The following is a 144,179-nucleotide window of genomic DNA, read 5'->3' as shown; positions in this document are numbered from 1 at the left end:
GAGAGTATAGGTGACTTGCCCAAGGTCATGCACTGTAGCAAAGCCAGGAGGTGAACTCAGATATCCTGACTGAGAACCACACAGATGTTTTAACCACAACACTACCCTTCCTCTTAAACTAAATTATGGGCATCAGATACTAGCTCTGAGTTCCAGTTAAGAAAAAGTTTTACTTTCAAATTTCCAGCTTCATGGGATTCTTTTATTCATGTCACTTGCAGTACTATGGCAACAGGCTAACATCCGAGTCAGCCGACTGTCTTAAATCACATGCATCTAATCCTCCTCCTCCAATACATCTAAGAATTTCAATTTCAATTACAGGCCAAAATAAAGCAAGTACATTTTGGCGCCATACATTTTGTACATTCATTGATTCCTCCCCACCCCCATTTCCAATCCTTCCTACACATTTTTCCACTTAGAATCCTCCCCCATCATCCGAAGGCTGTTCTGTGAAACGGAAGTCAACTCACTGATTATTTAGGGATCTGGATTTATCTCCAGCTTTGATATGAATTTTCTCCAAAAAGCTAGATTGGTCCAAATCCCTTTAAGCATCCATTTTAGAGTCTTAGAATTTTTTTTTTTTAGATTAAATTAAATGTATTTTTATATCTGATTTTTAAATAAAGTAAGAACAAAGTATATTGGATTGCTAAGGAGAGTACAAAAGCCTCTTGAAAGCATATTTTTAATCAACACTGCTCAGGCTGCTTTCAAATATTAAAAATTCTATTGGGAATTCAAAGAGACATCTTCCTATGTATTAAATGATTGTTGGTTTATGCTAAAACTTCAAAGAGCAGAGGGAGCACCAGTTAACCTACAAATAAAACTGAGTTAAACAAAAAAAGACTTGAGGTAGAAGAGAAGTAGTAAGTAATTCAGCTGGGGCCAGTGAAGGAGAAAAGAAAGAGTCCCGATGGCACTTAGTGATACAACCACTGGAATATTTCAAGCCAAACTGCAATGGGGAAAGCAGACACACCAGCATAAGTATGCATGAGTGTGGTCACCTGCTGCGTGAGGCCCTTATCTCACAAGTCCACCCCACTGAATATAATGATGGTGTCACATGTGGAAGGCTTGTTGGAGAGAGGCTCAAGCCTGCAAGGTACTGAGCTCTCTGAGGTGGATCCTCACACTTGCGGATCCACACACGAGTAGTCTCACTGAACTCACCACATGCTTTAGGTTCAGCACATGCTTAAGCTCTTTGCTGGCTTACGGCCACAGGGCTCATCACCTTGCAGGATCCAGCCCTGGAACCCTAAGTATCACTTTTTACATAGACTGAAATTTCACTGCCTTCTTGGCCCACCTCTAGCTGATCCATAATGAATGGTGAAAATAGCTTCCTGTGCCAAAGTTAATTTACAGTTTGATTGTGACTCTATGTTTCCACACGAGCATGGACCCGTCTTACATCTCTCCAGGCTGCCTGGAGTTGGGATATCGAGTGAATGAATAAGCAAGGATACTGGCCTCTTCGTTCCCTCCCAGGAGCAAGCAGAGGGGAAATAAGTGGAGCATGGGCTCCAGGCCTCCTACTCAATGGCCAGAATAACCAATGCAGCCTATCTAATTCTGTATCCATCACACAGTCTCCCTCTGGTTACATTGAGAGAACCTTCTCCTCCCCTGCTCCTCCTCCCCCTAGGAACAGCCTTCCTGTGTCTCTCAGGCTATTTGATTCTCCATCTCTCTTGGAGAAAATCCATATGGATAAAACTCTCTTCTCTGTTTCACTTCAAAGATAGAGACTTTACATGGGGTCAGGCACAGAATCATAGATATGTAGGGCAGGAAGGGACCTCAAGAAGTCACCTTGTCCATGCCCCCTGCCCATGCTGAGGCTGGATTAAGACTAACTAGACCATCCCTGACAGGTATTCGTCTAACCTATTCTTAAAAATCTCCAACGACAGGGAATCCAGAACCTCCCTAGGTAACCTGTTCCAGTGCTTAACTATCTTTGTACTTAGAAATACCCTGTTACCGTCTTTAGTGGGGGAGGTACTTTGACTGGACAGCAGGGAATGAGAGATGTCCAAACACTAGTATGGCTAGGAGGCGGGCTTCCCCAACTATGCGCTCTGCTTAGCCATTGTCTGCGTAAAGGGGGATGGGGCCAGTTGACTGGCTGCTGTATTCTTTCCTCCTTGCCTATTTGATCTAAGTCTGGGCTTTGCAAAAGCCTCTTATTCTCTGGTTAGTTGTTTCCCATCCCTCCCTTAGTTGTAGATGGGGAACTGTGCCACTTACGATGGTGCGGATCTGACCGATCACCTGTTCTAAGGTGTTAGGAAGGAATTTTTCCTGTTAGGGCAAATTGGCATGTAGCCTGGTGGGCTTTTTTGTCTTCCTCACAACCCCCTGGTAGCACATTTTGGATAGAAGCAATAGGATTTGAAGTTGATATAACGTTATGATTACTGACTCATTGGAACTTGCAGTCAGTGTCCACTGCAGGAAAAGGCTAAGAGGGCCTGCTCCCAGAGATAAACGAGATCCAGAATTGTTTCTGTGAACCTTCTGCTTATAGAGGGAGAGGAAGTTAATGTTTTTACATATTGAGATTCCCCCACTCAGCCGTGTTACTGCTGTCACTTGCCCCCTGCTCTGCCATGCATTTACGCAGAGTGGTGGGGGACAGGTTTCACAACAGAAATGAGTGCATGGGATAGACTAGGGAGTCTACCCCAAGTTGTTTGGCTCACGGTTAGAGTTCTGTAATCCATATTAGAGACAGTGAAATGCCTGGCATATGAGAGCTGGGGCAGGGAGTGTAGTGACCCTCCTAAAGGTATGATTAGTGAAGTTGCAGATCGGTCCTTAATGTCCCCCTCCCATTTGTCTGTCAATCATTTGCTTGCTTGTCCTGATCAAGTTTTGCCTATCCAACCTAAATCTCCCTTGCTGCAATTTAGGCTGATTTGTTCTTGTTTTGCCATCAGTGGACATGGAGAACACCTGATCACTGTCCTCTTTATAACAACCTTTTGCATATTTGAAGACTTATGTCCCCCCTCACCCTTCTCATCTCTAGACTACAATAACAATTCTTTAAACCATAAGGGACAGTGTGCAGCTATACCACCCCAGAAGCAGCCTAGGAAAGAAATTGTGTCTTAGATAATTAACAAAAACACTCCCATGTTTTCCTCATACACACTTTTTTCAATTGATAAAAACAAGACAAAAGGGGAGAATGGGGATAAAACTTCCAAAAACCAAACTGAAAAAATTCTATTTAAATCAAAACTAAACCAATTTTTGAAAATAATAATCTATGGTAAGCTGGAAATAAAATTGAAATATTTTTGCTTCACAGAAAATGTTTCATTAAAAATTCTTCACTTTTTCAACCAAACTTACAGCTTTTAAGGCACTTTGTTTGCTTGAGGTTCTCAGAGAAGGAAGAAAACTTGATATTATAAAAAGAGCCAGTTTAAAAACAGATGTTTTTTTGCAATAAGTGAATAGATTGAAAGCTGTAAGAAGACTGAGGGACTGTAGGTTGGGATGAGAAATCTGCCGGTGATCTTTCAACAGGAAGACAATAACAGCCCATGATTCAGAATATTTACAGAGCTGTTCTTGTAGCATCTAATTTATTGAAATTTATCCCCAGTTTGATGTATATTTAGCACTGGTACGTTTGCTGCAATTACAGAAAACATGCACTTTATGATTTATATGATGGCTTTTCCAGAACTGATCAAGGTTTTTCTCTTAATTATTTTTCATTAAAAAAGTGGCATTGTCTTTAAAAGAAAATTTTGCAGAACAAATTATATTTAATTTGAAATGTTCTTGTTTTTTTTCTGAAAAACCTGTAACCCTCTTTTTCAGTTATTTCCCCCCTCTTAAAGATGCGCACATTTGGGAAAGAAGTGACAGAGAATGAGGTGAAAGGGAGAAAAAATAAAATCTGAAAAATTAAAGATTTTTCCATTTCTTGAAAACTAAAATTTGTCATGGAAAAATTTTGGGGGGGATTTTTTTTTTAAAAAATCCACCAAACAATTACCATTTTTCATCAGACACTAGTTTTTATGACATGCCTTTTCTTTTGGTCTGGCAATAATAATTAGATCAGAGATTTTACAAAATACACCGCATTTGCTCCAACCCCTCAGACAGAGACAAACACCTACAAGATCTCTGTCAAGCTTTCTTACAACTACAATACCCACCTGCAGAAGTGAAGAAACAGATTGATAGAGCCAGAAGAGTTCCCAGAAGTCACCTACTACAGGACAGGCCTAACAAAGAAAATAACAGAACGCCACTAGCCGTCTCCTTCAGCCCCCAACTAAAACCCCTCCAACGCATTATTAAGGATCTACAACCTATCCTAAAGGATGACCCAACACTCTCACAAACCTTGGGAGACAGGCCAGTCCTTGCCTACAGACAGCCCTGCAACCTGAAGCAAATACTCACCAACAACCACATACCACACAACAGAACCACTAACCCAGGAACTTATCCTTGCAACAAAGCCCGTTGCCAACTGTGCCCACATATCTATTCAGGGGACACCATCACAGGGCCTAATAACATCAGACACACTATCAGAGGCTCATTCACCTGCACATCCACCAATGTGATATATGCCATCATGTGCCAGCAATGCCCCTCTGCCATGTACATTGGTCAAACTGGACAGTCTCTACATAAAAGAATAAATGGACACAAATCAGGTGTCAAGAATTATAACATTCATAAACCAGTCGGAGAACACTTCAATCTCTCTGGTCACGCAATCACAGACATGAAGATTGCTATCTTAAAACAAAAAAACTTCAAATCCAGACTCCAGCGAGAAACTGCTGAATTGGAATTCATTTGCAAATTGGATACTATTAATTTAGGCTTAAATAGAGACTGGGGTGGCTAAGTCATTATGCAAGGTAGCCTATTTCCCCTTGTTTTTTCCTAACCCCCCCCCCCCCCCCGACGTTCTGGTTAAACTTGGATTTAAACTTGGAGAGTGGTCAGTTTGGATGAGCTATTGGCAGCAGGAGAGTGAGTTTTTGTGTGTGTGTGTGTGTGTCCCCGGGGGGAAAAAAAAGGGGGGGGTGAGAGAGCCTGGATTTGTGCTGGACATGGCCCACCTTGATTACCATGCACATTGTAGGGAAAGTGGTCACATTGGATGAGCTATTACCAGCAGGAGAGTGAGTTTGTGTGTGTGGTTTTTGGAGAGGGGTAAGGGCGTGAGAGAACCTGGATTTGTGCAGGAAATGGCCCACCTTGATTATCATGCACATTGTGAAGAGAGTTGTCACTTTGGATGGGCTATTACCAGCAGGAGAGTGAGTTTGTGTGTGGGGGGGTGGAGGGTGAGAAAACCTGGATTTGTGCTGGAAATGGCCCAACTTGATGGTCACTTTAGATAAGCTATTACCAGCAGGACAGTGGGGTGGGAGGAGGTATTGTTTCATGATCTCTGTGTGTATATAATGTCTGCTGCAGTTTCCACGGTATGCATCCGATGAAGTGGGATGAGGAAGTGGGGGAGGATTCAAGTTGCAGTGGGGGAGGTTTAGATTGGATATTAGGAAAAACTTTTTCACTAAGAGGGTGGTGAAACACTGGAATGCGTTACCTAGGGAGGTGGTAGAATCTCCTTCCTTAGAGGTTTTTAAGGTCAGGCCTGACAAAGCCCTGGCTGGGATGATTTAACTGGGAATTGGTCCTGCTTTGAGCAGGGGGTTGGACTAGATGACCTTCTGGGGTCCCTTCCAACCCTGATATTCTATGATTCTATGATAAGTGAGCTGTAGCTCATGAAAGCTCATGCTCAAATAAATTGGTTAGTCTCTAAGGTGCCACAAGTACTCCTTTTCTTTTTGCGAATACAGACTAACACGGCTGTTAGTCTGAAACCTGTCAATAAGGAATAATGAGATTTGTTTGGTGTTAAAGGCTGACCTTTTAAAGCTACAACCCTGAATCCATTTTTAACCTAAAACAAACAATACTGGAGATTAAAGTAAATATTTCCAATGATGTAGTTCAACTTTCTCCTATTCCACAGCATCAGAATTGAAACATGGTCCTTGATATTCAGCCTAATATATCCTATGCTGTATTTCATCATGTTAATTCTAGTTATAACTAGGGCTGGCCAGGAAACTACGATGTTGAGATTTCCGATGTAGAATGAAAATAAGACCTTTTGATTTTCTTTTTTAATATAAAAATCCTAAAGAGACGTTCAGAGTAGGAACATGAACCTGGCTTTTCCACATCTCTAGTGCATGCCCTAACTGCCACGCTATTGGCTACACTGTGATCGTTCCAAGAAATTACATCCTGGGAATATTAGCAACAGCAAAGTCACTAACGAAGTTCATGGAATCTCTGGTACTTCTCTCCTTTTGATGTTAAAAACTGTTTGGGGAATAGTTTTTGCTTGTTTAATTCCCTTAACTTCATTTTAAAAGTTTGCTTTTTCCCCCAGAAATGGAAGGGGTTATTTTTTTGGTTCGTGGGAGTTTTTATTTAGAGCAGTTGTCTGGGTAGTGTCATTCTGAGTGGAAAGGCCTTTTTCTAAATTGCCTTCCCCATCAAGGATGGTTTATTTTAGGGCATAAGATCTGGACAACATAATTTAAAATAGTTTCAGTGTGAATTATGGATAATGTCCATCTCCCTGGACAGGACTATGCACCACTTACGCCCTCAAAATAGGGCTCTCAGACCTTCACCTCAAACTGAATCAGATCTTTTCTGAGATATGACAAAATGTAATGTAAGATTTTGAGGGCATATGTGGAATGAAAGCCTTGAGTTGGCACTTATTACATGGTGAATGTAACCCTTTACCCAGCACTGTACATAAATAGATAAATAAGAAGGAAGAGCACTGCCATTTAACAAACATATATAAGTGTATACTGTAATACTTAATAAATTAACTCCGATGTCATTTAAAGATAAAAACAGCATTTCCACAAGATAGTTCATCATGTCCTCATGGGTTGTTGGGTTCTTTTTTTATTTTAATTAATACGTCTACTAAATAAGATCTGAGCATTAAGAAAATGTCACACCATATGTGTGTTTATTTTTGCTCAAGTAATTATAGTGGCATAAGATCTCGCTTTCTCCCCCTCTCTCCTCTTGCTGAGACAGAGTGTTCCTTCAGAGGACAGAACAGCCACAAAGCAGCTGCTGTGACATCTGAGTTGGAAGAAAAGTGCAAACTGTCCTCTGTTCCTTGTATACCTGGTGACCTTTACCATGGAGTGAGGGGAGCAACCCCCAGGTTCTGAGTGTACTTTCACTCACTTGGGAGATTTTCCACCTTCTGCTCAAGAGGTAGAGGAGACAGCTAGAGGTTAGAAATATTTCACCATGATTTCTTGACAAAAAAATGCCCTTTTTGCAAAATTGAAATTTTCCATAGAAAATTCATTTCCATAGAAAATTTCAATTTTTGCTGGGGTTTTTTTTTTTTTTTGGTTGTTTGTTTTTTCATTTATCCCCATTAGGAAAAATCAAATGATGGCTTCCCAGCAGGCTCTTGACAAGACCCGTCCAGGCCAGCAGTAAAAGAGTGACCCCCCCAACAACTCTCTGCAGCTCCTGCTCTCAGTCTCCTCACTTCCCTGCCCACTGGCTCTCCACTTCTTAGGCAGCTGGGTTGGGGGCAGATGGGGCATTCAGGCAGCTGGCTTGGAAGACTCTCACCAGTTTTGTTCTTGACCTGCAGGGAGAAAGTGAAATGTATAAGTGCCTTTGAGGTGGACAGCTGAGAAATCAAAATATTCTGTTTTAACTTTTCTGTAAATCCCTTCTCATGGGGGGTATGGATGAAACCACATTTTTGTCTTTTCGTCTTGATTTGGGATGCACTTTTATTTCCCTTCAGAAGTGCAATATTTTTCATGGGAAGAGCTTTCCATTTTACGGCTAGGTCTAGAGAAAACCTCAGAATCTGAAGAATTCTCCATGTGGATCTAGGGTTCTGGCCATGGAAGAGAGCAGATGGTGGAAGGCCAAGATTGGCTTGAACATGAAGCCCAAGGGGAATTCAGAACATCCTGTCTTCCAGCCACTAGTAAATTCACCCCAAATTTAAAGCCTGAGGGTACATTCACTTGGCACCCCGCCACACTATGGAGAGCTCTCTCCAGAGATGTTTCTGGAGCATCCATCGGTGAGGGAAGACTTTTCCGCTTCACTTCTGTGTAGATGCATTGCCAGGGAGGCATTAGAGATGCAGTTTGCCTCTGAGCAGAAATCCCTAGGCCTCTAGTAGAAGCCCTGGGATCATTGGACTTAGGGCAAACGGTTGCTTATTTTAGGGGCAAACCCCAGCCCTTGGATTGGATTCTAAAGCCTGAAGGGAACACTGATAGTCTAGTCTGATCGCCTGTATAACATAGGCTATAGAACTCCCCCAATAATAATTCCAGCTTGGACGAGAGTGTACGTTTTAGAAAGATATCCAATCTTGATTTTAAAAATGCCAGTGAGGGAGGATCCACCACAACCATTGGTAATCCTTGAAGACACATGTATGGAGTCTGCATGGGTCTCGAATGATCAAATGAGACCAGGCTTTTAAAATTGTTACTGCTAGTATACTTTTTCTATTTCTGTAGCAGCTGGAAGTCTCAGCCACGTGAAGACCGCATTGTGCTAGGCACTATCCTAACACATAGGAAATGCCCTAAGAGCTTTCCTTTCTCTTTCAATGTCCACAGACACACGAGGGGTTTTTATAACCTAGCCTGAGTCACAAAAAATACTCTAGTCCTACTCTCATTCATTACAATACAGTCCTGACTTTTCTGTACCGTGAAGTACATATAAAGGACCCAACTGTTACATTTGAATCTTAGTTCTGATTTCCAATATCTTCTCCTCAACCCAATCCCCAAATTCAGGGTGTTTGGAGGCAGGATTTTATTTTTGGCCTTTTTCCCCCCTCTCAGCTTTAGTGGCACAGGAAGGAATTCCCTGGACATTCCAGAAGCCAGAGCTACCAGTATCACATTCATCTACATTCCCTCAGTACAGGTTGCTCTTTTTCCTCTTCCTTTGATGACAAATATCTCCAAGGTTTTGAGATATTTCTTCAGAGTCTACCAAGGAGTTTGATCTCATGGATACAAGAAGTGTTGGGAGTCTGGACTCCAAGGCTCTCCTCTCAGCTTTGTCACTGCATTATTTGTTTATGGTAGTACTCAGTCTGGACTAGAGACTTTCCAGACATGCAGGTTCCTACCCTGAGGAGTTTAGATAGCCTGAGTTCCTGTATGACTTCAGGCAAATCACTCAGGCCAAATAGGAGTTGGCACCTCTGGGCCAAATCCCACTGGAGTCCCAAAGTACCTAAATGAAATTAATATTGTCCCCTACCCTCCTGTGATGAGAGGACTCAAGGATCCAGCAGAACCTGGCCTAGTGAATACGGACAGCAAAAAAACTCAACTAGGCTATATTCCCTACACACCTATGGCCCATTTGTGCCACTCAGGTGGTGTGAAGGGGCTGAAATCTGGCCTCAAATGCCCAGCCAAGAATTCCCTTTTCAAAGAGGAATTCCCAGATGGCACCAGTTTGCCAGAACAGGGTCCTGCACCTGTGCCTCACGCCTCTGCCGGTAGTGTGTCAGGGGGACAGGGACTGAGAAAAAGCCCAGCTACTCTACGCAGTGAGGACACAGATATAAAGAGCCATGTTTAGGTGGAAACTAGAGAACTCTCTGACTGGAAATTTCCTACATTATTAAGCTGCCTGGCGCAACACATCCAGGTCCTCTCTGGTGACCATGGACTAGGAACTCTATAACTGCTCTACATCTCCCTGTCTTTATAACAAAAGATAATACCTTAAATTATAAATGAGTATATACACACAATTCAAAATAAGCTCCAAATTCCTTAATTCTATTTACATTGCTATGCCCTCTTATCAATTGCATTTAAATGGTTCTGGCCAGTATTTTAAAGATCAGGTCTTTGAGATCTAATCAGTCTTCCAAACTGTGTTCTAACTTCTGTTGAGTTTGTGTATGGAGTTACTTTGAGGGGGCTCACTTCCTGACATAGTAGCTGCAGGTCCCAGATCCTCTCTTTGTTTTGTTGAGAAATGCTGCCTATGAATCAGATTCCTCCAGATAAATTTTTTTGGACTTTCCACTAGGTAGAATTTGGGGTTTGCTAGTAATTTGTTAATTTCCCAAAATTATTTGTCAGGCGCAGGAAGCTCCTTACAGCAAAAATATCATGTGGTTCGGATAAGTTGAGTATTGCATCCAGTTTGTCTGAATTCCCTGTTTACTAATTATGAGTCCTACAAATTATATCTGCTTCTTTCCAAATTCATATTTCTCATACAGAGTGAGGCCAGCTTGTTAGAAGCTTGTCAAAGTTGCAGGTAGTCACTCATGTTCATTTGTATCTCTGCCATATAACACAGCATCTGTACGGCAAAGAATGCCAGGCAAACCCGACATGATCAGTGAGATTTTCTTTTGGAAATGTTCTGGTGCTGAAGATATGCCGAATCAGAGACAATTGAAACAATGTCTTCCAAACAGGGTGATAAATGTAGCTAGATGTATAGATTCTTTAGCAAGAGGGACTTGCCAGAAGCTTGCAGTAGCCTCTCCCTTTGGGAAGACTTGGGCTAATGGCTGGTCAACTGAGGGAAGCACATGTTTTTCTCTGCCCATGTTTTTTTAAGTCGTGTAAGGCCCACATAAATCCAGGTTTTGCCATTGGTCTTTGATAGTACAGCCGTCCACACTCATCAGTTCTTCTATCTGGGAAATAACTCATATATTTTATTCTTCTCCTTTGACTTTCCATAGCAAGGGTATAGGGGTGCTGTGAAAGCAATGGGAGTAGCTGACAGCACCAATTTTAATTTTGTGCTCCCCTAATGGCTTTCCTAGCCCTGTGAAAATGTGTATGTATATCTCCTGTATAATCTTCTTTTTGCCATTTATGCATTCCATTTTCTCTGTTAGGTATAGTCCTTGTATTGCTGGCAAACCTAACAGGGGAGATGTCAGTCCTTGTATCACATATTATTTGATAAAGAACTTTCCATCCTTTCTCCAGTTTCCCAAGGAACTAGCCCCAAACATCCTGTATAGTGTTACTAGCCCCACATCGAATCTTATTTGGTCCTTGCAGATTTCCATCCCAGGATCAATGCTAATCTTTGTTGTTGTTGTGGTTTTTTTTTTGGGGGGGACATGGGGGGAGGGGATTGCTGACCCAGTATCAATTTTAAATATAAGGTTTCAACCCTTTAGATTCATGCTCATATTCCAAGATGCTCTTTTCTATTGAGGATGGAGTCCTTAGAAGTATGGACTCACTGTCATCTGATGACAACACTCCCTCTTGGATTGTTTCTACTCCTCTTGGCCATCTGTATGCTATTGCAAGATGTCCCATTGTGTAGCATCCCCTACATTCTGCTTCTTTACATTGTTGCCAGCTGTAGCTAGGCGCCTTACCACATCTTCTACAGCTTTTTCCAAGCTTCCCTTCTATCAAGGTTCTATGGTCTCCCGCTCTCTAGTTATGCACGGTTATTATGTTATAAATTTGGTTTGACTGCTCCTTTCACAGTTGTGATTTTTCCTGTTTACTGTGTCAGCATTGGATGATGCACTCTCCCCTATGCTGTTAACACATAAGTCACATATTTCTCTATGGTTTCTTGTATTCTTCCTTTTGCTATAGCTTTTTGCTAGTGTGAGATCTGGGTCTAACTAAAGCTACACTGATAAATTGGTGGCTTATACCAACAAGTATCCTGTTGCTTATTAGTTCTTCTTTTCACATTCCATATCTGCAATGTTCAGAAAGATACTAACTTCAGTAATAAAAGTCTCAGCTCTTTCCTGGAACCTCCTATTATATTTGACCCTTTTATATATAATAATCTGGCAGGTTTCTATGAAATGGGCAGCAAAAGCCTCTTTCACTTTGGAATATTCTCTCCTTTGTTCATCTCTGAGGGAGGTAAGGCATGTAGGATACAATTTGCAGCATCACCCATGGCAAATATCAGGGCATTTACCTGGTATTCTTGTGCTCTCTCTGTTCAGCCAGAAGCCCTCCAGAATCACTCAGAACTACAAATCCAGCAAGGCCTGCTGCCTGAATGACCAAAATCACACTTCTCTAATGGAGCCATTTGTGCTATGGACTCCATTGCAGTGCCGAGATAGGAATGTGCTCCTTCCTGCTGCAGCTTTCACAGCTACCTGCTTTTCCACTTTCCCCACTCACTCGCTATTCTGGCAATCTGAGGGTCCTCTTTCCTTTCCTTCTTCTTTGGAAGCTGGGGTTCCGACACCATGTAGTGTGGGAACATCGACACAAAGAGCCGTGCCTCAAGGAGCAACCAGAGAACTCTCCAACTAGGAAGTTCCCATGTTTATTAAGCTCCCTAGTGTAACCCATCCTGGTCCTCTCTGGTAACTAAGAAGGATCAGGAACTCTATAATCCCTCCAAACACCACACTCACATACACTGGTCATTAAGAACCCTAAGTTAGCATAGCGTTGCCTAGCATCTGGTTTAAGTAAAATGTCTAAACCAATCAGGAATGTCCTGTCAATTGTGCTGTCCACGGGAGGCACATCCTGTGGGTATGTGTGTGTCAGAGGGTCCCCCCACTTAGCTCAGGACTTGCCAAGTGTTTCTGCAGCCAGCGCTGTTAGGTTGCTGTGCAGGGGACCAGCAAACCCAGCTTCTAGACCTGCAGCTCCTTACAGATCAGCTTGTCAGCTCACCCTCCCAGCCAGCCCTCAACTGCTGGGTTTTCCTCCTTAGCCCCTGAGCTGTAGTCCAGCCCACACACCGCAGCCTCCTCTTGGGCTCAGTCTTTACATGCCTCCCCAAATTTGGCCACACCAACTTCCTCCTGGCCCAGACATCTCAACTTTAGGTCCCCCTTCACCCAGTTCCTCAGACTTCCTAGCCTTTCTTGCCCTACATCTTATGATACCTGCAGCCTGTCTACTCTCCTTCCCAGCCAGCACCCAAGTGCTGGGCATTTCTCCTTTTAAGTCCAACAACCAGCAAAGGTGTAGCAAGACAGGGCTAATTAAAGAGGGTTAACAGGCCCCAGAGTTGCAGGCCTTTAAGGGAGCAAGCCACTCTGCTCTGTAGAACTTGTGGGAATGAGGTTGCAGCTACAGGATAGGTGAAGTCTAAGGTTCTTCAAACCCCTTCAATTATTTTTTGTAACTGACAAAACAACTGTAGTTTTAAACTGATTTTTCCTCCTGTCATTTAAATTCATCTGTGATTTGTTTTCCAAGTGAAGATGTAGTTTAAAAACCAACAACATACTTATATTATGCCCGAGTTCTTCCCAGGGATGGAAGATGAGACCAATTCCTCACCCACAAAATGTAAACTGGCCCAAGTGAGTGCCTTATATATATATATATGTGTGTGTGTGTCTTAGTTCTTCAATTCAATTGAAGTCAATGGAGTAAACTGTATGAGAGCAGAATCAGGCCCCATGGTTTCCATCTAATTTATATCATTTTTACATTGGTGAACCTCCACTGGGCCCAATTTCCCTTTCACATGCCCTATGGGCCTAATTCCTCACAGTTTTGCACCTCGTGTAGCCATTTTAATCTGTTCAAAGGGAGTGTTAAACATTACCATTTTGATTTGCTATCATTTTGCACCCCCACCCCCTTTGCACTGATGTAGCCACTAGTTACACTGGGTCTGATACCCCCATGGCCTTGTATCTCCTCTGATTTCTGTGAGCTACTCTTCTCATTTAGGCATGATCAAGAGCCCATGGGAGTCTGCTGAAAAACCCATTGATGCCAATGTCCTTGGGATCATGCCATTTCAATGGTGTATATGCAAAGAGAATAAGGCCCATTGTATTTATTTTTCTATTAGCATTTTTCTCTCTTGTGCTCCTTATTTTGGTTCCTAAATATACACAGTAAAGCATTGTTTGAATGGTAAACTCCTTCAAATTTCATTAACCAACCAATACCTAATAAAGCTGAGCTCTGATTTTATTAAAAAGGCACAGCTGTTTTTAATATTTAATGAAAAAAAAATGTTTCTGCATTGCTCGCCTGACCTCTCTCAATCTGGATCGCTAAGTATCTTTAAGAGCTCCTCATTAAATGTGTTCTGAATAAGTCGGAATGGTTTGTAATAATCCAGGATCAATCGATATAAATAAAACAATTTCTCCCAGATGTGGCCTGAATACACATTTGATTGAGGAATGCAACATGATGATGATGATTCAAGGTCAGAAGCACATAGTTATTTTGTTTAAAGCCCTAAATTAAGAGTTACCTCGCATCCCAGCATTAATTTGGGGCCTCATAAAAAGTCTATTGAAGACAATGGGAAGACTCCTGTTGACTTCAGTGGGGTTTGGACCAGGCCCCATAGTTCTATTCATAGTTCTGATTAACACTGTATGAGGATTAAAAAGCACAAGTAGTAAGAATTTCCCATTCTTTATATTTAAGTAAATGAAAAACCTTTGTCTTTAGTCCTGCTAACACATATGCACACGCTTAACTTGAAGCATGAGTATTACCTTTTATTTCATTAGAACTACTCATCTGCTTAAAATTAAGCCTCTTTACATGCATTGAATCAATTTCAGCCTTGGAGTAAGCAATGCAATGCATACTTAATTATATGGGAGCTGCACTGCTTGCCTCCAGACTGAATTTGGCCCATTGTACTGAATGCAAAATGGTTAATTAAAAAAGAACAAAAACAAAACCACACACTATTGATGCCCAACAAATTGCTGGGAATTTTCAAGAGCTCAAACTTGGTAACTCTGAACAGGAACCAGGAGAGGAAAACCAGAGATATTACCCAGAGAACTAGCAATGTCAAAAGGCTTTAACTAGAGATACCACAGGGCAAGACAAATATGTGGCAAAACATCTGTATGAATCTGATTCAGAACAGTTTGCTTAACCTTTTCAATTAGTTTAATTCTGATCTCACTCCAGCATCAAACTACAATGGTTTCAGTGGAGTTAGTCATGACTTACCACAGTATATTTGGACAGCAGAATCAACCCGTTTTAATTTATTAAGTCTCTTTGTTGTATCCTAAAGAAGAAAAATAGAGGTGTTAAACAATTAAACATTTAATAGGGCTACACCAATTTACACAAGTTGCGGATCTGTCCGTTACCTTCAAAGAATCGCACAAGAGATTGATTTTCTGCCTTGAACACAGTAACGTCACACAGTACACACATAATTAAATGCGCTCTGACAGTCCATCCAAACTGGCTAGTTGACTTGTGAGGTGAATTATGTATCATAGTCACTGGATTGGGTCACTCAGCCTTGAATGGATTATCTCCACTGAGATCACAATGCACTATATCATGTATATGCGTTCTTTTATAGAGCAGTAACTTTAGTACAATATTGGAACTTGTCCTGCAGTGACACCATGCAAGGAGCGCCTCTTTCTTCCAGATGAACTTTTGTGCATGCTGGGTTACAAAATAGGGCCTACAAAATTTGTGAAGTTATTGCCGCTAGGGAAATCTGTGGCCATTCTGTCCTTATGCTCTGACAGCGTCAAATAATTTTGTAGATTCACAGGAGCAAGCAGTAAATGATGTAGGACTGAAATGAGAAAATACTTGCTCAGTGCACAGAGAACATAGACTTATCTCAGCGCCCAAGGATGAAGTGTGCAGAGGTCACAAATGTCTGCTCTGAAAAACAAACTGCCCACAATTGATTCCTTTCAAAGGGTATCAAACACCGTTAAAGCTCAAGAACTGATGAGGTCAGTAGCTAGGTGATTAGTATATACATGGGAACATAGGAATTGCCAGACTGGGTAAGACCCAAGGTCACTCTAGTCAGTATGCTGTCACTGACAATGGCTGGTAAGGGATACTTCAGAGGAAGCTGTAAGAACCCTGCACTAGGCAGAATCTCCCCTCCAAAATCAGAGGGGTAGCCGTGTTAGTCTGTATCCACAAAAACAACAAGGAGTCCGGTGGCACCGGACTCCTCATTGTTTTTGCCCCCAAAAGTTAGCTCTCCCCCTAGTCTCTAATAGTTAGTGATTGGTTTAAGCCCTAAAGCACAAGGTTTAATATGCTTGAAAAGTGTTCTTATCTTGAATTTTGAAAACTCTTATCTCAGTGTCCAATTTATTTTTGAATCTTTATGAATACTTGACCTCAACAACTTCTGTGGCAGTGAGTTCCACAGTCTATTACATCGGGGGGAGGGATAGCTCAGTGGTTTGAGCATTGGCCTGCTAAACCCAGGGTTGTGAGTTTAATGCTTGAGGGGGCCATTTAGGGATCTGGAGCAAAAATTGGGGATTGGTCCTGCTTTGAGCAGGGGGCTGGACTACATGACCTCCTGAGGTCTCTTCTATGTGGTGTGAAAAATATTTAATTTTACTGATTTTGAATTAGCCATCTTTTACTTCCTTTTGAATGTCCTCTTGTCCTCACATTATTAGATGGGGAGAACAGACATTTTCAATCTACCTTCTGTAGAGCATTCATTATTTTATGCACTTTTGTCATATCTCTTCCAGTTTGTCACCTTTCTAAAATAACCAATCCCAATCTGTGTAATCTCTCTTCATATGAGAGTTTTTCCAGGCCCTTCACCATTCTTGTCCTCCTTCTCTGAACCCCTCTAATCTTCACTATCCTTTTGGAGATGGGGTGACCAGCATTGCACGGATGATACACCATTGATTTATAGGAAACCATTATTATATTGTCTATATTATTCTCCATGCCATTCCATACTCCACTGGGAATAAAATAAAGAACAAAGCAGGGTAAAGTATGCTGTGAGCAGTTGAGTAATAGTGGCAAAAAGAGGTTAAGAGGCTTTCCCAGGATCAAAGCCTAAATCAGTGGCAGAGCTGACACAGAATCCCATAGTTCTGAGCACTAGTCCCCTGTTCTAACCACTAGAAACACATCCTCCTTGGTTATGGATAGATACATAATTCTTAATTCATTTACACACTTCTATTTATTCATTCAGTTTTAAAAATCATACAAAGAATGTCTGTAAAATGAACTACAGGTGCCCAAACAACCCTTGAAGATATACATTTTAATTGACTGTATCACCTAGCAGTCCAAACCCATGGACAAATTAACATTCCAGCCAATAAACACAGTAACAGACCTTCATCCCTCTCCAAAGCTCCTCCTATTCTCAGTCTTCCCTGAAGGTTCAGTCCAATAGATGGGCTTGCACAGAGTTCTGAAGGTCAACAAATTTGGACTAGTTCAGACCAAATGGATGGGTTACCCAGATAATTTTTGACCCATTAACCCCCTCTCTTTTATTGTCTGAGGATCAAACCAAAGTACCCTCGCTGATCTCAGTCATGTTAGTCTGGCACAAGGCTGGGGTAAAGGGAGAGGCAGTTTGTTAGCTAGGCAGGACCTAAGCTAATTAGAGCTTTGAAGTTTCAAAACCAAAACCTTATACTTACCCTGGAGACCAACTGGAATCCAGAACAGATACCAGTCTCCATCCAGGGACTAACAGGAAACCAGCACTGACTTGAGCCTCAGCACAGAGACCAAGAGGCAGCCATCTTAGATTCCGGAGTGGTCTGGACATGGGCTCCCTGTGAGACTCATGCAATTAGGCTGTTGCCTATCTTCAGTGTTCACAGAGATTTAAGGTGTAATCCCTTGTAGAGTGCTTTGAAGTAATTTAATCAGGAGCAACAAAGGCATGCATAATAAGGAATAATAATTCCAAACTGTTATATAGCACTTTTCATCCATAACTCTCAAAGGGCTTTACAAAGGACATCAGTATCTTGCTGTACCAGCAAGGTATTTATAGCTGGTATGGCGTACCGGAAAGAGGAGCAGCGGAACGTAGAGCTGCTGGGGTGCCCCATGCCAGCAGGTCCTCCAGCACAGCTGTACTGTCCCCAGCCCTTCCACGCAGGGTCTCCTCCATCTGTACAACAGCCCCACTGGAGGACAGGGTTGGGGGTCCTACTGCCGCGCTGGACGAGCTGCGGGCGTGGAGCTCTCCAGTGGCCCCATGTTCTGCTCCTTTCCCTGCTGTGGTTCCTGGGAGAGCCCTGCATGGTTCTGAAGGCACAGGGGGTGAAAGACAGAGCCCCCCTCCCCAGGTAAGGAGAGTGGATCATTGAGAGAGGACTGGGAGAGCATGGGGTCCCCGGGCTTGGGCTGGGGGAGGGGAGGAGTCATGTGGAGGGTCACGTGAGGAGGTCACGTGTCCCCATGTCCCCCCTCGTACTGGTAAGAAATGGATTCCATTTGCATCGCTGGTATCTTTATCCCCATTTTACAGATGGGCAAATGGAAGCAAGTCTGCATCTTGGTCCAGTGCCTTTCTTCTGTGTGCTTAGAAAAAGGCACCCCCATTTTCCAAACGCATTGGAAAACTAGGTAAAAAATCCCATCAATTATCTTCCCTTACTTAAAAAAAATCCTGAATGTGCATTCATACAATGGGAACCATGTGGTCTTTTGTGGGAAATCTTTATACACTTCTCCCCCAGTTTCTCTTCAATAGAAATTTCAAAAACAGAAAAGAGGCAGGGGAAAAGAGAGGAAATCATCACCAAAAACTGCTTTCAAATAGCATCAATAGGGTTGCCAACTTTCTAATTGCACAAAACCGAACATCCTTGTCCCGCCCCCTCCCCAAGGCCATGCCCCTGTCTTGCTACTTGTCTGAGGACCCACCCCCACTCACTCCATTCCCCCCTCCCCCCGTTGTCACTCTTCCCCACCCTCACTCACTTTCACTAGGTCAGGGCTGGGGTGTGAGAGGGCATGAGGGCTCCAGCTGGGGGGGAAGAACCATGGGGTTTGGAGAGTGGGAGTGGGTTCTGGCCTGGGGCAGGGGTTGGGCTGCAGGAGCGGGTTGGGGTGTGGGCTCTGGGAGGGAGCTCAGGACAGTGATGGCAGTTGGGGCATGGGAGGGAGTGTGGGATCTGGGAGGGAGTTTGGGAGCCAGAGGGAGCTCAGGACCGGGGGGGAGAGGGGAATGGGGTGCAGGCTACGGCCAGGTGGTGCTTACCTCAGGCGGCTTCTGAAAGTGACTGGCATGTCCCTCTGGCTCCTAGGCTCAGGGGCGGCCAGGTGGCTCCACGCGCTGCCCCTGCCTTTAGGCACTGGCCCTACAGATCCCATTGGCCAAGGTTCCCAGCCAATCAGAGCTGCGGAGCCAGCACTCAGGGTGGGGGCAGTGCATGGAGCCACAGTGGCCACCCCTGCACCTAGGAGCCAGACATTCTGGCCACTTCCGGGAGCCAGGGCAGACAGGAAGCCTGCCTTAGCCTTACTGTGCTCCCAGCGAGATTTTTATCGGCCTATTAAAATCTCCTGGATTGATTTTAATAGTCACATGAGACTGATGACGATTCTGGTAGACTCCCAGCCAATCCAGGAGGGCTGACGACCCTAGGCATCAAACACCTGAATTCAACTCCCTAAAGCAAAGAAATCCAGACGGTCTGTGTCCTCTTCATGCCTGTGGGTAATCACAACATTCCACCCATGTGTAAGATTCCCCCAGTGTTTGGAGAGCTTATAATCAAGGCAGAACTGACAAAGTCTGAGGCTCAACTCTGCATTTTGCTGCTTCTTGTGGAATTAGGTGCAGATTTTTCTAGGGTTCCTGAGGGATTTAGAAATACAAGTGATTTCTGAAACTCTTCTCCATGCATTGGCTCACCAAAGTTCTGGAGTGAAGTTTCTTGAGATTTTATGAAGTGCGCAGATTAAAGGAGCTTGAGTTTTCAAACTGCTGCTAACCTCATTAGGGCTACTGGTCTAGATCAGACCCATGGTCAGATCCTCATCCAGAGCAAATTGGCCTACCTCCCTTGAAGGCAATGTAACAAAACCAGTTGACACCTGCTTAGGATCTGGCTCATGGCACCCAGAGGTGTAGCTCCATTGAAGGCACCTGAACAATGTTAATTTACATTAGTTTAGGATCCAGCCCCTAGGGTGCCAAGGTGCAGCTCCACTGAGTTTTGTTTAACTTTGGCCTGACTCCTTTTACAGTTTACCTTTTAGGACAGACTCATTGCATCGCTGTTTTTAGAGCTTGATACATACAAATGTAAATATCACATGGTGAGGCAAAGCCTTTAGCCTGCTCCCTGTTTGTGATGCAGCAGGCTAATGAGGACATTGTGATGATTCCACAATATACTGATGTTTGTACAGCAGCAATATACTTGCTGCTGTACAAACATGCAGGAAGACCTACTTCCTGCTCTAAACAGAGCTCACAATATAATGAGTAATTAGACCCTGATATTAAAGTGTCTGATTACTGTATATGGCTCTCTTTCATGGTTCAGGAACAATCAGAGTTTCTCTTTTTTATTATTATGAGCTACTCAGGTCTGCCTAACTGAGATCCTTTTATCTCAACAATTGGCTTAACTGCTAAAGCCCCAAACCCATAACTCTTTATAAGTAGGTGGATGCTGGGATGTGAACAAAACTTAATTCCAGTTGCATGCTCAGGAACCATGTTTTTGAAGTGCAGTGGAGGGTTTTAGCTGTAAAAAACATGCATGGGGGGGACCCACCGGGGACCCACCCCCAGCATAACTCAAAGTAACCCCCAGCATAATTGAAAGTCATCAAAGATGAAATTATATCTTTTTAAAACTCCACTGAATGTATCTATTTTTCCCTTTTCCATTCTTTTCATTCCCTCTTTGGACAGCTACCTGTGTCTGTTTCTTTTCTTCCCCTCTCCGGGCTGCACCAAATCTAAAACTTGAAGACGAAAACAAAATCTGCTGAAAGACACATTGAAAATTGCCATTCTGTTCCCAAGGCACCCCAATCCATCTTGCGCGCTGTCAAAAGGCAGACTCCACAAGGAGCATGCTTTATTGCTCTTGGTGCTTCTGCCATAGCAATCCCACTGATGCCTCCAAAGAATTATTCTGGAAAATGAAAGCTGCTGTAGTATTAAATGTGTCTTCAAAAGACTTTTTTAAGGGGGAAGAAAAAGAAAAAAGAAAAAGCTTCCAGTTCAGAACTTTGCAGCTGCAGCTCAATGAGCAAACAGCAAGAAGGCCTGGGCATTCTGCCCTGAAACAGAATGAAGGGCTTGACTGGCAATGCTGAAAGGCAGAGCGATTCATTAGTACATGCGCCTGATGAGCAAAAGCCAAAGATATCCTAATTATTAATCATAATGAGTCACCAAGGGAAGCTGAGAGGGCATGGACTCCTCAGCCATTAGCAGAGCAGAAATAAGAAAGGGGAAAGTGGGAGATGTGGAACATGTTAGCGACTGGGGCATTGGCAGGCATGCCTAGCAGTCAGAGCAGCATTCAGGGGTTGGCAGCCAGGAACCAGAGCCCTGGGTCAGAGTCAGAAACAGAGGCCAGGTGCCTGAGCCAAGGACCAGAATTGGGTTACCTGGAATGAGGCAGAACTAAGCAGTATCCCAGCCACAAACAAATGTGTTGAGAACTGAACTGAACTACTGCGGCTGAGTTTAAGAGCTGGTCAGCTGACCCTTCCAACCAATTAGGTGGTGTACAGTCAGGCAGCCTATTACTGGCCATCTGTGCTTGTTAGATTGCCCTGAGACTGGCTCTGCTCCAGGCCCTGATTCCTGACAGAAGACAGCATTAAACTGGGACAGGAGGGCCTTACCAGGTGAGATTATACCAGAATGGAGTTCTGGGGCATTTTCCTGGGCATGACTGGTCCGCTGCACGGCTAGCCAGTTGCAGTATAATTAGCTGGATGGCCATCTTCCCTTTCCCCTCTTACTACCAAAGCCAGTGCTGCTGAGCCCTGGAGGCAAATCTTCTTAATGAAAGCACTGTACATTCTGCATGGCAATCTAGATTGGGGTGTACTCAGTTGGCCCCAGGTGCAACTCAGATTTCAGATCTTAGACTGATTCAAAGGGCAGGTGCTAGGTCCCACCCTAGAGGCAGCTGGGGGCCAAGTTCAAGTTTGAAAATAGGGCTGCGAGTGATGCTTCAAGGGAATAGGAATTAAGGTGGCATAGGGATTTTGATGCTGGGTGGGAAAATGTGCCTGAAAGTCCAATGAATAAGGGCAATGAAACAGGTAGGAAGGCTTGTTCAGGGCACTGGACCGGGATTCAGGAGATATGGGTTCAGTTCCTAGCTCTGCCATAGATTTCCTGTGTGACCTTGTGCATGTCACTTAGTCTACTCTCCATTCCCCATCTATACAATAGAGACAATAGTTTGTGACAGAGATTGCAATCCCACACTGTCTTTGGGGCCCATTGTATTGAATTTATGAATGCTTTAAGTATGATTGTTTTCTACTCTATGGAAGATGATTACCACAGCTCCTCCAGGAACTAAACACAGTGGTGATTAAGATAGGATTATGAAAAACTCCAAAGACTTACCACCCTCTGGGTTGGTTTGCATTTACTGGTTCAGACTAAGTTGTCCAGAGACCAAGAGACAAACAAAGAACTTGGGATATATAAAGACTGATTTTAAACAGAATTAGGGCCTTTCTTCTGGTTCAGCAAATGGGCAGGACCATTCATCCGAAGGGCAGTCCAACTCTTGCTGAAGGGTTGAAAGAGACTTTGGCCTACCAGACTCCTCATGTGGAAAATGGGTGATTTCTGGTATGTTGAGTAAGTATGTAGGAACTTTTATTGTCTGCTATATGTTTGTGATGTTTTTTTATCCTAAGAATAAATCTCCTCTGCTGAGAAAAAGTTGTGCAGTCATTTGTAACTGCTTGCACACATTGGTTATCGTAGCTGGAGAGAAAGCAATGCATAGGCACTGATTGGCTTGCTGGAGATATTACAGTGTATGGCAGGAGACTGTGTAGCCTTAAAACCCCTGGTCAGAAGGGAGCTGGACACAGGTCCCTGCCCAGATACAGATGATGAATGGAGGCCTAAGAGCAGACTTGGCACTCCTAGCAGAGACCATGGAGAGGGAATACAAAGGCAGTAACCCAGAAACTGTGAAAATACGTACCTCCCAGGACTAAGGTGAGGCTAAAGTCCATTAGGGATTGTGAAGTACTTAGTTACTAAGGTGGTGAGGGCTATATAAACACTTAGATCGCAATCTGTAATCTACCTGATGTAAGCAGGGTCTGAATGCGCTCTCCCTGACATCTAGTGAGGAGATGGGGGAGAAGACTTCCAGAACCAACCTTGTTTGCAAAGACACACCCACTCTGCCTAGGTGCTCAGCATGATGGAGCTGTTGTGTCCAAATGATCACTTTTGGCTGGGGTCACATTGCAAGTCACTTTGTTATTGGGTGCAGGGTAATAAAGTGTTGTTACCCTTGTTGTGTGAATCGAGGGGAGGACAACTGTGCTTAGCATGCATGTTTTAGGGGTTCACCCTCAACTGAGCTGTGCTCGCTAAGCTGAGGGGCAGGGGTGCCAAAGCCCAGTGGAAATGAGAAAGGGTGGGGGCAGGTGCTTGTACCTGGTGGTGTGGGCTCTGCCTAAGGGTTCTAGGCACCATTTGACTCTTTTCCTCTCTGCTGTGTAATGACAGTGTTGATGAAGATTCAATTGAGAGTCTTTTGTTGTGACTCAATAGAGCAGAAATCACTGATAAGTAGGTCTAAGCATTACAGCTGCTATGGGGCAGCGTCTCTAGTGAAAGAGACTGTCCAGCCTGCACTAGGAGTGAGGCTCCCCCACTGACAGCTGAAATCACTGGGGGCTGTGGTGAGTGGTGGGACCGCAAGATGTCCCAGAGAAGGCAGTGGTGGAATGAGCAGCTAGTGGAGTGAGTGAGTGTCCGGTGGTGGAGCGAGTGGCTAGGCAATGGAGGAATGAGCGGACAGCTGAGTGGTTGGGTGACAGCAGAGCGGGTGGCCGGCAGAGCGAGCTGACAATGGACCAGCCGGGCAACAGAATGAGCATCCAGCTGAGCAGCTGGCCGTGGAACAGACGGACGGCTGAGCGGCCCATGGCAGAAGGAGCTGGTGGCCGACCAGCTAGGCAATGGCAGAGCAAGCAGATGGATGGGTGACGACAGAGCGAGCGGATGGCTGAGCAGCAGCTGAGTTATTGCTCAGTGCCTCGCCCTCCCGCCGGAGGGGAACTGATGTGAATGCACCTCTAAACTCTGGGTCTTCGCTGATCGGGAATAACTGTGTATGGGGTATGGTGGAGGGAGAGGGCAGTGGCACATTGAAGGAATTATTGTTTGTTGGACATTTCTCACTGCAAGATGAGAACCTGAGGCAAAGGACGCTGCCCAACTTACTCTGGGATGGGTGTTCTGCTCATGGTCATATGCTTCTGAATCATGCTTGCAGTGTTTTCCCAAGTTAATGCTGGGTTGCTTTCCCCTTCTTATGAAAAGTTTATTTTCTACACACAGACTCTGTGCTTGCAAGAGAGGAAGTATGGCCTCTTAGAAGTGACCAGGGATGGATGTAATTTGCCTAGGTTAGTGGGTGGGGACTCAAGATGGTTCTGTGTTGTATTGTTAAAAAGGAACCCCTAGATATTGAACCTGGCCCTTGTTGGTGAGACTGCACCTACCAGACTGGTTACATATTAGAAAGGAAAAGGAATATATATATCACAGGCAAATCCCCCCACTGTCCAAATCCTCCTATACCCCTGCTGACTAATGCCCTTTGTCAGATTCCTAACCAGACCCTTGGCCTTCCCACCCAGACTCTTGGCTTGCTGCAAAAACCTCCTGGCCTAACTCCTGAGTTACCCAGGAAAGAATTTTCTGTAGTATCTGGCTGGTGAATCTTGCCCATATGCTCAGGGTTTAGCTGATCGCCATATTTGGGGTTGGGAAGGAATTTTCCTCCAGGGCAGATCGGAAGATGCCCTGGAGGTTTTTCGCCTTCCTCTGTAGCATGGGGCATGGGTCACTTGCTGGAGGATTCTCTGCTCCTTGAAGTCTTTAAACCACAATTTGAGGACTTCAATAGCTCAGACATAGGTGAGAGGTTTTTCACAGGAGTAGTGGGTGAAATTCTGTGGCCTGCGTTGTGCAGGAGGTCAGACTAGATGATCATAATGGTCCCTTCTGAAATAAATAAATATCTAAATATCTATGAATCCTCCACAGAACCTTCCTGAACCCCTAGTGGCAACTGTCCATCCCAACTTAGTCCCTGAGATAGCGCAAAGAAGAGATGTCTTGCTGTTTTCTCTCTCCAAAATCTGACTGCTCCGTGTATGACATTAGCAGAAGCACAGAAAACAATATCCCAAACGCCTCACATGCTGTACAGACCGAGTGACAGATTTCCAGGCATTTGAAAAGTGCTATTAACAAAAATGAAACTACTCGGGCAGGTCAAGTCATTCCACTTGCCACAAAGATACAATTTAGAAGGAAATCATCATCAAGACTCTATGCTGTGACTTTCAAGCAATAACAATAAAACTTGCAGCTGAGTTATTTTCATTCTTTGCAAAAATTAGCTTCTGTCAAGAGAGTCAGGGCACATAATTTAACACTCGGTTCTTAATGCACCAGAGTGAGAGACCCAGCTGTACTAGGGCCGGTGAGAGAGATTCCGTAGGAAGCCAGTGGCTGGTAGCATTTGAGCAATTACTCTTTGAAAGAATAACAGTTGAATCTTTGAACAGGTAGCTAGTGTAATATTAGTCTTTTGAGAACTGCCTGACGCCATCTTAAATGCACATGCCTGGAAGCAGAGTGGTGTCATAATGGTGAAAGTTTGGCTGGATACAAATTTTTGCCACCAACAAAACAGGTAAGGAAAAATACCATGTGTGAGATAAAACATTTAATTATTTCATTGCCTATTTTCTCAACAACGAAAAGGTTTTTTGTTGTTTGTGAACTGTGCCCCCTTTTCCATTTCAATCTGCAAAAAACAAATAGCAAGGCAGGCTTCAGGTCCTGTAAAACGTGACCGGTTTGGATCTGAAGGCTGTATGGAAAGTTTATTCGTGTAGTATAGTCTCATATTTGTGGTGTCTGTCTCCTCTAGAAACGGACCTGTGTCTCACCTTCCCATGTACCACTGCAGCAGTACAAGTAGTTCCTTTTGTGTTATGCATGAGCTAAGCACAGTTCCTCCTCCTTTGCAAGGGTTACACATCAATAAAGCCTGTCCTGTGTTGTTACCCCAGTCTTGGATGTGTGGTACAATAAAATAACTAATGGCCCATTTATCTTCTCACTGAAGTCAGTAGCAAAACAATCTCCAATGCTCCATGCCCCATCGCTGTTGCATCCAGATCCTTAAGGCATGAGTATTTGGACCCCACAGCGAAGCTCAGATAAAAGTTAAAAAGATCTTGAGGGCCAGCTTATGCCCCCTCTCATGTGAATCGGGAGTAACTATATTGACTTCAGTGCAGTTGTTCTGAATCTATACTAGTGTAAGTGGGAGCAGAATCTGATTACTGGACGTCATTTGAAAAAGCTTATAGTTTGTTTGTAAAGGATGAGAGAAATCCATCAGGTTTATAATCACAAAATAAGAAATCTCAGAACGAGGAGTGGAAAATTAAGAGTTTTCCTTAGAATCATAGCATATCAGGGTTGGAAGGGACCTCAGGAGGTCATCTAGTCCAACCCCCTGCTCAAAGCAGGACCAATTCCCAATTTTTGGGCCAGATCCCTAAATGGCCCCCTCAAGGATTGAACTCACAACCCTGGGTTTAGCAGGCCAATGCTCAAACCACTGAGCTCTCCCTTATTCCTCCGCACTCTCACGTTACAAGAAGGTGAGGTACCTTGTGACGGATTGCCATCCCCAGGCTGCTGCCTGGTGCACTGGGGTACCATTGAGCCCGCAGGTTCCACCAGTCTGGGTTCCTTACACTGCCGTGCTGAGCCAGGCTCTCAAGCCTCCTGCAGTGCAGAAAGACACAGACACTGAGATCAGCTCTGCGTGGGAAGACTCAACTCAGGAATTGCCCAGCACTTAAAGTGCACATCCCCTCTGGAGTGTCAACCCAAAATCGTATTGTTCTGCGCTTCACAGAAAAGTGTACAGCATATGTGCATGAAATTTACCCTCCCCCCCCCCAATGTGGAGGAAGATATGCACAGCTTTTTGCCCCCCTGTTTATGAATTGCACAAACTGATCTAGAGAAAACAAACACAAGTTTATTAACTACAAAGGATAGTTTTTAAGTGATTATAAAGGATAGCAAACAGATCAAAGCAGATTATTGAGCAAATAAAGCAAATACCCAAACTCAGCTTAATACACTAAAGAAACTGGCTACAAGTCGTAATTTCTCACCCTAAATGTTGTTTTAAGCAGGTTGCAGAGATTCTTGAAGACAGACTGCTCTTGCTACAGCTTAGAACTCCAGAAATTCCTTTTCACAGGCCAGACACCTTCTAGCCTGGGTCCAGTCTACTCTTCCCCAGATTAGTTTTATGTGGTTTCAGCAGTCATCTTGGGCGGAGATTCAGTGAAGAACCAACCCTGATTAACTCACTCCCCAGCCTTAAATAGGATTTACACATAGCAGGAATCCTTTGTTTCCCAGTTTGATCCCCACCGACTACAAATGGAAAGTACTAGCAGTCCAAGATGGAGTCCAGTACCAGGTGACATGATCACATGACCCTGCAATGTCAAAGCAGCCATAAGTCCTCAGGAAGACTTCCCAGGAGGGTGAGAGAGTAGCATCTTCAAAGTCCTATCACATTCAGTAAATCATATCCTTTCCAATGATACCTCACATGACCCATCTTGCATAAAACATATACCTTAGTTTTGCCATATTCATATCATAACAAGATTGCTATGAAGAATATGAGGCGTAATGTCACAACCCACTTCTACCAAACATCTACACTGTTGGAGCTTGTATATGGATGGGCAATACAAACTGGACAGGAATCAGAACAAGTGTGGACAGGAATGTAACAATGGATCCACACATAACATTGCAAATTCACTTTGGCAGACTCCTGAGACGCAACTTGTAATAACACCCCCCCATTTCCCATCATCCAGCTGTAACATGAACCCCAAAACTACCACTAGAGTCAGTCAGCAGGGCACAAACTGTTATTCAGAAAACAAAGGGTCAGTGGAGGTCTTTTATCAAAACAGAATCATAGAATCATAGAATACCAGGGTTGGAAGGGACCTCAGGAGGTCATCAAGTCCAACCCCCTGCTCAGAGCAGTAATATCAAGCCTGAGCATCAGATACCCGGCGCAACAACCCAGCCACAGAGACAATCAGCTCACATGTGTCGGGAGCTAAGTATCATGTCTTCACTGTTATTAGGCCAGCTAATAGAGAGGGGCTAACAGAGAGGGGCCAGCTAACAGAGTGGGGCCTATTCCTAGGAGGGTGCTGGATTTACTCACCACAAGATTAAAAATTGCTGCTTTGCTGCAGCAAGATGTACGCTATTTGGAGACGGATCTGTCATTGGTAATATATGCCTGGCTCTGCCATTGGCCTGCTGGGTGACCGTGAGCAAGTCACTTCACACCTCTGTACCTCAGCTTCCCCATCTGTAAAATGGGGATAATGACACTGACCTTCTTTGTAAAGCACTTGGAGATCTTCAGATGAAAAGCACTATAGATGAGCTGGATATTATCACTATATGTTCATAACATGCCTAGCACAACGGGGCTTCAGCCGAGTACAAGCCTCTCGGCTCTACTACAAATACAATAATAAGAAAATGCTGTAGGAAGAGCTCACCACGTTTTAGTGTAATGTCACTCCATGTGAGTCCAAGGTTCTGCCTCTGTGGAGCTTATTGCACGATCAAGCCCTATATTGGTAATACCAGAATTATAAATTTTTTTTAGGATTTACCCACCACTAATTCTGGACTAATTAATTCTCCCAGTGTTTTGTTTTTAAATAAATTATGAGAACGTGACCTGATTAAAAATAAATATGTATATATCTCTGCATTAGAGTACAGGACTTGACAATGAATAATAGAGCATGACAAGCTCATACACAAATATCAAAAAGATATTACACGCCTGGGCAACACCAGCAGATTTTTAAGTGTCTTGAAGCCAAGACAATAATAACAACATAATTCACAATGCTGAACAAGAAGAGCATTGTCCCTTAATTAGCACAGATAAATCTCTTTTAAAAACCAGCATCCCCTGTTGAAATCACATCATTGCACTAAGAGAGCCTGGTGCCAAAATTATGGCACATTAATTCGTGCCTTGTTTCTTTGACTCCTTACGCCTTATACCGAACACTACAGTCAGGGTGAATGAATTCACCACAACTCATGCCCCACCGTTGCTTAATTCTTCCTTATGTTGGATCAAGCAGACTTACTTCAATGGGTCCAGTTATGGGATAATTACTTTGGCTGAGTCAAATGCTGCCCTCAGATACCTAAGCGTGAAGAATTCTTAGGCTTCAAATAAAGGAGTTTATGCTGCCACCCATATGAGAAACTGAGGAATTGCATGTTCTCGTTAATTTTTATATGTAAGGAACTGAAGAAGCTGTTGTTTAAGTGTAAGCGTCATTGTTTTTCATTAAAAGAGGTTCAATCTGCCATGCAGTGCATCTTTAGAGATTTGCTGCTGTTGTACTTTAGTAATAATACCTAGCCCTTAGTGAGAGCTTTTCATCAGTAGCTCTTAAAGCACTTCACAGGGGAGGTAAGTGTCATCATCCCATTTTGCAGATGGAGAAACAGAGAGGAAATGACTTGCCAAACTCATCCAGCAGATTCATGGCAGACTCATGAATAGGACCTAGGTTTCCTGAACCCCACTGTAGTGATCGATCCACTAGGCCACAATGATTTAGCATTGCTCTGTGTAGGCAGTGTGGTGCTAAGTCAAGTCAAAAAGAAAAGACCTTGGACCAAACAAGGGCTCTTCTGAGAGATGCCTGCCCAGATGTAGCCAACGGTTTCTGGGGGAAATGAAGTGTCAGTTATAGGGCAATGTACTTGGGCACCTTCAGTCTTACCTACAGGTTAGTGGGAGCGCTCCATTTGAAAGTTGCAGGGGACCTTATATTACCTTAGGCCTAGTGCAGGAAAACTAGGGAAGAAAACAGACACAGTCATTTCTGGTTTTAGTACACTGCAGCTTTTAAACTTAGATGAGTCTCCCTGTTCCCTGAAAGGGCAGCTGTGAATCAGTTGCCCTTTTTATGTTGTACTGCAAATTGTTGCAGTGTCTTTCTTTTTTTTCTCTCTCTCTCTTTCTCTCTTCTACACACAGACATTTTATATGTGTTTGTTCTTTCGCTTTTCCCAAATCAGAAATAAAAATGGTCTAGACTGATAAACATGTGATTTGCTCTGTGTACATGGGAGGGGAACATAAATATACTAATTCAGGTTAGCACATTTAAAGAGCATACAAACATTTTCTCAAAGTAAGACACGCTCAGAACCACTGAATTTTATGTGGCTTTGTATGTGAAACCTGGAATGGGGCCAGATTTATTTGAAAATGGGCCCACCTCCAGTTGACAAGTTTGTGAAGTTGGTCTGAGTTGAGTGTGTAACAGCCTCAACCCAGGCAAGTTTTGGGTGACAGTTTTGCAATAGCTCTGCTAACAAAGATTTAGCACCTTAGCTGTCTTACTAGAAGACTATCACAGTATGACTTAAAATGTGATTTGTGTTCTGAGGGATGATTATGGTTAAATGACACCTTCTGACTCAACAGATCTGTTCCTTTTGCGGATTCACTCTTATTTGTTGACTTCATGGACAAAAAAAAAAAAAGATTTTACTGCTTTTTCTCCTGTTACTCCTAAAGACTCAGAGATAGGATGATGAAGTCAGATGGACTTATGGTTAAGGCACAGGACTAAATTTTAGGAGACCTATGTTCAGCTTTTGGCTCTTCAGCAGACTTTTTGTGTGTTCTTTGGTGGGTCAACAAACATGTGGACAAGGCTGCTCCAATGGATATAGTATATTTGGACTTTTGGAAAGCCTTTGACAAGGTCCATCACCAAAGACTCTTAAGCAAAGTACGAAGTCATGGGTTCAGAGGGAAGATCTTCTCATGGATCAGTAAAGGTTTAAAGGACAGAAAACAAAGGGTAGGAATAAATGGTCAGTTTTTAGAATGGAGAGAGGTAAATAGCAGGGTCCTCCAAAAATCTGTCCTGGGACCAGTGCTGTTCAACATATTCATAAATAATCTGGAAAAAAAGGTATACAATGAGGTGGCAAAGTTTGCAGATGGTACAAAATTACTCAAAATAGTTAAGTCCAAAGCAGATTGCAAATAGTTACAAAAGGGATCTCACAAAATTGGGTGATGGGGCATCAAAAGATCAGATTAATTTCAATTCTGATAATTAAAAAATAATTCATATTTGAAAACATAAGCCAAAATGATGGGTTCTAAATAATCAGTTACCACTCAAGAGAGAAATCTTGGAGTCATAGAATCATAGAATAATAGGGTTGGAAGCGACCTCAGGAGGTCATCGAGTCCAACCCCCTGCTCAAAGCAGGACCAACACCAACACCAACTAAATCATCCCAGACAAGGCTTTGTGGATTGTGTCATTGTGGATAGTTCACTGGAAACATTTGCTCAATGTGCAGCAGCAGTCAAAAAAGCTAACAGAATGCTAGGAACTCCTAGGAAAGGGATAGTAAGACAGTAAAAATCATAATGTCACTATATAAATCCATGGAATGTCCAAAACTTGCACTCTGTGTACAATTTTGGTTGCCCCATCTGAAAAAGATATATTAAAAATGAAAAAGGTACAGAGAAGGGGAACCAAAAATATCAAGGGTATGAAACAGCTTCTGTTTGAGGAGAGATTAAAAGGACTGGGACTTTTCAGCTTGGAAAAGAGATGACTAAGGAGGGATATGATAGAGGTCTATAAATCATGAATGGTGCAGAGAAAGTGAATAAGAAAGTGCTATTTGAACAATGCACAATCAAACTGTAGAACTCATTGCCACATGGTATTGTGAAGACCAGAACTATAATAGGGTTCAAAAAAGATTTAGATAAGTTAATGAAGGGTAGGTCTATCAATGGCTGTTAGCTGAGATGATCAGGAATGCAACCCCATGCTCTGTCCCTAGCCTCTGATTGCCAGATTCTGGGAATCAAAGACAGAGGATGGATCACCTGATGATTTCCTGTTCTGTTCATTCCCTCTGGGGCACCTGGCATTGGCCACTATTTGAAGACAAAAAGAAAAGGAGTACTTATGGCACCTTAGAGACTAACCAATTTATTTGAGCATAAGCTTTCGTGAGCTACAGCTCACTTCACCGGATGCATACTGTGGAAAGTGTATAAGATCTTTTTATACACACAAAGCATGAAAAAATACCTCCCCGCACCTCACTCTCCTGCTGGTAATAGCTTATCTAAAGTGATCACTCTCTTTACAATGTGTATGATAATCAAGTTGAGCCATTTCCAGCACAAATCCTGGTTTTCTCCCCCCCCCCCGCAACCCATTCTCCTGTTGGTAATAGCTTATCTAAAGTGACCACTCTCCTTACAATGTGTATGATAATCAAGGTGGGCCATTTCCAGCACAAATCCAGGATTTAACAAGAACGTCGGGGGCGGGGGGGGGGGTAGGAAAAAACAGGGGGAAATAGGTTACCTTGCATAATGACTTAGCCAAGGTAACCTATTTCCCCTTGTTTTTTCCTACCCCCCCCCCCCGCCCCCAGATGTTCTTGTTAAACCCTGGATTTGTGCTGGAAATGGCCCACCTTGATTATCCTACACATTGTAAGGGGTGTGGTCACTTTAGATAAGCTATTACCAACAGGAGAGTGGGTTTGTGTGTGTGTTTGGGGGGTGGGGAGAAAACCAGGATTTGTGCTGGAAATGGCCCAACTTGATTATCATACACATTGTAAGCAGAGTGATCACTTTAGATAAGCTATTACCAGCAGGAGAGTGAGGTGGGGGGAGGTATTTTTTCATGCTTTGTGTGTATAAAAAGATCTTCTACACTTTCCACAGTATGCATCCGATGAGGTGAGCTGTAGCTTACGAAAGCTTATGCTCAAATAAATTGGTTAGTCTCTAAGGTGCCACAAGTACTCCTTTTCTTTTTGCAAATACAGACTAACAGACTAACGGCTGTTACTCTGAAACCTATTTAAAGACAAAATACTGGGCTGGATGGGCCATTGGTCTGACCCAGTATGGCTGTTCTTATGTTCTTGGGCAAATCACCCCCACTTTCTATTTGTAAAATGAGGCTATTACTCTCCTCCCTGACAGGAGTGGTGTGAGGATAAACTCAGTATTGTTTGGGAGATGTTCAGATGCTGCAGTGATTGATGAAAGTAGCTAGGTTTTGTGAGTATTCCTGCCAGTAAAACTAGATCACACAAATGTTAATGAGGAAATGTTCTGGCCTACTAGCCAAGCCCTAACTCTGACATTATGCAATGAGAAAGAGAGGGTGTGACAGAGGTGATGGGAAAGTTTCTAGAGAGCAAGAAACTTTTCCAAGAAAGAGTTTCATTAGAACTGTAAGAGCACTGGAAGAAAGAAAGTGAGCTTGCCAAGCCACCTCTCTCTTTCTTAATAAATAAAAACATTTTTTATAGAGAGAGTAAAAAGCTCTCCAAGTTCACAAGCCTCTGAAGAGCTTCTTTAAAAGTCATTTTCTGCTACTTAAATCAGCCTTGCTGCACTTTTGATGATGTTTCAAAGTGTTCCTGCACTGACGCTACTTTCAGAGACTTCCCACATCAACAGCTTCTCAAGGGGCTTCCAGCCTGACACTCTGTAAGGAACAGGTTTCAGAGTAGCAGCCGTGTTAGTCTGTATTCGCAAAAAGAAAAGGAGTACTTGTGGCACCTTAGCGACTAACCATATGCATCCGATGTTTCCATGGTATGCATCCGATGAAGTGAGCTGTAGCTCACGAAAGCTCATGCTCAAATAAATTGGTTAGTCTCTAAGGTGCCACAAGTACTCCTTTTCTTTTTGTAAGGAACAGGAGTCTCTAAAAGTAGTGCCTCAGTGGGTGTATGTAGCTGACAAGTCTAGAAAATATTGGTGTTTGGGGGGCATCTGCAGCCCACATAGTCAATGCTAAACCAACTCTCCACAGTGGAGCCTGATCCCGTGAGGTGTTGAGCCTCTCCCATTTAAGTCAATGGAAGCAAACAACATTTAGAACCTTGCAGAAGTAAGGACACAGCACTGTGACCCCTACCTCTCCCACAGTTTTCTATGCAGATTCTTATATGGCTGTGCCTCATCACCTCATGATCACTAATGGATTTGATCCTCACAGAAACCCTGTGAGACAGGGAGGTTATCCCATTTTACAGATAGGGAACTGAGGCAAAGGTAGGTTAAGTGAGTTACCCAGCAAACACAGAAAAACCTATAGCAGAGCCAGGAACTGAACCTTAGATCTCCTAAGTCTTAGGCAAGTTTTCAATCCACCTGGTCATCCAGCCTACTTACCTGTGTGTTTTCACCCCAGCTGCCAATTAACAAAAATGAGAGACACTTACAGAAACTTCTCCTCCTTTTAATTTTTCCATCTTCCTGGTGAATCCCACCAGTTCAATCAAGTGATGTTCTTTTCACCTCCCTTCCCACAGCTGCAGAGTTCTCCTCCTTCACCTGATGATCTTCATTTTCTACTAAATTTCCAGAAACATGACCCTCATTCATGACAGTACCACTCGTAATGAATCTTCTGAAAATCTACAGTATAATTAGTGTTCTGTGTTTTCAGTTTTTATTTGTAAAAAAGAAAAATCTGGGAATTTTTCAGTGTTTATTTTCCAAATATTAAAACAGGGATGAAATTGGATTTAAAAAAAAATAGCGGAAAATCCAGGAAAAAATAAAAACAAAAAATTTTCATAATATACACATTTTACTACTGTATAATTTAAACTTTTTTATGTATAACGGTATTTTCTTTCTCTCTCTCTCTCTCTCAGAGCTAGTAGTTTTTCCAGAAATCCTGGTTTGTGTACACTCGCGTAATTTTCTTCAAAGTATCCTCACTCATGTTGAGCCTCTTGCTGTCTTGGAGGTAGCCCAACTTTGAAAATAAGCACTCTGCATCAATAGATCCAGGGAGTACACTCAAAGTTTGCCATGCCGTTGTGCTGAGTTGGGAAGTGTGTCTTGATGACTGTTCCAAAAAGCTAGCACATCCAGTTTCATAGTATCAAGGTTAGGCATGTTCATATATATTCCAAAATAGTCTCTAATTCTAAACACCCCAAACAGTGGAGTTGCTGCCACATCCCTTAGAGTATTCTGTTCCATAGTTTAACAGAACTCACCACAAATACATATTTCCTCTTAGACTATGTGTATTTTCCTTAGCTGTACTTCATCCCAATATTTCAGTTATTCTCCTTTGGTCTACCCTCATCAGTACCTCTTCCTTTTCATTTGTCCTCTGGAAAATCAAAACATTTTAAAGCTTTTGACACAACATGCTCAACTAATAATATTGCAGATATGGAAGGGTGTTCAGATATAGATAAGCTATTACCAGCAGGAGAGTGGGGTGGGGGGAGGTATTTTTTCATGCCTCATGTGTATAAAAAGATCTGCTGTACTTTCCACAGTATGCATCCGATGAAGTGAGCTGTAGCTCACGAAAGCTTATGCTCAAATAAATTGGTTAGTCTCTAAGGTGCCACAAGTACTCCTTTTCTTTTTGTTCAGATATAGAATCACAGAAATGTAGGGCTGAAAGTGTCTTCAGGAGGTTACCTTGTCCATCCTCCTACAATGAAGCAGGGATAAGTATAAAACATGGGAGTTGCAAACAAAGCAGCCATGACTGGTGGCTTATAAATTGATTTCCTTGCTGGTGAGAATATTTCCTGTGCAGTTAAAGGATAAGAAAGTTTTGGTCTGGTTAATATGTGGATGGCTGACTACTCAAAGGATACCTAGTGCTGATTTCATAGCCATGCTGATTATCCTCAGTGTCCAATCCTGCGGACTTTATTCATGAGCATAAATGCTTCAGGATAAAGCCATGTTTCTTTTTATAATGCTTATGTAAACTGAGTGTTTGTATTTGATGTCGTGCATTATGGCCTGACAGTGCTCTGCTGGAACATCCAAGTTTCAGATTTCTGCTCTTCTTAGCTTTTTCCACAAGGCTGCATGGAACCCAATCGACACCCTTAAAACCTTTACAACTGCTGTGTGAAGCTCACGAAAGCTTATGCTCAAATAAATTTGTTAGTCTCTAAGGTGCCACAAGTACTCTTTTCTTTTTGTGTGAAAGTAATCACCATTAGCAGGCTATTGCCCGTGCTAACTGTGAGAGATGCCACGGTAATGCTACTAATTAGATGACAGATGAAACTGTAAAGATTTTCATGCTGACCTCTGTCCCAACTATTCATATTATTTATTACAGTGCAGGAGCTGAGATAAGGGCCCCATTGTAGTAGACATTGTGCAAATGAATAGGAAGAGAAAGCCCTTACCCTGAATGGGTTTACAGTCTAATTACGTGAGATGGACAGGAGAAAAAAACAGACTTGACACAGGTTACACACACCACGCTAATAGAGCAGGAATAGAGCCTCTATTATCAGGGGTTAAGCTCATGTGCTATCCACTGTACTATACTGCCTCTCTCCTGGGTGGAAGGGGATATGGAGGGGAGGGAATACCAGGTACAACAAAAGCAATTTTTGCCAGCAATGGGACGGCAAATGGAATGGATAAAATGGTATTGTGTAGCACAAGACGATGCGGAGACAGAAAGACCCACCAAAAAAGTGAGCAAGAGAGGGAGTCATAAGGAATCTGTAGCTCAAGAAGGGAAAGAAGAGGGGAAACAACAGGGATCATCCAAAGAAATCTTTACTTCCTATCTTTGGGGAAAAGGCAACTAAAATAAAATGAGGGATGGAAGAGCTAGATCAGAGAAAATCAGAATTAGACCCAGCCTTGAGGATAGAACCACAAAGGGCCAATACAAATTCCTGGGATTTAAATGGTTTATGGGTCTTGTGTGGATTCACAGAGGTGAATTTCACCCAGGAAGGAGGCTGTTCCCAGCATATTTCCTTCTCCATTTTCAACAGCAACAGAAGTGAGAGCAATTTTCCTGATATTCCCACTGAATTCACTTACCGGAGCAGAAGGAGGAAGAAAAAAAAGTTTTAAACCATAGCACAATCCGTAATGTTTGCAATAAAATGAAACAGATTTGTCCACCATTACTCACCAGGATCTAAAAGAGAGCGCAATCACTTAGACTCTGTGCTGTATAGCAATAGACCACAGTGACACTTTGGAAGTGACAAACGTTATTAATCATTTAAAATGAAACAGAAGGCAGTGGCAGCTGCATCAATGACAGCTATACTCAGAATCCAGCATTCTCTTTCCATATGTAAAATAAACATGTTGATTCATTTGCCTTTGCCAAACAAGTGTCGTCAGACTCCATTAAAAGCCCTTCCGTTGAAGAGGCGGTGGTGCAATAAGGAGGGATACATTTTTCAGCCAGGCTGTGGCCTTTTCGTGGGTGCAATTTGCATCTACAAAATGAATTGTGGTTGGAAAATGTGAGTGAAAAATTTGGCAGTGCAAATTATACCCCAGAAAAAGCAAGGCCACGTTTCTGAAAAGTTGTCCCGTGCGATGTAGCGTGACTTGACAGCCTCTGAACTTGCCATGTTCTAAATGTGGAGGAGAAACACAGGAGTCAAGAAAAATATCTCCTCACTGCTCATAAAGGCAAAGATTTTCAAAACCGACGAGTGATTCTGAGTGGACAATTTGAGACACCATAAAGAGACCGGATTTCTAGAGGGCAGATGCTCAGGACATTCCGGCATATTTTGGCAATAGCTGTCAGGTGTTGTGGCCAAATGTGTTCAAGAGATAACAAATCCAGTGGAATTACATCAGAGATGACAGAAGCACATAATGCCTTGTCCCTCTAAACAACAGTGGTGTATAATATTGTCTTTGGGCTGGGAAAGTTCTGCCTATTTTTGAAAGCATCGTTTTGGCCATTTGTTATGATGAGTCAAAATTTTCTATAAACACTTTATTTTTATGGAAAATTCATGTTTGGATTAAAGGAAAACATTTGTGGAAAGTGTCTGCTTTCCTCAAAAAAGTTTTTATTTTGGGGGGTTTTTTTCAAGCAAAAAAATTGTGTGGGAGGAGGGTGGGGTGGCAGGTTTGGGCTGATATTTGTTATGTTTTAAGCCATTTTCAGTGAAAAAAAAATCTGGGCTTTGGTTGCCAAGAACTGAAAAAAATTGCATTTTGGCTTTTCATGGTTTCCACAATCAGCTGAACAATTTGTATCATGATTTCTGTAACTTTTCCATATCCCTCTGGTGATATTTTACAGCAGCTATCCCTCTCAAAAATATGTGCTATCAAGTCACTTATTTGAGAGAGAACAAGGCCTACATGCTAAGTTTTGCACCCAAACTCACCCCCCCCCCTTTTTTTGCTTGACTTTTTGATACTGTTTGGCTGATTTTTGGATCAAACTTTCTCACTTTTCTCAAGGCTGTAGTTCCAATGGCTTTGATGGGACTGTGCATGTATAAGACAAGCAGGAATTGAGATTCACAATCCCTGGGCTATTTTGATGACTTGGGTACCAATGCTGTCAAATGGTGAGTTTCTTCCTGCAAGATGCTGAGTGCTTTCAGTAAGGGCCATATTCTGCCACCCTCCCTTGCTCCTCGAGTGATGGCCTTTCTGGCCCTAAATTCATTGGGAGTTTTGATGGGGAGAGGGGTTAGTACCATACACTGCCAGTGAAAAAGTTAACTGGAGCAATTAGCACATTGGGCATCTGGCAGATGGGCCAGGCCCAGTTCAGGATTAGGCCCAGCTAGGGAGGAGTTGGGGGATGAATTAAGGATAAGACCTAGCTGAGAGCTGTGGGGTGACTAATAAAGGAAAGACTCAGAGCAATAGAAAGGAGGTCCAGGAGTCCTCTCCTGAGAAGGGAACTCTGTCAAAGGGCCAGGAGAGACACTGGGAAGCCACACAAGTGTAGGGAGCTTCAGTGGTGAGCCTTAACAATAGGGCAGGATCCCAAAGCAGCAATCTTGGAGTCAGGTTTCTGGAGGAAAGAGATACGGCCACACAGAGAGCCTTGGGAGAGGCAGACAGGAGCTGGGCCTCCAGGGAGAAAGTCCTGGGAAGTGTTTCTCAGTACAAGAGCAGAAGAGAACTCTGTAGAGCCTGGAGAAGTGTCTGTGGAGGAGTGAACCGAGATAGGGGCTGGGGAAAAGGGCCTACATGCCAATTAGGAAGTACTCCAGGGAGGCAGCAAGGAGTTTGAGGAAACTGACCATAGCCACTTGCTAAAGGGTCTCTGGGCTGGAACCTAGAGTTGGGGGAGGGCCTGGATTCACCTACCAGGCACCCGTTAAGGTGGCCTGAAAGCCTCCCCTTAATATAAAGGATGCAATGACTATTGATCCCAGAGTTGAAACAAAGACCTGGCTTAAGGTCATTGGAATATTGTTTGTGGGACTCTGTGATGGGGCATTTGTGCCCCACACTGGCCAGGAGTGGAGTAATGAGAGCCTGTGGACCCAACGGACCATGTCCAGGGTGACTGACTAAAAGTACTGTCTGCATGAAGACAAGCCTTAAGCAGAAGCATCCTGCCAAAGATTTTGAGTTCACAGTATACCTTTATTTTTGGACTTAATTACCCCTGAAGAGGTAGGACTCAAGTGTGCCTTAGCTGGAGGTTTAAAACATCGCCGCACTGGACCCGTGAGAGGCGACAACTGACCCCTGAAGATCCCATGACAGAGTGAGTTGTGCTCCATTGGGCCACAGGGTGAAACCACAGAAGTGGGCCCTGTCACAGAAGTGATGGGACTGAATGTGACCTGGCTGGAGGTCCAGGTCATGAGAAGAAGCAGATCATTGCAGGGCCAGAGCAGCTGTCAGTAGGGAGTGCCCAGCCACAAAGGGTAAGTCACTCTTCTGCCTGAGCTAAGCATATTCATCACATCACAGGAAGCAATATTCTTCTAGGCCCTTTTCTTGTGAATGTGGCTGTTGGTGCCACAATGGGAAGACTAAAGCTGTGTAACTCAAATGCAATTGTCCTCCTCACTCTGCGATGCAGGGCTGGGTCTACCTTACAGACAGAATGGAAAGCAGTTATTTAGGGCAGCAAAAATGGTGACTGGTAAAACAGAAAATACAAAAAATAAGATTAAACTAAGGGAATTTGAAACTCTTTGTTTTCATTGATAAATGGCCTTTTCCTACCTTCTCCCATATGCCTGCCGTGGGCCATCCAGGAGGCCCATGTCCTATTAACCTTCCAGTCCACCTGAAAGGCCCACTTTTGTCATGCTGCCTATATTGAATCTAGTTCAGTTACATTAATATATCCCTATTCATTGTTTTCCTCTCTCTAACCTCTGTTTGCAAGTCAGTCTGTCCTAAGACCACGAGCTCACTGGAACAGGGCTCATCTCTTCAGCAATGTCTGGACAGTGCTTAGCACATTGGATACATATTGTGGAAATTAATATAAACAAATATTAAACAATATATTGGTTATTTAAATTGGAAGCTTAAATCATAAACCTGTTGAGGGAGCCTCATCAAACTTGGAGCCAATAGTCTTTATTTAAAAAAAATTGACATTAACTGAAATATTAAATATTAAATTAAGTTTTCAAATAACCTTTTCTTTTCAAAACATGGAGATGCTTGTTCCCTTTGCACTGTTTGTCTATAGTTTTTAGTCGAGAAAGAATTAAATTTAGACATTACAAAGATCCATTATCTGTCCCTTTATTTTTACATATAAATGTCAACAAACATCAACTCATGAATTTTAAAAAATTCTCTCTCTCACCACATCTTTTATCAATAAAGCACAATGTTCTATTTTTTATCTCTTTAATTACTCTTACCGACATCTGCTTAATATTGTGAATAAGTATGAGATGAGCACTATTGGATGGTAAGCAATAATACTTCTTTGCAAATGATGATGAATAAAAATGAAGATGAATGTGTGCAGATAGTGTATCAGCGTAATGGACTGCTTTCTAAGAGCCATTTTTATTTGTGCTCTCTGCTCTATTGCATGTAAAATTTAATCTCAAATTCTTTTCCATGGACTCTTTTGCATAGGAATATTTTTTAGGGCGTGACTGACTAAAGCCAGTGATTCATGTCTTTCTGAACATGAATATTCCCAAGTTGTGATGGAATATGTACCCCATACAGGCTCTGACAGGGTTAATTTGAGCCTTAGAGGCCAATTAACCTACCTGGTAACACCTCCCAGCTGAGCTGGAGTTGGGTGGTTTCCGTGGTTATTATAAAGCCAAGAAGTTTGTAGCAGAAAGAGGCTGTAGGGAGAGAGGCTGCAGTCATTTTCTGGGGGATAGAAAAGATAAGAAGTAGTCCAGGAAGGCAGCAAGGATTGTTGAGGGAGTAGACCTTGGCTATTAGGAATAGGGTCCTTGGACTGGAACCCAGAGTAGAGAGAGGGCCTGGATTCCTCTCCCAGCCACTGAGAAAGGTGAGGTGAAGGACCATGGAGCCCAGAGACAGATGGAAGACCTGCTGTAACTTCATTGGACTATAGCTTTGTTGGACTCTCCCAGAAGGGGTGGACTAAAGTCTGACTTGGTCAGAGATCCAGTTTGCAGGCTAAGACTACCGCAGAGACAGAGCAGCTGTCAACAGGGCTCCCCATACAGGAAGACAGCCTCAATACTATGCCTGGCCATAAGGAGGTGCTCCTGTGCGAACCCCTTTACACAAACATTGAGATGTTTGGAGACCCACCAACTGCTATAAATAGGGTGTATTGTACCTTATCTGACCTAATTTAGATAGGGTAGTTTGCACAGTTTCATTCCTGAGAATGTTGCAATGCTGTCTGTACATCCCGCTCTCCCTGAAGCATTTCAAATTGAAATGACAATATTGCATCACCAAATGTGATCATTTGATGCTAGCACAAGATTTACATAAGCACTTACTTTTAGAAAGTTTACTTGCAGGAAACATACACGGAAAATAACTCCTTAGCTTGTATAGATCTGGTCCAGTTTCCACTGAATTTGGTGCTGAAACATACATTGGCTGATAAGGCCATAGGGGCCAGATTTTCAAAAAAAGCTCGGCTCTCATCTAAGCACCTAAATGAAGTGGCCAGATGGGAGCTGCTAGGTGCTCGGCTCTTTTGAAAATCGGGCCCTGATTGTTGGTGCTGAGTCTGTCTGAAAATTCTGGCCTTCTTGGTCTTCATATAAGTGAGTAATGAGGAAGGGCATTTGCTGATTGTTCATGGACATGTGGATGAGTTTGATATCCCACTCAGGTTTGTCTCTTAAGCTTTTGCTTTTTTTCACATGGTTGTCTATTATCTTGACTTTTCCTATGTGTAGAAAATGGATCATATCCTCAGCTAGCATAAATCGCTATGGCTCTGTTAACTTTAATGGAGGTATACCAACTCATACCAGCTTAAGGTCTATGTTTTTCTATTGTTTTGTTCATGTGAAGTTATACATTTTGAGAGGTTTCTATTCCAACTCGTCTAATGTTCCATTTAACTGGGAATTTGGGGTGCCTGGTCTTTATGCACTGTGCCTACAAACCAGTATAAGACTAATGTCAGATTGTGATATGGGGTGGAATTATGCTCTCTGTTCAAATTCTGTCATTCTTACTCTCGGTGAGTTGGACCTTACTCTGCCAATAAACCCGCTGAAGTCAAGCAGTAAGGGACAACTTATAAAATATGGTACTATTCAACATGTATACAACTACGAACAAAGCATGTAGGCCATACGTACACGATGGAGAACTCTATCCTGGGAAGCAGTGACTCTGAAAAAGAGTTGGAGGTCACGGTGGATAATCAGCTGAACAGAGCTGATAGTGCAATGCTGTGGCCAAATGGGCTCATGCAATCCTTGCATACATAACCAGGAGAATCTTGAGTAGGAGAAGAGAAGTTCTTTTACCTCTATATATGGCACTGATGTGACTGCTCCCGGAATACTGTGTCCAGTTCTGGTGTCCACAATTCCAGAAGGATATTGATCAATTGGCAAAGGTCCAGAGAAGAACCATGAGAAGGATTAAAGGATTAGAAAACATTCCTCGTAGTGATAGAATCAAGGAGCTCAATCTAGTTATCCTAACAAAGAGAAAGTTAAAGGGTGATTTGATTACTGTCTATAAGTAATAAGTAACTACATGGGGAACACATATTTAATAATGGGCTCTTTAGTCTTGCAGGAAAAAAAGGGTAAAACACAATCCAAAGGCTGGAAGTTTGAAGCTAGACAAAATGCAAACTGGAAATAAGTCATATATTTTTAACAATGAGCATAATTAACTATTAGGTCGTGGTGGATTCTCCATCACTGGCAATTTTTAAATCAGGATTGATGCTCTGAAAGATCTGCTCCAGGAATTATTTTGAGGAAGCTTTATGGAATGTGTTATACAAGGGGTCAAACTAGATAACAGTGATCCTTTCTGGTCCTTGTATCTATGAATCTGTGTAAGAGTGGTAGGATCTGACCCTTAATTATTACACGTACAGAAGCGTGCAGAACATGATAAGGAACATTTACAAGGGAGGATGACACCATACCATGCTGAAATAAGGAGTATGAAATAATTATTGCAAATGGCAAAATCAGTATTTCATCACTTACCCCCAAGTGACACTGAGAACCAGCAGCTCCCACTGAAGTACAACTGGGACCATCTCCACAACAAGTTCAGACCCACTGGGCCAAATTGACTTCAGTGGTGTTACATGTGATGTTAGCTTGACCCAAAAATGGTCTATGCTAATGTATGCCCCATGCCTGCTATGGGCCATATTCTGATACTTTTGGTGCAATTCAGAGGGAGGTGACTGTTTTCCACAGCTACTCTCATCAGAGTCAACTGGACTTTTTGTGGAGGATGGAGCTATTCATCAACAATGAGTGTATCATAATCTGACCCTATACAAATGTCCATGCTCTCCATTCAGGTGGCCTGTGTCCCCGTCCCTGGCCTCAGATTGCTTCAAAGCACCAGCTAGAACTTAGCAACTCTTACGTGAGCCTTACTCTTGTTGTATTTCCAGTAGACTTGATATAACCTTTAATTTTAACAAAAGTATTTCCCTCTTATTTCAATGTATTTATAATTTGATTAAAAAGGCAAGACCTTTCAGCAATGTCCTAAGCCCCCAAGCACATTTGTATTAATAAAACTCAATTATTGGCTTATCAGAGCCGTACCACTGTGAGTTCCCTTTTCCCATGAACTCTCTTATCAGCAGTCCCAAAGTATCACTGCTCTGGTATTGATTTCCCTTTACTTGATGCAGTAAAGCTAAGGTCATATCCTTGTGTTAAGTAAACTCTGCTGCTTGCAGAGCTGAATTGCCAAACACAAGTAGCCTCAAGGACATTTTGATGAAACAGTTTGTGGTAATTAGATTTTTTTTTTCCTGGTGGAAAATGAATAAAAGAATCTCATCAGGTTTTGGGCTTGGTAGCTTCTGCCTGTGATTGAAGTTGTATTGTTTATTTTGTACATCTGGATGCTAAATGGAAACATTTTCAGCATCAGTTTCTTAAGCCTATCTTTTGTATCCATTCAGTAGGTATAACCAGAGGATCAGAGGTACAAATAGTCTTCAAACTCTTGAAAGTCTTTTCTTCCTCATACCTCATGTCAGCATCTGAGGAGCCAAAGTGTAAGTAATAATAATAATGCTACTTTGTACTTTCAAGGCACTTTTCAAGCATGAAGTAATCCACACAGCAGAGAAAGCAAGGAGGATAAGTACCATTATGTTGTATAAGTGCTCAGATACTACAGTGATGAGCAAAACAGATGATTGGGAAATGAAGGTACAGAGAGGCTAAGACCAACATTTACAAAAGCTCCTGCTACACGGGAGTTGTCAAGGTTCCTTCCCCACTCTGAACGCTAGGGTACAGATGTGGGAACCTGCATGAAAAACCCCCTAAGCTTATTTTTTACCAGCTTAGGTTAAAACTTCCCCAAGGTACAAACTATTTTACCTTTTGCCCTTGGACTTTATTGCTGCCACCACCAAGCATCTAACAAATATATAACATGGAAAGAGCCCACTTGGAAACGTCTTTCCCCCACCTAAAATGTTCCCAAACCCTACACCCCCTTTCCTGCAGAAGGCTTGATAAAAATCCTCACCAATTTGCATAGGTGAACACAGATCCAAACCCTTGGATCTTAAGAACAGTTAAAAAGCAATCAGGTTCTTAAAAGAAGAATTTTAATTGAAGGAAAGTAAAAGAATCACCTCTGTAAAATCAGGATGGTAAATACCTTACAGGGTAATCAGATTCAAACACAGAGAATCCCTCTAGGCAAAACCTTAAGTTACAAAAAGACACAAAACCAGGAATGTACATTCCATTCAGCACAGCTTATTTTATCAGCCATTTAAACAAAACAGAATCTAACGCCTATCTAGCTAGATTACTTACTAAGTTCTAAGACTCCATTCCTGTTCTGTTCCCAGCAGCAGCATCACACAGACAGAGAGAACCTTTGTTTCTCCCCTCCCTCCAGCTTTGAAAGTATCTTGTCTCCTCATTGGTCATTTGGTCAGGTGCCAGCGAGGTTATCCTAGCTTCTTAACCCTTTACAAGGGAAAGGGTTTTTCCTCTGGCCAGGAGGGATTTTAAAGGGGTTTACCCTTCCCTTGATATTTATGACAGGAGTGCTTCAGTGCCTGGGCTCCCAACATGGGACACCTAGGACCTGAGCCCTATTAGCTCCTGTTGCCTTCTGTTGGAGTTGTGGCTGTTTGGCACCTCTGAAAATCAGGCTATTGTAGCACTCTAAGATCAAGGCACACAAAACTTGTGATCCATTTCTCAAAATTTGGGCCTAAGTAACTTGCCCGAGGCTGTGCAGAGAGTCAGTGGCAGGAATAGAACCCAGGAGTAAAGCTTTTCAGAAAATGGTAACTTTTTGAGAAAACGCCACCTTTTTTATTTAACCTTTATGGTTTAAAATTTTGGCTAAAATGTTTGTCAAAATTTGAAATTTCAAACAGCTCTTCTTAGGATTCTCAGCTGCCAGACCTGTACTTTAAATTTACAAATTACACCATACTTTCTACCTAGGAAAATACCATACTTGGGAGAGGAAGGGGGGCAGTTTTAAGGGAGGAAACCGTCACAGTTTCAGGGTAACTGCACCTGTGTCTCCTCTCTGTGGTCCACTCCAGAAGTGCCCAGTCAGATTTCTGGTCTCCAGCTATCACCTTTCTCTGGGCAGGGACCCTTGTCCCCACTCTCTTCTGTTTTAAGTCTGCACAGCTCTCTGCTTTACACTATGATATTTTCAGCAAATCAGTCTTCCTAATGGCCAGCGCCCGTGCTTTGCTTTCTCTCTGAGGGCTATGAATAGTGTATTGCCAGCAGTTACAAGCTACCACACTGCTCTTTCTCATCTGAGCTCATTTTTTCTTTAGGTAAAAGCATTACAGAGAAAACATATAAAAACAATAAATGTAGTATTCATTTAAATGGACTATATGGGCCCAAAGAGTCAACATAACCCAGTCACTGTCCAACGTTAAACAGTATTAATGTTTGGGGTTTGGTATACAGAGACCTCAGCCTGCTTAGTACCATGGCAAACACATCATTAAGCATCCTTTTATTAAAGATACTGAAAAGAAGGAAAGACAGTTAAACAACTTGAAATGTGAAGTATTAAAGTAAGCTTTCATTTTAACAACATCTCTTGTTCCCTATAATATATTTTTGAATATAATGAGCGATGAATGGAAAACATTTTGCACAAAGTCAAACCACTTTATGCTCAGGGTTTGGCACTGACAACACATATGAAATGCCTCTAGCTGCTCTTAATTCTGCCTGTAAGAGGTTCCAGGTTTCTGGCCTGTCTAGCAATACATGTAATACACAGGTTTGATAGATCCTGAACTTTGTCTCAGCACAACAAAATGTTTCCATCCATAAGTGGGACATGGACTTCACGCAGGAGGCCGCAAGACCTATTCATCTAAAAATGTCCAGTGTGCTGTAACCATTTGAACTCTGCCTGCAGTCTAGGTAGATAAGCTCTCCATGGAACTCAACTTCACCTACACCAGGGTTGTGGTGGCCAGTTCCAAGGTTTTGGACCTTGGTCTTCTGCCATGGGATGTTCAACCCCATAGTGTGGATGGAATCTTGGGGACCTTGGAAAGCAGGGCTGAAATTCTCCGGCTTCTCCACAAACAAGGCAGCATCACTGGAGTAGTCTTGGCTGGTAAACACTTTTTGACCAGCTTTGATTCTGATATGTGGAACGGCAAGTCCTAATATCCATCTCAACAGATCAGTGCCACACTATTTTGCACTGGCAATTGAAAGACCCTGATGGGTCCTGATTTTACAAATAATGATGACATTGCTGTCTTACCAGAAACAGAAATATACGTCATACTGCATCTTAGGTGTGATGCCATCAACTGTGGTCACTTTGGCTGGCACAACAGTCCTCAGTAGACTGTGCATGTCTGATTATTTGATTTTACCCAGACTAGGGTCAAAGAGGAGCCATCCCTGAGTATAGGCCATAGAGTGGCCTTTAGCATCTGATGTTGTTTCCTAGAGGAGAGAGGCGTGCCGGCATGAGGGAGATTGAGTGCTGTCTTTTGGAGTGTTGTGTGAATCATGTGTAACCTGTTAAAAATAAATCTGAGTCCAGATTAAATATAACTGCCTGTGATTAACGTGTGTGGGTCATCCCTGGCACAATCAGCCAAGTCAGTTTTTTAGCCATTAGGGCAGGCTTAATCAGTTTTTTGTATGAGCATGATAGCGCCTTCAAATTAAAAAGTCTATTAGGAAAGGAGTCTTCCAAATATGTATTTGCCTATGACAACTCTTGGAATTCTTTTCTATATTGTGGGTTTAATCTGATAGTACTGAAACAGTGCAGAGGACAGTAAATTGAATAGGCATTAGCTTCTGTAAAGGTAATAAAACCACATCCTCAAAAACCATCTCCTACTACTAATGAGTTTTCAGTTGTCCGTTTCTAGGAGATTACTTTCCTAAAGTCATCTGGAATTTGTGGGTATTGCCAGAAAGGAAAATAAAGCGGTTTGATGCTGTGGTTGTTTTGGTTTGGTTTGGTTTGTTTTTTTGCTTATTTAACTCTATCTCTAAGCACTCATCCCATATACCATGATGAGTCAAATTCAGCTCTGTTACACCACTGTAAGTCTCAAGAAATTTGATTCAGACCTCAGCTGGTCTTAACCAGCATAGCTCCATTGAAATCAATAGGGCTGTGCTGATTAACAACAGCTTAGGAGCTGACCCTAAATTATTATCTCTGCAATTTTAAACATGATCACAACTGGAGTTACATCAAAGAAACCTCCAGCAAAGAAAGACATGGAGCACCCCTGCCTGGGTGCAAAGTGCTTCACGAGGGGTAGGTAAGTTGGTTTTGTTTTGTTTTTTGTTTTGATTTAGTTGATCAAAATGTCTCTGGCAATCCTTGAAGAGTCCTGATCCTGGCTACAGCAACTATTAGTAAGGCTTCACAAACCGATAGCTTTACAATTGTGACAGAAGCCTCTCTACAGACCGCTGTTTGAGAACTACTGTGTCAGGAAACAGTGCTTCACTTATCCCTCCCTCCAGATGGAAGCCAGGAACCATAACTGAATAGTGTTGCCAGTGTCATGCATTGCAGCACATAATGCATTTTTATAATAAAAACAAATGTAGCATCCAGACAGAGTGTTTTATGCATTGTCTATGAGGGGGCCAATTTACTGCACCATAGACTTGAAAATGAAGATGTAAAGTGACACCAGAGACTCACAATTACGTGAGGCAGCCTCTGCATCCTACAGCTATAAGCACCATGGGCATGCTGGGACTGGCATTCAGAATGCACCACATGACTTCTTACTTTCATCTTTAAAATGGCTGACACAAGGTTGCAACAGATATACCATCTGGATGGTAGGAACCCAGGAAGCTGGGTTCATGTGAGGAAAGCTTTCTTTTCATGGAGACTTATGGGAATGTGACATGGTGCAGAGCTGTATTAAGCTGTGCAAAAATTAGCAATGAAAACAGCAATGCTCACCTGGTTTGGGGTGATTACTGCCAACCCAAAACTTGCGTCAATGTGAAACATGTTTCAACAGAGCTAAGATTGCAGCAAACTTGGCCAATTTATTTATGACTCCAGCAGAAACCATGTGAAACTGGGAGTTTTGGAAAAGCTGCACTCTGACTTTTGGAGTTCATTCAAACGTGACTGTCAAATTAAAAATGAAGAGGTGAGAACTGAAATAGAAAAGAAGGGTTCACATGGATATTAGAGAACTGAAACAGACAAAGCTTTTGTCTCTCTGATGTGGTGTTACGTGAGCAAATAATTTTATTTACTATCCACTAAAGCAAACGTGGCTAAATACACCTGGCATGAAAAGATACAGTGATGGGTATGATTGTTTAATAGTAAGACAGGATGCACTCTTTGTGGAGGAGGGAGGATTAGACTGAACTTTGGTTATCTGCCTCCTATGATTCTGTGTTGTTGGGGCAAACAGAAGAGAATGGAGCAGAATCAATAAATGGCAAGGGGCTAGGCTCACAGAGGGATTTGGGTGTCTAAACGTCAATGAGAGCCTCAACACCCCTTGTTCAGCTGCGGCCTAACCTTGTAGGTGCCTAAATTCACAAGGTGCCTACATTTATGCCACTAGCCACGTGTGCAACTGCCTAAGTCCTGACAGCCACTGCCTAGCTCACACCTAAGCACCAGTGGGAACCTCAGGCAGGGGAACACCTAGCTTATTGGGCAGGTATGCATTGAAAATGCAGAGCCCCACACAAAGCTATGGAGGGGGACCACTGCTGCCCTCTCTCTATGTCCCAGTGGCTAGAGCACTCACACAGGATGTGGAAAACCAGGTTTGAACTGTCTCCTCAGGAGCAGGGATGTGAACCCAGGTTGTCTGTTGCACAGGGGAGTGCCCTAACCACTGGGATGGGAGGTACCTGTCAATCTCTCCTGTTAAAGCTATTCCACGTTGTATAAATAATTAAAAAATCACTGGAACAGGGACTTGTGTCTCCTATATGCCAGGTGAGTGCCCTAACCACTGGGCAACAGAGCCAAGCATGGCACTTTGTCCCAATGTCTATTTAATTATCTCTACCAAGGAGAACATGTTCAACAGGAGAGATTGAAAGAGCCTCATCTCAAAATGCCTCTTAGCCTGGTGTTCAGGACACTTATGTGAGAGATGAGAGACCAGGGTTCAAGTCCCTACTCCATATGGGATAGAGGAGGTGGATTTGAAACTAGGTCTTCCCCAGCCTTGGTGAGTGCTCTAAATAGTGGACTAAAGCTTATGAGGGGGGAGGGGAATATCGCCTCCCCTTCAGTTTTTTGCAAGAAAGAGCTTAGGCCTCTAACTCCAGGAGGGAGTTCACATCTGTAACTCCCAAGTGGAGAGACGTGTCTCTCTCCTGCCTGGAATTAGGCACCAGAATCCCTTTGAGGTGTGAAACATAGGCCACACCCCTTTCCTCAGCATTTCCTATTGGCTAGCTTAGGTGGCTCCCTGTTAAAGTCGGACATGCCTAACTCTCCTCATGGATTGTATAGCGGATCCGGGAGCCAAACTTGGAGCTGGGATTCCACTAGGTGGCAGGATGCCTAAAGTTTAGGCGTTGCAGCACTGAGTGTAAGTCCCCATCGTGGCTCTACCCCAAGTTGTAAAATGCCAGTCTCCAGATCATTTCAAATAAAGGCATGTTAAACCGAGCAACCGTCTTGCACCTTTCATAAATGACGAAGCATAGAAAAACTATGGGTACTGCGCGCACCCACCCACCCACACACACACACAAAAAGCCCACAGCAGCAAGCCCAACTCAGGGCAGCAGCAGTCAAACTGACTCAGGCTATGGGCTAAAAATAGCAGTGTAGATGTTCCCGCTTGGGGTGGAGCCTGGGTTCTGAAACCCCGTGACAGGGGTGGGTCTCAGAGCCTGGTTCCAGCCCAAGGTGAAACAGCTACACAGCTATTTTTAGCCCATAGCTCAAGTCAGTGGATTGGGGTTCTGAGACTTGCTCATGTGGGATTTTTTTCAGTGTAGACTTACCCTGTGTTGCCCTCACAAAAAATATAATTTATGGTGTAAAGATAACTGGAATGATTCCTGTAATAAATGGGATGGTATATGCTGAATACTGTAATAAGCACATCATAACCTGTCTTACTCTAAGAGTCTCAGTAGGATTTAATGACTAACAGTAAAATAACATCTTCATTGTCAAAATGGGAGGTATATTTCCCTCCTGAGAATTCCAGTTCCCAACTTTCCCTCAGGATCTATTACAGAAATAAGGTGCTTTCAATTCACCATTTGCAAGAGTTATGAGTATGGAAGACAGAAGGAAAATAAATCAGTTGCAAAGAACAGAAGTCAAAGCCCCAGAAAAAATCTACCTGCATAGAGCCAGCCTATCTTTATCAGTCTCTTGTGGGGATTATAGTTACTATGATCATGTATTAATACAATTAGCAGTAATTAGCAAAAAGCAAATTGTGGTAAATTAGTGGAGGAGTTAGGGGATTATAATTAAAACATGAAGGAGTGAATACACAAAGAGACAAATTTTCAAAGGTATTTAGGTGCCTACAGATGCAGATAAGCACCTAATGGGATCTTCCAAAGTTCCTAAGCAGGTTAGGCACCTATGTCCCATCCAAATCAATAGAAGCTTGGTGCCTAACCTGCTTAGGTGCTTTGGATATCCCAGTAGGTGTCTATCGGTATCTTTAGGCACCCAAATGCCCTTGAAAATCTGACCCAAAGTTATTAAGCCAATGGGAATACTCATGTAAGCAAGACAAGCAGGATTTGGCAGGTGGTGGTGCTCAGGAGACAGCATGGGTGGTTTTGTCGGGGAACAGAATAAGGCACATCCCTGACACCAGGGCCACCCTTCTTACAAATTGCAAAGGATTGATTCACCAGAACTTATCCATGAAATGTCTGTTACAATCATTCTAACAGAGGTAAAACAATGTATTTTTTCCTTAATGTCATACTTGGAAATGGTTGAACCATTTTTGTGGAATCTTTCCAGAAACATTCAACCCGAGCCAGACATCTGGGATGGGAAATTTCAACCCAAATGCTTAAATTTTGGCAAAGTTATAGGTAACGGAAAACAGGGTCTTATAACAGGCAATCTTAACAGCACTGTCTATAATAAGCATCTTGGCCAGTAAGCATAGGAACTCTATTTCTCCCTCCTCCATCCATTTCTCAGCTCTGACAGGTTATAAACAGCCTGTTTAACTTCTGTAGCAAAAATATTTTTGTTTCATGATAGTACCCCCAGTCAATGCAATCTTCTGGTATTTGCGCCCAAATTGCTCTGCAATCTTTAATGGGGTATTTGTATAACCAGCTGAATCAGATACCACCAATTGATTAATCAGCTTGTTCACTTTCTTTTCTCCATAACTAGGAACATGAGAATGAATATTTATGAGCATGTGTAATTATATACTTTACTTCATAAATTATCTGGTGTTGCTGCTGCTGAGGTTTTAATTTGCAGATAGGCTTCCATTTTTACCTGTATCCATAGAAGAAAACACAAAAGTTCCCACAGCAAGAACTGGGGTGAAATATATGTCCGTTGTTATTTAGGTATTTACATAATTATGCTTCCTGTGATGTTTGTGCCAAACTTTACCAGGGTTCCTAAAATATGTTTTTGGTGTCTGTGGACCAGAGAGATGAGGGATGAGAAAATCTGATTGTGTCAGTTTGGGGATGTAGCCAAATTGCTCTAAACCAAACTTTTTGTCCATTTCTTTTTAGTTACGTGAACTGAAATCATAGAATATCAGGGTTGGAAGGGACCTCAGGAGATCATCTAGTCCAACCCCCTGCTCAAAGCAGTACTGTAGGCTCAAAAGTATCACGTTCTGCCATCTTCCTAGGTGAACAACTCTACTTTTCATAGAATCATAGAATCATAGAATATCAGGGTTGGAAGGGACCCCTGAAGGTCATCTAGTCCAACCCCCTGCTCAAAGCAGGACCAATTCCCAGTTAAATCATCCCAGCCAGGGCTTTGTCAAGCCTGACCTTAAAAACCTCTAAGGAAGGAGATTCTACCACCTCCCTAGGTAACGCATTCCAGTGTTTCACCACCCTCTTAGTGAAAAAGTTTTTCCTAATATCCAATCTAAACCTCCCCCACTGCAACTTGAGACCATTACTCCTCGTTCTGTCATCTGCTACCATTGAGAACAGTCTAGAACCATCCTCTTTGGAACCCCCTTTCAGGTAGTTGAAAGCAGCTATCAAATCCCCCCTCATTCTTCTCTTCTGCAGGCTAAACAATCCCAGCTCCCTCAGCCTCTCCTCATGAGTCATGTGTTCTAGACCCCTAATCATTTTTGTTGCCCTTCGCTGGATTCTCTACAAATTATCCACATCCTTCTTGTAGTGTGGGGCCCCAAACTGGACACAGTACGCCAGATGAGGCCTCACCAATGTCGAATAGAGGGGAACGATCACGTCCCTCGATCTGCTCGCTATGCCCCTACTTATACATCCCAAAATGCCATTGGCCTTCTTGGCAACAAGGGCACACTGCTGACTCATATCCAGCTTCTCGTCCACTGTCACCCCTAGGTCCTTTTCCGCAGAACTGCTGCCTAGCCATTCGGTCCCTAGTCTGTAGCGGTGCATTGGATTCTTCCATCCTAAGTGCAGGACCCTGCACTTATCCTTATTGAACCTCATCAGATTCCTTTTGGCCCAATCTTCCAATTGGTCTAGGTCCTTCTGTATCCTATCCCTCCCCTCCAGCGTATCTACCACTCCTCCCAGTTTAGTATCATCCGCAAATTTGCTGAGAGTGCAATTCACACCATCCTCCAGATCATTTATGAAGATATTGAACAAAACCGGCCCCAGGAACGACCCTTGGGGCACTTCACTTGATACCGGCTGCCAACTAGACATGGAGCCATTGATCACTACCCGTTGAGCCCAACAATCTAGCCAGCTTTCTACCCACCTTATATTGCATTCATCCAGCCCATACTTCCTTAACTTGCTGACAAGAATACTGTGGGAGACCGTGTCAAAAGCTTTGCTAAAGTCAAGAAACAATACATCCACTGCTTTCCCTTCATCCACAGAACCAGTAATCTCATCATAAAAGGCGATTAGATTAGTCAGGCATGACCTTCCCTTGGTGAATCCATGCTGGCTGTTCCTGATCACTTTCCTCTCATGCAAGTGCATCAGGATTGATTCTTTCAGGACCTGCTCCATGATTTTTCCAGGGACTGAGGTGAGGCTGACTGGCCTGTAGTTCCCAGGATCCTCCTTCTTCCCTTTTTTAAAGCTTGGCACTACATTAGCCTTTTTCCAGTCATCCGGGACTTCCCCGGTTCGCCACGAGTTTTCAAAGATAATGGCCAATGGCTCTGCAATCACAACCGCCAATTCCTTCAGCACTCTCGGATGCAACTCGTCCGGCCCCATGGACTTGTGCACGTCCAGCTTTTCTAAATAGTCCCTAACCACCTCTATCTCCACAGAGGGCTGGCCATCTCTTCCCCATTTTGTGATGCCCAGCGCAGCAGTCTGGGAGCTGACCTTGTTAGTGAAAACAGAGGCAAAAAAATCCTTGAGTACATTAGCTTTTTCCACATCCTCTGTCACTAGGTTGCCTCCCTCATTCAGTAAGGGGCCCACACTTTCCTTGGCTTTCTTCTTGTTGCCAACATACCTGAAGAAACCCTTCTTGTTACTCTTGACATCTCTTGCTAGCTGCAGCTCCAGGTGCGATTTGACCCTCCTGATATCATTCCTACATGCCCGAGCAATATTTTTATACTCTTTCCTGGTCATATGTCCAACCTTCCACTTCTTGTAAGCTTCTTTTTTATGTTTAAGATCCGCTAGGATTTCACCATTAAGCCAAGCTGGTCGCCTGCCATATTTACTATTCTTTCGACTCATCGGGATGGTTTGTCCCTGTAACCTCAACAGGGATTCCTTGAAATACAGCCAGCTCTCCTGGACTCCTTTCCCCTTCAAGTTAGTCCCCCAGGGGATCCTGGCCATCCGTTCCCTGAGGGAGTCAAAGTCTGCTTTCCTGAAGTCCAGGGTCCGTATCCTGCTGCTTACCTTTCTTCCCTGCGTCAGGATCCTGAACTCAACCAACTCATGGTCACTGCCTCCCAGATTCCCATCCACTTTTGCTTCCCCCACTAATTCTACCCGGTTTGTGAGCAGCAGGTCAAGAAAAGTGCCCCCCCTAGTTGGCTTCTCTAGCACTTGCGCCAGGAAATTGTCCCCTACGCTTTCCAAAAACTTCCTGGATTACCTATGCACCGCTGTATTGCTCTCCCAGCAGATATCAGGAAAATTAAAGTCACCCATGAGAATCAGGGCATGCGATCTAGTAGCTTCCGTGAGCTGCCGGAAGAAAGCCTCATACCACTACATCACTCTTGTTGCACACACTTCTAAACTTAATCCAGAGACACTCAGGTTTTTCTACAGTTTCGTACCGGAGCTCTGAGCAGTCATACTGCTCCCTTACATACAGTGCTACTCCCCCACCTTTTCTGCCCTGCCTGTCCTTTCTGAACAGTTTATAACCATCCTTGACAGTACTCCAGTCATGTGAGTTATCCCACCAAGTCTCTGTTATTCCAATCACGTCATAGTTCCTTGACATCACCAGGACCTCCAGTTCTCCCTGCTTGTTTCCAAGGCTTTGTGCATTCGTATATAAGCACTTGAGATAACCTGTTGATCGCCCCTCATTCCCAGTATGAGGCAGGAGCCCTCCCCTCACAAACATTCCTGCCTGTGCTTCCTCCCGGTATCCCGCTTTCCCACTTACCTCAGGGCTTTGGTCTCCTTCCCCCGGTGAACCTAGTTTAAAGCCCTCCTCACTAGGTTAGCCAGCCTGCTGGCAAAGATGCTCTTCCCTCTCTTCGTAAGATGGAGCCCGTCTCTGCCCAGCACTCCTCCTTCATGGAACACCATCCCATGGTCAAAGAATCCAAAGCCTTCTCTCTGACACCACCTGCGTAGCCATTCGTTGACTTCCACGATTCGACGGTCCCTACCCAGGCCTTTTCCTTCCACGGGAAGGATGAACGAGAACACCACTTGCGCCTCCAACTCCTTTATCCTTCTTCCCAGAGCCACGTAGTCCGCAGTGATCCGCTCAAGGTCATTCTTGGCAGTATCATTGGTGCCCACATGGAGAAGCAGGAAGGGGTAGCGATCCGAGGGCTTGATGAGTCTCGGCAGTCTCTCCGTCACATCTCGAATCTTCGCCCCTGGCAAGCAGGAGACTTCTTGGTTTTCCCGGTCAGGGCGGCAGATAGATGACTCAGTCCCCCGGAGGAGAGAGTCCCCGACCACCACCACCCGCCTCCTTTTCTTGGGAGTGGTGGTCTTGGAACCCCCAACCTCAGGACATCGCATCTCATGCCTTCCAACCAGCGGAGTCTCCTTCTGCTTTCTCGCCCCAGACATATCATCTGGTCCACTCTCCGCAACGGTACCTGTGGAGAGAACATGAAAGCGGTTAGTTACCTGTGTCTGTGTTACTGGAACCCGGACATTCTGCTTACCTCTTCTGGAGGTCACATGTTGCCAAGCTTCTTCACTGGCCTCTTGGCTCCTCTGTGCAACCTGCTCTATATCTTTAGAGCTTTGTGCCCCTAGAAGCCTATTCTGAGTTTTGTCCAGAAAATCCTCAGTTTCTCATATGCAACGCAGGGTCGTTATCTGTTGCTCCAGACCTTCAATCTTCTCTTCCAATATGGAGACCAGCTTGCACTTTGTACAGACAAAGTCGCTTCTGTCCTGTGGAAGAAAGACAAACATGGCACATCCAGTGCAGGTCACAACAGCTGAACCCCCCCCTTCCATATCACCTTCCTACTATGAGCTTCCTCAGAGCAGTTTGCAAGACGTAAGCCTCACTGGGCTCACTCCAGACGAACTCCCAGGCAAACTCCTGCTGTGAGCTGCTCTGCTGTCCCCCGCTGCTCAGCTGGTTCGCGAAGCTCTGGCTATTTTTAAACAGCCAGGCTTCCCTGACGCAAACAAACAGACACCCTAATGCCCGCCCCCTGCAGGCTAGCAGCCAATCAGACACTCACTCAGGCTCTCACACTGCCCTCCCAGCAAACACACGCTCGGATACTTCCTCAGCAAGCAAACACACACACACTCGGATACTTACCAGTCCCAGGCAAACTCCTGCTGTGAGCTGCTCAGCTGGTTCGCCGCTGCTCAGCTGTTTCGCCGCCGCTCAGCTGGTTCGCGAAGCTCTGGCTATTTTTAAACAGCCAGGCTTCCCTGACGCAAACAAACAGACTTTCCAACTTAACTGAATTCCATGCTTGCAATCCCCACTACCTTTTCTCCACCTTTGATTCACTCTGCAAACCCTCCCATCCTCCTTCTCCATCCACTTTTTTTCTGTACAGGATGTGGCCAGTTTCTTCCAAAAGACAATTTACAAAATAGGACATGACCTTCCCCACTCCCCTCGGCTTGTCTTCCCTTCCTCTCCTCCTTCTCTCCTGTTATAGACACAGGTTTCTTGTCTATTTCCTTCTTGTAACCCTCCACTTGCCCTAGTGACCCATCCTATCTCCTGATCTCCCACATGTCCACTCTCATCCCATTCCTTACTCTTCTCCTTAACCTTTCACTTCCCTCTAGTGTGTTCCCCTCACATTAAAACATGCTTTAGTCTTTCCCATCTTAAAAACCCACCCTTGACCCCACTTGCCACTCCAACTACTGCCCATCTCCCTCTTCTCTTTCATCTCTAAGATCATTGAACGCACTATCCAAACGCATTTACAGTTGGTGTCCAGAGTTCTTCTCCTCTTTTTCTATCCTAGACCCTCTCCAAACTGGTTTCAACCCCTTTGCACTCCAGTGAAACTGCTCTTGTCAAAGTATTTAATGATCTGTGAGCCAAAGATCAGAACCAGTATTCTTGTCTCATCCTCTTTGACCAATCAGCCACCTTCGACACTATCAACGAGGCTGGTCAGAAAGTGGATTTTCTGACCCATAAAAATTTGAGATTAAAAAACAAAATATCCTGAATTAGGATGAAAGACCACAATTTTGATATTTTCACAAAACAAAATTCCAAAAAAATGAGTCAGTTGAAATATTCTATTTATATTTTCCTTTTATTTATTATTTTTAAAATTTTTGTATAACGTAAAGTAAATTTCTAAATAAAAGGCATTTTGAAATGAAAAAAATGTCAAAATATGTTTCAACATTTTCAAAATGATTTTTTTCAAAACAAAATTTAATTGAAATCGATATTATTTTGTGAAAAAAATTAGTTTTGTCAAAACAGCATTTTTTGATGGAGAACTGTTTCAATGAAAATATTTTCCAACCAGCTCTATTGTAGACCATGTTCTTTGTAAAAAGTTGTCCTCCTTTGGCTTCTGTGACTCTATCATTTCCTGATTCTCCTTCTACCTTTCTAATCACTCCTTCAGCATGTTCCTCAGAGGTTATTCCTCATTCATCCTTCATCTTTCTGTGGAGGTTCCACAGGGCCCTTTCTTTTCTCCCTCTATGCCTTATATCTAGGTAATCTCATCCACAAACACAAATTCAACTACCATGTCTATGTTGACGACTCACAGATCTACCTCTCCACTCCAGGCCTGTCTCTTTCTGTTCAAATTAAAATCTCAGACCGTTCATCTACCATTTCCACCAGGATGTTTAGCCGTCAACTCAAGCTAAACATGGCTAAAACAGAGCTCTTAATCTTCGACCCCAAGCCCTCCTCCATCCTCCTTTCTCAAGCCCTATGGACAATCTCCTCATCTTGGCTGTCACTCATACCTGCAACATGGGCTTCACCTTCAGCTTAGACCTTGTGGTGGTTGTTAGGGTACCCAGTCCTCTCATTCACCTTGTTATCCTTCAGCATGAGAGAGTCTTGCATGTGCTTAGCTGGGTGTCAGCTTCTTAACACTGACAGCCTACTAGCCACTTACTTAAGCACCTTTTTTTGGAGCTGTGACAGCTCTAGCTTTACCTTGTGGGTTAACAACAGGAGCACCCTAGTCCCTGAGTCCCTTTGAAGCATTCGCCTTTGACATCAAGCCCCTGTCACTGGTTACTCACAGAAATACCAGGGCTGCTGTTCCCAAAGGGTCAGTATACACACCAGATTGCAAGATTAGTCTCTGGTCCAGCACTTTGTTGAACATCACAACACTTAGATATATTTATAATGAAAGCAATAATAAGTTTATTATCAAAGATTCAAATGATAGTGAGGAAGGATATTGGAAACAAAAGGCTACATATAAAACAAAATCATAACATGCTTTCTAGAGACTAAACTTAACTAACAGGTTAACCTCCTGTCTGTAGAAGTTTATGTCACCTGCAAAGTCCTCTGCACCATTTCAACCAAGGTTGGTTGAGATCCCATTTTCATGAATGTAAACACATTGCTTGTTTACTTCCTAGGATCAGGATGACGGGGTGTCTTCTTTGCCTTTAACTTATATCCCCAACATTTCATTGCATGTATTCAGCCAGTATAACCATCCATGGCTTGTTTTTCCTGTGTGCTGCTTCCCTGTTGACTTCACATCTCTTTGATAATTTCATATATACATGGCCATCTGTTGTTTTACCTTGCAATGCTTATTCTACATCCAACGGAGGCAGGTGAATAAACATCTCTTGTCTGACAGAAAACCTGTTTCTTCACCTCTGGTGGTAACTCATACCTTGATAAGAAATCTAAGAACATATTTTCAGTTTGTGTGTGTGTGCGTGTGTGACATATATAGAGAGAGTCAGGACATTTCTGTAACCCCCTTGCAAATTGGCATTAAGGCAGTGGTTCCCAAACTTGTTCCGCCGCTTGTGCAGGGAAAGCCCCTGGCAGACTGAGCCGGTCTTTTACCTGCCGCGTCCACAGGTTCGGCCGATCGCAGTTCCCAGTGGCCGCAGTTCGCTGCTCCAGGCCAATGGGAGCTGCGGGAAGCGGTGTGGGGCCAAGGGACGTACTAGCCGACGCTTCCAGCAGCCCCCATTGGCCTGGATCAGCAAACCGTGGCCACTGGGAGCCACGATCGGCCGAACTTGCGGACGCGGAAGGTAAACAAACCAGCCCGGCCCGGCAGGGGCTTTCCCTGCACAAGCAGAGGAACAAGTTTGGGAACCACTGTATTAGGGGATTCTTGGGTCACAGTCCTCTCTCAAAGTACTCATATCCAGGCTACATCTAAATTTTGTTTACCTTTTCTGCACAACACCTCTACGATATGGCCTTTTTTTTCCATCCACACAGCTAAATCTCTCATCCAGGTTCTCATCAGCTCACTCTTTCATTATTGCGACTTCCTTCTATGTGGCCTTGACAAATGCAGTCTTGCCCCAAACATATCCATTCAGAATGAGGCTTCAAAGATGATAGCTAAGCTGTCATTTTGATCATGTCACCCCTCTCGTTGCATCCCTCCACTGGTTCTCCCTTCTCTAATGCATCAAACATAATTGACTGGTCTTCATCCTCTAGACCCTTTGCAGCCTATCTCCACCATAACTATTATTTTTCATTCACTTTTGAGATATTGATTCCCATTTCCCATCAGCCAACAATGCCAGCCTATGTCACCCCATTATTAGTTTTTTTTTCCAACAAGCACCTTTATGCTGAACCTTCTATTCCTAACTTAGAGCAAATAAGTTGTCAAGGTTCCCTCCCTACTCTGAACTCTAGGATACAGATGTGGGGACCTGCATGAAAGACCCCCTACGCTTATTACTACCAGCTTAGGTTAAAAATTCCCCAAGGCACAAAGTCCTTGCCTTGGATTAGGTAAAACGCTGCCACCACCAAGTGCTTTAACAAAGAACCAGGGAAAAGGACCACTTGGAGTTCCTATTTCCCCAAAATATCCCCCCAAGCCCTTATACCCCCTTTCCTGAGGAGGCTTGAGAATAAACAGATGAGCACAAACTGCTTGGATTTTTAAGACCCAAAAAACCCAATCAGATTCTTAAAAATCAGAACTTTATTAGAAAAACAAAAAAAAAAGATAAGAGAACAACTCTGTAAGATCAGAATGGAAGATAATCTTACAGGCAGTCAGATTCAAACCTTAAGTTACAAAAAGACACAAAAACAGGAATACACATTTCCTCCAGCACAGCGAATTTACAAGCCAAAAAGCAAAGAAAACCTAATGCATTTTCTAGCTAGATTACTTACTAACTCTACAGGAGTTGGAGAACTTGCATCCTTGATCTGTTCCCGGCAAAGGTATCACACAGACAGACAAAAAAATTTTCTCCCCCTCCAGATTTGAAAGTATCTTGTCCCCTCATTGGTCATTTTGGTCAGGTGCCATTGAGGTTACCTTAGATTCTTAACCCTTTACAGGTGAAAGGATTTTGCCTCTGGCCAGGAGGGATTTTATAGCACTGTATACAGAAAGGTGGTTACCCTTCCCTTTATATCTATGACATAAATGATACAGAGAAAGTGTAGTATATCTGACTTTTGATTTTAATGAGAGCTCTATCATGTGTTGAATAGCAACTCACATCTAAAAATGCATAGATTATTTTAAACTATTCTGGCCCATGAGCTACACTGTTTGCATGTGTTGCAAACTTCATCTTTCAGTTTAATTTGAATCCAAACCCCCTATTTAGCCCCCTCTTTCGCTTGCGCGCACATGCTCACTCTCTGTCTCTGTCTCTCTCTCTCTCTTTCTCTCTCTCATTATTTAAAAGACTTGTTTTCTCTGAACTTGCCCCAATTCCTGCATCAGGGGCTTGAACTGTAGAAATCATATTGATATTATACAGATTTTTAATTAAACTCCATATGCAATTTTAACTTTGCTTGTTGTTAACAGTGATGAGAAAAATTACACGTCTGTGATCACTGGTATAGCTTTTACAGAGTTTTCTTGATACATAACATTTGTTTAATTCAGTTTTTTTCTTTTATGTTCAAGAGTAGTTTTAGGGTATTTTTGTCATTGTTATTAATTCAAGATTGTTTGATCTGCAACTCTGTATTTGATCTCATTAAGGAAAAGCTGTCTCAGCCCTTAATTCTGAATCCATAAGTAGTATGAAAGCACAATTATTAATAATACAAATAGTAATTAAAAAATTGGAACAAAAATCAAAGTGTCTTCAAGTTTCACATTTATAAATCATAGAAAAATCAGCAGAACAGAGTGAACACAGCTTCTCTTAAGGAACCAATGAGTTCTTCTTGTTTTTGTCTTATGACATGAAACATTTTACATGCACATTGAGAAGATTATTTGTTTCTTTTAATGAAAGTACTGAAATGAAAGCCCTCTCTTGACACTTTATTTTGTATACAACAAAATGCTTCCCATGCACAATTGTTATCAGTGTTTTGTTAGAATAAACTAATTAAATATGTTCACAAATCTAAAAAAGATAAGTTAGCAAAATATTTATTAAATCGGATATGGCCAAAACTAGGACATTATATACAAAGAAATGGAAATCAAATATAAGACTTGCGTACAGGTACTTATCCACAGAAGTTAATAGAACTCTTTCCACTGACTTTAGTTGGCTTTGGATCAGACCCGTGCAGAAGCAAGGAAGATAGGAAATACCATTGGGCCATATAGGGTTGAACCCTACAAAAATTTCTTCATTCATGGAATGTCTTTGGACTCCTAATTGATCCAGAACTTCAATGGGTGCTCCACAATTACAGGTTTGGACTCTTAGGGCTTGACCTATAATTCTGTGTGCTTTGGTGGACCCCTGCGTTGGCCTAATGCCTCACTGAAGTCGATGAACCTCTGTGTGGGCTCAAAGGTTTATCTGCATGTGTCCAGTGAAAGATCAGGCCCATAACTTTGTAGTCTTTCTCTGGATGTGGCCAATGCCTGTTGCTTCAGAATAAGGTTGAAAATCAGAGCTGGTCAGAAATTTTCTGTTATTTTTTTCTGTCGGAAAATGGTTTTTCAACAAAATGGATGTTTTTGGTGATCTCCATTTTCATCAAAAATGTTTGAGTTTTCAATGAAAAACTGAAATGATTGGTTTTAAACAAAAATTTTTGAATTTTCTTGTTTTCAATGAAAATCAACCAAAAAAAATCACATGTATGCTTGCTGAAATTTTTCATGAGGGGTAAAAAATCATTTCCCCGTCAATTCTGTTGAAAACTCAGTAATATACCTGCCCACCTGGGCATTACTTTGACACTGAGGGCAAAGTTCTTGCGTAAAGCCAGTTGACAATGACTAATTTATATCCTGATGATTAAAAACTAGAAAGCATTTTTCCTCCCAAGGAATATTTCAGGTTTTTATAAAAAAAAACTGAAAACCAGCAAACCAAAAAAGTTTTTGGCTAAAAACTGAACCATTTTTGGTTCTCAATTTTTCAATGAAAAGTTAAAATCTTTTGAGGAAAGCAGAAACTTTTTTATTTTACCCAAAACCCAATTTTCTGACCAAAAAAGTTCAGGAGGAAAAAATGTTTATATACCTGAAAGAAATGGTGTCCCCTTTTGTAGCCAGAGTAATGGCAAACAATTTTATTCCACTTCATTTTCATGTTTAATGTCTTTCTTTCTTATTAGTCTATTTGCATCTATAATATCCAGCAGCAGTGAACCTGTCTGGTGATGCGTTGCTTATGAAAACAATCCGTCACGCTAGTCAACTTTTCTGAAAGGAAATAAGGTTGATATCAATCATATACAAACTCTTTGTCCTTATTTCTAACAATCTAATTAATCTTTCCCCCACCTGTATCTCTCCTCCGATTTCTCCTACTCTCCTACCTTCCCGCTATGCCCTTTCAATCCTCTTCCTAACTTTACCTTTTCCCATTCTCTGTGTCACACCACCTATTATGCTTTCTGTGATGTCCAAAACAGTCACCCTAGAAAGAACCCTCCCTATCCACCTTCAAATCCTGCCTTAAAGCCCACCTCTTCAAGCACTACCTCCTCCCTGATTCTCTACCTTAGTAATCCACCCAGCCTCCAATCTCCTGAATTGCTTTCCTGTATTCTGTCTTTCCTAATTTAAACTTGATACTTTGAGGCACTGGTGGCTTATATGAGGGCAGAATTTAGCCACAAAGAACCTCAAAAAGAGGATAGAAAGACTAAAAACCTACTGGGGTCTAATTAAAATCCATAAAAGTAAAATGTATGAGGTTTTGCTTTCAGTGTAATTTGAATATCTGGAACAAACTGTGTATGAGAAGGAAAGAACCATCTTAGAGATGGACCAAAAACATAAATTTCTGGAATGCTCCCAAACTTAAAGAAAGCTTGGATTTAGTTCTGAACTCTGTAGCATCAGGCTGTACTGATAATGGACCCAAACTATAAACCCAACTGCCTTGAACTTTGGGAGTTTTCTAATACCTATCTGGATCCAAATTAACCACTAACAGGGCTACCTTATAAGCCATATAGATGCACAAATGAATCCCAAAGACATAAACCTGATCACTCCCTGACACACATTCACAACCGCTATAGAGAGCTGTGAACTGGAATGACTTTGTGGAAGGCTGATGAGATCTGACACATACCATATTTGTAGAAAGTCACAAGCTTTGCAGTTCAGACACTACTGTCAACCAAGACAGCGCAAACAAAGAAGACAGTTGGCCTCCAGATTCTAAACTGAACATTTAATAACTATTAGAAGAAGCTATCAAGAAAGTCTTGTACTGTATGTCCTATAGTGTACAGGACTACAGTGTGCATATATGATCTTAACAAGTCTGGACAGGAAGCAAAAAAGGACCCTAGATTCCTCTATTTAAATATCTGTTCTCAGGATAAACCTGTGAGATGCACCATCTCATTTGCATGAGGATCTGGATGGAGAACAGGCAAGCATACATATGTGTAACTGGCAGTAATTAGGAAAGAATTGCTTACAAGAACTGGTCCAGGTTCATCGCTGCTATAATTCCATTATGCTATGTTTTATTGCTGTTCAGCAAACTAAAACACAAGGTTTTATCCATAGATGCTGGTGCTGATTAGAGTCCCCACAAGAGTGGAATGATGGACTAGTTATTAATGTTGATGAAACCCACCGCTTGCATTACAGCCCCAGGCACTTGGGTTTTCTGGATACCAGCTGCTAATATCTCAATCATCTGAGCATCTTATTGCCCACTAATCCAATTTCCTTGGTGGGCTAAACACACATCCACAGAGCAATCAAACAGGCCAGGTTCTGGGTTTCTGTATGCATACTTGGATCTACAAAACCATTCAGCAGCTCATTTTATATAATGAATTACAAGAATGGCATCCTTTCACAAGGTGGGTGAGGTAATCTCTTTTATTGGACCAACTTCTGTTGGTGAGAGAGACAAGCTTTTGAGCTGATGCAGAGCTCTTCTTCAGGTCTGCTTAATCCTGAAAGCTTGTCTCTCTCAACAACAGAAGTTGGTCCAATAAAAGAGATTACCTCAACCGCCTCGTCTCTCTGATATCCTGGTGTCATAAATATAAAGGGAAGGGTAAACCCCTTGGAAATCCCTCCTGGCCAGGGGAAAACTCCTCTCACCTGTAAAGGGTTAAGAAGCTAAAGATAACCTCGCTGGCACCTGACCAAAATGACCAATGAGGAATCATAGAATCATAGAATCATAGAATATCAGGGTTGGAAGGGACCCCAGAAGGTCATCTAGTCCAACCCCCTGCTCAAAGCAGGACCAATTCCCAGTTAAATAATCCCAGCCAGGGCTTTGTCAAGCCTGACCTTAAAAACCTCTAAGGAAGGAGATTCTACCACCTCCCTAGGTAACGCATTCCAGTGTTTCACCACCCTCTTAGTGAAAAAGTTTTTCCTAATATCCAATCTAAACCTCCCCCACTGCAACTTGAGACCATTACTCCTCGTTCTGTCATCTGCTACCACTGAGAACAGTCTAGAGCCATCCTCTTTGGAACCCCCTTTCAGGTAGTTGAAAGCAGCTATCAAATCCCCCCTCATTCTTCTCTTCTGCAGGCTAAACAATCCCAGCTCCCTCAGCCTCTCCTCATAACTCATGTGTTCCAGTCCCCTAATCATTTTTGTTGCCCTTCGCTGGACTCTCTCCAATTTATCCACATCCTTCTTGAAGTGTGGGGCCCAAAACTGGACACAGTACTCCAGATGAGGCCTCACCAATGTCGAATAGAGGGGAACGATCACGTCCCTCGATCTGCTCGCTATGCCCCTACTTATACATCCCAAAATGCCATTGGCCTTCTTGGCAACAAGGGCACACTGCTGACTCATATCCAGCTTCTCGTCCACTGTCACCCCTAGGTCCTTTTCCGCAGAACTGCTGCCTAGCCATTCGGTCCCTAGTCTGTAGCTGTGCATTGGGTTCTTCCGTCCTAAGTGCAGGACCCTGCACTTATCCTTATTGAACCTCATCAGATTCCTTTTGGCCCAATCTTCCAATTGGTCTAGGTCCTTCTGTATCCTATCCCTCCCTTCCAGCGTATCTACCACTCCTCCCAGTTTAGAATCATCCGCAAATTTGCTGAGAGTGCAATCCACACCATCCTCCAGATCATTTATGAAGATATTGAATAAAACCGGCCCCAGGAACGACCCTTGGGGCACTCCACTTGATACCGGCTGCCAACTAGACATGGAGCCATTGATCTCTACCCGTTGAGCCCGACAATCTAGCCAGCTTTCTACCCACCTTATAGTGCATTCATCCAGCCCATACTTCCTTAACTTGCTGACAAGAATACTATGGGAGACCGTGTCAAAAGCTTTGCTAAAGTCAAGAAACAATACATCCACTGCTTTCCCTTCATCCACAGAACCAGTAATCTCATCATAAAAGGCGGTTAGATTAGTCAGGCATGACCTTCCCTTGGTGAATCCATGCTGGCTGTTCCTGATCACTTTCCTCTCATGCAAGTGCTTCAGGATTGATTCTTTGAGGACCTGCTCCATGATTTTTCCAGGGACTGAGGTGAGGCTGACTGGCCTGTAGTTCCCAGGATCTTCCTTCTTCCCTTTTTTAAAGCTTGGCACTACATTAGCCTTTTTCCAGTCATCCGGGACTTCCCCGGTTCGCCACGAGTTTTCAAAGATAATGGCCAGTGGCTCTGCAATCACAGCCGCCAATTCCTTCAGCACTCTCGGATGCAACTCGTCCGGCCCCATGGACTTGTGCACGTCCAGCTTTTCTAAATAGTCCCTAACCGCCTCTATCTCCACAGAGGGCTGGCCATCTCTTCCGCATTTTGTGATGCCCAGCGCAGCAGTCTGGGAGCTGACCTTGTTAGTGAAAACAGAGGCAAAAAAAGCATTGAGTACATTAGCTTTTTCCACATCCTCTGTCACTAGGTTGCCTCCCTCATTCAGTAAGGGGCCCACACATTCCTTGGCTTTCTTCTTGTTGCCAACATACCTGAAGAAACCCTTCTTGTTACTCTTGACATCTCTGGCTAGCTGCAGCTCCAGGTGCGATTTGGCCCTCCTGATAACATTCCTACATGCCTGAGCAATATTTTTATACTCTTCCCTGGTCATATGTCCAACCTTCCACTTCTTGTAAGCTTCTTTTTTATGTTTAAGATCCGCTAGGATTTCACCATTAAGCCAAGCTGGTCGCCTGCCATATTTACTATTCTTTCGACTCATCGGGATGGTTTGTCCCTGTAACCTCAACAGGGATTCCTTGAAATACAGCCAGCTCTCCTGGACTCCTTTCCCCTTCAAGTTAGTCCCCCAGGGGATCCTGGCCATCCGTTCCCTGAGGGAGTCAAAGTCTGCTTTCCTGAAGTCCAGGGTCCTTATCCTGCTGCTTACCTTTCTTCCCTGCGTCAGGATCCTGAACTCTACCAACTCATGGTCACTGCCTCCCAGATTCCCATCCACTTTTGCTTCCCCCACTAATTCTACCCGGTTTGTGAGCAGCAGGTCAAGAAAAGTGCCCCCCCTAGTTGGCTCCTCTAGCACTTGCGCCAGGAAATTGTCCCCTACGCTTTCCAAAAACTTCCTGGATTGTCTATGCACCGCTTAGGAGACAAGATACTTTCAAAAGCTGGGAGGAGGGAGAGAAACAAAGGGTCTGTGTGTCTGTCTTTATGCTGTCTTTGCCGGGGATAGACCAGGAATGGAGTCTTAGAACTTTTAGTAAGTAATCTAGCTAGGTATGTGTTAGATTATGATTTCTTTAAATGGCTGAGAAAAGAATTGTGCTGAATAGAATAACTATTTCTGTCTATCTTTTTTGTAACTTAAGGTTTTGCCTAGAGGGGTTCTCTATGTTTTGAATCTAATTACCCTGTAAGGTATCTACTATCCTGATTTTACAGAGGTGATTTCTTTACTTCTATTTACTTCTATTTCTATTAAAAGTCTTCTTGTAAGAAAACTGAATGTTTTTTTCATTGTTCTCAGATCCAAGGGTTTGGGTCTGTAGTCACCTAGGCAAATTGGTGAGGCTTTTTACCAAACCTTGTCCAGGAAGTGGGGTGCAAGGTTTTGGGAAGTATTTTGGGGGGAAAGACGTTTCCAAACAGCTCTTCCCCAGTAACCAGTATTTGTTTGGTGGTGGTAGCGGCCAATCCAAGGACGACGGGTGGAATATTTTGTACCTTGGGGAAGTTTTGACCTAAGCTGGTAAAGATAAGCTTAGGAGGTTTTTCATGCAGGTCTCCACATCTGTACCCTAGAGTTCAGAGTGGGGGAGGAACCTTGACACCTGGGCTCAACATGGCTACAACAATACTGCATACATCCTTCTACTGGGTCCCACAAACTGAAGACTGTACAACATGATCTAAGCCTGAAGGGTTAATTGCGTTGTATAAGGGCCTGTACTGCAGTGCAGAGTACAGGGATGTGAACTGCCGACAGACCCAAAATGTTTTGTCCTACCTGCCCTATGTAGACATAGCTGGAGCAATCTAAAAGGTACTTTGTTCACGTCAACAAAGTCCTGTTTGAAAGAGGACGACATGAATCCACCCCAGGTTCCTTTTCATTTGTACCAGCAGTATGTCCACATGGGACAGGTTTGGTGCACTCTGCAATTCACACCCCTATAGTCTGCACTCTGGTGCAACATAGACATAGTCTAAAACTCAGATTTCAAAGAGCTTGCTATTTTGGAATACTGACACTGATCCTAACAGGATCTACAGAGATCTTCATCTTAGGTACAAAAAACCCCAAACCAAACCAAAAACCTGCAATTTCAAACCATGGAGTATTACTATGTAACTGAATGATCTGATTTTCATGACCTTCAGCCTGCCTCTATCCTTCTGATCTTACATGTGTAGCTCTCTCTTTTTGCATCATGTCTCATGTTAGACTGTAAACATTTTGGGGCTGGGAATGTCTCTGACTATGTGTTATTACAGCATATAGCAAACCGAGGCCCCAAATCAGAGTTTGAGGCATTATCACAATGCTAATACTATGGCTGGTGAAGCAATGGTATTTTCTGTTAAAAAATTGGAGCAAAATAAAAATTTAGGGGGGGTTGTTTGAAAAAAAATAATTATTTTTTTGAGCTTGTGACAAATCAAAAGTATAATTTTTGTTTCATTTCATTTTTGAGGGGGGAAAGGCGAGGAAGTGATCAAGAACGGGGGAGCAAACCCATGAAAATCAAAACAAAATGAACAGTTTCAGGTCAGAGTGAAATGAAATCAAATACTTTGATTTGAAATGAAAAGAAGCACAACATTTTATTTTGATTTGTTTTGTTGAAAACTCCAAACATTGCGAAGGAAATATCCCGCCTGCCAGTAAATTCTCATTTTATTCAAAATCACTTTTTACTTAAATGTTTCTTCCAACCATATGTAACTAATAATAACACTAATTCAAACTATAATGCGTTCCGTGCAGCTCAGTGTGTGGAGGTATTTCAGAGAGGACTTTAAAAGCAAAGGCTCTGTTTGCTTTTCACAGACTTTAAAGATCCCATGCCACTTTTTGGCCAGAACTCCCCTACCACACTATTTCACTATATGTTAGCTGCAACCCTATCCCCAGAGGCAGCTGCATTTCAATAGTGGGGAAAGTGGTTCATTATAGATCTCTTTATAGATATATGTAGATATATTCATACATATATTTGCATTTATGTTGTATATTCTATTCCTGTTTTTCTAGATGAATGTGTAGTTTGATATACATTATGACAGTTATAAAATAAGGAGGATGTGAACAATGCTGAATTGACAGTGCATTTTATCATTGGGTTTTTTTTATATTACTTTGTCTGTGCAAGTTCAGAGGCTGAATGAAGATGGGGCAAATCCTGGATTCCTTATTCTGTTGAAACTTTCATAGAGTTTTCTGCATTTAAGTTCCTTGACTTCTTAAACAGAAAAAGTGTGTGTGTGGAGGGGGGTGGGGAGGACAAACACCGAACGTAATAAATGGTCTTAATTAGTTCCTGAAGAGCATGCGTCATTGGGGTAACCTAGAGTTGAAGGTGGAGCAGGGCATAACACCTTTTTGATCTGAGTAAAGGAAGGCTATAGTTTATGCTGCTCAGATTCTTATACAGTGTCCATCACCATATGATCTGAGCATTCCAGTATATGCAGCTGGGTTTCATTCTGTTCAGCTCGTGCAATCGCTGCAATGGCAGCTGGAGTACCAGAAAGAAGAGAGTCCTGAAAATAGAGACAATGCCTGCTTTGTTCCCTAGCATGCCATAGGGATAGCTTAAATGGGATGAAGGAGATTTTATAAAATGTGCTGCTTTTTGCCAATGCCTCTGCATATGGTGGTGGGAGGTCGCTGACAAAGCCCTGGCTGGGATGATTTAGTTGGGGTTGGTCCTGCTTTGAGCAGGGGGTTGGACTAGATGACCTCCTGTGGTCTCTTCCAACCCTAATCTTCTATGATTCAATGACTGTAAATCTCAAATGCCTGGTTCAGATCCCCTTCTTCCTCATCTCAGCACAGTGGAACAAACAAGCCTAAAACTTGTAAAATAGGAGAAAGCCTTTTTCAAAGGCACAAAGGACAGTCAGACATCCAGTTCCCATGGAAAGTCAACAGAAGCTGGGCCCTAACTCCCATTTGTCCCTTTGAAAAAAATCTCCCCCAAAACACTTAAAGTTCTTGGCTGCCCTCACTGAGATCAGCAACAGCTTTACAGTTCTGGCCACTTACCTCTTTTCTACAGCTGCAAGTACACTCAGTGGCTTTGGGTCACAACTAGGTTGTGTTTGAACTTTGTCTTCTGTTTCAGTCGGCCTGGGTTTCCATGCCCCTAGGTTTCTCTTTGCATTCCAGTTTAGAATGAACCCAAGAACTCCTAGCAAATCTTGGACAAAGCCATCCAAGTTTTGGAATGAGAAGGCAGTTGGAAAATTTGCTCAAAACTAATCTGGTTTTAACATGGAAGTGAAAGGTGTGAATTCAAATTATGAAGCTGAAAGTTCAGGGATCCAGCGTCAGATCCATTTTGTGTTCTGGATCTAGCCCACTATGGATAAAATCCCAAAATACGAGTTCACACCCAGATTTGTCTCTTGATCCAGTGTTCTTCAGGTGCTGAGCTTTTTTTAAAGGTGCTTTTAAATTAGACCTGGGATCTTTTGAAAATCTGGCCCTAGTTTTTAGTACAGAGCACTTGAATGACAATCTGACCCAAGGGAGAATTCCTTCCCCACCCCAAATATGATGATCATTTGGACCCTGAGCATGTGGGCAAGACCCACCGGGCAGATATCTGGGAAAGAATTCTCTGTAGTATAACTCAGCTATTGAGTATTAATAACCCAAGCTATTGAGTCTCCTTTCTTAAGGTAGGTTTTCCATTCCTCGGATCATCCTAGTAGCCCTTCTCTGCACCTGTTCCAGTTTGAATTCATCTTTCTTAAACATGGGAGACCAGAACTGCACACAGTATTCCAGATGAGGTCTCACCAATGTCTTGTACAATGGTTCTCACATGCAGTGGTGATGGGATTGGCCTAAGAAAACAGATAGGGTACTCCATATTCACCATCAGGAAGAAAGATTTGCAAGAGATTTCTAAACATTTTGTATCTTGCATAAAGGAAGCCCATTGAGGCAAGTGAACCTCACCACACTAAGCATACATCTACACGGGACATAGAAGATGTTGTTTTCATCTGCAAGTGAGCTAGCATGATAAAAATAGAAGGGTAGCCTCAGTGGCACAAGTGGTACTCAAATAGGGTCTCAAACAGGATTGTAGTTAGGGCTGTTACCCCATCCTGCCAAGGCCACACCTCTATTTTTATTGTGATAGCTTGATCAGAGTTAGTGTGGACATGTCTACATCTTCTAGCCCTAGTGTAGACATACGCTAAGAGTCAAATTCCCCATCACAGACTGGCAGTGCCCAACAGAAGGCAGACAGCAGGTAGTTCAGAGAGATATTGGCAACTAATAATTCAGCCTGAAGTCATACAAAAAATGTGGTAGAAAAGTAATAATAGGTTATCTGTGGGCCTGAGCCAAAGCCCATCAAGGACAATGGAAAGATGCCCACTGACTTCTATAGGCCCTAGTTCAGGATTGCTCCCCACATATCATATTCTCTACCGTTTGCCCAAGGAAGTTGTCAATGCTTTTGAGGCTATAAAAGCACTGGAATTGTTGGATTGTCCAGCATGTTCCCAAATTCATATAATAAAGCTATCTTCAAGGTCCTAGGGAAGATTCAGATTCTGGAAGGCTGTGTGGGCTAGTAGTTTGAGCAAATTATGGTGCATCCAGGTATTCCTGAGTTTTAACCCCAGCACTGCCATTGAGTTGTTAGTTGAACTTAGGAAATCATTGAACCTTGTTGATTCTTTCTCTCAATGGATACGTGAAGGTAATCACTAGAGAAGGTTTAAAAGAAACAATTTTATTTAAACATATAAAGATTTTTCAAATTGTTTGAAATTTTGTAAATAAAATTTTGAATTTTTGACAAAAAGTCAAAACAAAATATGATTTTGTTTTGTTTTGAATTGATATTTTTGGCTTTTGAAAATCAAATATCAATTAGAAACAAAACAAAAATATTCCTTTCAAATTTATATTTTCAATTTTAATTTTTTTCATGGAAAAATTGAACACTTTTAATCAATTTTTTATCATAAAACATTTTGATTTCAACAAAAACTACACTTTTCAATGCAAAACCAAAAATCCAGAGCAAATTTCAACTGGATTTAGTAATAACACTTACAGCACCTCCCAAGCCTCATAGCAGGGTTGTGTGGATTAAATTTATACATATTTTGAAGATATAAAATGATGTAAACTCTTTGGGGTTGAAACTAAGATAGTTTATAGTCCGGAAAATACACTGATGTCCACAAATAACAAGAAAAACACTATTTCATACCTTTCATTGAATACAAGGACTATCCCGATAGATGTTCCCTTGCATTTTCCCAAATAAGGGGAAAGGAATGGTTTATGGAAGGGGAAAAAATTATAATTGGTGCAATGAAGAGAAAGCTGAATGACATTGGTAAACAAAGTGTATGTGAGGGGGAGAAATAGCCCATAGGCCCACTTCATGAGAGACAGATTGTAAAGAACAACCAGTGACATCCATCTGAAGAACCTGTATAAAATAACAGGGAACCTGAGAATACAACAAATTATCAAATCTGTACATGTGGGTCTGTTGGGTTGCATATGAGCCAGGAGCTTATTCACTGAAACAATCTACAATAGAGCAAAATAAGATTATTTGCCAAGACTGCCATTCATCAGCTCCTCTCTCCCCTGAACTTCTGGCTCCTTCTTGGGGAAAAAATTGCCCAAGTTTTACTGAGAATAAAATTATGTGGTCCCTCATCATCACAGCAGGGTTGAAAGAAAAGCAACAGCATATCACAGCTCATATAGAATGGCATGCACTGGGCATTCTATTCTATACTATTCCATTTTCTGTCCACTAGTATCTGAGCATTTGATGACTTCTGAAAACTTTGGCCAGATCCTCAGCTAGTAGAAATCTGTGTCGCTCCACAGACTTCTAAGGAGCAATACTGATTTACATCTGAGGATCTGGCCTGCTCATTTGCTAGATGTAGCAGAGAATAACTGAATTCTTCTGGTAGTCCATGAAATGTTCCTTACCCCCAAATCCTTTCTTCCACTGCACCATGGAGGCAGAGTGATGTTGTATTTCTCTGTTTCGTGATCTTTTCTCCCTACATGCTCATAAAAACATTCCTGAGTTCTCAGTGTGATTTTTGAAACATCAGAATAATCAGGATGAATCCACGTTTTTTAAAATGCACTTCATCTTTTATTTTTAAAAAACGCATTGTTTATTGATTTGTTTCCATCAAGTACAGATGGTACATTTAGTGGTCCATAAAACTCCTGTATGATGTGTGACTAACACGGCTCTTTTACTGAGCGGAACTATGATGCAAACTTTCTGTTTTAACAGTTATTTTTTTCCTGGGATTCCAGAACATCATATGAAAAACCAGGACTGGCCCACTAAAACTGGGGCATATGGGTCCCTTCAATTTTAATAGACATTTAAGAGCCTGATCTAAAGTCTGGTGAAGTCAACAGGAAGATTGCCATTAACTCCATTGAGTTTTGGATCCAACCCTGTATAAGCTGATTGATGATCATATGGAGGTAGCATAGAGTTAAAGCTGAAAGGCAAGGCAAAGTAGTTATATTTTGGGAAGAGAGAGAGAAATGTTTACCAAAGGCACTGTCTCTACACATTCATTTTCCCCTCCTCTCTTATCCTTAGCCAGGAATCCAAATGATCTCCCAGTGGCTTGTTTTAGGTGAATAGATCTTCAAAAGCACATTTTCATTGTGTTTACATTAGATATGGATGTCGTTACTATGTGTCAGAGCATAATACCAAGCAATTAATCCTTAAAGTTGTTTTCTTTTTTGTTGAAAGTGACAATTCCTGAATTCAGTAAATCAGAAGGACTTGGAATGGCATAGTTAAAAGCATTTTAAAGACAAGACCCTGGTTAGAATGAAATCCTTTCTAAATCCACAAGCCTATCCTCCCGTCTCATATAATTTCACTTGGTTAAAGCATGACCTTCCATAGCTTGTGTGTCTTCAAGCTTCTTTGACATTATCACTCAATGCTCTTCCTCTTTTGTCACCCATTGTTAAAATGAAATAGTTCTTTTTATGGTGTACGTAAGCCAGAGGTGACACAATTAAATGAAACTATTTGTAATATAAAATTTAGATCAACGGGAATTACATGGCAAATAAATTAAGACTGACAGCTTTCTCCCCTATGAGCAATAAACAAGCTTCTTAAATCCAGTGAAAGGTCTTCTGCCTGCAGCCTTTAATCCACTCAGTTCAATCAATATTTCCTACTTTAAAAACATAAGATTTGATGCTTTGCCACACCTTCATTTTTATTTAAATGATTTTAATGGTAAGGGGAGATTAAAGGTCATTTGACAAAACTCAGTTAGGCAAAGCCTTAATCAATTTTAAAATGTGTTACTGGAAGGTTGACTTATCAATGGCAAAGCCCTCATTAATTGTCATTCTCCCACACAAGAGCTCAAGAGACAGGACCCTGACTTCTAACCACATGGTAAATGAGATACCGGTTTTATTCCTACCCTTCTAACAGCAAGAAATCCAAAGAGCCAACTGGCTGTTGAAGAAGGATGGCATGGTTAAAGCACTAGATTTGGACTCAAGAAATCTATATTCAGTTCTTGGCTCTGCCACAGAACAAGAGGACATTCATTAAAGACAAATGCAAAGTGCTACACTTAGGAAGGAAAAAATCAAATGCACAACTACAAAATGGGGCTTAGCTGGCTGGCAGCAGTAGTACTGTAGAAAAGAATCTGGGGGTTACAGTGGATCACAAATCGAATAGGAGCCAACAATGGGCTGCAGTTGTGCAAAATACTAATATCTCTCTGGGGTTTATTTTCAGGAGTGTCTTCTGGAAGTCATGAAAGGTAATTGTGCCACTCTACTCGGCACTGGTGTTGTGCCAATCCTGGTGCCACACATTAAGAAAGATGTGGATGCATTGGCGAGGATCCAGAGAAAATCAACAAAAACGATAAAAGGTTTAGAAAACCAGACCTGCAAGGAAAGGTTAAAAAAATGGCTATGTTTAGTCTTGAGAAAAGAAGTTTGAGGGGGGACCTGATAACAGTCTTTAGATATGTTAAAGACTGTTATAAAGAGGATGGTAATCAATTGTTCTCCATGTCTACAGAGGGCAGAACAAGAAGTAACTGGCTTAATCTGAAGCAAGGGAGTGTGATACATGAAGCGGGGGGAGGGGAGTAGCTCCCTTTGTTGGACACCCAACCAGCCAGTTAGCTGTAAAATCCCTCTTGGTCTGTTCTCTGCTTGCTTTACCTGTAAAGGGTTAACAAGCCCACAGGTAAAAGAAAAGGGAGTAGGCACCTGACCAAAAGAGCCAATGGGAAGGTAGAACTTTTTAAAATTGGGAAAGAAACTTTCCCTTTGTCTGTTATTCTCTGGGCTGCAGGGATGGAGCAGCAATGGCGTGTAAGGCTTGAACCAGGTATGAAAATTCATCTTCCATACCTAGAAGAAATTATTTGGATAGGAAATGTTTAGCTAGACACAATCAGGTTTATTTTTTATTTTGGCTTGTGGATTTCCTCTGTGGTAACCCCTGATGCTTTTGTTTGCTTGTAACCTTTAAGCTGAATCCCCAAGAAAGCTATTTTGGGTGCTTAATTTTTGTAATTGTTTCTTTTAAGATCTAGCAAAAGGCCTAAGTTCCAGATGTAATTTTTTCCTTTTAGTTTTAAATAAAATTTACCTTTTTTAAGAACAGGATTGGATTTTTGGTGTCCTAAGAGGCTTGTGCATGTTGTCTGATTAGCTGGTAGCCACAGCTAGTTTCCTTTGTTTTCTTTCTCAGCTGTTCCCCGGAGGGGAGGTGCAAGGGCTTGAGGGTACTCCACAGGGAGGCATTCCCAAGTGCTCCTTCCTGGGTTCAAAGGTTTTGTTTTTTTTTTTGCATTTGGGTGGTGGCAGCGTTTACCAAGCCAAGGTCAGAGAAAATCTGTAACCTTGGGAGTGTAATACAAGCCTGGAGCGGTAAGTATTAATTTTTAAAATCCTTGTGGGCCCACACTTCTGCACGCAGAGTGACAGAGTGGGGATTCAGCCTTGACAGGGAGGTTTAGGTTAGATATTAGGAAAAACTTTCTTACTATTAGGATAATTAAGTACTATAATAGGTTACCACAGGAGGTTGTGGAATCCTTATCATTGGAGATTTTTAAGAGCAAGCATCTTGCAGGGATGGGTTAGATATACTTAGTCCTGCCTCAGCACGGGTGGGAGGTGGGGAAATGGGGTGATCTCTTGAGGTCCCTTCCAGCCACACATTTCTATGATGTCCTGTTTGACCTTAAGTCAGTCACTTAATATGTCAGGGTTTCAGCCAATGCCCATTAAGGTCAATGGAAAGATGTTCCCCTCATTGCCTTCACTGTGCATTGGACCTGAGTCTTAGTTCCCCATCTAAAACTGGGCTAATAATGCTTCCTCCCCCCGCCCCCACCCTTTGTCTGTATTGTTTATTTAGCTGGTAAGTTCTTCAGAGCAGAGACTGTCTCCTCCTTTGGGTGTATGGAATACTCAGCAATTAGGAAAATCTAGCTGTGATTGAGGCATAAGCGCTTCCTGTGATACAAATTCATAGGGGTAAACAGTAGAGAACCTTGCATAAAAGACAGTTTCACACGTAGCCTTGCCTTGCCTTCGCATGATACTTTTAATATATAGGATCCGTTTTCCCGTGCTTTGAGATAACATGAAAGGTTGGGTTCATCTCTTTGCAGGCATAGCTGCCTTACTCCTTATTTTTGCTGTTGGGATTTTGAACAACACAGCTAAAGCCATTCTACCCCACTATTCACCAATTTGAGTTATATCCTTTGTCATGACAATAAAGATAGGAGCAGTGGATTCACAAGGAAGTGGTCTGAGAAGATGGCGTATATAATGCTACAGGAAGGTTCTTAAAACCTATACCCTAAATGCTGCAGTTCTTACTCAAACTGGGCTCCCGTTAAAGACAGTAGTACTGAAGGAATCAACCCTAAGCTTGCGTTGAACTGTCACTGCCTGAATTTGAACAATAAGTAAACTGGCTACTTGATTATTATTAATTGTTTCTTTGTGTAACCCGGGTGGAGCCAGCAGCAACCAGGGCCGGGTTCAATATCTAAGGGTTCCTTTCCTTCGATCCAATGCAGAATCGGCTCGAGCCCCCACCCAGTAACCTGGGGAAATTACACACCACCCCAGGTGCCTCTGAGAGGTGATATTTCCTCACTGGCAAGCGCAGAGTCCAAGTGTAGAAAAGAAACTTTTAATCAATGGAGGGAAGTAACTCAGAGTTAATTTGGGAAAACACCGGAAACAGGGTTCACTACCCCCAAGTAGGTTGGGTGGTGCCCTTTTCCCCTCAGGTTGTTAAGTCCAGCACCCCAAAAGTCCATTTCACATACCCAACCCTTTTCTGCTTCTCTGCACCGCACTCACAGTTGCTGTCCTCAGTCAGTGCAGACCCAGAGTTCAGAGGTGGATCTGCACAGTTCACTTCCCACCCTGGGTAAGGGGTAAAAGGCATCTTACTCACTCCGCTGGCCACCCACCGGCCACCTACTTACTGCTGTCACTGCACCACTCCGCCGCTGCCCTACTGGCCACTCATTGCACCTCTCTGCCGCCGCCCTGCTGACCGTTCATCACGCCTCTCCGCTGCTGCTCTGGTGGCTGCTCATTGCGCCTCTCTGCCGCTGCCCTGCTGACTGCTCTTCACGCCTCTCTGCTGCCGCCCTGCTGGCCGCTCATTGTGCCTCTCTGCTGCCGCCCTGCTGGCCGCTCATTGTGCCTCTCTGCTGCCGCCCTGCTGGCCGCTCATTGTGCCTCTCTGCTGCCGCCCTGCTGGCCGCTCATTGCACCTCTCTGCCACCGCCCTGCTGGCCGCTCATTGTGCCTCTCTGCTGCCGCCCTGCTGGCCGCTCATTGCACCTCTCTGCTGCCGCCCTGCTGGCCGCTCGTCGCACCTCTCCACCACCTTGCTGGCCGCTCATTGTGCCTCTCTGCTGCTGCCCTGCTGGCTGCTCATCACGCCTCTCCACCACCGCCCTGCTGACAGCTCATTGCGCCTCTCCGCCGCTGGTGGCTCATCACTCCTCTGCGCCGCCACCCTGCTGGCTGTCAGTCACCTTCTGCCTCTCTGCTGTGAACTCTGCACATCAGACTCTGAGTGATTTTAGCTCTTAGCAGATTTCAGAGTAACAGCCGTGTTAGTCTGTATTCGCAAAAAGAAAAGGAGTACTTGTGGCACCTTAGAGACTAACCAATTTATTAGAGCATAAGCTTTCGTGAGCTACAGCTCACTTCCTCAGATGCATATCGTGGAAACTGCAGCAGGCTTTATATATACACTTTTTATATATACACTTAGCAGGCAGGGCAGAAACACAGTCCTACCACAATGGGTTTCAGCTCTGATTGAGCAATTAAAATAACAAAAGAGGCTCCTAATGAAGCCTATTTACCTCTATTCTTTAAACAGTGGGGAAGAACAGGTTAAGCCAGTTTAGAGAGGACTCTCACAGGCCTCTGACATTCCCGCCCCTGCTTAATGACATTCTTTCAACTGAGGGTGTCCCCCCTCATATGGGACAAGTTAAGCACAGTCCTGCTATCCTGTATTGCTACAATAATTACAACCTTGGTAACCATATTTCACTACCCCTGCATTCAGTGCTAAGGTCATTTGCACCCAACACCAGCCAAAGTTGATCCTTTGACAGAGCTGAAAATGATGAATATTTAAGCAGAGCAGGAGCAAACTGTGTTTACATAAACATACCTATAGTCTCTTGCCCTCCCAGCTGGCTGTCAGGGAAGCATTCATTGAGACCTTTCTTACATCTGTCATTATTATTAACTATTGATATTGCAGTAGTACTAGGGGCCTCATCGCGGTAAGTGCTGTACAGACACAAAGCAAAGGACAGAGCCTGCTCCCATGAGCTTCCAGCCTAACTTCTGAAGGTTGTCAGGATTAATTTTTAGTTCATGTGCTTCGGATCCCACCTGTGCTGTGAGTTTTATTTATCTATTGAATTGCCATCTATTCCTGAAACAGCAGAATACAGTATGAGGGAGAAGAAAGGTTTAAAAAATGCAGGAGCCCCATGTTGTCACCCTATTTGATGTATCATTAAAAAAGGTGGGCGTGGCCACAGGACAACATGCAGAAATACCTGTTGCTATCCAATCGCAACCTGTGTACATCTGGTAGTACATTCTGAGGGTGGGCCAATAACAGGAAAATGTCGTGTATGGAACTGTGAACGTGTTTTCTTTTTTTGATAGGAAGTGAGGAGAATGTGTTCTTGTGATCCTTGATTACTGCAGTGCTTGAAGGAGCCAATCAAGACTGGCACCCCATTGTTCTAGGTACTGTGGCTATTGCATAGCAAGAAATTACCCCTACCCCCAATAAAGCTTATTATGTGGCCAGGGACTGTTTTTTGTCCAGTGTTTGTCCAGTTCACAGTTTTGAAATTTCAAACATTTTCAGATTTCAAAAGTGTTGACCAGCTCTGTCATTGGCTGGGAAACATAAGGGATATTTGGGGGAATTTGTATCCAAATTTTATTTCTATATATTGATAAAATGTCAATTAAAAAAAACATATTGACACCCCCCCTCCAGTCAGTACATCGAAGTATTTGGGGGGAAGCAAGGTTATAGTAGTGATTAAAATATGGATAAACCTGAGCCAGACTAGTGAGAAAGATCTGGATTACACCAGGTCTTTCACCTTCAGTCCATGCCTCAGTTTTTCTTTAGGGCAGCCAAGCGGTAGTCAGCAATGTCTCAGAGATAACAATGCTGTTATTAGCTTTCACTGTAGGTTCAGAAGTGCTTAGTATCTAGGTCACCTAAAAGCAGGGATAGAAGTAACACTGGAGACACATCTCCTCTACGTACTGTGTTGGAGGAGAGTAGGGCAAGGGTCTGAGGATTAGAGGAGAATAGGCCAAAATTCTGAGAATCGGAGACATAGCACATGACAGAGAGAGAAGGGGACAGATTTGGAGACCAAAGTGAGAGTGGCACAGAGTACAAGCACTACCTCTAGCTAAAGGCCAGATTCTGATACCTCTCAGACCTCTCCCACTTGATCTAAAGAACTTCTTCGCCTTATCCCATCAATTGAGGTCAGCAACTCTTGTTCTTTGTCTCTACATTTTTCGTCAAGTGTGTCTTCCAAGCGCACGCCAACCTTCTTCATGTCTTCTTTCTCCATCTCAAACCACTTTTTTTAGGTCTTCCTTATTGTTTTTGTCCCATGACCACTAGCTCTTGTACTCTCTAACCAACATATTCCACATCTCGTCATCTCACATCACCCAGCCATCTCAGTCACTACTCCCACAGCTTTTCTGTGACAGGGGCTATCTGTCTCATAGCTCATACTCTTTCATTACATAGCCTGTCATCTTACCCAGCATCCACCCAAGTGTTCTCATTTTGGCAGCATGATCTAAAGAACCATCTCCCTTTATGGGCTGCATTAAAGGGTTTTATCTTCTACTGGACCAGCCACTAGACAAGGACATAACATTTGCCAGTGTCATCTTGAGGGAGACAGGACAGTCTTGTGGACTGGGTTCAGGAGATCTCTGCCAAAGACTTTCTGAATGTCCTCGGGCAAGTCATTTAGGGCCTGATTCAAAGCCCAGTGAAGTCAATTGAAAGTTTCCTATTGATATCAGTGAGCTTTAGAGCAGCCCATAATCTCTCTGTGCCTCTGTTCATTCCCCCTGTATACAAAGGGATAATAAGTTTCCTTTTTCCTTCCTTTGGTTTGCCTTGGCTATTTTGATTGTAAGGTCTTCAGCACAGGAACTGGACAGCACCTAGCATGATGGACCCCAATATCCATTGAAGGCCTTAGATGCTTCCTGTGGCAAATTGCCGGTACGATTATGATGGGTCCTGCGCTTCCTCTTCTTGGGGGGGGGGGTGTCAGGGCACAGTTTCCTGCCCCTGAACTAGGGTATTTACTGTCCCACTAGTAACCCAGAGAAGGGTAGTGGACAGGCAGGGATCTGGGACCGCTCTCTACTCCAGGTCCCAGCCCAGGGGCCCTAGGGATAGTGGTAAACCACTTGAACTACTGCTTTCTTCCCCTGGGCTACTTCCCTCTCCTGCTCTTCAGCTTGTGGGGCTTCCTGCCCTCTCTCTCTCTCTCTGCACAAGCCGGGTGTCTCTTTACCTAGGGTCTTGGTCTTCTAGCCAGCCACTGCATTTCTCCAAACTCTCCTCTACGTACGGATACAAAACAGAGAGAACTGCATACTAAACATTCTGCTTGGATTTGCAGCCCCTGCCTCTCCCGCAACGAAAGGAAGAATACAGCACAGCAGCTAAAACATTAGAGGACCCTTGCCAGTAGTGCATTATACATGAAGGAAATTTATAATGATGATGGCTAGGAACTCCAACACGGCTTCAGCTAAAGCATTGCTAGGACAGAGCATTAATGTTGCAAGAGATCATCTGAGGAAATATCTATAGACAAGAAGCCAGGAGATGAAGTTTGAAATGGGAACTAATTAACACTAAGAGAAACTTCACACATAAAAATCCCTTGCAGGCTTTTATTTATAACTTATTATTTCGGTGTATCGTGGACACATAATGTGCCTGCAGCAACCACGCATAACTGTATACCAGAGCACTATCTTGTACAATATTTATACATAGCATGTGTATTTCTCAACCTGTAAGTCCCATTGGAGCAGGCCAAATCAGAGACACAGGAAAAACAGCAGAGTTTGGAAGTTTAAAACAATGTAGGATACAAATTATTTTCTGGTTCTTGAACAGAGTTAACATCAGTTTAATTATTCAGTATCTGTGCTGTAAATAACATGGAATAAGAAAAGGAGTACTCGTGGCACCTTAGAGACTAACCAATTTATTTGAGCATAAGCTTTCGTGAGCTACAGCTCACTTCATCGGATGCATACTGTGGAAAATACAGAAATGTTTGTTTTTATACACACAAATCGTGAAAAAATGGGTGTTTATCACTACAAAAGGTTTTCTCTCCCCCCACCCCACTCTCCTGCTGCTAATAGCTTATATAAAGTGATCACTCTCCTTACAATGTGTATGATAATCAAGGTGAGCCATTTCCAGCATAAATCCAGGTTTTCTCCCCCCCCCCCGACACCCCCACCCCCAAACAAACCCACTCTCCTGTTGGTAATAGCTTACCTAAAGTGATCACTCTCCTTACAATGTGTATGATAATCAAGGTGGGCCATTTCCAGCACAAATCCAGGGTTTAACAAGAACTTCTGAGGAAGGGGTGGGGGGGGCCTTACGAAAACAGGGGGAAATAGGTTACCTTGCATAATGACTTAGCCACTCCCAGTCTCTATTCAAGCCTAAGTTAATTGTATCCAATTTGCAAATGAATTCCAATTCAGCAGTCTCTCGCTGGAGTCTGGATTTGAAGTTTTTCTGTTGTAATATTGCAACTTTCACGTCTGTAATCGCATAACCAGAGAGATTGAAGTGTTCTCCGACTGGTTTATGAATGTTATAATTCTTGACATCTGATTTGTGTCCATTTATTCTTTTACGTAGAGACTGTCCAGTTTGACCAATGTACATGGTAGAGGGGCATTGCTGGCACATGATGGCATATATCACATTGGTGGATGTGCAGGTGAACGAGCCTCTGATAGTGTGGCTGATGTGATTAGGCCCTGTGATGGTGTCCCCTGAATAGATATGTGGACACAGTAGGCAACGGGCTTTGTTGCAAGGATAGGTTCCTGGGTTAGTGGTTCTGTTGTGTGGTATGTGGTTGCTGGTATTCGCTTCAGGTTGGGGGGCTGTCTGTAGGCAAGGACTGGCCTGTCTCCCAAGATTTGTGAGAGTGTTGGGTCATCCTTCAGGATAGGTTGTAGATCCTTGATAATGCGTTGGAGGGGTTTTAGTTGGGGGCTGAAGGTGACGGCTAGTGGTGTTCTGTTATTTTCTTTGTTAGGCCTGTCCTGTAGTAGGTGACTTCTGGGAACTCTTCTGGCTCTATCAATCTGTTTCTTCACTTCCGCAGGTGGGTATTTTAGTTGTAAGAATGCTTGATAGAGATCTTGTAGGTGTTTGTCTCTGTCTGACGGGTTGGAGCAGATGTGGTTGTATCGCAGAGCTTGGCTGTAGACAATGGATTGTGTGGTGTGGTCAGAGCCAGAAGCTGGTCAACCTGAAGTGGTCAACCTGAAGCGAATACTCACCAGCAACCACATACCACACAACAGAACCACTAACCCAGGAATCTATCCTTGCAACAAAGCCCGTTGCCAACTGTGCCCACATATCTATTCAGGGGACACCATCACAGGGCCTAATAACATCAGCCACACTATCAGAGGCTCGTTCACCTGCACTTCTACCAATGTGATATATGCCATCATGTGCCAGCAATGCCCCTCTACCATGTACATTGGTCAAACTGGACAGTCTCTACGAAAAAGAATAAATGGACACAAATCAGATGTCAAGAATTATAACATTCATAAACCAGTCAGAGAATACTTCAATCTCTCTGGTCACGCGATTACAGACATGAAAGTTGTGATATTACAACAAAAAAACTTCAAATCCAGACTCCAGTGAGAAACTGTTGAATTGGAATTTATTTGCAAATTGGATACAATTAACTTAGGCTTGAATAGAGACTGGGAGTGGCTAAGTCATTATGCAAGGTAACCTATTTCCCCTTGTTTTCCAACCCACCCGCCGTTCTTGTTAAACCCTGGATTTGTGCTGGAAATGGCCCACCTTGATTATCATACACATTGTAAGGAGAGTGATCACTTTAGATAAGCTATTAGCAGCAGGAGAGTGGGGTGGGGGGAGAGAAAACCTTTTGTAGTGATAGACACCCATTTTTTCATGATTTGTGTGTATAAAAACAAACATCTTCTATACTTTCCACAGTATGCACCCGATGAAGTGAGCTGTAGCTCACGAAAGCTTATGCTGAAATAAATTGGTTAGTCTCTAAGGTGCCACAAGTACTCCTTTTCTTTTTGCGAATACAGACTAACATGGCTGTTACTCTGAAACGTAACATGGAATAGTCTTTTTTATAGCATAATTCAGGCTGTAAGTGTGTCCTTAAAACTATAGGGCAGGATCCTTATCTGGTGTAAATCAGAGTTGCCCCTCCGAAGTTAGTGATTTACATCAGCTGAAGCCCTGGTCCATGCTGTTCAGATGCAGCTGATCATTTAGGCAGATGGCATTCCGATCAAAGAAAACTAGGCAAAATGAACAGCTGTAAAATCCCATGAATTTCTATCTGCAACAAAGCTCTGTCTTCTATTTCCCTCCACTTCCACTTCCCTTCACTTCAACTTCCTACTGTATGGGTCTCCACTATTTGGTCTACTCCAGATTTAAATGTCCCAAGCCAGAGGTCCTCCCCTGGGAAAGTGTTTCACAGACTATTCTTCCCACTGTAATATCTGCAGAATTAGGTGAAGCAGCTCCCCAAAATGACATATGATTATGCTGTTGAATGCATATGGAAATATATAAGAAGTTCTCTGATTGAATCAGCCTTTCAAAAATATATTTAATGATTGATAAGAATGTGAGATTGGAAGGTTACAAACAACCAGGATTTAAAATGTAAAAAAACCTTTCAAAATCATATTTAACAAGAAACATTAAACAAGTTTTCAGCTTCCAACCACAGATATTATTTCACTGAAACCACAAAAGCTCAGCTGCCTCTGGGCTAAATGTTACCTTTAGTCCCAAAAGATGAGATGCTGCCTTGGGGCCCCTATTGAACAAAGCTCTGAAGCATGTGCTTAGCTTTTAAACAACATGAACTTCAATGGGATTAATTTGGGATCTTACAGCTAAGCACTGGTTTAAGTGCTTTGTTAAATTGTGGCTCAGATGAACAAATAATTAGTTAGATCAGAGAATTCCCAGTCTCTGTTATCTTTACCCAGGCAAACTACCACTGCAGTCTGTGAATAAGTACAAAGTAAGAATTTTAGGATTTAGCACCTCTTCTACTGCTCATTTCCAATACACTTCATGAGGAACCTGTGCTGTACTGAAAACTGCCAAAATTACAGGCTGTCACTTTAAGAGTAAGGGGTTTCCTGGTCCTGTTTGGAGGCTGAGGGCTCTGTAAGGAAGCATGCAATCTGGGTCTTGATTCTTCAGCAGTCAGTCTGCAAAAAAACAGCCCAAAGTAAGGTGGGTTGAGTTGTGCCTCTGTGCAGCAGGGAGCAACCTGCTTTCTCTCTTTCTCTCTCTCTCTGTTTTCCTGTTTTTTGGTTCTTCTGTGTTAGTGTTCCGGATTCTAAGAAATAAAGTAGTTTTATGCTGCAAACTTCAAGCAAGAGTATTGTATGATATATCTAATGTCTGTGTGTGTATATCGGGAACATAACAGAACACAACCTGTGAAAAGGTTCTAATTATTATTATTTGTATTACAGTGGCACCTAGAGACCCAAACCAAGATCACATTTTGTGGTAGGGTGACCAGACAGCAAATGTGAAAAATCGGGATGGGGGTGGGGGGGGGAGAATAGGAGCCTATATAAGAAAAAGACACAAAAGTCAGGACTGTCCCTTTAAAATCGGGACATCGGGTCAGTCTACATTGTGGTAGGCAGTGTACCAACATATAGGAAAAGACAGTCAATGCCCTGAAGGGCTTACACTCTAAGTGAGGAAGTATTGTCCAGTTGTTAGGGTGCTAGGCTGGGACTTGGGATAGTTGCCCCTCAGGAAGACCCGGGTTCAATTCCCTGCTCTACTACAGACTTTCAGCATGGTCTCAGATAAGCCACTTAATCTTCCTTTGTACCTCAGTTTCCCTTCTGCAAAAGGGGGATAATAGCTCTTCTTTTCCTCTCAGAGGTGTTTAATACATTAAAAGGGTAGATGGTTGACTTAGCACTGCATGACATTTTGATTAAAAGTTAGTATTATGAAGCATCACTAAAGCACATGTTGAATAGATTAAGAACCGGCTAACTGACATCGCAAAAAGCAGCAGAGAATGAGGGTGTTTTTAAGTGGCGTTCAGCAGGGACTGGTACTAGGCCTGATACCATTCAGTAATTTTGTGAACAATCTGGATATAAATATAAAATCACCGCTGATAAAAGTTGTGGATTGCACAAAGACTGGTGGAGTTGTAAACAGTGATCAAGACAGGCAGTCTTCTGGATCACCAGGTAACCGTAATATTTAGGTAATATTTCAAACAAAGGTAATATAAAGGTAATATTTCAAACAAAATATGTTTTAATGCAGTCAAATGTAAACTCAGACATCTAAGAACAAGGAATGCAGACCATGCCTACAGAATGGGGACTGTACCCTGGAAAGCAGTGACTCTGACAAGGATTCAGGGGTCATGGGAGACCCGCAGCTCAACATGAGCTCCCACCCTGAGCTGTGTCACAAAGGGTGAATGTGATCATTGGATGCATAAATTGGGGAGTAGAAAGCAGGACCAGGAGGGTGATTTTACTTCTGGATACAGCATGGTGGGATCGATACTGGAATACTGAGTGCAGCTGTGGTGTCCACATTTTAAAAAGGGTGTTGAAAAATTGGAGATCCTGCGGAGAAGAGCCACAAAAGCTGTCTGAGAGCAGAATTAAAATACCTTACAGTGAGAGACTTAAAGAGCTCCATCTGTGTAATGTCTTAAAAGGAAGATCAAAAGGTGTCTTGATGAAGACCCTTCTTGGGAAGAAAATATTGGGTACTAAAGGTCTCTTTCACCTGGTGGAGAAAAGCAGAGCAAGTGCCCCTGTCTGAAAGTTAAAACCAGACAAATTCAAACTGGAAATAAGGGACAATCTTTTAACAAGAGGGTGAGTAACCACTGGAATAAACTACCAAAGGAAGTGGTGGATTCTCTGGATGTCTTCAAATCAAGATTTGATGCTGTCATAAATATAAAGGGAAGGGTAAACCCCTTTGAAATCCCTCCTGGCCAGGGGAAAGCTCCTCTCACCTGTAAAGGGTTAAGAAGCTAAAGGTAACCTCGCTGGCACCTGACCAAAATGACCAATGAGGAGACAAGATACTTTCAAAAGCTGGGAGGAGGGAGAGAAACAAAGGGTCTGTGTCTGTCTGTATGCTGGTTTCTGCCAGGGATAGACCAGGAATGGAGCCTTAGAACTTTTAGTAAGTAATCTAGCTAGGTATGTGTTAGATTATGATTTCTTTAAATGGCTGAGAAAAGAATTGTGCTGAATAGAATAACTATTTCTGTCTGTGTATCTTTTTTGTAACTTAAGGTTTTGCCTAGAGGGGTTCTCTATGTTTTGAATCTAATTACCCTGTAAGATATCTACCATCCTGATTTTACAGGGGGGATTTCTTTATTTCTATTTACTTCTATTTTTTATTAAAAGTCTTCTTGTAAAAAACTGAATGCTTTTTCATTATTCTCAGATCCAAGGGTTTGGGTCTGTGGTCACCTATGCAAATTGGTGAGGCTTTTTATCCAACATTTCCCAGGAAAGGGGGGGTGCAAGTGTTGGGAGGATTGTTCATTCTTCTTAAGATCCAAGGGTCTGGGTCTGTAGTCACCTAGGCAAATTGGTGAGGCTTTTTACTAAACCTTGTCCAGGAAGTGGGGTGCAAGGTTTTGGGAAGTATTTTGGGGGGAAGGACGCGTCCAAACAGCTCTTCCCCAGTAACCAGTATTAGTTTGGTGGTGGTAGCGGCCAGTCCAAGGACAATGGGGGGAATATTTTGTACCTTGGGGAAGTTTTGACCTAAGCTGGTAAAGATAAGCTTAGGAGGTTTTTTCATGCAGGTCCCCACATCTGTACCCTAGAGTTCAGAGTGGGGGAGGCACCTTGACATGGTGGCACAGTGGTGGGATTAAAATGAAATCATTTTGAGATCCAGTTGAGATTTTTTGAACTAGAAATACAGATTTTAAAAAGGAATTTTTAGGAAGTCCAGTTCAGCTTTGAAACTGAAAGCAGCTTGGTTTCTCTCTGCTTTGTGGCCAAGCAGAGACAAAAGGGGATTATCTTTGTGAATTGCAGGTTTTCTTTGCCTGGAGGCAGGGTACTTAACTCCTGCAGGGAAATTCACAGTCTTCCAACCCAGAGGTTTTTTTTTCTTTTCTTCCTAAAAGTAAATAGGGGGTGTGTGTTCTACCCATTTGCTTTTTCTTTGGGCTGGGTAAGCAGGTTTCCAAGTAGTTGGAGGTTTTTTGCTTTAATTTGGGCCCAGAGCAGAGACAAGGGAATTGTCTTTTTCTGTAGGCTGACAGTCACTATCAGAGAATAGGTATTCTATTCCAGCACAGCAAAATTTTACAGCCAAGTTTTGTTTGTTTATTTCTAAACCTGAGGTGTAAAGTTAGTTAAAAACAGAGAGGTTAGAATGACCAAATCCTCAGCTCGACTACAGCTGGAATTAGCCAAATTTCAGGCTGAGGAAAAACAAAGGGAACATGAAAGACAGATAGAACTCATGCGGCTGGAGAAGGAGGTACAGGAGGCTGCCCACAAGAGGGAAATGGAGGCAAGGAAGCATGTGGAGGAGGAGAGGGAAAAAGAGAGGAAGCATGTGGAGGAGGTGGAGAGGATAAAGGCCCAGCAGAATATACCAACAAACCCTAGTAATCCTTCTCCAGGTACCACTTCCCATCCCTGAAAGTTCCCCACCTACAAGGCAGGTGATGATACTGAGGCCTTCTTAGAAAACTTCGAAAGGGCCTGCCTTGGGTACAACATCTCTACTGACCAATACATGGTAGAGCTGAGGCCGCAGCTCAGTGGACCCTTAGCTGAGGTGGCAGCTGAAATGCCTAAAGAACACATGAACAAGTATGAACTGTTTAAATCCAAGGCGAGAGTCAGAATGGGGATAACATCCGAGCAGTCTCGTCGGAGGTTCCGAGCCCTAAGGTGGAAACCAGACATGTCATTTACCCGACATGCCTACCACATTGTAAAACATTGGGATGCCTGGATATCAGGAGCAAGTGTTGACTCTCCAGTAAATTTGCCCTTCCTAATGCAAATGGAACAATTCTTAGAGGGTGTTCCTGAGGAAATAGAAAGATACATCCTAGATGAGAAACCCAAAACTGTAATCGAGGCAGGAAAGATTGGAGCCAGATGGGTGGAGGTGGCAGAGAAGAAGAAAACTGTTCGCAGTTGGAGCGGAGACCGGAAGGGACCACCCCAGACCACACCCTATTACTGGGGGCCGCCCAAAGCCCCACCTACCTCCCAAAGAACCCTCCAGACCCCTTATCGTCCCACCACCCCGTTCTCCAGCAACCCACCTCGCCCCAGTGACCCGTCAGCTGGACGATGTTTTAAATGTAACGAGCTGGGGCATATAAAGGCCAACTGCCCCAAGAACCCCAACAGATTACAGTTCATTGCACCGGAATCACACCAGAGGTCCACAGGCCCAGATACCTCCCAGATACCCTTGGAGCGGAGGGAAACGGTGAGTGTGGGCGGGAAGAAGGTCACCGCGTGGAGGGACACCGGAGCACAAGTGTCAGCTATCCATGCTTCCTTAGTGGACCCCAATTTAATCAACCCAGAGATCCAAGTGACGATTCAACCCTTCAAGTCCAACTCTTTCAATTTGCCTACAGCCAAGTTGCCTGTCCAGTACAAGGGCTGGTCAGGAATGTGGACTTTTGCAGTCTATGATGATTATCCCATCCCCATGCTGTTGGGGGAAGACTTGGCCAATCATGTGAAGCAGGCCAAGAGGGTGGGAACGGTCACCCACAGCCAGGCTAAACAAGCCGTGAGGCCTAGCTCTGTTCCGGAAACTTCTATCAGGACCCGGTCAGAGGTGATGGACCCGGACCCCAGGCCAATGTCTGCAACAGCAGTAGTGGATCCAGTCCCAGAGACCCAGACGGAACCAGTCCCAGAACCGGAACCAGCCGAACAACCAACACCAGACCCCGTGTCAGCACTGAATCCAGTACTTGCAACCTCAACACCAGAGGGCCCCACTGAACCTGAACTGGCAGCAGCCGGTAACCCTACCCAAGAGGCTCAGCCGGAGCCTGAATCCCAACATAGTGCACCAGCGGAGAGCGGTTCACAGTCAACAGAAACAGCTCCATCCTCTATATCGCTTCCAGAGGGACCAAGCCTAGGTCCACAATCCAATGAGGAACTGATGTCTCCAGCATCAAGGGAACAGTTCCAGACCGAACAGGAAGCAGATGAAAGCCTCCAGAGAGCTTCGATGGCGGCACGGAGCAACCCACCGCCTCTCAGCTCTTCTAATCGATCCAGGTTTGTTGAAGAAAGAGGACTTTTTCTTATACAAGGAAACTCTTTCTGGTGGACACCAGGAAGACTAGCATCCTCAGAGACAGTTGGTAGTTCCAACTAAATACCGGGCCAAGCTCTTGAGCTTAGCCCACGATAACCCTAGTGGCCATGTTGGGATGAACAGGACCAAAGACCGTTTGGGGGGATCATTCCACTGGGAGGGAATGGGCAAGGATGTTTCTACCTATGTCCAGTCTTGTGAGGTGTGCCAAAGAGTGGGAAAACCCCAAGACCAGGTCAAAGCCCCTCTCCAGCCACTCCCCATCATTGAAGTTCCATTTCAGCGAGTAGCTGTGGATATTCTGGGTCCTTTTCCGAAAAAGACACCCAGAGGAAAGCAGTACATACTGACTTTCATGGATTTTGCCACCCGATGGCCGGAAGCAGTAGCTCTAAGCAACACCAGGGCTAAAAGTGTGTGCCAGGCACTAGCAGACATTTTTGCCAGGGTAGGTTGGCCCTCGGACATCCTCACAGATGCAGGTACTAATTTCCTGGCAGGAACTATGAAAAACCTTTGGGAAGCTCATGGGGTAAATCACTTGGTTGCCACTCCTTACCACCATCAAACAAATGGCATGGTGGAGAAGTTTAATGGAACTTTGGGGGCCATGATACGTAAATTCGTAAATGAGCACTCCAATGATTGGGACCTAGTGTTGCAGCAGTTGCTCTTTGCCTACAGAGCTGTACCACATCCCAGTTTAGGGTTTTCCCCATTTGAACTTGTATATGGCCGTGAGGTTAAGGGGCCATTGCAGTTGGTGAAACAGCAATGGGAGGGATTTACACCTTCTCCAGGAACTAATATTCTGGACTTTGTAACCAACCTACAAAACACCCTCCGAACCTCTTTAGCCCTTGCTAAAGAAAACTTACAGAATGCTCAAAAAGAGCAAAAAGCCTGGTATGATAAACATGCCAGAGAGCGTTCCTTCAAAGTAGGAGACCAGGTCATGGTCTTAAAGGCGCTCCAGGCCCATAAAATGGAAGCATCGTGGGAAGGGCCATTCACGGTCCAGGAGCGCCTGGGAGCTGTTAATTATCTCATAGCATTCCCCACCTCCAACCGAAAGCCTAAGGTGTACCATATTAATTCTCTAAAGCCCTTTTATTCCAGAGAATTAAAGGTTTGTCAGTTTACAGCCCAGAGAGGAGACGACGCTGAGTGGCCCAAAGGTGTCTACTACGAAGGGAAATGTGGTGGTGGTGTGGAAGAGGTGAACCTCTCCATGACCCTTGGGCGTATGCAGCGACAGCAGATCCAGGAGCTGTGCACTAGCTACGCGCCAACGTTCTCAGCCACCCCAGGACTGACTGAACGGGCATACCACTCCATCGACACAGGTAATGCTCACGCAATTAGGGTCCAACCTTACCGGGTGTCTCCTCAAGCTAAAACTGCTATAGAACGGGAGATCCAGGATATGTTACAGATGGGTGTAATCCGCCCCTCTGAAAGTGCATGGGCATCTCCAGTGGTTCTAGTTCCCAAACCAGATGGGGAAATACGTTTTTGCGTGGACTACCGTAAGCTAAATGCTGTAACTCGCCCAGACAACTATCCAATGCCACACACAGATGAACTATTAGAAAAACTGGGACGGGCCCAGTTCATCTCTACCTTGGACTTAACCAAGGGGTACTGGCAGGTACCGCTAGATGAATCTGCCAAGGAAAGGTCAGCCTTCATCACACATCACGGGCTGTATGAATTTAATGTACTCCCTTTCTGGCTGCGAAATGCACCCGCCACTTTCCAAAGACTTGTAGATGGTCTCCTAGCGGGATTAGGAGAATATGCAGTCGCCTACCTTGACGATGTGGCCATATTTTCGGATTCCTGGGCAGACCACCTGGAACATCTACAAAAAGTCCTTGAGCGCATAAGGGAGGCAGGACTAACTGTTAAGGCTAAGAAGTGTCAAATAGGCCTAAACAGAGTGACTTACCTTGGACACCAGCTGGGTCAAGGAACTATCAGCCCCCTACAGGCCAAAGTGGATGCTATCCAAAAGTGGCCTGTCCCAAAGTCAAAGAAACAGGTTCAATCCTTCTTAGGCTTGGCTGGTTATTACAGACGATTTGTACTGCACTACAGCCAAATCGCTGCCCCACTGACAGACCTAACCAAAAAGGAACAGCCAAATGCTGTTCAGTGGACCGGAAAGTGTCAGAAGGCCTTTAACAAGCTTAAAGCGACACTCATGTCTGACCCTGTACTAAGGGCCCCAAACTTTGACAAACCGTTCCTAGTAACCACAGATGCGTCCGAGCGTGGTGTGGGAGCAGTTTTAATTCAGAAAGGACCTGATCAAGAATTCCACCCTGTAGTGTTTCTCAGCAAAAAACTGTCTGAGAGGGAAAGCAACTGGTCAGTCACTGAAAAAGACTGTTACGCCATTGTCTACGCTCTGGAAAAGCTACGCCCATATGTTTGGGGATGGCGTTTCCACCTGCAAACTGACCATGCTGCACTGAAGTGGCTTCACACTGTCAAGGAAACTAACAAAAAACTTCTTCGGTGGAGTTTAGCTCTCCAAGATTTTGATTTCGACATCCAACACATCTCAGGAGCTTCTAACAAAGTGGCTGATGCACTCTCCCATGAAAGTTTCCCAGAGTCAACTGGTTAAAATCGTCCTTGAGATGTGGAAAATATTGTTAGTCTTTATGTACTTGGTAGTATATTTAGAGATGCATGTGTCTTATTAACTCTGTTTTTCCTAGAGCTCCAGGAAGAAATCCCAGCCAGTGTTTCACCCTAGCTGAGATTTGGGGGGCGTGTCACAAATATAAAGGGAAGGGTAAACCCCTTTGAAATCCCTCCTGGCCAGGGGAAAGCTCCTCTCACCTGTAAAGGGTTAAGAAGCTAAAGGTAACCTCGCTGGCACCTGACCAAAATGACCAATGAGGAGACAAGATACTTTCAAAAGCTGGGAGGAGGGAGAGAAACAAAGGGTCTGTGTCTGTCTGTATGCTGGTTTCTGCCAGGGATAGACCAGGAATGGAGCCTTAGAACTTTTAGTAAGTAATCTAGCTAGGTATGTGTTAGATTATGATTTCTTTAAATGGCTGAGAAAAGAATTGTGCTGAATAGAATAACTATTTCTGTCTGTGTATCTTTTTTGTAACTTAAGGTTTTGCCTAGAGGGGTTCTCTATGTTTTGAATCTAATTACCCTGTAAGAAATCTACCATCCTGATTTTACAGGGGGGATTTCTTTATTTCTATTTACTTCTATTTTTTATTAAAAGTCTTCTTGTAAAAAACTGAATGCTTTTTCATTATTCTCAGATCCAAGGGTTTGGGTCTGTGGTCACCTATGCAAATTGGTGAGGCTTTTTATCCATCATTTCCCAGGAAAGGGGGGGTGCAAGTGTTGGGAGGATTGTTCATTCTTCTTAAGATCCAAGGGTCTGGGTCTGTAGTCACCTAGGCAAATTGGTGAGGCTTTTTACCAAACCTTGTCCAGGAAGTGGGGTGCAAGGTTTTGGGAAGTATTTTGGGGGGAAGGACGCGTCCAAACAGCTCTTCCCCAGTAACCAGTATTAGTTTGGTGGTGGTAGCGGCCAGTCCAAGGATAACGGGTGTAATATTTTGTACCTTGGGGAAGTTTTGACCTAAGCTGGTAAATATAAGCTTAGGAGGTTTTTCATGCAGGTCCCCACATCTGTACCCTAGAGTTCAGAGTGGGGGAGGAACCTTGACAGATGCCATTATAAGCGGTATGCTTTAGTGAGACACAAGGGTTGGGCACAAAACAGGGTGAAATATTATGGTCTGTGTTGTGCAGGAGGTCCGACTAGATGATCTAATGGTCCCGTGTGGACCTTCTGGCCTTAAACTCTACCAATCTATGAAAAGATTAAGAGGTGCTCAGGTACTACAGAAATGGGAGTACATTAGCTAGGTTAAATAGACTAGTGATGGGAGGGGAAATAAAGACACAGACAGGTGAGGTGACTTGCCCAAGGCCAGACTGCAGGTCAGTGGCAGAGAGAACTTCTACTGAAGTTGATGGAGTTACATGATTTGCATCTATGGGCGCTAAGAAGTCCATGGGGGCAGAGGATGTGCCACACTTTTACTTAGGTGCCCAACTTTTGGAACTAAAGTTTGAACATATTGGCCTTAAATCCCAGTGCTGAGAGGTGTTGAGTACCCACAGCACTCATCGACATCCCTGCCCTGGCAGCATTTTACAGGATCAACCCCTTGGCTTCCATTTTCTGGTTTTATAGTAGTGAGCTTCTTCTGGGATCTAATTATAAAGGTCTGTGTTGTACAGGTTTATCCTTTATCTTAAGGAAACAGAGCACATTGTATTACTTGACCGAAAGAGTGATATTAAGAAGTTTTTTTCCCCCTCAAGCTGCTCTTCAGAATATGTGCAAATCTAAGACCCTCTGAGGCAAGCCTCATCCACTGCTGGAGTCTATTTTGTGGGGAACAGATCGATCTCGTGTCTCAGAGCAATTGCTTGTGCCATTGACAGTCAGAGCCTGGGTTTTCAACTTTTAACAAAGGGCTTAATCAAGGAAGGCAAGAAAGCTGGGAGGAAGGTCTCTTCATGGTGGAGCCACTGCAGGTTTGCAAGTATGTGGAGGAACAAGGAATTTCTAATGAGAAAGTACTTAATGGCAGCCCAAAAAGATGAAGGCTATTTTGGTAAATCCTCCCAGGAAACCCAAACCAGCGTTGAAAGGTATTGCTCACTCAGAGCACTCCCTTTTCAGCCAACCTTGCAAATACCTCCACATCTGCCTCTGTAGGAGGGGTTTAATGGAGTGGCTTCCTATACACAATGGGGCAGATTCATGCACCAGCTCCAGGGCAGAGGGAAAGCAGTTTGTGCATCCTCTATTCAGAGGGTTTGGGGAGTCTGTGTGGCCCCTACCCTAACTTGTACCCCTGCATCAAAGGTCCTCAGAGGGCTTTGCAACAGTGCAGAATCACCAGGCACAGATCCTATATGGCTACACCCTCTCCTGCCCTCTCCCTCCTCCCTCCTGCTCACCTCTCACCTGCCCTCCAATCCCCACCTGCCCATAAGGCTCCTGAGGAGATGCTGTAGAGCTGGCAGAGCGAACTTTGAGCCAGGTGTAACAGGGCAATGCCCCACAGGCAGGGAGGAGGTTCATGCCTGCCCCTTTATCCAGCCTTATGGCAACACTGAAGCAAGCCTATTGGGCTCAATCCTGCTAGGTAGTGAGCACCTGTAATTCCCACTGAATTGTCTCACAGCCTAGACATTATGAACCAAAGTCATAGTTGCCTTGTGGCTCCTTTGTGCCAGCGTAGCCACTCAAAGAGGCTGCAAAGCAGCCATGATGGCCTCAGGGGAATATTTTATCATAGAAGGGCCCAGCCCACCTACTATAGTACCAGATCTGTCATCTTACTGGCTCCAGCAATAGGCCATGGGGCAGGAGCATTCCAGGGGATGAGTGGGAGATGGTTTGGCCAGATTGAACCAATCCCCAGTTATTTACTGGCTGCTACAAGGACCATAGGGGCCTTAGTTAACCAGGTGCAAGTTAGGGGTGTTACTGCGGTAACCGGTGCCAAGGGTTGAACTGGCCTCTGGCAGGCCCGGGATATGGGGACACAAGTCATGCCACCTTCCTCCACTCTATGCCTGTGCCAGGCTGTGCACCAGTGTCTGCATGAATTATGTTGTGTGGGCCAAATTCAAGGCTAAATTATTCTGGCGTTTAAAGACCCTAGAGCGGCCCACCTCAACCTTACCCTCTCCACCTTGAAAACACTTCTTCTTCAAAGTGCCTTTGGTTTTCTTTAATGCCAGTGTCAGGCTAGCTGTCATCTCCCCACACCCACCACCATCTTTGTCTCACATTGTGCAATGCGGGTCCCAAGATGTAGACCAAGGAGAACTTGCTGGTGTGGTCTGTGGAGAGCTGGTTTGTCACCCAGTGCTGATTTTTCTCCTTCTTTCCATCTGCTAAATAACATTCTATAAGTATGTGAAATATTTACCCATGTAAACAGTCATTGTGGGTGCCATAGGGATGTTAACGCAATTGTGAATCGGAAAGGACAGTTGCCCAAGCAATCACACAGGGGAGAGGAAGCTGCCCAGTCAATTAATAAGGTGGTCTGTTGAATGAGATCTGAGGTGACCACATGCCATCTTTCTGTTGAGAGTTTGAGAGCCGCTGTCACTGACCACAAAGTTTTAACCCACGTTATTTAACTCTTTATTATTGTGATTGTCTTTTTGAACAATCCCTTTGCTTTCCCCCTCTGAACTCACTTCCTGGATAACTAGTACCTACTTGGCCAGCTGACCATTTTGATTGGCTCCACTGCCCTGTTCTTTACTTCCTGTTTCTTTGATTCTTGTAGCTAATAGATGCTGCTTGATAGTTACATCTGACTGTATTCAATTGGTAGTCTTAATTGCTAGGCTTGGAAAGATTCGATTTTTATTGGCTGTCAAGGTTCCTCCCCCACTCTGAACTCTAGGGTACAGATGTGGGGACCTGCATGAAAAACCTCCTAAGCTTATCTTTACCAGCTTAGGTCAAAACTTCCCCAAGGTACAAAATATTCCCCCCCGTTGTCCTTGGACTGGCCGCTACCACCACCAAACTAATACTGGTTACTGGGGAAGAGCTGTTTGGACGCGTCTTTCCCACCAAAATACTTCCCAAAACCTTGCACCCCACTTCCTGGACAAGGTTTGGTAAAAAGCCTCACCAATTTGCCTAGGTGACTACAGACCCAGACCCTTGGATCTTAAGAACAATGAACAATCCTCCCAACACTTGCACCCCCCTTTTCCTGGGAAATGTTGGATAAAAAGCCTCACCAATTTGCATAGGTGACCACAGACCCAAACCCTTGGATCTGAAAACAATGAAAAAGCATTCAGTGTTTTACAAGAAGACTTTTAATAAAAAAATAGAAGTAAATAGAAATAAAGAAAATCCCCCCTGTAAAATCAGGATGGTAGATATCTTACAGGGTAATTAGATTCAAAAACATAGAGAACCCCTCTAGGCAAAACCTTAAGTTACAAAAAAGATACACAGACAGAAATAGTTATTCTATTCAGCACAATTCTTTTCTCAGCCATTTAAAGAAATCATAATCTAACACATACCTAGCTAGATTACTTACTAAAAGTTCTAAGACTCCATTCCTGTTCTGTCCCCGGCCAAGACGACTACAGACAGACCCAGACCCTTTGTTTCTCTCCCTCCTCCCAGCTTTTGAAAGTATCTTGTCTCCTCATTGGTCATTTTGGTCAGGTGCCAGCGAGGTTACCTTTAGCTTCTTAACCCTTTACAGGTGAGAGGAGCTTTCCCCTGGCCAGGAGGGATTTCAAAGGGGTTTACCCTTCCCTTTATATTTATGACATTGGCAAATGTCGATTTCACACACACACACACAAACAAGGAAAACATATTTCCATCAATAAGAATTGAAATTTACAGATAGGACAAGTAAGAAAAACGCTGCTTTTAGAGTTTGATTTAAGGATATCTGCTTTGTATATTTCGGCATGTGATGTTAACGACTTGTGTTTCAGTGGTTATACACCTTTAACCGTTTGACTCTCGACGTCCACTGGCATTACATAATTATTGTCTGAACCCCACCCCCACCGCCTTTAAGTTCCTGCATCTGTGAACATTTGAATAGATAAAAATAAAAAGAGGCTTAAAACCTGTAATTTTGCACAACCTGTGAAAATGTAAATGGATAAAAATAGAAACAATTCTTAAAAATAAACCTAAATTGTGTCCACTGAAATTATATCAAAACACATTTAATTCTGTCAAGCCAACTCACTCCATGTGACACCAGTTCATTTAATTCACGTAGCCTGATGGCTTTCATGCTTCGTGATGTTTTTGCTTGCCCAACTCTTTTTACCATAGTAATTGCTTTTTGCCATTTTGAGTGCTTAAGGGGACACTGTCAACTTGAAATCTGGTTCTTAAAAACTATTTAGCAGCAGTCTCAGATGCACAATCTGCCCTGCAATCCTCCTGTCCGTGTTCTTAGCTCTACAATCACCTTCTCCTATCATTACAAACGTGTTGCTGCATGAAAGACCTGCACAAATGACAGGGGAAACTGACTATGCAGAAGGAGGCATGAAAGTGACTCGACAACAATTGCTGTCAAAAACATAAAGTAAGTAATTTTTCCTCCCTCTGTTTCTTTCTCATTTGTAGAAACCTGGTGTGTTACTTGCAATTATAGCAGGTATTAAAAAAAAAAAAAAGCAGATAGAAGTGTGATTCTTAAATTGACAGCATCCCTTTAACTTGCTCTGACAATGTAATTGTCACCAATCCTACCAACCAATTCTACCCACTGAAACCCTCAAGAGAGAGGTGTCATAGTGTTGGCTAGTTCCTTAGGCCCCGGTCCTCAAAGGTATTTATATTCATTGAAATCAGTGGAAGTTAGGAACCTAAATACCTTTGAGGAGCTGGGCTTATAGCATTTTCCTCCATCTACCAATAACACTTGTGTATTACCCAAATTACAGTTCAGCCACTGTCTCCTAATCTAGGCCCAGATCTCCTAGACCCTGGGACAGCTGGCGGAGATAGTGCCACCTGCATTGTACGTGAAGGAGGTGTGAAGCTGAGTGATGCCCACATATTTTCCCTCAAGCTGTCTCTGGGTCTCTCCCATGGGTTGTACATAGAAATTGAAAGACAGAGGGAGACAGCATTGAGCCTTGCAAAACTTGACAAGTGACTGCCCTGGATCTGGCAGCCCATTTTGACCCCCTTAAAATGGCCTCAGAGGTAGGAACTAAAGCAGCTCAATGCATTGCTGTTGGCCCAAGCTCTGAGGTCTGTGGAGAGATCTAGGAATGTGAATATGAGTGTTTTCCCACTGTCCCAGGCAAGAAGATCATTTACTATACACTCTTGGCCATAATCAGATGGAAATCCATCTTGGGAAAGGTCCAGCGTGTTAGCAGCGGTTAGATGTTACTTGTGATTGCTAATTTGCTAACTTCTGAATGATCTTAATTAGGAATGGGAGATTAGACACAGGATGATAGATGGCTGGTCTGGTCTTTAGTTTTTTTATCAGTAGGTAGACTATATCCTGTTCACAGGCGTGCAGAAGATTTATTTGTTCAAAGAGTCCATTGGCTATTTCTGTTTATATAGGGCTCAGGTGCTACAGGCTAGCATTTGCCAACCACAAAGGCCAGTTGGTCAGAGTTACATGTGGTAGCATGAGTTTCCTTTAGTGCAGGGATCGACAACCTTTGGCATGCGGCCCATCAGGGAAATCCACTAGCGGGCCGGGCCGGTTTGTTTACCTGCAGTGTCCGCACATTTGACAGATCACAGCTCCCACTGGCCCCGGTTCACCATTCCAGGCCAATGGGGTCTGCAGGAAGTGGCAGCCAGCAAATCCCTCGGCCCACGCCGCTTCCTGCAGCCCCCATTGGCCTGGAATGGTGAACCGTGGCCAGTGGGAGCTGCGAATGGCCGAACCTGCAGACGCTGCAGGTAAACAAACCGGCCCGGCCCGCCAGCGGATTTCCCTGATGGGCCGTATGCCAAAGGTTGTCGATCCCTGCTTCAGTGCTTTATGGCCTTGTTTCTGTGGAGAAGAAAAGTTGTGCTATTAGGCAACTGGAGAGGTTTGATATCTTGGGGTGGGTTCTTTTAAAATAAATTTGAAGAAAGGAGTAGACTTATACAGATGACAGATATGGAAAAAGGGGGCATGTGGCTGCTCAGTGTTCCATGGATTACATATTAATCAATATATTTTAAAATAAGTTTAATATTTCTAACAAATAGTAGGTCTTAGTGAGTCACTATTAAACACATTCTATACATGTAGAGAATTAGGTAATGCTTTTCCAGCCTGTATGTCATATTAAGAAAAGTCTTCCACCTTGGAATGCAGATCTGTAGCTCTACAGTGGAAAATCCTTTCACTCATCTCTGAAGAGATGCTGTTTTGAGCCTCCAGCTAAAACACCTGGAAAAGAGAAAAATGTAAATCAAGATTGATTTCAGTATTAATGCTGCACAGCAGTAAAACTTAGAAGAAGATTGTGGAAACTGGAATTATTTCAAGCATCAGGAAGGAAAAGATTTGAATCAATGCCATGACTAAATGGGCTATCCATCATAATAGACGAGCAATTCACTAATTTATGGAAATGTGCCGGCCATTTATCAACATGAGAAGGAGAAATAGCAAAGGAGGAAAGAAGTTCAAACCTGACTCAAGAGGAAAAGAGAGCAAACTGGGATGCTGAACACTTGTGTATTTCCAAAGAAGCAATATGACTCAGAGATAGAGATGGATGAACCTGAACAAAGCACCTGACTCATAGAATCAGAAGATTAGGGTTGGAAGAGAGCTCAGGAGGTCATCTAGTCCAATCCCCTGCTCAAAGCAGGACCAACCCCAACTAAATCATCCCAGCCAGGGCTTTGTCAAGCTGGGCCTTAAAAACCTCTAAGGATGAAGATTCCACCACCTCCCTAGGTAACCCAGTCCAGTGCTTCACCACCCTCCTAGTGAAATAGTGTTTCACTAATATACAGTTGAGACCTTCCCCACTGCAACTTGAGACCTGGTGCCAAATGCCCCTGTAGATAGTACTCATGACTGTCTGTGCTGGAAAGCATACTCTGCCCTGTTGGTACTACTGAACATAAATAACAGTGACATAGGGAGAGTTCAGACCTGCATCCAAGCCTGGTAGCTCTGGCCAAGATCTGATTACTAGTTGTAAACAGCACTACCCAGAGGTCCCAGCCAAGAGCAGGGCCTCATTGTTCGGGTTACTATAGAAACACAAGGTGAGAGACTGTTCCTGCCCTGAACAGTTTATAATTTAAATTGACAAGATAGACAAGGGGGGGCAGGAACAAAGTATCATTATCCCCGTTTTACAGTGGGGAACTGAGGTACAGAGATAAGGACCAAATCAAAGCCCACTCAACTCCATAGAAAGAGGTGGGCTCTAAATGCCTAGGTGGCTGAATATCTCCCAGAAAGTTTGGGGCAGAGGCACAAACTGAGCCCAAGTCTCCTGAGTTCAGTGCTTTGACCACATGACCATCATCTTTCTTTCAATCTCATCCTGGAGTAGGGAGACCAGATAACAAGTGTGAAAAATCAGGACAGGGATGCAGGGTAATAGGCACCTATATGAAACAAAGACCTGGATATTAGGACTGTCCCTATAAAATCGGGACATCTGGTCACCCTATCTCAGAGCCTATTGAATCTTTACACTGCACATCAGTGCACTCAAAGTTGAGATCTCTTGAAAGCAGTGTAATATTACCATGCATTGTAAGATCATCAGGAAATCATCCAGGGAAGAAGAGCACATGTGACTATGCTGATGTATCTTATCCCTGAGCTCCTGTAGTATACTTGTTTGGGGAGTGGGAGTGGGCTCCCTGTCTTCTGAAAGGAGTGGCCTTGCTAATGACCAAAATGCCCTTTGGTTTTGGTTCCTAAAGGTATCTCCGCCCAGCAGCTTGGAGTGAGCCTCCCAGCCCAGATAGACAGACATGCACTAGCTCTGCTTAAGCTATCATGCTAAAAACAGCAGTGTGGATGTTGCATCATGGGGCGCTGCACAGGCCTACCCACCCATACTCGAATGGATAGCCCCTCCTGACGCCCATGATGGAACAGCCACAATTCTATTTTTAGCACACTAGCTTGAGCAAAGCTAGCACATGTCTACCTGTGCTGGGAGGCATATCCTCAGCTGCAGTGTAGACATACTCTAAATCAGTGGTTCTCAACCTTTCCAGACTGCTGTACCCTTTCAGGAGTCTGATTTGTCTTTCATACCCCAAGTTTCACCTCACTTGGAAACTACTGGCTTACAAAATCAGACATAAAAATACAAAAGTGTCACAGCACACCTATTACTGAAAAAATGCTTACTTTCTCATTTTTACCATAAAATTATAAAATAAACTGTGAACTCCAGGTTGAGAAACACTGATGTGGTATATAGAACAGTATAAACAAGTCATTGTCTGTATGCAATTTTAGTCTGAACTGACTTTGCTAGTACTTTTCATGTAGCCTTTTTTAAAACTAGGCAACTATCAAGATGAGTTGATGTACCCCCTGGAAGACCTCTGCATACCCCGAAGGGGTGCACATACCCTTGATTGAGAACCACTGCCCTAAATGAATGAGGTAGAGAAATGTTCTTTAAGTTTTGTAGACAGGATTCAAAAGTTTCAAGGAACATAGGAATTGTCCTACTGCATCAGACCCATGGTTCATCTAGCCCAGTACACTGTCTCTATCCAGTGCTAGATGCTTTGAAGGAAGTGCAAGAAACCCCACTGTAGAAGCTGAGGGAGAGTTTCTTCCTGGCCCCTGCTAGCAAGAGTTTAGTTTATGCCTTGAAGCATGAGAACAGGTTAAGAGACTTGCCCATGTACAGACAGAGCTCAGAGTAGAATTCAAAAGTCCTGGCTCCCACTCATCTGATCTAACCACTACCTAACACCAAATGCAGCTCTCTTTGTTTGATTTTTCTCCCAAAATTAATAGCAAAATGCCCACTGAATGAGAAGGAAGGAAATGTAAGTCATGACCAAGACAAACACCACCCCTTCTCCATCTATGGTTTCTCTCTTATATAGGGAGCCAGGAGAGAGAGGCTCCAGAGAGGGGGATGAGCAGGAATTCTATTTTTCCTCATATTTGTCATCCAGCATTGAAATCAAGTCAGAGCCCAATGTGGCTGAGGCTGGGGAGCAGGGATTGCCTTCCTCAGCCACCTTGGTTGTCTAAGCTACAGCTGGAGAACAGCAACCTTTGATACAACAGCCACACACACACACACACACACACACATGCAAATTCAAGCACACTGAGTCTTTGTTGTCTTTGTTTGTTTATTATCAGTTTCTGCTTCACTTATAGGCTCATTTGAGATATTCACAAGTGAACTCCCTGCCCCGCAAAACTTGAGCTTTTTCATATTTCATTGGCAGTTGGTGAAAAGGGTCTAATTTCACTTGAAACCTGTAAAATTATTTTGCAGCTTTTGGCTTCAAAACAGGATCATTTCTGAGTGCCCTGAAACTTTTCGGGGGGGTTCCCAGGTCAGTTATTGCAATCTTATAAATAATAAACTATAAGCTGTTTACAAACAAAACCAATTTCTACATTGTTTGTATTGACCTTCAATAAACCGATTTGAAGCAAAAGGGCAGACAATTCACTAAAGAAGGCTGTAGGCCCATGGAATTTAACAAGTTCCACTTCCCATTATTCTCTGAGCATGTAATTTCTTCCATTTCAGAAGTGGGTAGAGTGATTCAGTGAAAGATCTGTGAGCTACAAGGCGAATTGATCAAACTTTCTCAGCACAAAGGCGGTGTGGGCTGAGAGAATGCTGCCCTTTCAGAAAGGCTCAGTTTTAATTTAGCTTTTGAAAATTAACTAAACAAGCCCACCTTTCACTCCTTTTCTTCTCCCTACACAATGATTGTTTTTCATCTTTTAATGACAGAAGCTTCTTGAAGTCAAGAAATGTCAGTGACTCACGTGGCAGCTGAGCGAACAGCGGCAATGCTAAAGCCATTGTATATCTAGCAAAACTTCACTGGAGGTAAGGTGTTTTTTTTTTTTCCTTTATGAAACAAATTACAGCTCAAAGTTCACACTATATTAACTATACCCTTGTGCCCTGCAATAATGCACTCAATGCGGATTATTTTTTGTCACTAATTACTGATTCAGAAAGAAAGCATTTATTGTATACTGCAATTTACACTGCCTCTGTTACTCTGAACAAGCTGTGTGTAATAAGTTATAGGGTTGGAGACCCCTGGGGAGTGGAAGTAATGTGTGGGAGAGGTGGGGTGGGGGCCTTCACATAGGTGGAGAAGACACATTCTTCCAGGACCCAGTCCTGGTTTCTTTGAGGTTAAAGGCAAGCCTCCAGCCCAAGATAAGTATATGGAACATCACTGACACATGGGCAGTAAAGCAGAGCACAGCCTCTGGATCAGGGGTTCTCAAACTGGGGGTCAGGACCCCTCAAGGGGTCATGAGGTTATTACATGGGGGGGGGGTCACGAGCTGTCAGCCTCCACCCCAAAACCCACTTTGCATCCAGCATTTATAATGGTCTTAAATACATAAAAACATTTTTTTTTAATTTATAAGGGGGGGTTCGCACTCAGAGGCTTTGCTGTGTGAAAGGGGTCACCAGTACAAAAGTTTGAGAACCACTGCGTCTAGATTATATTGCATATACATATATGCACATACACAGAACTCCCTTCTAAGGCCCAGATCCTGCATTCAGACCAAGATTTTCCAAAGTGATGAGTGACTTTGGATGTCTCCATTTTTTTGTTTTTGCTGCTAAACTTGGGAAGCTTCAAAGGGATGTGATTTTTCAGAAAGGGCTGAGTATTGTTATTATTATATTGCAATAATACCAAAGAGCGCCAGTTATGGATAAGGCACTGTACAAACAGAAAAAAAAACCATGGTCCCTGATAAGAACCAACCCTCTGAAAATCATGTCCCTTTAAACTGCGTCCAAAATCCTTATTCATTTTGGAAAATCTTGTGGGTGCATGATCTGGGCCCTAGAAGGGAGTGATTTTTCTGTGTGTCTAATATAATTTAGAGACAGATGCTTTACATGCCTGTGTCAGTAACATTCCAATACTTGTGCTGTTCCTCTAGAGAAGCATTTGTTTGAGTGGGTTTGGAAGTATCTCCTCCAAACAGGTGCTGCGTGACTAGCATTGGATGCATATACCACACTCCACTTCAGCAAATGCTGTGTCAGTGACGAGAGACACCTCTGCAGAGACTGAGTGTAACTTTGCCACAAACTGCCTACATTAGAAAGGATTTATTAGGCTACATTATACTAGATCATCTGTGATTCTTGGCATGTAAGTGTTATATTGAAGTCTCTTCAATTATAATGACTAGGGGGAAAATCCTTTGGAAGATTTAATAAGCACACTCACTACATTAATAGATTTTATATATGCTCAAGCCGCTCTGATAGTGCCATCACAGCATAAAAATTCAGGGCTTGTTTGAAAGTTTTTCATGTTTCTTTTTAATGACCTCATTCACCAAACCAGGCAGGGAAAGGAGGGGGTGTGGTGGGTGTTTTCTTTCAAGTCATTTTCAATACCATATGATCAGAAGAAAATGTATGTGTAGCCGGAATTAGCAGGAAGTTATTGTGTAGATGAAAAATACCTCAGTCAGTCAGGTATTTCTACATTGTTTCCCCCCTATGGTTATTGACATGATAAAAATGGAAATTATTTTTTCCGATCAAAACTGTTTAAAAAGAGTGTCCCTAATTTGATTAAATCAGACTCTTCCTCCTTGACCTAGCCAGAATATTGGGCGATAACCCAGAATGTTAGACATTATTGCTTCCTGCCTTAACTTCTCAGTGGAATCCTACTGTGGACTGCTGATGACTTGCAGAGGGAATGAGCAGTAGGGGAGGGATTCTCAAAAGTGCCTACTGGAGTTAGGTACCCAATTCAAAGGTGAATCGGGCATCTCGCTTCCTTTAAGTGCTTTTGAAAATCCCACCCTAGAATGATACCACCAAATGTACTTTCACCCCAGCCAGGGCCATCTGTTAGAATTCAGTTCTGGACTTCTGCCTCTAAAAGGCATAAGCATCTATGATCTGAACTAATGAACCAGCTCTTTAGCTCAAAGACAGCAGCAACCTCAAACCACTATACATGGTGTAGACATGAGAGGGGGACAAAGACCCACAATGTGTTAGCATGGGTTGCACAGAGCTATGTTACAGATACAGATTTTACAGTATGCATGCCCTATAATCACAGTATCTCTGTACGTGTTATACACTTCTCCCTCTCAAGCTATTGCAAATCAGTTGCCAAATATTCATGTTCCTAGTAATGAAAAGCTATCACAATCATTGGTGGTGTAATGCACTGGATTCGTTTTGATATACTTCATTTCCTAGTTATAACATTTTTGGGAAACATCATCCCTTCTGCTGTTAGGTTATGCAAGCAAAATAAACTGTTCTGAATGCAATGTGAGAGTCTGAATTTTTTCCCATTTCAGTTAGACATGGTTAGCACACATTGTGTCATTCTCCAACTCATATGTAGCCTGAAACTGTTTTAAATTACAAAAATAGCTGGACAGCCTCTGAACCAAACATACAGTGCGACCAATGAGAGAATTCATATTTTGCACCACTGTTAACCTCTTTGAAAGTTTGGGTCAAATTGTCTGCTGGTGGAAGCTTGTATAACTTTATTGACTGCAACGGAACTAGATCAATTTACATCAGTGGAGACTCAGGCCCCGTATATATAACCTCCGGTACAATCTTAGCTGGCATATGTCAAGCAAATTTGGAAAGAAAAATATATTGAGGCTTCCTGCCATGACATTACTTGAAATTTCCCCTTGTACTTTCTGCTGTGTGAAGTATGTGTGTGCCTGGATAGTACACAATTAGTTATTGTTAGGGCTGCTCAGAAAATTTCAAAGACATTTTTCCCGTCTGAAAATGGGGATGTGTCTAAATTGAAATTTGTCATGGGAGAAGATCACTTTTGCTAGAATTTTCCATCTAGAAAATCTAAACATTTCATTTTGGGTTGAATTTAATATCTGCCTCTGTCTGCAACACCACAGTGCCTCAGGGAATTGTAATTCATGGTCTCTCATGCCCCCATTCTTCCCTATGAGCCTAGCTCCCCGGCTGGATTACATCTTCCATGGAGGAAAGAGCTTGCATTTTGCACTCAGCTCCAGTTTGTTTATATTGCAGTGATATTCAAAGGCCCCAACCAGGCCAACACCCAGGAAGACATGGTCCCTGTAGAGATATTTTTATTAAATATTGTGATTTAGAGACGCTCTCTCAGAAGAGACTGTGCTGTGAGTGTGGGGATTTGGAGATGTGTTCTGGAGGCAGGGGGTGGGAACACCGCCTGGCTGTGTGCAGCAGTTCACCAGAGAGGCTGTCCAGTTTGTTTTATTAAAGTTTTATACCTTCCTCAGTCACTGGTTTGTTACTTAATGAAACCCAAGATTGTTACATGGTGTCACAAGCGCTGAATGAGAAGGAAACTGCAGTCATCACGGGCAGCGCATGAACCGCTGGCTAGGGGAGGCTAGCCCCCAGCCCCGCCCTTCCAGCCGAGGCCCTGCCCCTTCCGTGCACCCCAGAACGCAGAGCCCCCCAACTAGGCCACCAGTCCCCGCTCCAGGCTGGCTAGTGCCCACAGTGCCCCCCAACCACGGCCGCCAGTCCCCACCCTAGCCCCGGAGTGCTGCGAGGGAGAGCGTGCAGTGCCACTCCAGGCCCCCCCAGCCCCAGAGCACGGGGAGGGAGAGCACGTGACACCGCCGCAGCCCCCCCCAGCCCCGGGAAGGTGGGAGGTGTGGCCCCAGCCCCTGGAGCCCAGCGGCACTGCTGAAGCGGGGCCCTGGGGGCGGAGTGTGGGCGGGGCCATGCCTGGCTGTTTGAGGAAGCACAGCCTTCCCCAGCCTCCCCTACCCACTTCCCGTGGTCATTCTGAAGTTAACGCGTGTGTTTGCAACTGAAAGCAGAGACAAAGGAAGGCACCAGAGAAGCTTGTGGAGCACAGAGGCTTTTGCATATATTTGCAGAGGACAATAGTAACTTAACTAGCCCAAGGGGGTGGAGTGGGGAAGAAGCCACAGATGTATGCGTTGCAACTTCCTGCCAGTCTACAACTCTCAATTGTCAAGCAATGTCGCAGAAAAAATTCAGACAGAAATCTGAATTGTATTTAGCAGCCATAGGGGGCAGAGGAAAAATAATAAAGTGAAATCATCTATCTTTTTACATGTTGTTGGGGAGGGAACATTGGATATTTCTAAAAACTTTCAGTTAGAAGAAGTTGAAAGCATGAAGTTAAATGAAATGGTGACTACATTTGAGGACCATTTCATGCCAAAAAGGAACGAAACCTTTGAGAGAGACATTTTTTTTCATGCATGCAAAAAACTTATGATACCATGGAGCAATATGTCATAGAATTAAGGAAACTCAGTAAAACCTGTGAATTGACAGCATCTCTGGTCAGAGACAGAATCATTTGTGGCATTAAAGACAATGTGTTAAGAGAGACACTGCTCCATGAAGATTTAATTTCAGAGGAATCTCTCCAAACATGCAGGGCCGCAGAAACTGTGAAAGCACAAGCCAAAGAGCTGAATTCACCAGAAGAGGTTATCCATGTCTAAGCACTAAAGAATATAACCAGAATAGGTCAAATCAGAAAGTAGAACCACTTATGATGAAAACCACTGCTGGGGGAAGACTGGGTACAGATGGTTATGTGGAAGGTGTGGATCACAACATGTCTCCAAACAATGTGTTGCCTTTGGAAACTCTGTCATAAATGTGGGGGAAATAATCATTTAGCAAAATGCTGCAGATCCCAAATGGAGAAAAATCAAGTGCACTCAGTTAAAAAGACAATCTGGTTGAGGAGTTTTACATAGATCTAGCAAGCCTGATGAGAGGGTTTGGATACTGCCTGTGACAATGAATGGAACAATTATTCTACTGAAACTGGACACAGGAGCTCAGGTCAATATTCTATCTGACAAAGATTATGAGAGACAGAAAATAGGACCAAAACTGGGAACAACAAAAATAAAAGTAAGTGGTTATTCTGGAACAAATATACTAGTGAAGGGGAGGTGCATTGCCAGCATCAGCCATAAAAACACCTTGTGCAGGCTTCTGTTCATTGTAGTGCCAAAGAAGGTGACACTGATTGAGGCCTGACTGCATCTGAGTAACTCAATCTGGTAAGATGAGTGCTCTTGCTACAAGATCATACTGAACCTGGCTATGACCCACTCTTTTGGGAATATCCTGCCATGTTTCAAGGATTGGGTTACTTTCCGGGTGAACATACAATCTGGATAAACAAGCAGGTCCCTCCAGTTTACTGTCCATGTAGAAAGCTGCCATTTGCACTTCAAGATCAAGCGAAGGCTGAGCTTCCAAGGATGAAATCAATGCAAGTAATACAAAAAATTGAGGAGTCAAGAGAATGGGTGAGCTCCCAAGTAGAAAAAAGTAATGGCCAGTTACGCATATATTTAGATCCCAGAGACCTCAACAAGGCTGTAAAAAGAAAACATTTCAAACTACCAACCAAGAAGAGATTATGACTCTATTTGAAAATGCTCAATATTTCAGTAAATTAGATGCATTCTCAGGGTTTTGGCAGCTAAAATTAACTGAAGAAAGCTCAAAGCTGTGCACATTTAATACCCCATTTGGAAGATACAGATTTTTACACTTAGTCTTTGGCATAACTTCAGCACCAGCAGCATACCACCAAACCATACATATGATCTATGAACATATTAATGGTGTTGACACCTTAATTCATGACATCATCATTTGGGGCTCAATGAAAAAGGAGCACAGTCATAGACTTTGAGATGTCCTGGATACAACTAGAGCTGCAAACCTCAAACTAAATAGGGAGAAATGTGTTTTAGGGGTTACAGAACTGACTTTTTTGGGGGACATTATTTCCAATGAAAGTGTAAAATCTGATAAGAGGAAGATTTCAGTCATTGAAATGATGCCACATCCCCAGTCAGAGAAAGATGTCCAGCGGTTCCTGGGAATCATAGAATCATAGAATATAAAGGTTAGAAGGGACCTCAGGAGGTCATCAAATCCAACCCCCTGCTCAAGGCAGGACCAATCCCCAACTAAATCATCCCAGACAGGGCTCAATGAAAAAGGAGCACAGTCATAGACTTTGAGATGTCCTGGATACAACTAGAGCTGCAAACCTCAAACTAAATAGGGAGAAATGTGTTTTAGGGGTTACAGAACTGACTTTTTTGGGGGACATTATTTCCAATGAAAGTGTAAAATCTGATAAGAGGAAGATTTCAGTCATTGAAATGATGCCACATCCCCAGTCAGAGAAAGATGTCCAGCGGTTCCTGGGAATCATAGAATCATAGAATATAAAGGTTAGAAGGGACCTCAGGAGGTCATCAAATCCAACCCCCTGCTCAAGGCAGGACCAATCCCCAACTAAATCATCCCAGACAGGGCTTTGTCCAGCCTGATCTTAAAAACCTCAAAGGAAGGAGATTCCACCACCTTCCTAGGTAACACATTTCAGTGTTTCACCACCCTCCTAGTGAAAAAGTTTTTCCTAATATCCAACCTAGATCTCCCCCACTGCAACTTGAGACCATTACTCCTTGTTCTGTCATCTGCCACCACTGAGAACAGTCTAGATCCATCCTCTTTGGAACCCCCTTTCAGGTAGTTGAAAGCAGCTCTCAAATCCCCCCTCATTCTTCTCTTCTGCAGACTAAATAATCCCAGTTCCCTCAGCCTCTCCTCGTAAGTCATGTGCTCCAGGAATGATTAACTATCTTGGAAAATTTATACTTAATCTATCTATCAAAGCAGTGCCTTTGAGAAAACTCCTAGAGAATAAAAATGAATGGTGTTGGGGTGCAGAACAGGAGGAATCATGGGAATGTTTAAAACAACAACTGATACAAGTACCAGTGTTGAAGTTCTATGCACCAGGAAGGTCTATTAAAATTTCAGCAGATGCTTCACAGTCTGGGTCAGGTGCAGAGATTTTTCAGAAGCCTGAGGACTGTTGGCAACCAATGGCATATACATCCAAATCACTGACTGAGGCAAAAATCAGATATGCACAGATCAAGAAGGAGTTTTTAGGAATATTGTTTGCCTGTGAGAGATTCAGTAAGTATATTTATCGACAGACAGTGGAAGTTAAAATGGACCTCAAGCTCCTAAGAGTATTATTTAGCAAACTTCTAAATGATTGTACCTTAAGGATTCAAAGAATGATGATAAAGCTGCAAAAGTATGATCTGATTGTGACCTACATGCCCATCCAGATGCACTTTCCAGAGCAGTGGCTCCCACAAAATCAGAGAAGGCTTGGGAGACAGAGAGGCAAGCCTATGTAGATCTGATTGTAGAGCTAACAGAAAATTACAACAAATAAGAGTGGAAATGGAGAAAGATGAATCTTTGGGAATCCTTAAAAAAGTGATAATTAAAGTGTGTCTGGAAGAAATAAGCCGTTTCTGTCCAAGTATAAGAGACTACTGGAACTGCAGACATGAACTTACTCTGATAGTTGGAGTGATTTTTCAAGGGCAGTAAGGTTGTAATTCCAATGAGCCCCCAAAAGAAAAGCTACCAAAGATCCATGAGGGTCATTTAGGAATTGAGAAGTGCAAACAACGCACACAACAGGTGCTGTATTGGCTGCAGATCAATCATGACATCGCTAATGTGGTACGAAACTGTTTTTCATGTTTGAAATATAAGCCATGCCAACAGTCAGAGCCTCTGAGACCTCATCCAGTTCCACAAAGGCTTTATGAGAAGGTTGGCACTGACTGATTTACCTGGCGATCAAAGGATTATTTAACAGCCACAGATTATTATTCTGTGTGTCCAGAAATGTGCACACTGTGCACTACTAATAGTAAGTCATGGCATGAAGGGAATCTTCTCCAGACATGGAATTCCAGATGAAGTCTTTAGCGATACTGGGCCACAATTTTCCAGTGCAGATTTTAGGCAATTTGTCATAGATTGGGATTTTCGTCACAAACATCAGATCCAAATGACCCCCAATCAAATGGACTTCGAAAAGGTCTATACAGACAGTAAAAAACTTTATGAAAAAGACTTTTGACTGTGGAGGTGATTTTCATAAAGCTTTATTGGTTTACTGAATTATACCCCTAGAGAATGGTTTTTCTCCAGATCAGCTGTTAATGGGAAAAAGGATCCGATCTAATTTACCAATTACTGATAACCTTCTGAAATCTCATAACAATGCAACCATATGGAAGATTAAAGAATATCAGAAATGAAAGCTGAAGGTCCATGATCTCTCTTCTCTTAACCCAGGTGATAGAGTGTGACTGAGGAATCACACCTCTAATACTTGGGGCCAAAGAGGTACCATTAAAGAAAAGCTGCATCCAAGGTCTTATGTAGTCCAGGCAGACCCGGGGGACACATTTCAACATAATGGACGGGATCTATGAGTAGTTCCAAAAAGTTCCAATACACTGACTATTGAGGTGGACTCTGGCATTTCCCATCTGACTGATCCTTTATCATCAACACAAAAAAGAGAAACTGTCAAGGAACAAGAGAACAACTCAGATTTTAATGAAAGGCTGATACTGAGAAGATCAGACCTGGAGATTAAACATCCTGAAAGATTCAGAGAGACTTGCTAACCTGCCTGGAGAAGGGATATTTGAGGAAAGTGAGTGGTAAAGATTGACTCAAGAGTGATGTGCTAGTAACTTCTCCTCTCTAGGTAGTTGACACATTTGATATATGGAAATGTGCTAGATGGGCTGAGAATTTAATATATGTGTTATTAGATAGTTGTTAGCTGTTTCTATATACATGCATATAACATTAATTCATTTTTCTTTCATAGGGAAGAGGTAGAGATATGTTTGTGAAAGATTGTGATTTGGAGTTCTTCCCTCTTAAGGGACTGTGCTGTGAGTGTGGGAATTTGGAGATGTGCTGTGGGCTCTGGAGGTGGGGGTTGGGAACACCACATGACTGTGTGAAGCAGCTCACTACAGAAGCTCTCCAGTTTGTTTTATGGAAGTTTTGTGCCTTTCTCATTCAGTGGTTTGGTACTTAATGAACCCCAAGTTCGTTACAGCCCGGGCCCTCAAGAGGTCACAATCTCATGTAGGACAAGATGCAAGGAATGGAATAAACAATAGAGGAGACAGAGAAGGCAGGACAAGGGTAACAATGATAGGGTTGTTCAGTTGCTTTGCTCAGCAATAGGCATAAATTGATAGTTCTGAATCACAGAAAAGTTTGTTGTTGTTTTGTTTTAAAAACATGTTGCAATCCCTTCTCCTCCACTGCCAGCCATTTCCATATGGCAAATTTGCTATAGGTATCTTGGCAGAGATGACTCATCAAGAGAGTTATGAAGGAAATTCAGGGAGGTCATTCCATGTATAAGGACCAGTGTGGAGGAAGGCATGGAGATATTTGTGGGAGAAGAGGACAAAGGGGCAACCACTGGTGGAGTGGAGCAGACAAGGCATGCCATGATAAGATGTGAGAGAAGATAAACAGGGAGGAGCAGAATTAAGCCCCTTAGAGGTCAGGACAAGAGTCTTGAAACCGATATGGTAGAGAGAAAGCCAGTGATGCGGCGTGAGGATAGGAACAACAGACAAGGAATGTGGTCTTGGCAGCTGTGTTTTGACTTGACTAGGCTGAGGGGCGGGGGAGAGGCAATGGGGGTTAAAGGGAGGACAGATAGGAGGAAGTTGTGGAAATAGTCAAGATGAGAGGTGATGAGGCCTGGCTGAAAGTTGTGTTGACCAAGAGAAAGGGTCTTAGAAAGGTTGTGTAGGAAGAAGAGGCAAGATCTGGGCATTGTGTGGATGTGTGGTGCAATGGAGAAACAGGAGTCAAGAACCTGTGGTTTGGGTCTAAGTGATATACTGAGCGACAGAGTGAATTATGATGACAGAGAAACTGGGGGGGTGGAGAAGGTTTGGGATGTAGTAATATCTCTAGGAGGGTTGCGAGCAAATAGACCAGAGAGGAACCCTTACTGAAGCATTCTCAAATTCACTCTTCAGGCCCTGCTCCAAAACTGCAGGTTTGTCAGCCTTTTTAAGACCCAGGTCCTGCTCTCCCACCTTGTGCTGAGGGGCTCCTTACTTCATAAGTTGTCCTGAAATCAATAGAGCTGCTCACAGAGTAAGCCATTCCTTGGCATTGTTGGGAACACTGGGGCATGGCCACTAGGTAACTCGAGGGGATGGAAGACCACGAGTGTCGACGAAGCCCCCTCGCACTAGGCCCCGGTGTCCTTGCCCCCCCCACCCTCCTGCCTGGAGGCACGCGCAGCAGCTCTGCGTGCTAGGCCCAAGTGTCCTTGGCCCCCCCGCCTGGAGGCACACACAGCAGTTATGCTGAGAATCTGCAACAGTATGTTGCAGAGTCAGACTGCCTGAAACTAAGCAAGGCCAAACAGGGGAGATATGGAAGAACAATGCTGAATAAAGCAGCTTTATGTATAGTTTAACAAATGATACAGAGAATCAGGGAACTAGCTGGGAACTGGATTGGCTGGCTATATGGATACTTGGACAGCTTGCTATTGGATAAGTATGCTGGGAAAAAGGATGTATAAAAGCCTGTGTAACTTCCTGCTCTGTTGTACAGGATTTGAGATTCAAATCTCCCTGTACCTTTTTGAAGCTTCAAATAAACTTTTCTGCTTCTCCACCCCGTTGTGATTATTGGGTGCAGCACACCGGGTAATGAACCGACTCAAGCTGTTGTTCAGCCTCTCGGCACTGGGTGCCGGCAACAGCATCAATGAGGGTGGCAGAATTTGGGCCTTGGGTGGCTCTGATTGAAGTGGTTTTAGCTCCCTCTCCAGAGCTCAGCAATGCAAACAAAAGCCAAGTTTTGCTAAAATTAATCTGAGACGAAGCGAGAGGGCTTTTGATGAACACGCACATAAGGGGACAGACAACATGAAGTTGCTTTACATTTTTAGCATTTTTTCCAAAGGAGAAAGAGATGCGTAACGTTTTGTGGCCTACCCTGGGAGTTAGGGAGGATTGAATTACAATAAGTACATGTAAATGAGCAACTGTTTTAGAACATGAATACTTAAGATGAAAGAACAGGATCACGGTGTCTTAAGAAGTACTGAACAGCCCTAAAATAATTCAGTTAGTCAGTGAACTTCAGTCTCTGAACATCTGGGAATGTCACAAACACATGCCTGTGCGCTTGGCTTCCTACAGCTGCTTATCATTTATATCAGCCATCCAATTAAGAACAGCCATTGATCCAAAACTAAGTATATGCTTTCATTTACATCTTAGCTGCCCTTTCACATTATGTTGATTGCTTTTATCATTTGTTTAGAGATGCACATGACAGTGGTCTTTGTATTTGCAGAAATGCTTAAGCTGGAGAAGATTTGGATTGGTAAAATGATAATATGCAGCCAATCTGCAGGTCTGTGTGAAAGGTGATGTTTTGCCTTGGTCATCTAACAAACCATTCACTAAATTTCTAGCTGAAGTAGATGAAGACAGAATAATCTTTTCACTTATGTACAGTGGTTACCATTAACACGTCAGCATCTGCCAAAAGTTACTGCTCAGGGGAAACGGATAGCACCACTTTGCTCTAGTAGAGAGGATATCTATGGCAACTGTCAAAACACTTTGGTTTGTTGATGGCTTTCTGTGTGGATCTTTTCATCTGCAGATCTCAGATTGCTTTCTAAGAAGGTGGATACGATTATCCCCATTTAATATATGAGGTACCCAAGGCCCAAACAAGCTTAAGGGCCTGACACTGAGTCCACTGAGATCAGTGCGAGTCTTTTCATTGGCTTCAGTGGACTTTGGCTCAGAGCTAAGGACCAGATTTTAAAGGTATTTAGATCCCTGAAGATGCAGATAGGCACCAAGTGGGATTTTTGAATGCACCTTGGTGCCTAACTCCCATTAATTTCCATTATTCCAGTTGGAGTTAGGGAGTTTCTAGGTGCTTCTGAAAGTCCCACTAGGCACCTATCTGCATTCTTAAGCATCTAGACACCTGTAAAAATCTGGCCCTAACTAACTTCCCTGACATCAGGGAGTTAGGTAAGTAGCAAAATAAAACTAGTATTCCGCAAAGCTCTGTTTTAATTCAACCCCCTCCCATTCCATTTGTCTGTTTGTTCATCTGCTGCATCTTGTCCAAGACACAGCCTTTTTTTATGTCTGTCTATATAGGTGGTGGCATAGTCGCAATTTTTCAGTTTTCTGATTTTCTTATGACCATGCAAAATTTCCCATGGAAATGAAAACCATTTTACCACCTGCTTTGGAGCTGTGTAGACAATTTACATCTTTTTCTCTTAATGAATTGTCTGCATTCCAACTCTCAGATGTTTTCAAGATTCAAAATTATTTACTAATTTCTTCAGGAAATAATTCCCGGTCTGCAGATCTTTCCTAAAGAGCCCATTGCGTGCATTCATAATTTGCACTTTTGTTGGCTAGCTGTATAAGTCATATGGTATTCTCTCTGTTCTTTAAAAAGAAGAACAGGAGTACTTGTGGCAGCTTAGAGACTAACCAATGTATTAGAGCATAAGCTTTCGTGGGCTACAGTTCACTTCGTCGGATGCATAGAATGGAACATATAGTAAGATAGATAGATAGATAGATGTACATACAGAGAAGCTGGGAGTTTCCATACAAACTGTGAGAAGCTAATTAGTTAAGATGAGCTATTATCAGCAGGAGAAAAAACTTTTGTAGTGATAATCAAGATGGCCCATTTAGACAGGTGACAAGAAGGTGTGAGGATACTTAACTTAAGGAAATAGATTCAATATGTGTAATGACCCAGCCACTCCCAGTCTCTATTCAAACCCAAGTTAATGGTATCTAGTTTGCATATTAATTCAAGCTCAGCAGTTTCTCCTTGGAGTCTGTTTTTGAAGCTTTTCTGTTGCAAAATTGCCACCCTTAAATCTTTTACTGAGTGTCCAGAGAGGTTGAAGTGTTCTCCTACCAGTTTTTGAATGTTATGATTCCTGATGTCAGATTTGTGTCCATTTATTCCTTTGCATAGAGACTGTCTGGTTTGGCCAATGTACATGGCAGAGGGGCATTGCTGGCACATGATGGCATATATCACATTGGTAGATGTGCAGGTGAACGAGCCCCTGATGTGTGGCTATTGTGATTAGGTCCTATGATGGTGTCACTTGAACAAATATGTGGACAGAGTTGGCATTGGGCTTTGTTGCAAGGATAGGTTCCTGGGTTGGTGGTTTTGTTGTGTGGTGTGTGATTGCTGGTGAATATTTGCTTCAGGTTGGGGGGCTGTCTGTAAGCAAGGACTGGTATTTCTCCCAAGATCTGTGAAAGTGAGGGATCATTTTTCAGGATTGGTTGTAAATCTTTGATGATGCACTGGAGAGGTTTTAGTTGGGGGCTGAAGGTGATGGCTAGTGGTGTTCTGTTATTTTCTTTGTTGGGCCTGTCCTGTAATAGGTGACTTCTGGGTACTCTTCTGGCTCTGTCAATCTGTTTTTTCACTTCCGCAGGTGGGTATTATAGTTTTAAGAATGCTTGATAGAGATCTTGTAGGTGTTTGTCTCTGTCTGAGGATCGGAGCAAATGTGGTTGTATCGTAGAACTTGGCTGTAGACAATGGATCATGTGGTATGTCCTGGATGGAAGCTGGAGGCATGTAGGTAAGTATAGCACTCAGTAGGTTTCCGGTATAGGGTGGTGTTTATGTGACCATCGCTTACAGTAGTGTCCAGGAAATGGACCGCTTGTGTGGATTGGTCTAGCCTGAGGTTGATGGTGGGATGGAAATTGTTGAAATCATGGTGGAATTCCTCAAGGGCTTCTTTTCCATGGGTCCAGATGATGAAGATGTCATCAATGTAGCGCAAGTAGAGTAGGGGTGTTAGGGGATAAGAGCTAAGGAAGCGTTGTTCTAAGTCAGCCATAAAAATGTTAGCATACTGTGGGGCCATGCGGGTACCCATAGCAGTGCCGCTGACTTGAAGGTATACATTGTCCCCAAATGTGAAATAGTTGTGGGTGAGGACAAAGTCACAAAGTTCAGCCACCAGGTTTGCAGTGACATTATCGGGGATACTATTCCTGACGGCTTGTAGTCCATCCTTGTGTGGAGGAATGTTGGTGTAGAGGGCTTCTACATCCATAGTGGCCAGGATGGTGTTTTCAGGAAGATCACCGATGGATTGTAGTTTCCGCAGGAAGTCAGCAGTGTCTCGAAGATAGCTGGGAGTGCTGGTAGCGTAGGGCCTGAGGAGAGAGTCCACATAGCCAGACAATCCTGCTGTCAGGGTGCTAATGCCTGAGATGATGGGGCGTCCAGGATTCCCAGGTTTATGGATCTTGGGTAGCAGACAGAATAACCCCGGTCAGGGTTCTAGGCATGTCTCTGCACAGATCTGTTCCTGTGCTTTTTCAGGGAGTTTCTTGAGCAGATGGTGTAGTTTCTTTTGGTAAACCTCAGTGGGATCAGAGGACAATGGCCTGTAGAATGTGGAGTTAGAGAACTGCCTAGAAGCCTCTTGTTCATATTCCAACTTATTCATGATGACGACAGCACCTCCTTTGTCAGCCTTTTTGATTATGATGTCAGAGTTGTTCCTGAGGTTGTTGCTGGCATTGTGTTCTGCACGGCTGAGGTTATGGGGCAAGTGATGCTGCTTTTCCACAATTTCAGCCCATGCATGTCGATGGAAGCAATCTATATAGAAGTTCAGTCTGTTGTTTCAACCTTCAGGGGGAGTCCACGCAGAATCCTTCTTTTTGTAGTGTTGGTAGGAAGGATTCTGTGGGTTAGTATGTTGTTCAGAGGTGTGTTGGAAATATTCTTTGAGTTGGAGATATCGAAAGTAGGATTCTAAGTCACCACAGAACTGTATCACATTCATGGGCCTGAAGGGACAAAAGGAGATAGGACAGACTCTTCTGCTGGGCTAGGAGTATAGCTGGAAAGGTTAACAATATTGTCAGGTGGGTTAACGGAACTACTGTTGTGGCTCCTTGTGGCAGGTAGCTGTTTAGATAGTTTAGTGTCCTTTTTCCTTTGTAGAAAAGCAAAGTTTGTGTTGTAAATGGCTTGTCTAGTTTTTGTAAAATCTATCCAAAAGGAAATTTGTGTGGAAGATTGTTTTTTTATGTGAATATCCATTTTGAGAGCTCATTCTTAATCTTTCCCTGTTTGCTGTATAGGATGTTGATCACGTGGTTTCGTAGTTTCTTTGAGAATGTGTGGCACAATCTCTCAGCATAGTCTGTGTGATATGTAGATTGTAATGGATGACATTCTGTTCTTTGGATGACATACAGCTAGCCAAGAGGAGTGAAAATTCTCTAATCTCTTGTAGTAGGTAATTACATATCTGTGGGTCAATCAAACATCAAGTCAGTGCTGAGACCTTCACCCCACAGTCCATCTGTCACATTATCCCTGTTTGGTTAACGTATGGTACTCTTGGTAGGCAGTGCCTAAAATAGCTAGATGTGTAGCCCATTGAGAGCTTTGAAGATGATGACCAGGACCTTAAAGAGCATCTCAGGTGTGGCTTAAACTGTGCATGAGTATGTAGGATTAATAGGTAAATGCCCTCTGTAGAGGGAGCAGTCATGTTTTTTTGTTTTTTCAAAGTGCATCCTTCCAGCAATATTTGTGTCTTACTTGGCTTCAATTTAAAACTTCCTGTGATCTAACTGTTCCATGAAGAAGCCACACAGTATTTGAATTAATAGCAATAATGAGGTGTGCACAGTGTTTTACATTTGTTCAGGGCACTGTAGAAAGAGCATAATCCCTTTCAACAGGAGTTCACAAGTTAAAATGGCACACATTCATTTCAGCACAAAATGCCATAAGGTTTATGGTGGTGAGGTGCATGGTTATTCTTTTGTATTTTACCATCTTACGCCTCTAGGAAAGGGATTTTTAATTGTTCAGCACATTTACATTTTGTACATCTACAGCACTCTAATTATTAATTATTTATTATTATTATTATTATTAAAGTGGGTTGCAATGCCTTTCTTATGCTCTCCATCTCTGTTTTTAGTAATTTCAATGGGAGGGTTGTTTGCTTCTTTTTCTTCCAAGTAGTATAGGCCACAGATCCAATCATCTGTCATCGTCCTCCTCTCCAGAGAGAACTAAACATCAGTAATGCATCCTCAAAAGCTGGTGGTGGGTGCATAACTGGTTGGAAAACCATTCCCAGAGAGTAGTTATCAGTGGTTCACAGTCAAGCTGGTAGAGCATATTGAGTGGGGTCCCACAGGGATCAGTTCTGGGTCCGGTTCTGTTCAATATCTTCAACAGTGATTTAGATAATGGCATAGAGAGTACACTTATAAAGTTTGTGGATGATACCAAGCTGGGAGGAGTTGCAAGTTTTTTGGACGATAGGATTAACATTCAAAGTGATCTGGACAAAACTGGAAAGCGTCCAGCGGAGGGCAACGAAAATGATCAGGGGACTGGAACACATGACTTATGAGGAGAGGCTGAGGGAACTGGGATTGTTTAGTCTGCAGAAGAGAAGAATGAGGGGGGATTTGAGAGCTGTTTCCAACTACCTGAAAGGGGGTTCCAAAGAGGATGGATCTAGGCTGTTCTCAGTGGTGGCAGATGACGGAACAAGAAGCAATGGTCTCAAGTTGCAGTGGGAGAGGTCTAGGTTGGATATTAGGAAATACTATTTCACTAGGAGGGTGGTGAAGCACTGGAATGCGTTACTTAGAAAGGTGGTGGAATCTCCTTCCTTTGAGGTTTTTAAGGTCAGTCTTGACAAAGCTCTGGCTGGGATGATTTAGTTGGGGACCGGTCCTGCTTTGAGCAGGGGGTTGGACTAGATGACCTCCTGAGGTCCCTTCCAACCCTGATATTCTATGATTCTATGACAAACTGAGAAATGGTGTAAAGTAAATACGATGAAATTCAATAAGGACAAATGCAAAGTATTCCAATCAGTTGCACACATACAAAATGGGAAATGACTGCTTAGGAAGGAGTACTGTGGAAAGGGATCTGGGGGGGCCATAGTGGATCACAAGCTAAATATGAGTCAACAGTGTAACACTGTTGAGAAAAAAGCAAAATCATTCTGGGATGAATTAGCAGGAGTGTTGTAAGCAAGACAGGAGAAGTAATTCTTCTACTCTACTCTGCGCTTATGAGGCCTCAACTAGAGTATTGTGTCCAGTTCTGGGTGCCACATTTCAGGAAAGATGTGGATAAAATGGAGAATGTCCAGAAAAAAGCAACAAAAATTATTAAAGGTCTAGAAAACATGACCTATCAGGGAAGATTGAAAAAAATTGGGATTGGTTAGTCTGGAGAAGAGAAGACTAAGAGGGGACATAATAATAGCTTTCAAGTACATAAAAGATTGTTACAGAGAGGGAGAAAATTTGTTCTTCTTAACCTCTGAGGATAGGAGAAGACGCAATGAGCTTAAATTGCAGCAAGGTTTTAGGCTGGACATTAGGAAAAACTTCGTAACTGTCAGGGTGGTTAAGTGCTGGAATAAATTGCCTAGGGAGGTTGTGGAATCTCCATCATTGGAGATTTGTAAGAGCAGGTTAGACAAACACCTGTCAGAGGTGGTCTAGATAATACTTAGTCCTGCCATGAGTGCAGGGGACTGGACTACATGACCTCTCAAGGTCCCTTCCAGTCCTATGATTCTATGAAATCTCTTCCATGTTTACAAATGTTTTCTGGGAATAATCATAGATGCCATTTGAAAAATTTTGGACCTTAACTTTCAAGTCTCCTGTCTGAAAACTGAGGTCTTCTATGTAAAAAATAATGCTTTGCACAGAGACAATCACATTTTATTTGGAGAAACTTCCAGTCCTACGATTCTATGGTTCTATTAAAAAGAGCTTTCTGGGTCTCTGCCTAGTCAGTCTTCAACTTCTCCTCTGAAACACAAGAACCTTTATGCAAAAGGACATGCTATCAACTTCCAATTCTCTCTCCCTCTCTGTTAATCTGTCGCTATCTCTTTCTGCCTCTTCTATGTAATATTGCCTGTCTAAATCCCTAACACAGCAATCAATAAACCAGGCATCCCATGGCATCTAGCCTTTGTGCCCTTCACAATGATGAATTTCTATTTGTGCCTCAAACATATTTACTTTGCCAGGCATTCAATTAAAACTGAACAAGAGAGCACGCTGATATGATCAAATATTTAGACGAATGAGGAATTCACAGTGAACTGCACAAATATTTAGAATCCGGTGTGTGTCAGGCAGCAATCAATGGAAATCTAAACACAAGAAATGACTAGTGAGATGGAAATATATATAAAAGAAGGAAAACAGATGATCCTAAGGTAAAAACCTTGGCACGAGATCGAAAGAGGGGCATGTGTGTGGCTCCTGTTAACATCAGAAATGAGGCACTGAGGGAAAAGTGATGCTGACAGGACTATAGCCCTCCATTTGATTTGTATAAATAAGCACATGTCAGTAAATACAATTTATTTTAACTCTTTGTTTCATGCTCCTGCATGTTTCTTATTCTCTATCTCAAGAAAAGGTTGCATATTGACATGAAAACATGCAGTAAGGTAAATTTAAGTAAAGGAAAATCTAATCGTATCCATCCACTCAGGTACTTATATGGCCTCCATAATATTTGAGGGCCAGATCCTCAAAGGTATTTAGGAACCTAATTCCCATTGATTTCAATGGAAGCATAGGCCCCTCAATGTCTTTGAGAATCTGGGCCTGAGGCCTTGCAAATGATGACTCTCAAGGAAAACTTCCTGTCCATTAAATCTATTAGACCCCAAATTAATCATTAAGGGGAAGAGGTGGAAGCCCTATCACTTAAGATATTCAACACTCGCCTGCATGAAGCAATTGAAAATATATGGTAGGGAACTTGCTTGAAGTATGTTTGTGTCACAGGGTAATACCCCTTTGGGTACTCCCACATTAAACAACAGTATACCCCAAATGAATGAAAGATAGTAAGAGGTACAAAAAAGGGCCACCATAGCTAAAGAAAGTAGAAGAAGCAGTTAGAGGCAAAAAGGGATCCTTTAAAAATTGGAAGTTAAATCCTACTGAGGAAAATAGAAAGGAGCATAAACTCTGGCAAGTCAAGTGTAAAAGTATAATTAGGCAGGCCAAAAATGAATTTGAAGAGGAACTTGCCAAAGACTCAAAAGTAAAAGCATTTTGAAAGTATATCAGAAGCAGGAAACCTGTCAAACAATCAGTGGGGCTACCAGATGATTGAGGAGTTAAAGGAGCTCTCAAGGAAGTAAAGAACAGAATTCTCAGATACATAGATGAACATGATTTGTTGGGGAAGAGTCAAGATGGATTTTGCAAAGGGAAATCATGCCTCACTAATATATTACAATTCTTTGAATGGGTCAACAAACATGTGGACAAGGGCTTTCCAGTTGATATAGTGTACCTGAACTTCCAGAAAGCCTCTGTCAAGGTCCCTCACCAAATTTTCTTAAGCAAAGTAAGCAGTCATGGAATAAAAGGGAAGTCATGGATCAATAATTGGTTAAAAGACTGAAAACAAAGGGTAGGAATAAATGGTCAGTTCTCAGAATGGAGACAGCTAAACAGTGATGTCTCCCAGGGATCTGTCCTGGGACCAGTGCTGTTCAACATATTCATAAATGATCTGGAAAAAGGGGTAAACAGTGAGGTGCCAAAATTTGCAGACAATACAAAATTACTCAAGATAGTTAATTCAAAAGCAGACTGTGAAGAGTTACAAACTGGGTGAGTGGGCAACAAAATGGCAGATGAAATTCAATGTTGATAAATGCAAAGTAATGCACATTGGAAGACATAATCCCAATTAGACATACAAAATGATGGGATCTAAATAAGCTTTTGCCACACAAGAAAGAGATCTTGGAGTCATTGTGGATAGTTCTCTGAAAACAATGTGCAGCAGCAGTCAAAGACGCTAACATAATATTAGGAACCATTAGGAAAGGGCTAGATAATAAGACAGAAGATATCATAATGACACTATATAAATCCCTGGTACACCCCCACCTTGAATACTGCATGAAATTCTGGTTGCTTCATCTCAGAAAATATATATTAGAATTGGAAAAGGTACAGAAAAGGACAACAAAAATGATTAGGGGTATGGAAGAGCCTTAATAGGAAAAGAGGTTAAAAAGACTGGGACTTTTCAGCTTGGAAAATAGAGGACCAAGGAGGGCTATGACAGAGGACTATAAAATCATGAATGGTGTGGAAAAACGAATAAGGAAGTGTTATTTACTCCTTCACACAACACAAGAACCAGAGGTCACTCACTGAAATTAATAGGCAGCAGGTTTAAACCAAACAAAGGAAATTCTTCTTCAAACAACACACAGTCAACTTGTGGAATTCATTGCCAGGGAATGTTGTGAAGGCCAAAACTATAATGGGGTTAAAAAAAGAATTAGGTAAGTTCATAGAGGATAGGTCTATCAATGGCTCTTAGCCAAGATGGTCAGGGATGCAACCCCATGCTTTGGATGTCCTTAGCCTCTGACTTCCAGAAGCTGGGAGCTGACAATACGGGATGGATCACTCAATGACAATACAGGATGGATCACTCAATGATGAGATGTTCTGTTTATTCCCTCTGAAGCATCTGGAGCTGGCCACTGACAGAAGAGTAAGCTAGACGGACTATTGGTCTGACCTGGTATGGCCATACTTATGTTCTAAGTTGTCATTTTTCTTCTTGGGATCGGGGGGGGAGTTATTTTTATTTCTATTGTCATGGCATCTCAAAGCCCAAAATATGGATCAGGGTCCCACTGTACTTTACACTGTACAGACAAACAACACAAAGATGGATCTACACAATATCTGTACAGACAAACAACACAAAGGTCTACACAATATGCAATAAAGCCCTTATTCGGCAAGATACTTAAGCATGTGCCTAATTTTCAGTAAATGAGTAATCCCATTGGTGCTTGAAGACAGGCATGTGTTTAAGGGCATGGGGGTCAAAGTGAATTAATAGACAAATGTTGGAATGGGAGATGGGGGAGGAAGTACCAGTTGAGAGCAGCGAGTCACAGTGGTCTTAGTAAGCACAGTTTCCTGCCAGCCTAATCAATGGCTGCAGAGGTTCAGGACATCCTGGCAAAGGTAAGTTTTGGAGAAGGATTTTAGAGAGGGTGAGATGGTGACTTTGAGAATCCTGCTGGGAGCCTTTTGGGTTCCTGTTTTCCAGTCTTAGATGTTAAATAATGTAAATGGACTTCTACTGGTGCATCTGATTGATTTAAGAATAAGTAAATGAAGTACATACTTAGACTATCTGTAGGGTGACCATATGTCCCATATTGGCCAGGACAGTCCCTATTTTAAGCCCTGTCCCTGCCGTCCCAATGGTTTTTGGGCAAAACCGGGCATTTTTCCCACTTTCTCTTGCCAATTGATCAGCAGTTGACAAGAGCAAACTGGACAAATGCACAGGTTTGCCAAAAAACTGGGATACAATCCCTAGTGGAGCACAGAGGAACATGCGGGGAGGGGGCAAGCAGCAACACCAACCCTGAGTGGGAGGGAGGGCTCAGGAAAGCGGCTTGAGCCAGGCCAGCCATGCCTGGGTAGATGGCAGGGGCTCTTGGGCTGGCTACATGCACAGGGGTAGTGGGGGCAGGGTTGCCAGGCATCCGTTTTTTGACCGGAACGCCTGGTCGAAAGGGGACCCAGCAGCTCAGGTCAGCACTACCGAACAGACCATGAAAAGTTAAAAAGCTCCGTGCAACTCCCAGAAGTGGCCACCAGGTCCCTGCAGCCCCTAGATGCATGGGCTGCCAGGGAGGCTTCACACGCTGCCCCCACTTCAAGGGCCGGCTCCGCAACTCCCATTGGCTGGGAACCGCAACCAATGGGAGCTGCAAGGTTGACACCCGCGGGTGCGAGGGCAGTGCCTAGAGCCTCCCTGGCCACCCATGTGTCTAGGGGCTGCAGGGACTTGGTGGCCACTGCCTGGGAGCCTCAGTAAGCGCCACTGGGACCCTGTACCACACCCCATCCCCCTGCCCCAGCCAGGAGTCCCGTCCCACACCCAAACTCCCTCCTGGAGCCCTCACCCCCCTCCAACACTCCAATTTCCTTCCCCAGGCCCCTCCTGCCCCCAAACTCCTCATCCCCAACCCCACCCCAGAGCCCACCCCCCCAGGAGGAGCCCTCACTCCCCCCTGCACCCCAACCCCTTGCTTCAGCTCAGTGAAAGTGAGTGAGGGTGGGGGAGAGTGAGCAACGGAGGGAGAGGGGATGGAGCGAGTGTGGGCAGGGCCTCAGAGAAGGGGTGGGGCCTTAGGGAAGGGGCGGGGCAGGGACAGGGCAGGGGGTGTTCAGTTTTGTGCAATTAGAAAGTTGGCAACCCTAAGAGCGGGGCAGCAGGGAGGGCTCAGGCCAGCCCCATGCAGGCGGGCTCTGGCCAGTCCTACACTTGAGGGGGAAAGGAGGGCTACCTCAGACCGGCCCCGTGTGCTGGGTGGGGGCGTGTCTCGAACTGGCCCTACCCCCTGTCGCATTTTCTCTTTGGGAAAATATGGTCACCCTAACTATCTGACACCCAATAGGAGGCTGGTCTGGGTTACCTGATAGCTCCTTTTTGCCTCTCTTATATGAGGTTAGGGACAGAAAAATTGTTATATTGCAGAGAGAGGTCACTCGTGGTGTTCATCAGAGACTCCAGGGGATTTATGTGTTGCCATATGAAATCCACTCCTCACACTGCAATTTCAAATCCATTTCTGCCCTGTGAACATTATCCATTTGTTTACACCCTTTAAGCCAATATCCTGCCTGTTTTGTATATGGGTGCCATACCTGGTCTAAGAGTCAAGCATTCGTATATGGTGCTTCGTTACATTTATCTCTTGCGCTCCAGCGGTGCTGCTCAGTAAAGAAGAATCCGAGGGTTTCCCTAGATGCTCTGCAGACTGTAGATTCACCAAGAGAGCTCTCACAGTAATGACATGCAGAATCTCAGAATATAGTCTCACGGGTCGGAAGGGGAAGGAACAGCTCTCAGAGTTAACCATGTTAAACAGGCCTGTCTGCAAATCCCAGACTACTACCAGGTTGCTTTTCCAGTACTAATCCGAGATCTAGGTCTGTCATGAGTGTGAACTCTTCAGTACACAGTTCAGTAATTTATGGGAGGTTTGTGAAGGAGACAATGTTTTGGAAATTGGCCATGCAGTGGATTAGGGCCTGACTGAGGACACCTTGCTTATCTTGGTGAGCACTGACATGAATGGCCACATTCAGGGCCATATTAAGGCAATCCAGGGCCCTAAACACACAGAGACTGGGGCCTCTCCTCTTTTATCATGCCAACCCCTCCACATGCAGAATGCTGTCTGAGTTCTAGCCCCCCTCGACCACCTACTTTCCTGGAACCCCTGCCCTGAAAATCCCAAGATGCCTACAAATTGTATGTGATTAATTTAAGTCTCATTCACTTTCATGGGACCTAAGCACATGCTTAAGGGCTGCCCTGAGAAAGATTCCTTCCTGGATTGGGACCTGTAAGCTTTTGTCATCAGCTGTGTGATGCAGACGTTCACCCCATACTTTCTCTGAAAGGTTTAATGCAGATTGAGAAGGGGGCTAGTTAACCCAAGAAGCTGCAGCTGAGGGGAATCTGGTGGCTGAGCAATCCTGACTGAGTGAGGGAGCCCAGCTGAGGAGGAACAAGCTGGGCTGGACTTACAAAGGCAGGAAATTGGTAGCAGATAGGGGGCTGCTGGAAAAGTCAGCTGTTGCCTCTTGGGAGAGGTGTTTGAAAGTTGCAGAGGCATATAGCCTGCAATTGCTCCCTAGGAGGAGGGAGAGGTGAAGCTGGCAAACCCAGAAAGGGGAGAGTGCCAAATGGTAAGGAAAGGTGTCAGGGAAAGGTAGTAAGGTCCAGGAGGGAACAGACCTTGATTGCAGGCTGAAGGGTCCTTGAGCCAGAACGCGGAGGAGATGAGTCTGGGTTCCCCTGCCAGCATCTGAGGAATTGGCACTGTGAGGCAGCGAGTGGGAAAACTGCCTGGGGTTGTGGAAGAAAGACTTTGATATCCCGGGAGGGGAAAATGTGACTAGTGATCTAGCCAGAGGGCCGAGTCACGGAGAGGCAGCTACTGGAATGGGAGAGGGGCTGTAAATCCAGTTAGGATAGAAAGATGTTGTTGCAACTGGGTGAAGGAGTGCTGACCTTGTGCAGCTAATCCCTAGAATGTCCAGGAGGCGGCTCCGTCCTAGCAATGAGTGGAGCAGCCTGTCACAGGCACCAACATTTAAAGTGCCACTGTTAGGTTTCAGAATTAACATTGCATAGACCCTGAACAGAGTAGTTTGCACCACTCTGAGAGCTACTCTTTCCGATTGTACACTCAGGAATAATTGGGAATTTGAAAAGTTTACTTTGCAACCAGAAAGACGGAAAATGGATTGGATCCTTAGAGAAGTGCCCACATCTGAGGGGAATCAGTTCCAGGTGTCTGTGCTATCCACCCAGTTACTCATAGGGGCCCCTTCACCAGAGTATTTGTGTATTCACAATGAAGTACTCAACTCTGAAAAACGTCATGTACTGTATCATGCTTCCCCGACAGCTCTTAGAAAGGAAACTTTGATATTAAAGCTGGATGATACTTCCCAATTTACTGTCCTTTTGACTTTACAATAGATTCAGATGGAATTTCATTAGAACAGACAACTGACTTTTTGATACAAATCCATTTCAAAAGCAAGAGGGAGGAAGGTGCCTGTGTAATACTGATCAGGCGAGGGCACCAGTTTGGCCAATCCATGATGTAGTTTAAAATAATTAAGTCTGTGAATTTAAAACTCATATCAGATTCATGCTGTGTAAAAACTGTCAGCTAGTTTAACCTGTACACAATGCAGCAAAGTGCCTTCTGGAAATCGGCTCTGAGCAGAAAAACTGCAATTTTGCAAGATACTCAGATAATACGCAAAAGCAGTAACATTTACATTTAGCAAGCATGGAAATTTATTTCCTTGCATGGAATCACAGAGGTAGATTCCGCCATCTTTACACCGTTTTCAGGAGCAGTACTCTTGCAGTGGGTGTACTTGCTAAGCATAATACTCTTAGTATTAACAGACTCCGACCCACAGAAATTAGAAATGGAAATAACCTACTAGCACACATAGGCATAGGGGGGATGTTCCGGTAAATTTTGACATGACCATATTTCTGAGCCTTGTGCCTTTGCCTTCTACAGATATTTGAGAACTAGAGCCTTTTGAGTACAAATTCTTGCAAAAAGATCACTTTGAACTTGAAACTTTGAATTGTATATTTAATTGTAAAATTCACAATTCATGCCGAGATGATTGAATAATTTATTGAAATAATCAGGGAATAAAAACATGAAATGTGCTTACCTAGCTAAGTCAGGGTGAATTACAGTCAAGTATACATTTGAAATCATGCTCATACGACTAACCATCATGAAAACCGGAAACAAATTGCAATATACGTTTTGAGCAGTGAGGGGTAATTAATCATTGGAACAGATTACAAAGCAGTATGGTAAATTCTTCATTTGGGATTTCTTAAATCAAGAATGAAGTCTTTCCAAAAGAGATGCTCTACTTCAGGTTGTTGTGTTAGATGCAAGAATGGCTGGGTGAATTTCTCTGGTCTGTGTTGTACAGGAGGACAGGCAAGATGACCATAACTGTCCTTCCTAGCTTTAACATTTATGAATCTATGAATCTAACTGTATATTCAGTTGTAATCATAATTAACACAATTCATATTATTCTGGTTAGTTACTTAAGACACTTGGTATTTTTTTTCTGTTTTCCGGTTAAGAGCTTGACTGATCCAGCTAATCTTTGCCTAGGTGTGGTGTCATCCAATATGAAAGTCTCCGGGCTCCAGTAAGGATGGCTTTAGGCAGGGGTCACTCTGCAGGAAATAAAGGTGGCAATATTCTTCCAAGCTCTCCTCACAAAATTAACTCTACCCACATGAGTTGCTGCTCACTATATATTGTGCAGATGTTCAAAATATGACAAAGATCTGAGCAGCATTGGGCTCCCCTTTGGTGGGCTTCAGTATGCCCCTGGACTCTGCTGGGGTCTCTGGACCTGGCTCCTTCTTGATTGGGGAACACAAATGAGTGCTGGTATCTCCGAATAGAGCTGGTCAAAAGCTGTTTGATGGAACAGTTTTCTATTGTAAAATAGATTCCAAAGCCAGAAGGGACCAGTGTGATCATCCAGTCTGACCTCGTGTATAACACAGCCCATGGAACTTTCCCAAAATAATTCCTAGAACATATTTTTAGAGCATCATTTTGATTTAAAAATTGCCAGTGGTGGAGAGTCTACCATGGCCCTTGCTAAGTTGCTCCAATGGTTAATTACTCTCCTTGTTAAAAATGTACAACTTTTTTTCCCCTCTGAATTTGTCTAGCTTCAACTAGATTGTGTTACACCTTTCTCTGCAAGATGGAAGAGCCCATTATTAAATGTGTGTTCCCCGTGTAGTTACTTATAGACAGTTCTCTTAAGCTAAATAGATTCAGCTCCTTGAGTCTATCACTATCAGGCATGTTTTATAATCTTGTAATTATTCTTCTGGCTCTCTGAACTCTCTCAAATTTATCAACCTCCTTCTTGAGTTGTGGGCATCAGAACTACATACTGTAATACAGCAGTTGTCATACCAGTGCCAAATACAGAGGTAAATCTCTACCCATACTCAAGATTTCCTTGTTTGGAAGCATGGAGTGCTTGCACTAGTCCTTTTGGCCCCAGCATCACAATGGGAGCTCATGTTCTGATGATTATTTACCATGATTCTGGAATCTTTTTCAGCCTCTCTGCTTCCCAAGATAGTTTCCCCCATGGGGGGAGGGATAGCTCAGTGGTTTGGAGAATTGGCCTGCTAAACCCAGGGTTGTGAGCTCATTCCTTGAGGGGGCCATTTAGGGATCTGGGGCAAAAATTGGGGATTGGTCCTGCTTTGAGCAGGGGGTTGGACTAAATGACCTCCTGAGGTCCCTCTCAATGCCAATATTCTATGATTGTTTAAATTTGTCCTACATTCTTTGTTCCTATATGTACACATTTACATTTAGCTGTATTAAAATGCACATTGTTGGCTTATACCCAGCTTACCAAACTATCCAGATCACTCTAATCAGTGACCTGTCCTCTACATTATTTCCCACTCCCACAATTTTTGTGTCATCTGCAAATTAGACAGTTAATTTTCTTTTTCTTCCAGGTCATTAATAAAAATAATAAAAAGCATTGGCTCAAGAACCAATCCCTGCAGGACCCCACTAGAGAAACATATGCTCAATAATGACTCTCCATTTACAATTACACTTGAGATCTATCAGTTAGCCAGTTTTTTGTTTTTTGTTGTTTTTTTTTGTCACAGAACAAATGAAATGTTTCACAGGAGCATGTCGATTTTGAGAAAGTTTGACAAACATTTCAAAACAATCTGAAACTGAAATGGAGTTTTCATTTTGACTTTATCATTGTTTTGTTTCTACTTTTTTTAAAAAAAAGTTTTTTCCACTTTTAATTTTAATATTTAAATGTTATACTTAATACTTTAGATTATAATATAATGTTTTGACATAACTGACCCAAAACATTTCAATAAGGTCATTCTGATGTTTCTAAATCAAAATATTTCAGAATTTTTGTTCCATAACATATTTCAAGATTTCAACTTTTCATAATTTGCAGATTTTTTTTTATTTTTATTTTTTGAAATATTGGAATTTCCCTTGGATAGGAAATACCATTTTCTGACCAATTTCCCTCCCAAACCACACTTACTTGTGTCACCAAAATGAGAGAATGTTCATGGTAAATTTGGCAGTTCTGATGTTCCCTCTCCTTTCTGCATGAGGATTGAAATAGTTAACAGCATTGTCATTTAGATAATCATTGCTAGGCATCATCTGAGGTAACACTTTAATGACAGGAATGTTGTCATTCACACCTCTCAGACCTTTGGTTCCAGGACCTTTGCAAGCTCACTTCTTCAGTGGTTAAACTTGGCTCAAAGTTTTGAGGTGTGCTTCACAACTCTCACATTTTGACTTTTTTTTTTTTTTAAAAAAGCCAAGATTCTGGAGCTCAAGATTGTAGCTTCAGAGAGATGCCAATACAGTGTATGGGCAAATACTGGCTCTTTCTGAGGCCTAGTTTTAGGTGTCTCCTAACTGAGCAAAATGCCTCTACTTACTACAAACCAGGCTCAGTGACTTTCAGAGAGCTGAATAGGGGCTTTGTTGTGCCATAGAGGACAAAATTAGTTGTATTGCAAGAGAATTCTTTGTTCATTTGCAGCTGGATAAGGATTAGATGGCCCATAAGTGAAGTAAGCTGTTTAGTGCGTCTGGCCCTGAATACTCTGAACATCTCTCCATCCTTTAGGAGTATTTCTGATGGATTAGCTGCACACACTGTTGCAGGGTGAAACATTAAGGACGTGCTATGAAACTTCCTTATGACAAATTTAAATAGATGCTGTGTGTTTAGAGGCCGTGCACCTTCTCCCTGCTCAGCTCATAAATATTAAATGACTAGTGGGATTCCATGCATCAGCACAAATCAGCTGCCTTTGGCAAGCTACAGTAGCTATACCATAAAGATGGGCCTGACCCTCCACCACTGGCGGATCTAATTTGGAGTATGTTACTGTTGTTTATGGCCAGGATGCTCTAACCCATATCAGCATAGAAAATTGTGTCACATTTCAGCTACAGTAGACTGCAAATTAGCTTGTTCAGCAGCTAGAGAGAAGGCTTTATTACTCTGGGGGAATCACCTTGTACAGCTCTTTTTGAGACAAGAGGGGTGCCATTTGTATGATCACTCAAGGGGAATTTCCAGACAAGCCAAGAGGGGTTGTTATTTTTTTTTCATCCTGTATTTCAAATCTTTCAGGCTGCCAGTTTGCTGATGCTTCGCTCCAGCAACTTCCTGAAGCTGAAAACCTGCTTGGCCTTCTCTGCAGCGGAGAGACATGGCTGCGGCTGCCCTGTCTGCAAGAAGAGGCAGATTTCAATCAGCTCGAAAAAGTGATGGAATGAGGAACGTTCTGTCAAAAGTGATCAGCATCTCATCTGGAACTGGAGACAGCCAGTAAGAGTGAGGACCTTGAAGAATGACCTACTGCTGCTGTCAAAGTATCCAGCTTGGAATAAACTACTTTCTGTACATTACTGAAGTGCCTTGCTCTTTGATCTCATTGTGCCAATTTAGGATCCTGACCCTGAGCAGCCACGCAGCAGTATAGGAAGTGGATATTTCTATTGCAACTAGCCAAGGGATCGCAAGAACCTGTGAACTCAAAGGAACGTTGCAAGTTTGAGTGGTCAACCCACACTTGGGCAATATTCTGCTTAATCACACGAGTGCTAGGTGTGACACCCTGATTCATGAGTCTATTCCTAAGGAGTAGGGCACTTTAAGCACTTGCTTAATTTTAAGCAGGTACTTAATACAGCTGGTCAAAAATTTCCCAACCAAATTGTTTTTCAATGGAAATTTAGGTTTTAAACACGCCCCCCCCGCCCGCCCGCACACACACACACATACAAAGTGTCTGCTTTCTGCAGGAGGAAAAAAACACGTTGTCAAGGTTCCTCCCCCACTCTGAACTCTAGGGTACAGATGTGGGGACCTGCATGAAAAAACCTCCTAAGCTTATCTTTACCAGCTTAGGTCAAAACTTCCCCAAGGTACAAAATATTCCACCCGTTGTCCTTGGACTGGCCGCTACCACCACCAAACTAATACTGGTTACTGGGGAAGAGCTGTTTGGACGCATCTTTCCCCCCAAAATACTTCCCAAAACCTTGCACCCCACTTCCTGGACAAGGTTTGGTAAAAAGCCTCACCAATTTGCCTAGGTGACTACAGACCCAGACCCTTGGATCTTAAGAACAATGAACAATCCTCCCAACACTTGCACCCCCCCTTTCCTGGGAAATGTTGGATAAAAAGCCTCACCAATTTGCATAGGTGACCACAGACCCAAACCCTTGGATCTGAGAACAATGAAAAAGCATTCAGTGTGTTACAAGAAGACTTTTAATAAAAAATAGAAGTAAATAGAAATAAAGAAATCCCCCCTGTAAAATCAGGATGGTAGATATCTTACAGGGTAATTAGATTCAAAAACATAGAGAACCCCTCTAGGCAAAACCTTAAGTTACAAAAAAAGATACACAGACAGAAATAGTTATTCTATTCAGCACAATTCTTTTCTCAGCCATTTAAAGAAATCATAATCTAACACATACCTAGCTAGATTACTTACTAAAAGTTCTAAGGCTCCATTCCTGGTCTATCCCCGGCCAAGACCCAGCAACAGACAGACACAGACCCTTTGTTTCTCTCCCTCCTCCCAGCTTTTGAAAGTATCTTGTCTCCTCATTGGTCATTTTGGTCAGGTGCCAGTGAGGTTACCTTTAGCTTCTTAACCCTTTACAGGTGAGAGGAGCTTTCCCCTGGCCAGGAGGGATTTCAAAGGGGTTTACCCTTCCCTTTATATTTATGACACACGTTCTAACAAATAAACATTGGAACACTGAAAGTGTCAGCCCAAGGCAGATTTGGAAATTTGCTGTGGTTCATGGAGGTTGCAGTTCAGGTGTTTCATGTCTCCGTATTGAAAGACGGAGTCAGAAAACTCCTTTTGACTCCCAATTTTGAAAATCTTGCCCAAAATTTCCAAAGGCAAACATTCCTGTTACTCGGCTAAATGCTAAATTGGTAAAATATGTTAATAGTGAGAAGAAGAAAACAGACCCAATAGATCACTAAACAAAAATCTGAGGCCCAGATCCATAAAGGGACTGAGACATTGCAATGCTGAGCATCATGGGACCTAAATGTTATGTTCCTGGACAATCCCCGGAACAACACTGCAATCCACAAAGCCTGGGTTAGGTATGTCAGCTCCTGATGTGATGCATGGGGAGAGAGAGGCACCATTGGACGTAATCTATAGAAGTCCGCACATTAGGCAGGGAGCTGCACAGGGTAACCATTGGGGGATGCTGACGAGAGGAGTGTATCCTACACCGTATCCCTCTCACAGAGCTAGGCAACTAAGTCTGGGCTGCAAGGAGGCACCTATTTGTGCTGGCAATCTACAGCCAGGAACCCCTCTCCTGGAGTAAGTAATTTCTTGCAGTTCTCTCAATATCTCCTGTTGACATTGTTCCCCTTTGGATAAATTTTAAGGAGTCAGCAGGGGAACTGGATACTGGATCTGCCACTTCCCAGGTAAGTGACGAAACCACTGGACTATAGAGTTACTCTCACTGTCTTGCTCTGGCCCAATGACTAAGTATTTCATACCCAGTGGAACAGCTTCAATAGAAGAGATTGAACGCCCCCACCCCCTCAGAACCTCCCATAACTCAGTTGTTAGTGCACTCTTGTGGGAGACCTATGTTCAAATCCTTTCTCCTCCATCAGACTGAAGGAGGAATTGATCCCAGTTCTCCCACATCCCAGGCAAGTACTCTAATCACTGAGCTAAAAGTTATAAGGTTGCCAGGGATACCACCCTCCTCCAGTCAGAGTTTGAATGGGACCCAATGTGCTAGGTGGCCTCTGAGCATGCCTACCAGATCGGGCCCTGTAGGCAAGAGAAGCAGATGACCAGCAGTGTACAGGCCCAGAGGCAGAAACTTAGGTAGCACTTTTACTGAAAAAGCATAAGTGCTGAGGGTATGTCTACACTGCAATTAAAAACCCAGGGCTGGCCCATGCCAGCTAACTCGGGCCCCTGGGTCTCAGGCTAAGGGGCTGTTTAAATGCACTGTAGAGGTTCAGGCTTGGGCTACAGCCTGAGCTCTGGGACCCTCCCACCTCTCATGGTCCCCCTCTAGAGCTTGGCCTCCGGCCCAGGGCAGAACATCTACACCACAATTAAATAGCCCCACGAGCCCAAATCAGCTAGCATGGGGCAGCCGCAGATGCCGAATTGCAGAGCGGCCATTCCCTGAGTGCAATGGAGCCTAAAAATGCCACATAGGTGCCTAAGTATCTTTGTGGATCTGGGCCTAAGAACCTGATTCACCACTGTCTTAACTTTGGGTTTGCACTGCTGTAATTCTGTTGCTTACATAGGTATAAATCGCTGGTGGTGAATCTGGAGCTACAAATACAGGCTGTCTCAGATAATAAGAACATTAAATGGTTTGGGCAAATCTCAAAAAGTGCACGCTTTGAATGGGGTTCACATAAGCATCGGAAGTCTGGATTCTTCCTAGGCATTATGTAATGGCTCCTCTATTTTTGAATTTATTCAAATACTAACTGTCCTAAATTCTTGGCTTTGCAAAACTGTCCTGAAAATGTTGTAAAGTGCAAAATTCTTGGAACCTCCTGCTTCCATTAGTGCTGGAAATACTACACTATGGACTTTCTCGTGGTATTCCAGCACATCTGTTTTAGACAAAAGGATAAGGAAGAATGATCCATTGGTTAGGGAACTAACCTAGGACTTGACTTGTGTTTGATTTCCTTATTCTGCCACAAACTTTCAGTATGATCTTGGACAAGTCACTTAGTCTCTTTGTGCCTCAGTTTCCCTTCTGTCAGTTTGGGAAAATAGCACTGTACTTCTTCACAGGGATCTGGTGAGGATAAATACATTAAAGATTGTGAGTATTCAAATAGTACCGTGAATGGGGACCAAATAAGTACCAAAGATAGAAGCCCAAAGGTGCAGAAGGTTATGAAAACAGAGCATGAAGAGTGAACACATCTTTTTGCTTAAAGGTTTGGTTCAGTTTGGGGTGAGGGAAACTTCTTGTTTTATATGAATCAAAGCAACCAATTTGCTCACCCTGTTCAGGATATATAGTAGCGCTGGTCAGAACATTTTCATCAAAATCGATTTTCGTCAGATAATGTCATTTTAACTAAACCAAAATTATTTGCAAAATCATCTCTTAAGATTTTGTTCAGAAGAAAAGTTTTTAAAAAACACAACCCTATTTTAGATATGTTGAAGTGACTGGCTCACTTTGAGAATTTTAGAATATAAAGTTTTGATTTTTCATTTCAGAATTAAATGTTCATTCTTCATTTTGTGTATATGTGTGTGTGTCTGTGTAAGGTCAAAATCTAAACCTTTTTTCAGAATTCCCTTTTGTGAATAATTTCAACATTTTGGCTTTTCATCCCAATTTAGGATGATTTTTCCCCCAAAATCTGAAAAAATTATGTCTCAGAAAATCCAATCAGCTCTAAAACACTGAAGAATTTAGCAGCAAAGTCCAGTGGACAGGGCAATGGACTGGAAGTCAGGAGACATAGGACAAAATCCTGGCCCTATTAAAGCTAGTGGCAGATATCCCTTTGACTTCAGTGGGGCCAAGATTTCACCCTGGTTTCTATTCTCAGCTTTGCCACTGACCTACTGTGGGACTTGGGAAAGTCACTTTACTTCTCTGTGTCTCTGTTTCCCCTCTCATTTTTTGTCTGTCTTGTCTATTTAGATTGCAAGCTTTTAGGGTCTTGGACTGTCTATTACTCTGGGTTTGTACAGCACCTTGCACAATGAGGCTCACTATCTCAGCTGGGGCCCAATGGTCACTGACATAATACAAATCATCATACTACCACAGGTTTCAGAGTAGCAGCCGTGTTAGTCTGTATTCACAAAAAGAAAAGGAGTACTTGTGGCACCTTAGAGACGAACCAATTTATTTGAGCATAAGCTTCCGTGAGCTACAGCTCACTCCATACTACCACAGAAAATGTTGCAAATTTCTTAATATGCTGATGCAGCTTTTTAAGTTATTATTTTTTTTATAAAGTAAGCACTAAGAAGGGAATGGTCATCAAACACAGTTCCACAACCTGTCATGGCTTCTGCTGGAATCAAATTAACAGGAAGGGAAACAGGACATGGAACATATAGTACTGATCTAATGTAAGATTTTGCTCTGGTGGTCATTCTTCACCTGACTGTTGTGAAAAACAAGATTTTTTTTTAGTTAGTTTTCCCCCCCACGGGATCCTGACAAATCAAACTGGGTATTTGTTCTTTAGCACCAGATTGTGGAGATTATGCATCAGAAAGAAATACCTGTAAAAGGATTATGGCATTATAGCAAAATAATTGGCACACTTCATCTCTTTGCATATCATAGCTCATTAAAATTGGTCTAAGGAACATCTAGATTAATTAGGAGTGGGTGAAATGCTTATTCCTTCAGCACAACATTCTTATCAAATCAAAAGGTCTTTCCAGTTGAATGAGGCAGAACTAGATGGGTTTTTTTCTGTATTGACCTTTATCTTATAAATAGAAATATGCTGGAAAATAAGTGTGCTGTCCATGGCTAATTGACAACACCAACGTTATCGCTCATGGATTCAAGGATGGTTTTTCCTCTCTTCTGAATGATGTCTATTATCTGATCTTTTTAATTTGAACAGAATCTGATGACTTTTGACCTGATACAGCAGGAGCTGATTTATTGCAGTGCTGCTGCCTGCAGATTCTCATCGGTTCCTTGCCAGCACACTAGTTGGTGTCAAAGGTTTGCTACTTACAGTAATTGCTGGCAATGGGGTTCTATTGACTATCAGGATGGCTTTGTAATAACCTAATACATCTCAGATTATCAGACTTTCCAGAAAGTGACAAATAAAGTCTGACTCCCCGCTGCCTCAGTAGTTCTGAACTGACAGAGGAATGGCAATGTCTTTTCAAGAGTCATTGAGTGAACAGGGAAGTTGTTTTGAGCTTCACCTACCTATGTGCTTAATTCCCAACTGTTACCCTCTTTGCCCTCAATTGCAATTCTCCAGCACACATTAAACCAGGAACATGTAACAAACAGCCTCTCAATGTGTCTACAGCCTGTTTAAGTAATTTTAAACCTAACAGATGCTTTATAGGCTCAGGTTTGCAGCACTGGGGCTTCACTGACCTCTTGGACTCAGCAGGAGGCTCAAAGAAGGACAGAGGCTGCAGACAATTAAAATCCTTTTTTTATCAGACACTGAGCCCCAGGTAACTCTAGTTCTTAAATGAGCCTTCTGTCACGGTTAACTCAGTACAGGTCAAATTGCAATCAGTAATGCCAAAAAGCCTTCAGAGCCGGCAAACTGTGGCCTGTTGCCAATGGCTATTTCCTTCAAGATTGCAAAATAGGAACAGATACCCTTAAACCTTTCTGTGACCTCAGGACTTGGTGAGATGCATGATTTTGACAAATCCAGAGAGATAGCCATGTCCCTTTCCTACCCACATGGCTAGTGCTGGTCTCTTTCCAAGGCCCATAGGGTAATGCTGTGAGCATGAGAGTTTCTTTGAGTCGTATCTTTTTGGTCATTCCACTGGACTTACATGAATCCACCTTGTGTCTTAGTCCCTGTCCTATTCCAAGCCACTAGCCAGACATTCAGACTCACTCCTGGAAGTTTGTGATGCTTAGGTATCTCTTGTGCACCCATTTTGATATGTCTACCTGGATATCCTCACCAAACCCCCATGAGGTAGAGAAGTGCTATTATCCCCATTTTATATGTAGCGAACTGAGGTACTTAGAGAGCTGGCTTCAAATGATATGGAAAGCCCGTGGTGGACCTGGGAATTACACCCAGGTCTCTAAGTCCCAGGCTAGTGCTGTAACCAGACCATCCTTCCTTTCGTCATGTATGGACTGTGGGACTGCAATACAATGACCATAGGTAATCAGACCTTATACTTCAGAGCATTTCTGTTTCATTGCATAGAGTTCCCAGGTTAGAGGGGCCACTCGTGAGGCTAAACTCAATGACATTGCACAGATATCATTTAGGGCAGAACATAATCTGCCCGACTGTGTACACCATTGACAATAAGAAAAAACAAACACGAGAGAAACCAGCTTGACCCTCAGATGTGAAGGTTACTCCCTGGGCAGATAGAAAAAGTAACCTTTTTCCTGGAAATTCAGCCCTTTTGTTTTGGTGTCATTGCAAAACAATTCCTCAATGTCCTAGTTAAGAGCCACTTTTCAGAGCAGACCCCCATGTTAACAATTCTTTAGGGATGAGGGGGAGGGTAGAACATACCTACTTTGTCTTCTTTTAAATTTTACACTTAAATCCCTTCTTAGAGTGATGGGATGTAAGAACTCAGAGATGTGGGGGTAAATGGTAAAGTTCATGCTGATCATTGATGGAAATGACTGGAGCACATAGGATAGCAGTTCTGGCAGTGAAGTTAGCAACTGGACCAGCCCAGAAGAAATACCCATGTTAATTTCTTTTCTTGTTTTATTCCATTTCTTTTTACGTGACTCTGTACAGATCATGCTTCCTTTCCATCTTTTTTTTCATACGATGCATTTCAGAGGTGAACAAGATGAACTGAACAGTTATTTCCCCTACCTAAATATTTAAAAACCCATTGAAAAGATCCAATCTCAGGTTTAAGGGCCTGATGATCCTGTTCTTTACACCAAACTTACTCCAGTGTTACTCCATTGGGCCTGGTTCATTTCTCCCTGTCTTTGTTTTTACACCATTGTCTTCAATGGTGTTACTGCAGATTTACACTGGTATATCTGAGATCAGAATCTGGATCATTACATTTATTCTTGATTTAGACCAATGTAAGTGAGAATCAGGATGCTAGAGTTCAATATGAACCTAAATACTATTATAGATGGGGCTGAGCTGCAATATTTAGATATGGGTCCTGAGGCAAATGTCCTCAGTTTGTTGGTGTCCAGGCACGGGGATTTGACTTGGACCATTGTGAAATTAGCAGGGCAGCTGAAATTTCTGGGTCCCCAAAGTTCAAAGCCATTCAGATCCAGAGTTTTGGTTTGTGCCTCTCTTTGAAGCTATGGTCTAAGTACATCTTCAGAAGTCAGGATTCCTATCTAAAACATCTCTGAACCTCTCGAGGTTGCAGACTTGGGGTCTGATTCTGCAGCTGTTACCTGGTGTAGTACTTAATACCACAGTATTAAGTTTATGGAAGGGATTATATGACAGGGTTCCCAGCAATAGCAGAGACCGGACTGATTAACCCAGGAGGTCCCTGCCAGTTCTATGTCCCTATGAGTAGATCTTGAGCCTATTCAAGATAGTAATGATTGTGCTAGGTGGCAAATGCTCGTATTGATCTGGCCCTTGGTGTGAAACTTTGGGGGAAAATTTACTTTCTTGCCATTTTGTTGGAGCCTCGTAGCTTTTGCTTCCTCATCAATGGCAGATGTCATGAAGAGCCTCTTCCTGAGTACTGGAGCACTGCTGCTCCCAGTTCTGGCCACAAGCTGAAATGCAGATTTGCATAGCAGTGAAAGCTAAGGGAAGAAGTTAACTGAACTCTACTTCTTGGGCAAAGGTTTGTGTGTCACATTTGATTTTAACTTAAATGGTTCCCTCATCCCTTTTATTAGCATCTAATTGGATTATCATATAATTTTCTGGAAAATGTGCCCTCCCACACTGCATTAATATGCACCAAGTATGTAATTCCACCTGTGTAAGAAGTGAAGGAGAGATTGAGGCCTTCCTGAGGTCTCACAGTCATTGTCCAGTGCCGTGGTGTAGTTATAGTCTTTCAGCCGTGGCAGGCACCAGGAGGTGAATCAGCTGGAACCGTCCAAGGTACAGACCATGTGCGATTTCAGAAAAAGCTTCCAATATCAAACACCGATCGGTACACCTACCATTGTGAATATCTTCGGAGCTGTCATTCCAGCAGCATTATTTCTAACACGTATATAACAGGTGCAGGATTGACATCCCTAGCTGCGGGGGAACTCAGTCTCAATGCCTGGCTTTAGCACCACAATTCATATCCCCACTTAGTTGACTCTCTTCCAAGCTGAAAAGTGCCAGTCTTTTTAATCTTTCCTCACACAGAAGATGTTCCATAGCCCTAATCATTAGTATTGCTCTTTTCTGAACCTTTTCCCATTCCAAAATACCCATTTCCTCATCTGCATGCAATATTCAAGATGTGGGTGTACCATGGATCTATATAGAGACATTATGATATTTTCTGTCCTATTTTCCTAAGTGTTCCTAACATTCTGTTTGCTTTTTTGACTGCTGCTGCACATTGAGTGGATGTTTTCAGAGAACTATCCATAAAGATTCCAAGATCTTTCTTGAGTGGTAACAGTTAATTTAGACCACATCATTTTGTATGTCTTTCTAGTTGGGATTGTATTTTCCAGTGTGCATTATTTTGCATATATCAACATTGAATTTTATCAGTCATTTTGTTGCCCAGTCTCCCAGCTTTTGAGATCCCTTTCTGAGGGCTTACCGGGGTATCGATCCATGGCAATCGATCCACCTGGGGTCAATTTAGTGGGTCTAGTGAAGACCCGCTAAATCGTCTGCCGATCACTCTCCCATCGACTCCTGTACTCCACCAGAACGAGAAGCATAAGGTATGTCAATGGGAGAGTTTCTCTCATTGACCCAACATGGTGTAAACATCACAAAAGGTCGACTTAAACTACATCGACTCCAGCTACGTTATTCACATAGCTGGAGTTGCATAACTTAGGTCGATTGAGCCCCAGAGTGTAGACCTGCCCTAACTCTTTGCAGTCTGCTATAGACTTAACTATCTTGAGTAAAGATAAAGCACCAGAACAAACACTATTGTTCCCCATGTCCTATTTAATGTAATTAAAAAATTCTGCATTTCTGAAGTCCTAGGCATATGGTGTTACACCACTGCCTAAATCTACAATTTCAACAACTGCCTCCAAATTTTGGAATGGTTTGTACTAATGAGCTCCCAAGTGTGGACTGTTTCAATTGATTTTCAGAGGAAAAAGGAGGAGCTGCTATTATGACCGGGTTAACTCAACATCACCTGCTGCCTTCTCAGTGAAAGAAGCAGAATAGCAT

At 43.1% G+C, this 144,179-nt stretch overlaps 1 long non-coding RNA gene across 1 annotated transcript; it reads left to right on the top strand.

The window, feature by feature from the left end:
* Positions 1–44,654: 44,654 nt before the first annotated feature.
* Positions 44,655–134,466, top strand: LOC311520094. Its single transcript, XR_014711488.1, has 3 exons — positions 44,655–44,726; positions 105,103–105,201; positions 134,220–134,466. It is a non-coding gene; the product is annotated as an uncharacterized lncRNA (long non-coding RNA).
* The last annotated feature ends 9,713 nt before the right edge of the window (positions 134,467–144,179 follow it).

This window comes from Lepidochelys olivacea, assembly GCF_965140295.1.
Source record: "Lepidochelys olivacea isolate rLepOli2 genome assembly, chromosome: 4".
NCBI lineage: Eukaryota > Metazoa > Chordata > Testudines > Cheloniidae > Lepidochelys > Lepidochelys olivacea.
The sequence above is the reverse complement of the archived record's forward strand: the minus strand, read 5'-3'. Positions and strand labels throughout refer to the sequence as shown.